The sequence below is a fragment of the Adiantum capillus-veneris genome, chromosome 10, assembly GCF_014529385.1.
Source record: "Adiantum capillus-veneris isolate H3 chromosome 10, ASM1452938v2, whole genome shotgun sequence".
Taxonomy (NCBI): domain Eukaryota; kingdom Viridiplantae; phylum Streptophyta; class Polypodiopsida; order Polypodiales; family Pteridaceae; genus Adiantum; species Adiantum capillus-veneris.
The window spans coordinates 60,772,061-60,916,239 of NC_140940.1; positions in this window are offsets into that span (position 1 = coordinate 60,772,061).

Sequence of the window (144,179 nt, forward strand, 5' to 3'; positions counted from 1 at the left end):
CCATTTCTCTCTCTCTCTCCCATGCCGCCACAATTTAAATGTCCTTCTGTCTTACACACACACAACGTCTTCAACCACCCCACCCAACTTCTCACCCCATGAGAGCATTTGACTGCTGCGTTTCATTAGACTCCACCTCCTGCAAGTCTCAATCCAACAGCCTGATCTCGGCTCTCGCTCTCTCTCTCTCTGGCGTACATAGCAGCTATACACACACGCACTTCAATGATCAAGACCAGCACCTACTGCAACATTCTAACGTTGTCTTGCTGCTGTGTCATCATTTTTTGGGTGGACAATAAGTCCATTTCGGACACCACTGGGATCCAATACCTAGAGATGTCCCAATTCAGTTTTCATAATTCTGACCTACTGTCGAATCGGTGCTAGGATGGTGTCGAATCTATTGCTGCAAAATGGTGAATTGGGCGTTCATGAGGTCTAGGATCTCTTCAAGGGTGGCCATGCCAAGACGCGCAAAGTCTCTCTTGCTTCCCTCTGCCGATCGCAATGGGCTCAGTTGGCACACGATGAGTTGGAAGACTTGCTCATGGGCTTCAACACTCCATGAGACTGATGCAGTACTCTGTGATGGTGCTCGTTACAACGCATCCTTGGGCATTAACGATGTTGATGGCGATTAGTCTATCGTTTTTTTTTTTTGGGTTTAGCTTTAGCGTTTTTAAAATTTAATATTTTAATGTACTTCATTTTATTATGTATCCACACTTTGGATTAGATCGATAAGAATTGTCTGAGTTTTGATCCCCTGGACTTTTGACTTCATTTCATTTCGCTATCTCTCTGCCCCCTCCCAGTACTACGGCTACTTACAAAGGTGGCCATTGACGAAGCTCTTCAGTGAGCGACCTGCGCAATCCTTTCTAACTACTGACTTGCAAATGATGATGCTGATTTTAATAAACGAGTTTAGTCTTATTTTTAAGTATTTCACGTTAGTTCATTTCATTTTGTACCCACACATTGTATTAGATGCACCAAGATTGTATCATTTTGTACCCACACATTGTATTAGATACACATTTTGTACCCACACATTGTATTAGATGCACCAAGATTGTATCATTTTGTTCTCATAGGTAATTTTATCTTTTGCAAACTACTAATATAACATTTCATTTCATTTCTATCTCTCCCCATCGGGCAATAAATCTTTAATGTCTCTTACGACAGTTTCCTTTTGATGTTACGCTTCATAGCTAGCAACGATCAATGTCGGACAGTAGTGGGGCTTGATGCGGCTCAAGCTATTAGGCACAATTGAATTTATTATTATTATTATTTTAAATAGTAAATTAAAATACAGTATATAGAGAAAGAGATTATTATATACAATTTTATATATTTGATGTTATCGGTTAGAACGTAGATAAGCATTATGTTTATATAGTTTATTAGTAGTTATGTAGTTGTTTATCATATATCTAGTAAAATATCCTTATTAATTCCAACTATGCTATTTTGAGCAAGCTTTCAGTGTGACCCCTCTATCCTGATTGTATTTTTTGCACACCATCCATGGCCATTACTTGTGACCACACAAACACATCTACTGTATGAGTGTCTCGTTAACACGCAAACTGGTATCCCCCCTTGTGTGATCCTTATTCTTCTATCCCAACTAATTACACAATTACTTCCCTTAATTTTGACCAACAAGGCTCTATCTCTTGTGGTTTGCATAATGCTGGATCAATCTACTGTGTATAGTATGGCCTTTGCATGAGGTATGCTCATGATACCATGAGTAAACATTAGTATGGTCGTGACATCATGACAAAACACTAGTTAATGTCCTTAATTACACAAAATTATTTTTTATATTTTTTTAATTTTATTAATACAATATTAAGCACCTTAGAAATAACAGTTTGCGATATCAAAGGGCTGCTCATTTATTCAAACAAAAACAATCGACAATATAAGAATTCCATCTCACTTTCTAATTGATCCAAGGCTAATCATTGGAAACGACTTTTGCTAGTTCCAATTGTCTCCTACTTCTACCTCTTTCCCCATGCAAACACTGGTCCATATTTCCGATGTAGTACATCATTGAGAGTCTAATGATTTACAGAGAGAAAACAAGTAAGTTCTCTCCGCATTTTTTCATTTTGATTTTGAAAATGTTATCAAAAACACAAGTAATCATACACTGATAGCAACTATTATATATGATACCAATCGTCTTCTACATATCTACTAATCCCATTCCACAGAGAACAACACGATTACATAAATTCAACACATCTTGATTACTTATCAGCCTGATTCCCATCTATTTTTATTTATTTTGAAAGAAGGCAAGGCCCTTTTACTTACCTTCATTCTCTGAGCTATGCAGCTACTCACATGAACCTAGGTGCCTTCAGTTAATGAATAGCAGTTTGTCAGTACTTTGTTACTCAACCTTACTACAATGTGGTAGGAACCAAGTAGTACATTTTTTTAATGTTTTTTATGCCTCGCCTAGTTCATTGGTCACAGACACACAGGTCCGCCGGTTTAGGCAGTGTGTAGATAGTCATCTTGGTGCAGATCCGCCGATTTAGGCAGCACATTGATACTTTACAGCTTCATGATTTCTAAACTTATACCCCATGTAGATTGGCCGATTTAGGCGGCATTAGTGCAGATTCGCCGATCTAGGCAGCACGTCTTATTGGTGTAGATTCGTCGATTTAGGCAACACTAATCACAAAATCATGCTGCAGTGGCTGGCTACGACTGCAACTGGTATGATTTTGTTACCCGGGTACATAATGAAAGTGATTTGGATTTGGACTTATATTGCGAAATTGGAATTTGATTGGGAGTTGGTATCTGATAATTATTTTATCACGGCAGTGTTTATGTGATGATACTTGACATTATGAGATTGATGATGAGTGTGACCAATGATATCCTGATTCATCAGGGTATGACATATATTGCTTATTCTAGTGGTATGGGACACTAGAATAGGTAGTATGTGGATGACGGCAGGCAGAAGCAATGTTGACTAATTTTATGGATTTTTCTTTTACTATTTGATCCAGATTTCTAATCATTGTTTCTGACAAGTATTGTTTGCAGATTTTTATCTTCGCAACTGAGGACAGTTGCTTTCCAACGAAGAGGTATGTTATGGAATTGATATTTTACTATTTTATTGTAGGTGGCAGGTGGAAAAGACTGGACCGAGCTAGGCCTATGCGAATGAAAATATATACATTGTACATTTTATTATTCAATCTCTCTTTTATGAGCTTTGGCCATTTATGACCGGCCGGCCAGTCTGTAACCAATATGACCATTCAAGAAATCTATAAAACAAATACATGCAAGAGGGAAATGGTCACTCTTGCATGGGGGGAGATTGCACCCAGTGTCCGTCTCATTCTCCTTCCTCTCTTCTCTCCTCTCTCGCCATGCCAGGCGTAGCACTCCGCTCTAGGAGGTGCGTCTACGCCTATTCTCTTCCTCTCTCTCGCTTGCTGTCTCTCTCTGTTCGCGTACAACGTTGATTATGTGCTAGTGGATGCGTCAGGTATGCAGATTCGTGTATTTCGTTGTATATAGCATAGTATTTGTATATTTTGTAGGGGCGCCACGACCTCCGTCGGTAGCAGATGGCACGTTAGTGGCGCTTGATTAACGCTCACTGCATGCCAAGGCACATGGTGGGCACTACATGACAAGGGAATGGTAGGCACAACTACATTGCGAGTGGGCGGGGGCAATACCTTATGTGCATGTAGTAGACCTTCATGTTGTTGGATGGTACGTAGGCCGCCATTTAGTACTCCTCCCTGATGGAGATGTTGCCAGAATTGTGTTGTTCTGGGCCCAAGGCACCCATATTGTGGTAACAGAAAAATTGGCTATGACCATGTTGTTCGCTCCATTGCCATGTTATCCCCTTGGCAATCAGTGTTGACGTTGATCAGCATGCTCGCGAAGGCTATATTCATCGCTGCTACAGAAGGGAAAAAAAAAGTACGACAAATTCTTCCTTTTCGTCGTCTAATTCTAGTTTTGTGATCTAATGTGGTGGAAAGTCCAACTTCTCAAACTGTAACAGGACTAATCTTTGAAGTTCTTAAAGTCGACAAGAATGTAGTAGGACATATCTTTCGTTTAGCACGATTTGAAAGACTGTTGAATAGTCTATTAAATAGAGCTTATATGAATGAGTTTGAGATATTAAAAGAGAATATTTATTCTTTTTTTAAATAATAAACTAAAGACATATTTGATAAAGATTAATGAATAATAGATAGTTTGTCTATAAATAGTAAAATTGAGATTTTTATTAATATCAATATTTTATATTTATGTGCTTTAACTTAAAATGCATGGGTAGGCTTAAAATAAGTTGAAAAAAGTAGTGGAGACCCAAAAATAGAGGTTTTTTGAGTCGCGACCTAAAAGTTGCGTTTTCAGCCAAAGAAAGACGTTTTTCGCAATTCTGTCTAAGCAACCTTGTAGACCAGACTTATTCCCGTCGTTTTGAGTACCTAGATTGCTCTGTTCTGAGTTCGTTTGTAGAAGTTATGATGAAAACAAATAGAAGGCAGGAGCAGTGTAGTATACACAGGGACAAGCAAACATATAACATCATACAGCTGTCCCTGCTATCAACCAAGAAGTGGATTGTTTCTTCATGGTAGAGTATTGCAATTGAGATTATGAAGGTATATAAATTTGTTTTTTTAACTTTGATTATCATGTTGAATTGGTTGCACAAGTATGTTCTTTTGACTATTTTGTAGGCGATGCAGAAATCAGTGTGTGAAACCGGATCTGTGCAAAGTGTCATGATAATAATCTAACCTTTACGGATCGCTTAGCTTATCTTATTCTCGCAGGTATACTTGGTGCAAAAATCGAGTTGATTGGACACCTAAAAAGCGACTATTTTGAGAAGCCGCATGCTTGCCGAGGAAAAGAAGGATTAAAGAAGACGTATGGTTCGTTTAAGGATCATTAACAGATCTCCTCTACTGTGAGTGCGAGTCCTCTTATGCGAGTGTGAGTGCGAGTGTGAGAGCGAGTGCCAGTGAGACGCTGCATGCAAGCGAACTGAAGCTCGGGGGTGGTCGGGAGGTTCGAGCTCCGTAAACGGAGTGCGCCCATATTCAATTGTTCCTCTGTTCTATCAAAACTCTACAATGATTCATCAATACAAAGATCTCTTTCTCTATCTTTTGCTGCCTATCTCTATTATTCTGTTCCTATGACACGTGGTATCAGAGCAAGCGGTTGATTCTGGACATGGAAGGATACGAGAGGAGGATGAAAGAGCAAGAAGACCTTATTCCGTGACTATGAGAAGATTTAGAACAAGAAAATCGGGAGCATGTTGAGGCTCTGCGGGGCAAAGCAGCACGAGAGCCTGATATCTATGTGGACCTTGATGCAAAACATGAAGGCAAAAATCATGCTACACCACCAGGAAACAATAATCATTCTGGCGACGCTCGGACACTTGGCGATGGTGGAAGTGGTGATGGTGGACGTAGAGGTCGTCAACGCGAAAAAGAAACGATGACAATATGGGAAAAGTGACAACCAAATCATTCTTAACAAAGGCTAAGATAAAGAGTTTGATGGCATAAGAAAGATATGCGAAGATTTAAAAGCGTGGATTATAGAACTTAAAGATTTGGATTATACTTTCAATATCCAGAACACGACCACCAGACTTTCGAATGCTCGAGCAAGGTGATCGATAAGACAATACGTACCAAGATGGCTCAATTGGAGACTTTTGGCGATGCGTACGATAAAGGTAAGTCATCTACCCCTTCTTTGTGATGTTTTATGTTTTTGATACGTCCTTTGATCGAATTTATGCGTAAAAGTTGAGATTTAAATTTGAATTTCTTAATTGATTTGGATAGTATTCATTGCTTCTTATTGTCTAAATTGATTGAGAAATTAAATTGAGAAGTTAAAAGACTTCTGGACTTAACGAGTGGTAATAATAGTTTCACAAAAGAGTTAGTAGAATTTTTTTTTTCTTTGAAGAGTCGGAAGCATAAAGATGGTTCCTATATCATAAACATTGATATGCATGATGTCATCATTGGTATCAATTAGATGATTGAAAATCATGTTTTGATTGATTGTTAAGAAAGAAAACGGATGATAAGTCACACTCTTCGTAGAAAGAAAGCGATTCTAAATCTAGTTTTGGTCATGGAATTGATAAGGTGACTTAGATAAGAGTGTGAGACATTTCTTGTGTTTGCTAATGAGATTACAGAAGAATCTGGGGATAAAGAGAAAGAGACAAATCCAGAATTTATAGAAGATCTCTTACATGAATTTAAGGATGTGTTTCCGGACGATCTTCCTGGTATACTGTTGAGAGACAAGGAGAGAACATAGAAAGAAAACGGATGATAAGTCACACTCTTCGTAGAAAGAAAGCGATTCTAAATCTAGTTTTGGTCATGGAATTGATAAGGTGACTTAGATAAGAGTGTGAGACATTTCTTGTGTTTGCTAATGAGATTAAAGAAGAATCTGGGGATAAAGAGAAAGAGACAAATCCAGAATTTATAGAAGATCTCTTACATGAATTTAAGGATGTGTTTCCGGACGATCTTCCTGGTATACTGTTGAGAGAGAAGGAGAGAACACAGAAGTAGAACCCCAAAGTGTGTGTAGAATACACACATGAGATGATGTATATATAGAGGGGACCTGGGTGCCATATATAGAGAATCCATATATTGAGTAGCTTCACATATAAGCTCAACACCCCCGCTCAAATAAGGGTCCCTAACTGTGGATGAAAAAACCCTTGGGGGATCAAGGGAAAAACCCACAGCTCTATATACACCCACCGTTATATTATAAAAATCATTAAATATACAAATGTTTACGAGGAGCTACATCACTTCTTTTACAATGAATGTTTTATGAGGAGTTACATTACTCCTATCCTATCAAATACAATAATGAATACAAAGGTTCAATAAAGAGGTATAAAAGCTATCGATTAGCTTGTAATCAAAAGTGTCTCCGTGAATCTGCTGTGTAGCTTGTCATCAATATCGCATCACCAAACATGTCTTCATGTTGTCATCAATATGGCATCACCAAACATATCTTCATAAATCTTTTATTGTCACCAAGTTTGTCTTCATAAAATTAATTCTTTGATCAATCCTACATAGATCATAGACTCCAAAAAGAACATGTCATGAAAATTATTAGCATCGTTAATGAAATAATTACGTTCACAATGCCATAAGAGATGGTTCGCGACGCCACTCTTTTGACGACATATATACGCACGACAACATATGGTACATAAAGTATAAACGTAAAAGTACAAAATGTGTGATTACGTGATACAAATGATATGTGTATATACTACATAAAACAACATTTATCAATGTAGTGATCAATGAATACCATCAAAGTATTAACAAAATATCATCATTATATCAATAAAAATGAATAAATGACCATGGTATCAACGAAAAGCATCATGATATCACCGAGAATAATCATTGTATCAACGAAACAACATCATGGCATCACCGAGAATAACCATGGTATCAACGAAACATCATCATGGCATCACCGAGAATAACCATGGTATCAACGAAACAACATCATGGTATCACCGAGAATAACCATGGTATCAACAAAACATCATCATGGTATCAACAAAAATCACCATGGAATCAACGAAACAACATCATGGCATCACCGAAAATAACCATGGTATCAACGAAGCATCATCATGGCATCACCGAGAATAACCATGGTATCAATGAAATATCATCATGGCACCACCGAGAATAACCATGGTATCAATGACATATCATCATGGTATCAACGAAAATCACCATGACCAAAGTATTAACAAAACATCATCATGGTACCATCAAAATCACTATGGTATCAATGAGAATTATCAATAAAACGACGTAAACTATATCTCTAAAAGAATAATTATACGAGAATCAATGAACGAGTATATCATATAACAAAAGATCATGTACCAACAGTAGCTCGATAGAATTTGGACGATCATCAACGGCTCGACTGAATCAGAACGATGTGTAACTGGCTTCTGCAGCAAAGTTACGTCAGTAACAAATATATGATTGATGAAGAAAAATATAATTGAGAAGTTTTCAATTATGAGAAAAATCAAAAGCAAAAAGTAAAATTTTGATTTTCAAACATATTCGCAATCCGAGACGATAACCCAAAATCGGTGCAGAATTTAGAGAAACTTTCTTCTGCAAAGTTATAGACCACATCGATTCCAATCCCCATAGTGGGTAGTTTCTTCTGCAAAGTTGTAGAACACATCGATTCCGGTCTCTCACGCGGGTAGTTTCTGCAAAATCGTTTTCAATAAGCAGAAAAATAAAAAACAAAAAACGGAAATTGCTTTTTATGTATGTACGCAGTCCGCGAACGATAACTCAAAATCGGTGCAGAATTTGAAAACACTTTCTTCTGCAAAGTTGTAGACCACATCGATTCCGGTCTCCTACGCGGGTAGTTTCTGCAAAATCGTTTCCAATTAACAGAAAAATCAAAAACAAAAAGCAAAAGTTGCTTTTCAGGTATGTACACAGTCCGCGAACGATAACTCAAAATCGGTGCAGAATTTTAAAACACTTCTCTCTGCAAAGTTGTAGACCACATTGATTCCGGTCTCCCACGCGGGTAGTTTCTGCAAAATCGTTTCCAATTAGCAGAAAAATCAAAAACAAAAAGCGGAATTTGCTTTTCAGGTATGTACGTAGTCCGCGAACGATAACTCAAAATTGGTGCAGAATTTGAAAAAACCTCCTTCTGCAAAGTTGTAGACCACATTGATTCCGGTCTCCCACGCGGGTAGTTTCTGCAAAATCGTTTCCAATTAGCAGAAAAATCAAAAACAAAAAGCGGAATTTGCTTTTCAGGTATGTACGCAGTCCGCGAACGATAACTCAAAATCGGTGCAGAGTTTGGAAAAACTTCTTTCTGCAAAGTTGTAGACCACATCGATTCCAGTCTCTTTTGCGAGTAGTTTCTGCAAAATCGTTTCCAATTAGCAGAAAAAGCAAAAACAAAACGCGGAAGTTGTTTTTCAGGTATGTACGCAGTCCGCAAACGATAACTCAAAATCGGTGCAGAATTTGAGAAAACTTACTTTTGCAAAGCTGTAGACCACATCGATTCCAATCCCTCCAGCGGGTAGTTTTTGCAAAATCGATTTTGATCAAGAGAAAAAACAAAAACAAAAACGTACTGCTCTGATACCATGTTGAGAGAGAAGGAGAGAATAGAGAAGTAGAACCCCAAAGTGTGTGTAGAATACACACATGAGATGATGTATATATAGAGGAGACCTGGGTGCCATATATAGAGAAGCCATATATTGAATAGCTTCACATATAAGCTCAACACAATAAGCATCCACCGTGGGAAGGGGACAACATCCTAGTGAATCATAGGGTGGGTTAAAAGACATTGCCAAGAGGGATGGACGCGATGCCTTCCGGCCCAAGTCACCAAAATGTGACCGGCAAGTCACTACCCAGGGAAATCGGTGCCATGTCTCTAATCAACCTAACAATGATGAGTGAAGCAATGATGATGAATATTATTATTCTCATGAAGAGGCCCCCCAACCACCTCCCAAGCGCCATTGCAAGTTGAGATTCTACAAGAAGCTGCAAAGAGCAGAGCCACAAGGAGCTCTTTCTCTCTCAACATGTATCAGAGTAGGACGTCTTTGTTTTTAATTTTTCTCTTAATTAGAAACGATTTTGCAGAAACTACCCGATTTTGCAAAAACAACTCCGCATAAGGCACCCCAATCAATGTGGTCTACAACTTTCCAAAAGAAACTTTTTTCAAATTCTGCACCCATTTTGAGTTATCGTTCGTGGACTGTATACATGTCTGAAAAGCAACTTTTGCTTTTTGTTTTCATTTTTTGTCCTAGTTGAAAATGATTTTGCAAAAACAACCCGTGTGAGGCATTGGAATTGATGTGGTTTACAACGTTGCAGAAGAAACTTTTTTGAAATTCTGCAGCGATTGGAGTTATCGTTCGCAGACTGCATACATGTCTGAAAACCGACTTTCACTTTTTGTTTTCAAATTTTCTCTTGATTGAAACCGATTTTCAGAAACAACACTCGTGAAGCACTCGAATTGATGTGTTCTACAACTTTGTAGAAGAAAGTTTTTCCAAATTCTGCACTGACTTTGACTTATCGTTCTCGCAGACTACGTACATGTCTAAAAAGCAACTTTCATTTTTTGTTTCCATTTTTTCTCCTAATCAAACATGATTTTGCAAAAGCATCCCGTGCGAGGCACCATAATCAATGTGCTCTAGAACTTTGCAGAATAAATTTTTTTAAAATTCTGCATCGATTTCAAGTTATCGTTCGCAGACTGCATACATGTTTGAAAAGCAACTTTTGCTTTTTGTTTTCGATTTATCTCCTAATTGAAAACTATTTTGTAGAAACTATTCGCCACAGCCAACGGAATCAATGTGGTCTACAACTTTGCAAAAGAAAGTTTCTCTAAATTCTGTATCGATTTTGGGTTATCGTTCTCAGACTAGGAACATGTTTAAAAAGCAAATTTTTCTTTTTGCTTTTCATTTTCCTCCTAATTTAAAACTTATCAATTATATTTTTCTCTTCATCAATCATATATTTGTTACTGACGTAAATTTACTGTAAAAGACAGTTACAAACCGCATCAGTGTTATAGATATATGTTCTCAAAAGTCTATACTATTTCAAGCTGTCTAATATGTTCTGAGACATTTACTGATGATTTATTCTTGGATACCTATATTTCAAGATATCAAATGTCTATAGATCTTTCCATGGATATCTGTCATGAATATCGTTTTGATTCAATCGAGCCATTGATGATCGTCCACATTCCGTCGAGGTAGTGATGGTACATGATCTTTTGTTATATGATATATGCCTTCATTGATTCTGGTATAATTATTCTTCTAGAGATATAGTCTACGTTGTTTTATTAATAACCTCTTCTTGATACCATAGTGATGTTGATGGTACCATCATGATGTTTTGTTAGTACTTTGATCATGATGATTTTCGGTGATACCATGATGATATTTCGTTCATACCATGGTTATTCTCGGTGATACCATGATGTTGTTTCATTGATACCATGGTTATTCTTGATGATACCATGATCTTGTTTCGTTGATACCATGATGTTGGTTCGTTGATACCATGGTTATTCTCGGTGATACCATGATGTTGTTTCGTTGATACAATTGTTGAGATGTAGAGAGAAAGAGAGAGAGATGAGACAAGAGACACACCATATACGCTCCCAAAGACTGATTCATATTGAGGACAAGATACAAATATATAGGTGAGACCAAGTTCAGTAGAGTGAGCCATATATAGCTCCAACACCCCCACTCAAACAAAGGTCTCTAGCTTTGGATGAAAAAACCCTTGGGAAGTTTAAGGGAAAAACCCAAGCCCCTATACAATGTGAAATATGAACCAGCGGTGATGATGTGAAAGTGAATTGTGCATCTATGTACAAATATTCAAGTGACTTATATATCACAAGGTGCAAATGTGGAGTGTGCATAGTGCATGGTACCTAAAAGATTACAATGTCATATGTACGAAGCTATTACAATAGCAAAGAAGCTAATCTAGAAAGAGTGAGGCCGAAGCAACTCCAAGCTCTGAGCGCAAGAGGATGAAACGTGACTCATTGAGGCCTTTGGTCAAAATGTCTGCAATCATCTGGTCACTTGGACAGTGTTCATCCATAATAGTTCCTTTGCGTACTTCATACCTGACATAATGATAATGGACAACAATGTGCTTTGACTTATTATGTTGAACATAGTCTTTTGCAAGACTAGTAGCACTTTGGTTGTCGCACCGCAAGGGTGTGCTAGAAAGAGGAGAGTGACCGATATCAACCAGCATTTGTCGAAGCCAAATCAACTCACGAGCTGCAAGTGATGCCGCAACATATTCTGACTCAGCCGTAGAAACTGCAACACAACGTTGTTTCTTACTGGTCCAAGAAACAAGACAACCATTTATAAAGAAGCAATTTCCACTAGTAGATCGCATAGATAAATGTGATCTTGCCCAATCTGCATCTGTGTAACCCAAAAGAGAAAGAGATTGCATAGAATCCGATGTGAGTTGTCGTCGATAGACTAAACCAAAATCTGCCTTTCAAGTATTTCAATACACGCTTTGTAGCAGACCAATGCTTAAGAGAAGGACATGCGAGATGTTGTCCAAGATAATTAGCAGCAAACAGAATATCAGGACGAGTGTTCATGCCAACAAACTGTAGACATCCAATCAAGTTAGCATAAGGTTGATTTGTGACAAGTTGACCGCCATTGTCAGAAGTATTCTTCGCAGAGCTCACAAGACAAGGTGTGTTGGCTGAATGTGCAGATTCCATACCAAATTTTTGAATAGTATCTGCAATAAACTTTGACTATCGAAGGAATAAAATACCTTTTGTACGGTTTCGTTGGATTTGAATGCCAAGACAAGAGTGAATCTCTCCAAGATCCACCATATCGAATACAGAAGACAATAACTTTTTGACTTGTTGAAGAAATCCCAAATCATTGGAAACAAGGATGGTATCATCCACATAAAGAGCAAGAAGCACAAAACTGCTACCTTGGCATTTTATGTATAAGTTGGGGTCTGACGAGCAAGAGATGAATCCTTTAGAGGTGAGAAAAATATCAAATTTTGTATACCAGGCTCGCGAAGCTTGTTTGAGACCATATAGTGCCTTATGGAGTTGAGCAACAAGGTCTTCTTTACCTGGAATAACAACCCTTCTGGTTGTTCCATATAAATTTCCTCTTCCAAGTCACCATTAAGAAAAGCAATTCGCACATCCATTTGATGAGCTTCTAAATCAAATTGAACAGCAAATGCCAATAAAACTCGAACACTTGTAATGCGAACAACTGGTGAAAAAGTCTCTTGATAATCAACACCAGCTACTTGGGAGTAACCTTTTGCAACTAAACGCGCCTTGAACTTATCAAAAGATCCATCTGCTTTTACTTTTGTCTTATATACCCACTTACATTTAATAGTTGTACGACCAGGAGGTAATTCAGTTAGTATCCATGTACCTTTAGAGATAAGAGAATCGTACTCTGCTTCCATAGCCTCTTGCCATTGATCCTTTTGTGGTGAAGAGATAGCTTCATCATAAGTAACGGGATCTTCAGAAGTAGAAAAAGCATTATCAGCAATATCGTCATCATAGACATGACATGAGCCATGTTCAAAATTAATAGGCAGATCAACAAAAATATCAATATCATCATTGGCAACATTTGGAATGGATGGTTGTGAAGAGGAAATTTGATCTATAGGAAGAGTTTCATCTTCTGAAAGAAATGGAAAAGCCTGAAGCAATGATTTAGTATCATCAGAATCATCCATGGACCATGAGCCTCCCATAAGCTGTTCGTTAAAAGTAGCATCACAATTCACAATTACTTTCTTGGAGGAAGGGTCATAGAATTTTTAGCCTTTGGAAGTGTCAAAATATCCAATAAAAATAACTTTAAGACCAGGAGCATCAAGCTTTGTTCGTGTTTCTTTGGGAACATGAATATAAGCAATACATCCAAAGGTTTGAAAAGGAGATACAGAAGGAATGTCACTTGTCCATGCTGTGATGGGTATCTTACCAGAGGGTGCAGTAGTAGGAAGATGATTCTAAATAAATGTTGCTGTCAAAGTAGCTTCAGCCCAGAAAGCACGAGATAAGCCAGAATGAATCAGCATACATCTTATAGCATTGAGAATAGTGCGATTCTTTCGTTAACAAGAATCAACGCTCAAAAATAAAATTTGTAGCAATTTTGAATCTTACATGCGAATCACATACACATACTGTTGTGTCACCATGAATTGAATCGGCGCGTGATCGTTACCACTCTGATACCATGTTGAGATGTAGAGAGAAAGAGAGAGAGATGAGACAAGAGACACACCATATACGCTCCCAAAGACTGATTCATATTGAGGACAAGATACAAATATATAGGTGAGACCAAGTTCACTAGAGTGAGCCATATATAGCTCCAACAACAATGATTATTCTTGGTGATACCATGATGTTGTCTCATTGATACCATGGCTATTCTCGCTGATACCATGATGTTGTTTCGTTGATACAATGATTATTCTCGGTGATACCATGATGCTTCTCGGTGATACCATGATGATTTATTTATTTTTATTGATACAATGATGATTTTCTGTTAATACTTTGATGATATTCATTGATATGACTACGTTGATGATAAATATCGTTTTATGTAGTATATATACATGTCATTTACATCATGTAATCACGCATCTTGAACTTTTACGTTCATACTTTATGTACACATATGTTGTCGTGAGTACATATCTTGTCAAAAGAGTGGTGTAGCGAACCATCTCTTATGGCATTGTGAATGTAATTATTTCACTAACGATGCTGAAAATTTTCATGACTATGTTTTTTGAGTCCGCAACAAAATACATAATACCTACTTAGATAGCATGAACAATACTTCAAAAGAGAGAGAAATTAAGCTATTGACAACAGTTGAGGACCGGATGTACATGGAGCCGGTCCCCCCTCCAAAAGGCCTTGTATTATAGGTTTCTCGCATCAAGAGAGTCATTTTACAATACAATTCTTTGTGTTCCTTCAATACTAGCTAGTGCAATGAAGATGGAAGCTTCAAGCACTAAGAAAAACACTTATAAAACGCAACATCAATTCCATCACGGTCTCAGGCCCAAGACCTCACACACCTTCGAAGGTGGTGAGAGCTAGCGGGGTACAAGAGTAGATCGAGAGGAAGAAGGAGTAGTCTGACAAGAAAGATGTACATCTCCTCACATAATCACTCATATTAGCATAGCTTAGCTTAGTAGAGGAAATGAGCATGCATTGAAGCTTGGCTCTTGGATGGATTTGCATCACAAAGCCAAGAGTTGTTGGTGTAGGCCTCCCTTCTCACAGCCTTGGAGTAGGTGATAAGCTTTCCTTTAAAGCTTGAGAAGAAGAGATAGTCTTCTTGATTCACACATGAACTTGTGTGAGTGTGTGTGGAATAATGACTTGAGATAATCAGCCCCCTCTCTCTCTTGGTCGACCCCTCATGCTACCACCCCATTGGAACGCTCTAGGCTTAGCTAATAGGATTAATGGAGTATAAATGATAGCCTTCTGACATGTGTCCCCCTTTCGCCTTTCGTGAGAGCTTTAGGTGATTAATTGATGCAACTAAACTCTCATTGGACCCCTTTGTCTCCTAGCCAATATGAATCAGGCAAACCATCGGGTTGTTGAATGCTCATTGGATCCCTCGATAGACTGTTCAATAATCTTCTAGAGAGATTAATTCTTATTGGTTCCTTTATCAAGTGTTTTTAATCTAATTGAAGTATATCTACTCTAGCCTAATTCTCATTGGTCCACCTCCATGGCCATCCGATAGGATTTGAGTACACCTTGTGGGCATCTGGGCTAGGGAGCTGACACGTGTCCCTCATTCCCTTTTTGTGAAGGAGGCTTGTGTGTGTGTGTGTGTGTGTGTGTGTGTGTGTGTGTGTTTCTGTCTCATCCATACAAAGCATCCAATTTTGCTAGTGTTTGACCTTTGGACATAACCTTTGAATTTTGGAACCTTAGCATTTTGGAAGTCTTAATGGGCTGAACCTTAGGGTCTTTAAAGCCCATTGTTGCACATTGCTCTTTTGTAGATGCCCCCCCCTTTGGATCCTATTTTCCCTGCTTTGGATCCCTATTGTGGTCGGTCTACCAGCTTAACCAATATTCTAGCTTTTTATCCTCGGGCACTTCACCATATTAAATGATCAGTTTAACATGAGAAAATCATTTAGGAGAATTAAATATTAGTTATTATGATACTTCTCAACCAGGTATCAAAGCGTGGTTGCTTTTCCTTCACAAAAATAGAGCGTTTTTTGTCTCGCACGAATGTACCTTGCGAGCGCGCAACAAAAATCTACAATTCAGCAAAATATAAAAGCATCATAACTTTCTGCTTGAAACTCGGATTTCAATGTTTGAAGAGTCGTTATCAAGGTTTTGACACGTTCCGGAGCTGCTGATCATATTAGATTTGTCAAATTCTACACCAAAAGTGACTTGCAAGAAGTTGATAACTATTTTCAATACATTTTCAATTAAAATCATCAAGAGGTATGAGTTTTTAAAATTTCAAATCTATTTGTGTTATGATCTTTAATTTACCTTTCATGCATCATATTCAATTAGATTTGCATAAAGAAACTTGGATCAAGAGTTAATTATGTTGTATTCAATTAGATATCTATATTGATACGTGTTGAGTTTTTTGTTACATGATTCTTGGATTTACTTTTCATGGATTATATGCAGTTCGATTTGTGTAAAAGAAATAGAGTAAAAGTTTAGAATATTGAAATTACAATATCTTTAATTCTTCTTATTGTATAATTCTTGATTTTCTTTTTATAAATCATATGCAATGCGGTTTATATAAAAGAAATAAATTAAAAATTAAGCATGTTAAATTTACATCATCTTCAATTTGCTTTATATATTGAAAGAAGTACATAAATTGATTGATCTCTATACTTATAATTCATATATATCACATATATTTTGATGCGTATACATCGAGTTACATCAAAGTCATATCACTTGAAATCTTTGTAGTTTGCTTTTTGTTTCAATTGTGTGTAATCTATGATAAAGATCAAATCGATATATATATATATATATATATATATATATATATATATATATATATTTATTATTGAAATTACTGACAGTTATACATCTTGATAATCTGTGTTGTACTCGAAGATTCACGTTAAGAACTTATGTTTGAATAATTCTTTTTATTCTTTTCGTATGATTATTAAAGTGTTATGTTTCAATGATTTATATAGTTACATCTCAAATACTTACAATTTAGATGATTTATTTTATAATCTTTAATCGATATCGATACTTATACTTTGAAAGTTCACATTATTTCTCTTCTTTATGAATGTCGATGATTATATTTTTGATGATTTATCAAAGAGTTATACTTTAACGATTTATTGAAGAGTTTTATTTGAATTTTTTTCTCTTTTGATTGTAAAAATCAAAGAGTTATATTTGAACATTTTAATTTATTGATTTATATCATTTATTTACATATAGACGTGAAAAAGTTATAATTTTGATAATTTATCAAAGAGATACATTTTAATAATCTATTTTCAGCCAAAATATAAAAAACTTATAGTCTTTACTTATGATCGTTTCTTATTGAAATTTATAATTTTATGTGATGATTAGGAGTCATTATTACTAATCAATCATTTTTAAGATGGTTATTACTCCATGGAGTTGTTCCATGATGTGTTTTCATGATGATGATAGAAGTGGATCGTATTATTCATTCTTTTATATTTTCTATTTTAAAATGATGATTACTCCATGGAGTTATTCTATGATGCCATGATGCATTTTCATGATGATTACAAGGCGTTCATATTGACCGTTTGTTACTAAGATTATTATTATTCCATGGAGTTATTCCATGATGCCATAACGCGCTTTATTCCATGGAGTAATTCCATGATGTCATGATGCATTTCCATGATGATTACAAGTTGTTGGTACTGATTGTTCTATTATTGATATGGTTATTATTTCATGGAGTTGTTTCATGGTGCCATGATGCGTTTTCATGATGATGACAAGGCGTTATTATTGATCGTTCATTTTATTAAAATGGTTAGTATTTCATGGAGATATTCCACGATGCCATGATACGTTTGCATGATGATTACAAGTTATTTGTATTGATTGTTTTGTATAATGCCATGGAGTTGTTCCATGATTCCATGATACGCTTCGATGATGATAAAAAGTCGTTCGTACTAATCATTCATCTTGTTGATAAGGTTATTCTTCCATAGAGTTGTTTCATAATTCCATGATACATTTTCTTGATGAATAATTCTTTTTTGTATTGATTGTTTACTATTGAAATGGTTATTCTTATATGGAGTTGTTTATTGATGCCATGACACATTTTCATAGTGATTAAAACTTGTTCGTACTAGTCGTTTATTACTGATATGATTATTGGTTTATAGAGTTGTTCCATGATGCCATGATACATTTTCTTGATGATTAAATATTGCTCGTATTGATTCTTTTTCATTGAGGTGATTATTCTTCCATGGAATTTTTGCATGATGCTATGACATGTTTTGATGATGATTAGAAAGTGGTTATATTGATCAATCGTCACTAAGAGGATTATTCTTTTATAGAGTTGTTTCATGACTTCATGATATGTTAGAAGTCATTTATACTAATCCTTTATCGTTGAGATGATTGTTATTCCATGGAGTTGTTTCATGAGGTCATGATGCATTTTCATGGTGATTACAAATCATTCGTACAGATCATTTCTTATTCAGATGGTTATTCTTTCATGGAGCTATAATGTCTTGATGTATTTTCAAGGTGATATTAGAATCCATTCATATTGATTATTTATTAATAAGATGGTTATTCATTTATAGAGTTGCTCCATGGTGTGATGTATTTTCATAATCATTTTTTTCGGAGATAGTTATTTTTTCATGGAGTTGTTCTATAAGATATGCTATATTTTTCATAATTATTAGAAGTCGTTTCTATTTATTTTGTTAGTAAGAATTTTATTCATTCGTGGAGTTCTTTTATAATACAATGATACAGTTTCATGATAATACGAATGGTTTTTTATTGAAATGGTTTTATGTTCCATAGCATTGTTTCATGGATGACTTAGTATAATTGAGATAGTTTTTTGTTAGATAGAGTCATTTTAATACGATGATATTTTTTCATGATGATGATTTATTATAATTGAAAGAATTATTATTGCATGAAGTCAATTCATTATACCATGTTGTTATTTTAAGCTCATTTGGAATGATTAAGATGACCGTTTTGTGATTTCATGATATTGTTTTATGATATTTTGTTATGTTTATTATTCTATATATTTATTTTATGATGCCATGATGTTCTTGCATAACGATTTTTGGTGATCTAGATAGTTTTTACTTCATATAATTATTTCGTGATGATTTCTTGTAATTTCAATGATTTTTTATTTTTATGATGAAAACATCAATTGGAACTTACAATCCTCAACTCAGTTGACATTGAAAAAGCTTAATTTTGATGCGGAATTGAAATCCATTTTCATTCTATGTTCTTTACATGCATCATGGCATACATTTAAGAATGCCACTAGTGTGCAAAAATCTATGGTCCTTGACAGGGATTTCATTAACGTAATCACAATCGTGTGATTGCGTTAATAACTATAGTATTTACCCAAGAAAATCACGTGATCACGTTAGTTGTTAACATGATCTTGATGGTGACCTGCAAAAACCAATAGAGCCGGTAGGCCCGTCGGGCTTTCCCATCTTCCCTGCGGTGCCCGCCGGACTGCAGTGTTTTACCGGCGGGCCCGCCGGAAAAATAGGAAAGCCCGGAGGGCTAGAATGTATATAGTAAACCTCTTCTTACTTTGGCATTTTAACTAGGGAAACCCCTAGGGAGTATATCCGAGCACCGGGTATAGTCATCTCCTTGTGAATTGACCTAAGGTTACAGAGTCACAGGTCCTTTTCTTGGGCCGAACGTGATTCTTAATTCGGTAACCACTTCTAAAAATATTTAAATCCTTCATCAAGCATAAAGGTACTAAACCAAAAAAAATTGAGAATTTGGAGAGTCATGCTCATTGTGACGAAGCCATTGTTCCATAAAAGGGCTGTAGTTGGTTGGTTTTAGAAGATGAGCATATTTAAATAACGAGTTGATAGTCAAGGGTCGGATATCTTGTACTAGTGTACTCGGTGTATGAAGATCCTTGAAGTCTTGCATTTTTCCACATCATAGATTTGAACATTTCCACTGCACAATATGAGAGCTATAATCCTTAATTGGGTGAAAGTAGCTTTTATATATTGAATTGGATGCATAAGGGGGCTACAATTCTTGATTGGGTACAAGTAGTCCTCATTGCTCAATTGTGTAATTGTATTGAATATTTCATTGCCTTGTTTTATGCATTGGTTTATATAGGGAGTAAATAATGTATTATATTTAAAAGATTGTTAGTGCATGAGATGGTCAATCATCGACATTATTTCTTTCATGTGTGTTTTGAAAATAATTATCATCATTTCAATGTAAATGTTGATGATTCTTTGTAGCATGTGAAAATAGTCGTGTCTTATTGTTTTCACATGGCAGAGAATATATAACTCATCATTATATTTATAATTACATTGACAATTTCATATTATTTTTGTTTCCATAATGTCATGTAGAGAGTGCATCGCAATGTGTATGTCCTCTCAGAACATATGTGGTCGATATGTGGAATTGACTAGAGTGCATTGCAAATCTCATATTGTGTAGATTTGATTGATTTCTTAGTGATTGTTTTTCTAATATATTGAAAAGTTTTTTTATTTATTTTAACTGAACATCTAGTTCTTATGTCTGCAGTATTAAATTGATAGCAATGGAGAAACATGTCGGCACCAGTGATACAAAGAAGGCAAAGAATTAAAAAGACCCTAGCAAACATGGGTTTTGAATCTTAAATCAAAACAATTTTATTTCATCCATTGGAAGTTGTTTAGTAACTTGATCACAACCTCTTTTTGTTTCCATAAATATGATCACTTTACTTCCATCCATCATTCGCTTTAGAATGAGAAAGAGAAATACTCAAAATTGCCAGATTTACTAAAGCGAATGATGGATGGAAGTAAAATGATCATATTTATGGAAACAAAAAGAGGTTGTGATCAAGTTACTAAACAACTTCCAATGGATGCATTTCAACTTTATCTATCCATGATGATAAGATTCAAGCTGAATGAGATTGGCTTCTTTTTGAATTTAGATCTAGCAATAGCCCTATAATGACAACAATAGATGGATATGAAGGACATAAATCACAAGAAAGAAAAACAACAACAAAGACCGCACCTACACAACAATGCCAAGCATTCCTTGCAAATTGGAGCACATGTGCTAACGCATCTACGAGCTATTTGTGGTTGTAAGTGTTGAGCTTATATGTGAAGCTACTCAATATATGGCTTCTCTATATATGGTACCCAGGTCCCCTCTGTATACAAATCATCTCATGTGTGTATTCTACACACTTTGGGGTTCTATTTCTGTGCTCTCTCTTTCTCTCTCAACATGGTATCAAAGCAGTACATTTTTGTTTTCAATTTTTCTCCTGATCGAAAACGATTCTGCAGAAACTACCCGCGAGAGGGACTGGAATCAATGTGGTCTACAACTTTGCAAAAAGAAGTATTTTCAAATTCTTCACCGATTTTGAGTTATTGTTCGCGGACTGCGTACATGCATGAAAACCAACTTCCGCTTTTTGTTTTTGATTTCTTTGCTAATTGAAAAAGATTTTGCAGAAACTACCCAAGATAGGGACCGGAATCAATGTGTTCTACAAATTTGCAAAAGAAAGTATTTTCAAATTCTGCATCAATTTTGAGTTATCGGTCGCGGATTGCGTACATACATGAAAAGAAACTTTTGCTTTTTGTTTTTTATTTTTCTGCTAATTGAAAACGATTTTGCAGAAACTACCGTCATGTGAGACCGGAATCGATGTGGTCTACAAATTTGCAGAAGGAAGTTTTTTCAAATTCTTCATCGATTTTGAGTTATCGTTCACGGACTGCGTACATACCCGAAAAGCAACTTCCGCTTTCTGTTTTTGAGATTTCTCCTGATTGAAAATGATTTTGCAAAAACTACCCATCAAAGGGATCGGAAGCGAAGTGATCTACAACTTTGTAGAAGGAAGTTTCTTCAAATTCTGCACCTATTTTGAGTTATCGTTCACGGACTGCATACATACGTGAAAAGCAAGTTTCGTTTTATGTTTTGATTTTTCTGCTAATTGAAAACGATTTGCAGAAACTACCCGTGTGAGGGATCGGAATCGATGTGGTCTACAACTTTGCAGAAGCTGCAGGTATCGGAATCGATGAGAAACTATTCGCTTGAGCCATCGGAATTGATGTGGTCTATAACTTTGCAGAAGAAAGTTTCTCTAAATTCTGCACCGATTTTGGGTTATCGTTCGCGGACTGTAAATATGTTTGAAAATCAAAATTTTACTTATTGCTTTTGATTTTTCTCATAATTGAAAACTTCTCAATTATATTTTCTCTTCATCAATCATATATTTGTTACTGATGTAACTTTGCTGCAGAAGCCAGTTACATATTGTTCCGATTCAGTCGAGCAGTTGATGATCGTCCAAATTCTATCGAGCTACTGTTGGTATATAATCTTTTGTTATATGATATACTCGTTCCTTGATTCTCGTATAATTATTCTTTTAGGGATATAGTTTCGTCGTTTTATTGATAATTTCTCGTTGATACCATAGTGGTTTTGATGGTACCATGATGATGTTTTGTTAGTACTTTGGTCATGGTGATTTTTGTTGATACCATGATGATATTTCATTGATACCATGGTTATTCCCGGTGATGCCATGATGATGTTTCGTTGATACCATGGTTATTCTCGGTGATTCCATGATGATATTTTGTTAATTCCATGGTGATTTTTGTTGATACCATGATGATGTTTCGTTGATACCATGGTTATTCTCGGTGATACCATGATGTTGTTTCGTTGATACCATGGTTATTCTCGGTGATACCATGATGTTGTTTCGTTGATACCATGGTTATTCTTGGTGATACCATGATGTTGTTTCGTTGATACCATGGTTATTCTCGGTGATGCCATGATGTTGTTTCGTTGATACAATGATTATTTTCGGTGATATCATGATGCTTTTCGTTGATACCATGATGATTTATTCATTTTTATTGATATAATGATGATGTTTTGTTAATACTTTGATGATATTCATTGATCACTACGTTGATAAATGTTGTTTTATGTAGTATATACACATATCATTTGCATCAGGTAATCATGCATCTTGTACTTTTACGTTCATACTCTATGTACCATATGTTTTTGTGCGTATATATGTCGTCAAAAGAGTGGCGTCGCGAATCATCTCTTATGGCATTGTGAACGTAAATTATTTCACTAACGATGCTAATAATTTTCATGACTATGTTTTTTTTTGAGTCTATGATCTATGTAGGATTCATCAAGGAATTGATTTTATGAAGACAAACTTGGTGACAATAAAAGATTTATGAAGATATGTTTGGTGATGTCATATTGATGACAACATAAAGATATGTTTAGTGATACGATAGTGATGACAAGCTACATAGCAGATTCATGGAGACAGTTCTGATTACGAGCTAATCGATAGCCTTTACACCTCTTTATTGAACCTTTGTATTCATTATTGTATTTGATAGGATAGGAGAAATGTAACTCCTCATAAAACATTCATTGTAAAAGGAGTGATGTAGCTCCTCATAAAATATTCATTGTAAAAGGAGTGATGTAGCTCCTCATGAACATTTGTATATTCAATGATTTTTATAATATAACGGTGGGTGTATATAGAGCTGTGGGTTTTTCCCTTGATCCCCCAAGGGTTTTTTCATCCACAATTAGGGACCCTTATTTGAGCGGGGGTGTTGAGCTTATATGTGAAGCTACGTACTCAATATATGGCTTCTCTATATATGGCACCCAGGTCCCCTCTATATACACATCATCTCATGTGTGTATTCTACACACTTTGGGGTTCTATTTATGTGCTCTCTCTTTCTCTCTCAACAGTAAGTGTATCAAATGATGTTTGTTTTTTGCGTGCAAGTAGTCATTATAATTGTGGCGACACTACGTAGCTCACAACGAAGATAGTCATTGATCTCTCTCTCTCTGTCTCTCTCTCTCACGACCCTCTCTCTCTCTCTCTCTCTCTCTCTCTCTCTCTCCATGTGTGTGTGTGTGTGTCTCAACAAAAAACACCGAACGTGCCCGATTTGGGCCCTCTATGATATTAAGCTGCAGCCCGCCGGGATCTAGGGTTTTCTTGGAGGGCCCGTAGGGAAAATGCATAAGCCCAGCGGGGCCCGTCGGGAAAATGCAAAAGACCGGCGGGCTTTTTGTGGGTTTCCAGGTTGCTCTGAACCGGCTTGTTTGTGATCATGTTAACTGTGATTATGTAAATATGTCAACAAGACCTTGTGATCACACAAATGTTTTGGTAATTACGTAAATATTAAATCCCTAAGACTCCTTGACAAAAGTTTTGGTTGACTTAATAGTTCCAATAGCAAAGTGCATCGTAAGTAACATAGTATATTTTAGGAAATTTCCATTAATCTTTATTTGGAACCTTCAAAGAGGATTCCAGACTCATCGTTCCCCTTTTGCTTATAGTTCCATGGCTCGAGAGCTAAAGGAGCCTTTCACCATTAAGTAGGAATATACACAGGAGGCTGTCGTGGCACGAGAGTTGCACAGATGACCCTTTTACAATGCACAAAAGTTTCTGCTATTGGAATCTTGGTGTTCCCAGATTAGTTTACTTTGAACAACCTTGAATACTTCACAACAACTGCGTGTAGCAGGTCTCCTTTTCTCTTTCTCTCTCTCTAGACTCTCTTTGTTCATGTCTGAGCATAATGTGAAGCTCAAAATTTACTACAGTTCCCTCTCTCTCTCTCTCTCTCTCTCTCTTTATTGCTCTATCTCTCCCTCTCTCTCTCAACTGCTCCATCTTTAAGTCTAAAAATTGGTTGGTCATTAGTACCTACTACCAAAAGGCTATTGAGATGTAGGATAGTGTGAAGTGAGATCAGACAATGCAATCTGAGTGCAGCTCAATTATGGCAAATGAAAATTGCTAACTGATAGATTTACGAGAGGGAAAACAAGCCTTGCCTTTCACAAGGGTATATAAGAAAAAGTGCATGAAAGAAAATTATCAGAAGGATGTACATTGTGCTTGGTTGAAATCTACTTTATTATTTACCAGTGATCAGGGCTTGATAACATGAAAATTTAATGATTAATGTCTGTCAGATGCGACTTTAAAGGGCCAAAATATTCCTTGATGATGCTAAAAAAGGAGTATGTTTAAAGTGAGCACATGGGAGTTTATGATCTATAACTATAGTTCTTGAAGTACTCCACCTGCCTGTCTTTATGGCTCATCAATTGGAGCTACGGTGAAAAATTTATGGCACTCTGAATGTACCTTGGTACAGTTCTAGTACTTCTCTTTCCAATGTCGCTTCATCCACCCAATCCTTGGCTGGCTTTAGTGTCTCTTCAAGTATTGTATAGGGTTTGGTGGTTGCAATGATATTCTTTAAGGACAACCTCTTCTTCTTTGTTGGTGATTTGTTACCTTCCATTGATCTTGCGGGCACTATAAGTGCAAAAGTAGCGTTGTTCACAAAATTTGGCATTTTCTCAGTTTCCAGCTATCCAAATGACTTTAAATTTGAAACACAAGCTAATTAGGGCCCAAGGGTGTTATCCATGTGGTCAAAAGTGTATTTTTGGTGTAGATTCATGATGTGACATCATACGCGTTGTGAGCGGGATGGAAACAAACACAACGCCTCTATAATGACCCGACACACACTCTTGGGATGATACACACACACACACACACACACACACACACACACACACACACACACACACACACTATGGGGCACCACTCGGCTTACACAACCCACCTGGACGAGACAAGGAACACACCGATAGAGTGAGAGGAGAGAGACTACCCATTTGCCCACTCCACACAGAGAGAGACACACACACACACACCCAAAAAACTCAGCTCAAAAGAGGATAATTTCTGATGTTTAGATACAATTGAGCTTGGGACAACACCAATGGGGAAAATAGCTCACACAATATGGGTAAAATATGCCAGATACAATCACAAAATGGAGTAGAGGCTTTGCTCATAGGAGAAACTTGCACAGCCAAAACAGTAAAAAATAGTGAGAAATTTGGCAAAATGGACAGTGCCATCTCGTCCGGAATGGCCCAAAACCCCAGTCTTCAATGTCGAAGTGCTCAAATCCGACCTCGGATGAGCAGTTTATGGCCAAAACAGGCTCCAAAAATAGCAAAAACTCACTTGTGGCTGTTCCTCCTCTTCTCTCCACCTTTTTTCTAGTCTTCTCGCTGGTTTTTCAGTTCCCACACTTAACTTTATTACTTGGGCACCTTTGGCCTTTTAGTTGACCTCAAACAGACCCCGAACATGCCAAAAATTGGCCACGCATTACATAATTGTCACCCTGCTGCATCCATCCGCACACCTGGCACTCAAATTTTTACAATAATGCATCCCAAAACCACATGAAGTGGCCCCCAAATACAATTCTCATGATGACCTTTTTGCATAATTATCGCAAGAAAACACCCACGTACAAATATTGACCCCATTCGACCTCCTGGCGCCACTAGATGCCATTTGACGCACCTACTTACCTCATGTCATCGACCCACGGATAGCTTCCTTGAGAAGTTTAACGCACTACCAACTCCTCATTGTTATAGAAGAAACACACTAGTACTGATGATAGTGAAAATCGATGCACTATTTACATGTTGTCCTAGCTGTACACATGTGTGGGCCCCACGTAACCACCTGGCTCTAGAAAAAGGGAAATCCTTCATTCAATGCACCATGCATGTGTATGTACATATACACAATCACTTCTTCCAAGAAACTCCTGACAGTGTATGATGTCTAAGTGCTCCAAATGAATTGATTTTTCATATGTGCATAGCTCATAGCATGTACATCTTGTATATATACCTAGAATTCAATTGGGATGTCATTTGGGAAAGCTATGATCATTAGAACTCCTTTCAAGCTTTGAAGCTAGTTGGATTCTGGCATAGTTTTGAGCAGATGAGGCTCAAATGGGGTGAAACTTCGTAGATACTCTCATAACTATTGAGACATCATACACGTACGATGTCTACTTGTCCAAAAGGGCTCAATCTTGTACTAGAGCTGGGATTTAGCATGGCATAGACTCGCTCGGCATGAGAATTTGATTTGGAATTATTCTCATGTGTTTGAAGCCAAAATTCAGGTGCAAAGCTTCAAAGTTTCAAAACCTGGGTTTAGATGGGTACACAAAATCAAAACTTGATAGAACTTGAGCTGTGGGCTAACAATAATGTGATAATGGAATTGGAAGTGAGAAATTCCCCCAAATTATTCATTTTGGTCTCTGGAGACATCATACGAGTATGATGTCTCTATTGAGATTTTTGGCCCAGACTTGATCTGTAGTATCTCCTGGTGATGGGTAACCCTCTGTTCATCTCATATTCTGATTTGGAGATGCTCATGTGGTTGGAGCCATAGAATGTGTCCAAGGCCAGGATTTTCTCTTTTTTGGGTTCCAAGTGGTCACAACTTTACTCAAACTTGTCCAAATTGAATGCATGGCCTTTATGCTAGGTGGCGAACATGCTCATGATGAAAGATGCGGAGTTTAAATTCTGTATGAGTGAGTAGATATCATATGCGTATGATATCTATTGATGCAAAACTGCTTGAAAGTCATTGGATAAGATATATATAGCATGTGCATGGTGCTCATAGCCTCAGATTTGAAATTGAGCTTGAAAATGGATGTTCAAAGCCATTAAAAGGGTTTGTGAATCTAGATTTTTACCTTTTGGGTAACTGGAGGTCAAATAATATCCAAATGTGATGAATATTTGATGGGGAGCTCATAAGGATGTGGTTAAAGTGTTCAAGTTTCCAAAGTCACAACAGTATGTCAATTCAAGAGATCTAGACATCATACACGTATGATGTCTAGGTTGGAACTTTTACTCAAACTTGGTGCAGAGGTATCTCAGATGTGTGCATGACCTTGATGTGTGCAAATATGAATTTGGACTAGACCTCAGGTGCCCAAAGCCATAGAAGGTATTTAGGAAATTTTGATCCGGAATGATGAGGATGGTGATCAAAACATTCCCAAAGGTGCCCAAACTTGGTGTAGAGGCTATATGTACCATGCTATACAAATCAGGATCCTCAAAATGCTGATAGAACTCCTCTATGTCAGGTCTAGAAATCATACATGTATGATGTCTAATCTTGGAAAATGGTTATTTGAGAAAAGCGGTGTGATGTATATACTATGTGTTTGCCATGTGTGAACTTTCACTTGGTTTGGAGCACTTTTGGTAGGTCTAGGGCCAAATTGTGGAATTAGGCCTAGACTTTGGATTTTTTTGAGCATTGGACACCCTCACTCATGCTGTAAGGCAAATCTCTTGTGTGTAAGATGTACTGAAAAGTGCTGCAAAGATTTGATCCAAGCAACTCTCAGTACTCTAAGAAACAATTGGGAGTCAAACCATCCTCATTGGGACAACTACCACGGGGAAGTGCTCTAAGGGCCTTGTGGATCTCCTCTAGTTAAAGAGGCAGCTCAAGGCTCCGGAGCATCTCCTCAGCCACAAGACAAGGAATTTGTGCCCAAACTTTCTCTTTGTATGCATCTTGATGCTTTGACTGGGGCTCCGCAGACAACAAGTCACGGTAAAAGTCAATAGAAACTGCACGCATGTCCGCTGGATTTGAAGAAGCTGACATGTCGGGACTCCTCAACTGGCTGACACTGGCATGCACATGTCGGGATCCCACTGCCTCAAAGAATGCCCCAATCACTCTGTCACCCACCTGAGTCCAATGAGATGCCTTTCAATGGAAAGCAAACTCATGATGCCTCTCCTCTATGATGGCAAGATCCTAGCGAGCCTACTCCAACTCCTCCTCCAACCATGGACTGTTTGGGTGCTGCTCTTGCATCGTCTACAAGGACGCAACACCCGTCAGAGATGCTACTCCTCGTGTCTTGCTACAGCCAGAGGCGGGTGGTAGACTCCTTCAAGAAAGAGTCGACTAAGTCCAGAGGCCATTTTGTCAGCAAGGGAGTTGTGCGTGTCCAAGCCCTCTGTTCAAAGAGCCACCCCCCACTCTCTGAGCTCAGAGTCCAGCAATATCCTCTCAGGGATGCGTAGCATTGTGCTCCCCCTCCTCAGTCTATCTGTCACTATGAGAATGACTGGTGCATGGTCCAAAAGAGATATCCCAACTAGAATGAAAATTGTCCCATCGAACTCACAGATGTGGTCACTAGCATAGAAGCGATCTATCCGAGATAGATTCACTCATCCCACTCCACGATCCGAACCAGAGAAGGCCAGGATGTTTAGGGGCCTCACAAAGCCAGAGTCTTGGGGGTGCACTATGTAATCATGTTAATGTATGACGTGAGTTTGAAAGGACGGGTTTTAAAATGAAATTTTAGGAAATTGAATAGAGATACATTGAAATAAGGGGCTTTTATATTCAATTGTGAAAAAAAACCCTAAAATAAGGCATCATTTTATTCATTTTGACATGTTAAAAGAGGGTTTTTTTTAATACTCCTTGCGAACTCACGTTATATAGGGGGTTACTGAACGGTGAACCCCCTGATGCCAAAGTGTTGCCAAACATCTGGAACCCTCAAAGTCATGCATAGCCTCTCCCAAGCTACCAACTCAATGCCATGCACAGTAGCATTGCTACCTCCAATCTTGTCAAAGGGGTCCTCCAACATGTTGAAGTTTCCTCCAATGCACCATTGCTCTACATACGATAGAGACTCTACAAAGTGAGACCAAAACTCTGCATGTTAACTCACCACATTGGATGCATAGATGTTCAGGAAGCCCAAGAGGAAACCCTGAACATAGTAATCCATTGAGCCATATCACGCACCTTGACTACCTCTGTCCACAATTGCCTGCTTCCAAGAGTCCACAATAGTCATACATACCCCTCCCTGGATACCACCAGGTCCAATGCAGTTGACCAAAATGTCTCATATCGACCACGTAAAAGCTGACCACATCGTCTAATGTGGCTCTCACATAGATGATGCTCCTGTAGAATAAGGAGATCAATCTCTCCTCCCACAAGGAATTACTGGAGCTCTTCACGTAATCCGCCCCTTTGGCACTAAAACTCGGGCCTACCTAATCCCTCCACGCTCCATGAGAAGATCCTCATGGAGAGCAAGAGAGAATTGATGCTGGAACATCACCTAATCGTATTATCTTTGAGGGTGGCTTGGATGGGGAATAATTTGCATCCGAGCATCCCCGAGAGAGGCGTGCCTACAAGGAGTGTCTTTAGGTTACACGACCCTTGTCCTGACAATACCATGGTTGTTCTCGGTGATACCATGATTTTGTTTCATTATTACCATGGCTATTCTCGTTGATACCATGATGTTGTTTTGTTGATACAATGATTATTCTCGGTGATACCATGATGCTTCTCGTTGATACCATGATGATTTATTTATTTCTATTGATACAATGATGATGTTCTGTTAATACTTTGATGATATTCATTGATATGACTACGTTGATAAATATCGTTTTATGTAGTATATATCATTTACATCGCGTAATGACGTATCTTGAACTTTTACGTTCATACTTTATGTACACATATGTTGTCGTGCGTATATATGTTGTCAAAAGAGTGGCGTAGCGAACCATCTCTTATGGCATTGTGAATGTAATTATTTCACTAACGATGCTGAAACTTTTCATGACTATGTTTCTTGAGTCTATGATCTATGTAGGATTGATCAAAGAATTGATTTCATGAAGACAAACTTGGTGACAATAAAAGATTTATGAAGACATGTTTGGTGATGCCATATTGATGACAACATGAAGACATTTTTGGTGATGCAATATTGATGATACCATGAAGACATGTTTGGTGATGCCATATTGATGACAAGCTACACAACAGATTCACGGAGACACTTTTGATCAAGAGCTAATCGCTAGTTTTTACACCTCTTTATTGAATCTTTGTATTCATTACTATATTTGATAGGATAGGAGTGATGTAACTCCTCATAAAACATTCATTGTGAAAGGAGTGATGTAGCTCCATATAAAATATTCATTGTAAAAGGAGTGATGTAGCTCCTCATGAACATTTGTACATTCAATGATTTTTATACTTAACGGTGGGTGTAAATAGAGCTGTGGTTTTTTCCCTTGATCCCCCAAGGGTTTTTTTTCATCCATAGCTAGGGACCCTTATTTGAGCGGGGGTGTTGAGCTTATATGTGAAGCTACTTAATATATGACTTCTCTATATATAGCACCCGGGTCCCCTCTATATCTACATCATCTCATGTGTGTATTCCACACACTTTGGGGTTCTATTTCTGTGCTCTCTTTTTCTCTCTCCACAACTTGTGTGTAGTGGAAATTAGCATGAACATAGTGAGAATTTCATTATAATAGGTTCTTAATGAGCATAACAAGAGTGCTTGGGTGAAGAGAGCAACAAAACACATAATACCTACTTAGAGAGCATGAACAATACTTCAGAAGACAGAGAAATTAAGCTATTGACAACAGTTGAGGACTGGATTTACATGGAGCCGGTCCCCCCTCCAAAAGGCTTTGTAATATAGGTTTCTCCATCAAGAGAGTCATTTTAAAATACAATACTTTGTGTTCCTTCAATACTAGCTAGTGCAATGAAGATGGAAGCTTCAAGCACTAACCAAAACACTTAATTATAAAACGCAACATCAATTCCATCACGGTCTCAGGCCCAAGACCTCACACACCTTCGAAGATGGTGAGAGCTGGCGGCGTATGAGAGTAGATTGAGAGGAAGGAGTAGTCTTACAAGAAAGATATACATCTCCTCACATAATCACTCATATTAGCATAGCTTAGCTTAGTAATTAGCATGGTAGAGGAGATGAGCATGCATTGAAGCTTGGCTCTTGGATGGATTTGCATCACAAAGCCAAGAGTTGTTGGTGTAGGCCTCCCTTCTCACAACCTTGGAGTAGGTGATAAGATTTCCTTTAAATCTTGAGAAGAAGAGAGAGAGTCTTCTTGCTTCACACATGAGCTTGTGTGAGTGTGTGTGGAATAATGACTTGAGATAATCAGCCCCCTCTCTCTCTTGGTCGACCCCTCATGCTATTTTCTCATGCTACCACCCCATTGGAGCTCTCCAGGCTTAGCCAATAGGATTAAAGGAGCATAAATGATAGCCTTGAGACATGTGTCCTCCTTTCCCCTTTTGTGAGATAGTGCATCGTAAGTAACATAGTGTATCTTACAAAATTTCCATTAATCTTTGTTTGTAACCTTGAAAGAGGGTTCTTGACTCATCGTCCCCTCACCTTGTCACAAAGTAATGATTCATTCTAACAACTTCATATCATGAGATTTTGTTCCCATTTTGCTTAAAATCCCATGGCTCGAGAGCTAAAAGAGCCTTTCACCATTAAGTAGAAATATACACAGGAGGCTTCCATGGTGCGAGAGTTTCACAGATGACCCTTTTAAATGCACAAAAGTTGTTGCTATTGAAAGCGTGGTGTTCCCAACTTAGTTTACTTTTGAACAACCTTCACAATAAGTGCGTGTAGCAAGTCTCCTTCTCTGTTTCTCTCTCTCTAGACTATATTTTGCTCATGTCTGAGCATAATGTGAAGTTCAAAATTTACTACAGTTCTCTCTCTCTCTCTCTCTCTCTCTCTCTCTCTCTCTCTCTCTCTCTATTGCTCTGTCTCTCCCTCTCTCTGTCAACTGCTCCAGAATGGATGGCTGATACATTTGGCTCTTGAGAGCCTAAGGCTGCCCCAAACATGTCTGCACGTTAGTCCTATCAATCTTCCATAGTAGAGTGACAAGCTCTACTTGGTGTTTGGAAGACGTCGTCTCCACAAACTGAATTCTAAGCATGCATACTACTTAACATTTATGCACAATCAAGAAAAAAGAGAGTCCTATAAGAAAAAACTTTGTTCATTTTAAACATTTGTACATTTGCTTACTATAGGGAAGCATTACAAGCATAGACAAGGTTTAGGTTATCCTTTAATTGTATGCCTTACATCCATCTAGCACATTTAAAAGGATAATTCTTTAACTTAATAAGATACCATCGGATAGTCTTACTGCCTCTTAATACCTTGTTTTCATGTCGGAGATCAATGGACTCGGGTTGGAGCACCTCTTCTTGGTCCTCAATCTCCGGTGGGTCTTCAATAGTTGGTTCTTGAGGTGGATCTCCTTTGTAGGGCTTTAGTAGGCTCACATGAAAAGCATTTTGTATGAGCCAATGGCTGGGCAACTTGAGTTGATAGGCCATCTCATTGATTGTCTTAAGAATCTGGAAGGGACCATAGTACCTTTTTGATAACTTAGCATAGTACTTTTGTTGTCCCATAGGATTCTTGCCCGTTGTGTGCCCTAATCGAGCCTTGGAAAATTTAAGTAAGACGCAATCATTTTCTTTAAAGCCTTGGGATCTTCTGCTTACAGCAACAGCCTTTTGCCTTTGCTGTGAGATAAAGATAGTATCCTTAATCTTTTGGAAAGATTCTTGTAGGTCTCAGTTATACTCATCTGCAGCGAATGACGTATATGATTGCAAATAGAAAAATGTAAATATATTTCATGAATTAAAATACTTATTTACAATTATAAAATTACAAGAGTCCTCTTTGTAAAGCAATTCAATGATATGTAACATTTGAAAACGAGCAGCTATATGATATGATACCTCTTTCTGCAGTGCGAAGCGATGGTCAACAACAACTAGCAATGAATTTCTTAAATCCAATCATAACTTGCAGTGCAACGCGGTGGTCAGCAACAACCAGAGATGGGTAGTCTATTGAATCCAATCTTTCTACACTGTGACGCAATGGTGAGCAACAAGGAAGAACGAAGGATTTAAAATGCCTAACCCCTCCTTAGAGTGCGAAACAGTGGTCAACAACAGTCAGAGATGAGAAATCTATTAAACCCAATCTTATTGCAGTGCGACGTGGTGGTCTGCAACAACCACCAACAAAGGATGTAAGATAGCTAACTCCTCCCTGTAGTGTGATGTGGTGGTCAGTAGCAACCAGAGACAAGGATCCTAATTGCACATCCTAAGCTACTCCTTGTAGTGCGACACTGAGGTCACCAGCAGTCAAGGACCAATCGTCTAAAGTATAAACCCCCCTTGTAGTCACGAGGATCAACACAAACAAGGACAGGTCTCTAAACTCTCTCTCTCTCTCTCTCTCTCTCTCTCTCTCTCTCTCTCTTTGCAGTGTGACACGAGGGTCAATACACCCAAAGAGAGGGTCCTAACCTCTAAACTAACAGTGAGGTGTGAGCAATGCTCCAAAACAGCAGTGATAGTAAATACAAAGTTAGAGAACAAAACAAAAAGAGAATCAGAAGTGATACCATGTGGCTACTTGCTCTCTCTGTGTCTCTATCGCAAGCGCCATTATCGCAACAATTCAAACAAACTATCACAACGCTTTTTTAATGTAGTTTTATTCGGATATACGCATACAATGTAGATATACATCGTATATTATCACATTGTACGTACAAATTTTGTTATTCCGACGTATAAATGCAAGTTAGCTCTTAAAGTCTCTATGTGGCACAACAAAAACTCTATGAGCATATGTATATACACTTGAACTAAAAAATTTATCTTATTTGTAAAAATTTTAAATTATTTGTCTTTTGCACTTTAAATTGTCAAGGTAAGGTATACTCTATTGTTTATTTTTTTATTTACACTTTTCCAAAATGCAATTGATGTTGCATATATTTTATGCAGGTCAAAACTAAAGGTGCTCATTTGGGCCACCCAAAATTGGGTGGCTCAAATGAGCACCTTTATTTTTGAATAGCCGTATAGCGGTTATGTCCGTGGTAATGGGGGTGCAAGCAATATATGTGATAACAGTTGCGGATATATATCCGTGACTATTATCACATATATTACTAACAAATTATTGTTGCACCTATTTCCGCTTATATTACCGCCAACACAACTTTTTCTCTCTCCATTTTCATTTGTTAATCCGCGGTACTAAGGGGTGGTTCTCAATTTTCCCTCTTATAGTGAGTAGCTAGTTGAGCAACAAAGGCAGAATCGGACAGATGATCAAATTGTCCTTACTCCCCTCACCTCTCTAGCTACTATTATTATGCATAACAAAAAAACAATTTCTTGAAAGCTCGAAGGAATCTAGTGATAAATAAAAGCCTCTCTCTTCATGTACTTTCTATTGCCGTCGTCAACTTCAAGCATGTAGCTATATCAAGCGGTGGTCAAGGCGAGATGGCGGAAGCTCCATCATGCCTATCTATTGTATACATGGATAGTGAGCTTCAGAGCCTGCAGCTGCATCACGCAGCATTGTGGATATACCACCTACCTAGATTTCCATATGTGGTCCAGTGGTAGCCAACAACATCTACTCTTTATCTAATTTGTGGAGCCATGTCTAGCTGCAATGTGGCATACGTAGCAGCAAGCTTGTAGCTAAAGGGCTAAGTGCGTTACCATGCCAGCATGTCTCTCTATCTATCTCTCTCTCTCTCTCTCTCTCAAATCCTTTGTTCTATATTACATTATCTTACATGTTAACATCGTGTTCAGGAATTCCATTCTCTCCATTCTCTTAGCTATTACACCTTCAACCAATGGATGACTTGGAGCACCCTTTCCTTTAGGGCTTGATCTTGTAAAGAAACTCTATCCTCCAACAATCTGTCTTTGAGTGACGTAGGCACTGTCTGCTTAAATCCATTGCTACTGTCAAATGTAGCCATATTCCTCATTGACCATATAAACCACAAACCCAAACTCAGAATGACTATAATGTAAATTCTAGCGCATTGTCCTGGTGTGTGTTCACCTTGGATAAAGTCAATTTGAACTTTGTGATTTGAACTCCCTAAGATGTAGACCACATATATATTCAGCCCATTTTCACTGCTCTGCAACTATTTTACAATGCCAAAAAACATGTATAACAGACTCATTACCCTTACATCTGCTGCACTTCTCATCTGTAAATACCTTTGTTTTAAGGTTACAACCTGTAGGCAATACCCCTGCACATACTTCCATAAAAAGACTTTGAATTTGAACTGGTTTGGAATTCACCATATAGCAGATAATACATTCAACCACCATTTATTGTGCATATGTAATCGATACTGTTTATTACATCTTCCATCAATACAAGAATCTGGTAAAGAAGATGAATAAAAAAATGAAGAAGATGATTTCTACCAATTGGCCGTACACACTGGCAAAGTCCAATCTCTATGTCTGTCTTTCACGTTTGGCTGGCCAAAAACAGGTAAGCTAAATACATGTGCTCCTAGCTGGTGCCACAGTCCTATGAACCTGACTCTGCATTTTTACTGTCGTCTGGCTATAGAAAATAGTTTCAACTCAAGGTTAGAGTCTAGTATTTGATTAATTTGAAGAATACCCTTTTAGAATAGGGTAATAACAGGTTTTCCCATCAATTTGGTAGGAGGAACTGTAAACACAAAGCTCCAATATATGTTTTCAGCACCCAAATAATTACCAGTGTACATGATTCTCCCTTCCCAATGCAAAATAGAGCAGCTCTTTTTCCATGTTTTTATCAACATATTGGAGATATCAAACCCAGTTTTTATTGGAGCAGCTGAAAATAGTTTATCCCAAACATTCACATGCCAAACCCCATAAAAGTACACTACAGCTGTATCAATCAATTTCCACAAGCATACTGAACAATCAGTATCATTATCCAAGATGTGCTTTATGAGGCAATCCCTTCTTGCTTGGGCATGTCATTTCATATTAGAATGTACAGACCACCCAATGTGTACGGGAAGGGCAATTTATCCCAAGCAATCAAGGCAGCCGCGACAAAATGAATCCTCCATAAAAACCTAGACATGGCTGTTGTAAATTTTTGTAACATTTTGTCGGACCGGTCCAACAAAGGCAAGCACTACATCATGTAAGGGATGAGGATAGATTAGACTATCCTTAATCTGACATGTACGGGCCATTCATCACAGTACCAAGCTACAATTTTGGCGTGCACCTTCTCCACTACCCATTGTTGCAACTCGGTTTGAGACGCACCCACTCCAATGGGGTATCCCAAGTGTCTGAATACATGGCCTTTTGGGTACCTCTTCCCATACCAAATTAGAGCATCAAAGTCTGTGACTCAAATATCAATGAGGGCAGATTTGGTTAAATTTAGATTTAACCTAGCTGCTAATGCATATAAGTCTAGTACTTTTATACATCGCAATACATTGATATTGTATTCTTTGAGGAATACAAAGGTGTCGTCTACAAACCCTTTAGCTGTTACTTGTTTAGAGCCCAGATGAAGAGTTTGCAGGTGCCCATTTGCAACAAGGGCATCCAAATAAGAATACAAAGGGTGAGTTGCAACAACAAAAAAAAGTGGGCTGATAGGACAACCTTGCCTAACAAATCTTGCAATACTCACCTTTTCAGAGAGTCTACCATTAGTCACAACTTTGGAGAAGGCCTGCTGCCCCAACAAGTTGATGAAGTTGCTTACTCTGTTGCCAAACCCCATCTTCTTTAGTACACTTTGCACAAAACCCCACTGCACTATGTCAAAAGCCTTGACAAAATCAATCTGAAACATAACCATGTCCTGCTTATAATTTATAGTATGTTCTATACCTAGTTGGACTATAAGTATGTTATCATAAAAAGATATGCCATCAATGAAGCCTGTTTGGGCACGGTGAATGTGTTTTTGCAGCTCAAGTTCTATTTTGATAGCAATAGATTTGGCCAGCATTCTGTAAAGAATCCCCGTCATGGTGACGGGCCTCCAATCAGCCAGAGTTTTAGGGAAGGTGTTCTTAGGGATCAGCTTTATGATTCCCTGCTTGAGGGCAGAATCCATGCATTGAGACATCCAAATTGCATTCAGCAATGGGCACACTATTGCTTTTAATTCTGACCAAAAGGACTGCATAAATTCCTTGGATAATCCACAGATGCGAGGACATTTTCATTTGGTAATTTTGCTCAATACATATTCCAACTCTGCCTCATTTAGTGGTTGCTCCAAGCTGTAAGCTTTTGCAACCTCAATGCATGGAGTGACTGTAGTCCAAGAGAGATTCAATAGCATTTATTATTTCACAAGCTACATCTGGGCTTACATTAAGTATAGCACTACAATACTGGGTAGTCATATCTAGAATTTCAGCTCCCGTGGTTAGAGGAGGCCTATCGCCATTGTGAAGAACTGACAGATTCTACCTTTTTTTTTACTTGAGTTTTTTATAAACGGATTTGGATGAGTCTTTCCCATCTGCAACCACCCATTGTCTACATAGATATCTCTGTTTTTTTACATTGATCCATTTTCCAAATATCTAAAATTACATCTCTAGCAGTAGTTAGCTCTTGTATTTCCTTGTGACACAACGCAGTAGACTGTCTACCAGCTTTGAGCAGAAGCTGTTTTGCTCTTTCTCTTGCTTGCATTACCTTATGACTTCCTTTTTGAGCATTCAATTTACCAGCAATTTTGATGTATTGCTACATGTCTTGCTGGATTCATAGTTTGCATTTCGATATCAATAAGTTGTGAAACAATAGGAAAGTGATCTAATAGCGCAGTACCAACATCAACTTTTTTTTTTTTTCGTTCGGAAGCCAAGCAGATTCAAAAACGTAGATTCTATCTACTCTGGACCAGGATCCTTGGTGGGATAGGGCGTGAAAGATGAATCCTATAGAGGATCTTACAAGTAGCAGTCCAGGCATCAGCCAAATCAGTTTCGCTCTGCAAGGTGTCACATTCAGAGCTTTGAGCCAGCGACATTATAGTAAATAAGGAGGTGGTTTGGTCAAAGGTCTCCACCATGTTAAAGTCTCCTCCAAGAATACCTATGGGCGAGCCATCTCCACAACTCTATTCTAGATGCTGCATCATTAGGAGCATAAAAATTACTTATTTGCATTGGTCCCCATTGGGATTCCACTTGGAAGACAAAGCATCTCCCTGATTTATGGTCAAGGATCCATTGAGGCTTAAGGGAGTTTTTGATATATGTCAAAGTACCTCAGTATTGTTCTTTTTTTCCACCAAAAAACAGACTGTATCCTTTAAAGTGCATTACATCCCTAGCTTTATCATGCATCTTATGCTCTTGAACTAGACAGATATCCAAATAAGAGGTCAACAACCAATTTCTGAGGGGTGGCTGAGACCCTTAACATTGAAGGATGCAACTTTCATGAGGAGAATTATTGAGGGGTATCCATAACTAACTGAGTGTCCTCATCACTAGGACTATCTGTCATTAGCACCTCAATATTGACATGGTTTCAAGCTGCATTGCTCTTAGTGGCAGAGTGTTGCATGAGCACAGAGTCAATAGCTGCCAAAGTATGTGAGGAAGGGATATCTTAAAGAACATCAAACACATTAGGTGAGGTATATCCTGATATTCCCGGTTGAGTTCTGAAAGTTTTCGTTGATGACTAGTATCCATCAGAGTCCAACACTCTTTTACCCTTGTCTAGAGATCTTGGGTTCCTAAAAGAAGAGGGTTCCTACATGAGGAGAGTTTTTATTCCTACCTCTTGTCTGAAAACTGTTTCTTTATACCTACTAGGAGGGACTGCATATTCAGGGGTAGCTGCTTAAGCAGGAGGGGGGGACGGTTGCTCTCTAGAATCTGAACCTGTTTTGCCAAAAAATTGTTCTTCGGGCACCAAGTGCTTACTGCCAAGATAAGAGGGAATCAACTCGACTGAGCCTTTAGCTAATGTAGGGCAATTCTTGAAGAAAGGTGCCAGATGTCCACAATGATAACATGATCCTGAGAGCTTTCCCCACTTAAGGTAAATGACTAGCGTGCCTATAGATTCTAACTCAATTTCCATAGTGTCAGGCATCTTCTTATCAGTGTTCCACATAACACAAGCTCTATTCTTGTTGGGACAGTTGATAACTGTGGGGGAAAATATTACTTTGCCTAGGGAGGCAGTCAAATCCTTGATACAAGTTCATAAAAAAGCAAGTAAGTCCATAAAATTAACCCATACTGGGCATTTAGACAACAATTCCTCCTTAATTTGCTTGACCGGCTGCTAGGGAAGAACATGAACAACTTGCCCACATATGATAATTAATGAGGTAGAATTAAAGGCTTTTCAATCTTCTGAAAAAAAAAACAGAACTTCATACAGTCCAACCCATTGTAGAAAAACTTGTCGACTACAGCTCGACTACAGCTTTATTAAAGCCCTGGTCCAAATAACCTGCTATCTCATTTAGGGTCTAAAGTTTGCCTGTAAAATACATCACTATAGCACGACTCTAAAAAGCTGAGACCTGAGACATGACTGTTATGGCAAGGATGCAAACTGTATGATTCCCTTTAACTTGAGGGTCGGAGGTTAATACCTCAGTTAGGCAACTGATTAGTTCAGCTTCAGAGAGTGTGCCTTTGTGAGCCCTTACAGGTGGCATGGATGCCTCCTTAGGATTCAGACAAAACACCGTTGGTAGAGCCATGGTGCAAAGTGGTCAAACAAGGACCTGAGATAAGACGGCTGAAGTGAGTGCCAGTAGGAGAAGGTCCGATTCTGAGTCTCAGTAGAATACGCGACCTGAGCCTTGTCGAGAGAACGAAGCCCAAGGATTCCTCAACCTCTCACAGAGATAGAGAATCGTCCAGTAAAACGCCAAGCAGATCCCTCGCATCAGAAATCTGCATCTCTCTCTCTCTCTCCTCTCTATCTTTGTCTGTGTGTGTGTGTGTGTGCACACGTGCACATGTGCATGTGTGCGCCTGGAGTGGTTGGATGAAGCTAAGGTTGACATGTGTCCAATGTTGTCAAAATTTGAGCCTCGCTGATAGATAGAGTCTATTAATGAAGCATAGGTTGACATGTGTAGAATGTTGCTGCCAGAATTCTAGTCCGTACGCGCGCACGCGTGCACCTGGAGTGGTTGGATGAAGCTTAGGTTGACATGTGTCCAATGTTGTTTTTGAAAGTCGAGCCTTGCTAATAGATAGAATCTATTAACGAAGCATAGGTTGACATGTGTCGAATGTTGCTGCCAAAATTCCAGTCTCGTCAGTAGATAATATCGATATAGATGAAGAGGAATTGTGTAAGGTTGGGTTTACACTGCTCATGCTGAGCTTACATGGACCAACCACTTGAAGCGCTTGAGGTTATTCAGTTCACACTATGCATTTTTTAAAGCAATGGGATGCTAGCATGACATGCTAAGTCATGCCCAAGCACAATGTTTTCTCGCATGTTTGTGTTCGACCTGGTTCAACCACCTAAGGGGAGCAACCCGCTTGAAGAACCAAAACTTTGCTTGCAGCAACCTACACAAGAGCGCTTTTTGCAGGCCATGTGCTGCCCAGTGTGAACAACACTAAGGCTGGGCAGTGGGTTTAGACGATCGCTGCAAAAATGTGCAAGCTTGTTGACTGCCTCTAGGCATCTCTTCATAGGCATTGTTCAGGAGAAATGTGTTAGCTTAATATCGTGCCATTTTCAATTTAAAAAATTCCGGTTGAGGGCACGGGAAAAAGGAGAAATGCCGCCCCAGAATAGACAAAAATAGTGTAATTTTTTAAAACAAATATCCTAATTTTCTAAAATTTCATCTTGAAATAAAGAAGGAAAGGAATTTTGTATGTTTGGATTTTTTTCCCGAATACTGTTCACAGTTTTCCCAAATATTGTTCATAGGTGACAAGAGGCGGAGGAAGACCGTTGAGCATCGGATAGCTACAGGGTACTGGTTTGATACAGGCCCATTTGCCTGAGTAAGCAATGCGTTATTAATCATTAAGGGTTTGGAATTCTTGCTGGCTTCATATTTTGCATTTCGATATCAATAAGTTGTGAAACAAGAGGAAAGTGATCTACTAGCGCAGTACCAACATCAACTTATATTTTATTTTAGTTCGGGAGCGAAGCAGATCCAACAAAGTAGAGTGTATCTACTCTAGACCAAGATCCTTGGTGGGATAGGGAGTGAAAGATGAATCCTGTAAAGGATCTAGAAGCACCAGTCCAGGCATCAGCCAAATGAATCCTGTAAAGGATCTAGAAGCACCAGTCCAGGCATCAGCCAAATGATTTTGGCTCTGCAAGGTGTCACATTCAGAGCTTTGAGCTGCCGACATTATAGTAGATAAGGAGGTGGTTTGGTCAAAGGTCTCGACCATGTTAAAGTCTCCTCCAAGCATACCTTGTGGCCAGTTTAGATGGGGGAGCCATCTCCACAACTCTATTCTAGATGCAACATCATTAGGAGCATAAAAATTACTTATTCGCATTGGTCCCCATTGGGATTCCACTTGGAAGACAGAGCATCTCCTTGATTTATGGTTAAGGATCCATTGAGGCTTGAGGGAGTATATGTCAAGGTACCTGAGTATTGTCCTTTTTTTCTGCTAACAACATCTACTCTTTATCTAATTTGTGGATCCATGTGTAGCTGCAAGGTGGCATACGTAGCAGCAAGCTTGTAGCTAAAGGGCTAAGTGCGTTACCATGCCAGCATGTCTCTCTCTATCTCTCTCTCTCTCTCTCTCTCTCTCTCTCTCTCTCAAATCCTTTGTTCTATATTACATTATCTTACATGTTAACATCGTGTTCAGGAATTCCATTCTCTCCATTCTCTTAGCTATTACACCTTCAACCAATGGATGACTTGGAGCACCCTTTCCTTTAGGGCTTGATCTTGTAAAGAAACTCTATCCTCCAACAATCTGTCTTTGAGTGACGTAGGCACTGTCTGCTTAAATCCATTGCTACTGTCAAATGTAGCCATATTCCTCATTGACCATATAAACCACAAACCCAAACTCTGAATGACTATAATGTAAATTCTAGCGCATTGTCCTGGTGTGTGTTCACCTTGGATAAAGTCAATTTGAACTTTGTGATTTGAACTCCCTAAGATGTAGACCACATATATATTCAGCCCATTTTCACTGCTCTGCAACTATTTTACAATGCCAAAAAACATGTCTAACAGACTCATTACCCTTACATCTGCTGCACTTCTCATCTGTAAATACCTTTGTTTCAAGGTGACAACCTGTAGGCAATACCCCTGTACATACTTCCATAAAAAGACTTTGAATTTGAACTGGTTTGGAATTCACCATATAGCAGATAATACATTCAACCACCATTTATTGTGCATATGTAATCCACATTGTTTATTACATCTTCCATCAATGCAAGAATCTGGTAAAGAAGATGAATAAAAAATTGAAGAAGATGATTTCTACCAATTGGCCGTACACACTGGCAAAGTCCGATCTCTATGTCTGTCTTTCAGGTTTGGCTAGCCAAAAACACGTAGGCTAAATACATGTGCTCCTAGCTGGTGCCACAGTCCTATGAACTTGACTCCGCATTTTTACTGTCGTCTGGCTGTAGAAAATAGTTTCAACTCAAGGTTAGAGTCTAGTATTTGATTAATTTGAAGAATACCCTTTTAGAATAGGGTAATAACAGGTTTTCCCATCAATTTGGTAGGAGGAACTGTAAACACAAAGCTCCAATATATGTTTTCAGCACCCAAATAATTACCAGTGTACATGATTCTCCCTTCCCAATGCAAAATAGAGCAGCTCTTTTTCCATGTTTTTATCAACATATTGGAGATATCAAACCCAGTTTTTATTGGAGCAGCTGAAAATAGTTTATCCCAAACATTCACATGCCAAACCCCATAAAAGTACACTACAGCTGTATCAATCAATTTCCACAAGCATACTGAACAATCAGTATCATTATCCAAGATGTGCTTTATGAGGCAATCCCTTCTTGCTTGGGCATGTCATTTCATATTAGAATGTACAGACCACCCAATGTGTACGGGAAGGGCAATTTATCCCAAGCAATCAAGGCAGCCGCGACAAAATGAATCCTCCATAAAAACCTAGACATGGCTGTTGTAAATTTTTGTAACATTTTGTCGGACCGGTCCAACAAAGGCAAGCACTACATCATGTAAGGGATGAGGATAGATTAGACTATCCTTAATCTGACATGTACGGGCCACTCATCACAGTACCAAGCTACAATTTTGGCTTGCACCTTCTCCACTACCCATTGTTGCAACTCGGTTTGAGACGCACCCACTCCAATGGGGTATCCCAAGTGTCTGAATACATGGCCTTTTGGGTACCTCTTCCGAGATCAAATTAGAGCATCAAAGTCCGTGACTCAAATATCAATGAGGACAGATTTGGTTAAATTTAGATTTACCCTAGTTGCTAATGCATATAAGTCTAGTACTTTTATACATCGCAATACATTGATATTGTTTTCTTTGAGGAACACAAAGGTGTCGTCTGCAAATCCGTTGCAAAAAGAAAAAAAAGTGGGCTGATAGGACAACCTTGCCTAACAAATCTTGCAATACTCACCTTCTCAGAGAGTCTACCATTAGTCAGAACTTTGGCGAAGGCCTACTGCCCGAACAAGTTGATGAAGTTGCTTATTCTATTGCCAAACCCCATCTTCTTTAGTACACTTTGCACAAAACCCCACTGCACTATGTCAAAAGCCTTGACAAAATCAATTTGAAACATAACCATGTCCGGCTTATAATTTATAGTATGTTCTATACCTAGTTGGACTATAAGTGTGTTATCATAAATAGATCTGCCATCAATGAAGCCTGCTTGGGCACGATGAATGTGTTTTTGCAGCTCAGGTTTTATTTTGATAGCAATAGATTGGACCAGCATTTTGTTAAGAATCCCCGTCATGGTGATGGGCCTCCAATCAACAAGAGTTTTAGGGAAGGTGTTCTTAGGGATCAGCTTTATGATTCCTTACTTGAGGGCAGGATCCCTGCATTGAGACATCCAAATTGCATTCAGCAATGGGCACACTATTCCTTTCAATTCTGACCAAAAGGACTGCATAAATTCCTTAGATAATCCACAGATGCCAGAACATTTTTCATTTGGTAATTTTGCTCAACACATATTCCAACTCTGCGTCATTTAGTGGTTGCTCCAAGCTATAAGCTTTTGCAACCTCAATGCATGGAGTGACTGTAGTCAAAGAGAGATTCAATAGCATTTATTCTGTCAGAAGCTACATCTGGGCTTACATTAAGTATAGCACTAGAATACTGGGTAGTCATATCTAGAATTTCAGTTCCCTTGGTTAGAGGAGGCCTATCGCCATTCTGAAGAAATGACAGATTCTCCCTTTTTTTTTTTACTTGAGTTTTTTATAAAAGGATTTGAATGAGTCTTTTCCATCTGCAACCACCCATTGTCTACATAGATATCTCTGTTTTTTACATTGATCCATTTTCCAAATATCTAAAATTACATCTCTAGCAGGAGTTAGCTCTTGTATTTGCTTGTGACACAATGCAGTAGACTGTCTACCAGGTTTGAGCACAAGCTGTTTTGTTCTTTCTCTAGCACTGCCTTTTTGAGCATTCAATTTATCAACAGTTCTAATGTAATGCTACATGTTAGAGACTATACACAACGAGGCTGAGAGAGGGTTTGGGTTAGCAACAAATGTAGAATGAATAAGATCGAGGAACTGTATCCTAAACAACTTCTGAGTAAGCAATGCTTTATTAATCATTAAGGGTTTGGAATTCTTGTTGGCTTCATATTTTGCATTTCGAAATCAATAAGTTGTGAAACAATAGGAAAGTGATCTAATAGCGCAGTACCAACATCAACTTATATTTTTTTTGAGTTCGGGAGCGAAGCAAATCCAACAAAGTAGAGTCTATCTACTCTAGACCACGATCCTTGGTGGGATAGGGAGTGAAAGATGAATCCTGTAAAGGATCTAGAAGCACCAGTCCACGCATCAGCCAAATGAGTTTGGCTCTGCAAGGTGTCACATTCAGAGCTTTGAGCTGCCGACATTATAGTAGATAAGGAGGTGGTTTGGTCAAAGGTCTCGACCACATGAAAGTCTCCTCCAAGCATACCTTGTGGCCAGTTTAGATGGGGGAGCCATCTCCACAACTCTATTCTAGATGCAACATCATTAGTAGCATAAAAATTACTTATTCGCATTGGTCCCAATTGGGATTCCACTTGGAAGACAGAGCATCTCCTTGATTTATGGTTAAGGATCCATTGAGGCTTGAGTGAGTATATGTCAAAGTACCTGAGTATTGTCCTTTTTTTCCACTAAACAATAGACTGTATCCTTTAAAGTGCATTTGTAACATTTAATGGCCTAGTAACTTGTGTGTAGTGGAAAATAGAATGAACATAGAGAGCATTTCATTAGAATGGATTCCTAATGAGATTAACAAGAGTGATTGTGTGGAGAAAGCAACAAAAAGACTAACACCTAGTTAGGTAACATAAACAATACTTCAAAAGAGAGAGAAATTAAGCAATTGACAACAATTGAGGACCGGATTTGCATGGAGCCAGTCCCCCCTCCAAAAGGCTTTGTACAATGGTTTCTGCCATCAAGAGAGACATTTTACAATACAATTTCTTGTGTTCCTTCAATAATAGCTAGTGCAATGAAGAATGAAACTTCATGCACTACGCAAAACACTTATCAAACACAACATCAATTACCTCATGGTCTCAGACCCAAGACCTCACACACCTTCGAAGCTGGTGAGAGCTAGCGGGGTATGAGAGTAGATTGAGAAGAAGGAGTATTCTTTCGAGAAAGATGTACATCTCCTCACATAGCCACTCCTATTATCACAGCTTAGCTTATTAATTAGCATGGTAGAGGAGATGATCATGCATTGAAGCTTGGATCTTGGTTGGATTTGCATCACAAAGCCAAGAGTTGGTTGTGTAGCCCTTCCTTCTCACAAGCTTGGAGTAGGTGATAAGCTTTCCATTAAAGCCTGAGAAGGAGAGAGAGTCTTCTTTACTACACACATGAGCTAGTGTGAGTGTGTAGGTGATAATGCCTTTGAAAAATCAGCCCCCTCTCTCTCTTGGTTGACCCCTCTTGCTATTTGCTCTTGCTAGCATCCTATTGGACCTCCCCAGGCTTAGCCAATGGTAATTAAGCAGCATAAGTGATAGCCTTCTGACATGTGTCCCCCTTTCCCCTTTTGTGAGATATTTAGGTATTTATTTAATTCAATTAAACTCTCATTGAGCCCCTTTGTCTCCTGGCCAATAGGAATCAGGCAAGTCATTGAGCTGCTGAATGCTCATTAGTCCCCTTGGGAGATTGTCCAATAGTCTTCTAGAGAACTTAATGCTTATTGGTTCTTTTATTAAGTGTTTTTAAATCAATTAAACTAGATTTACTCTAGCCTGATTCTCATTGGTCCACCTCCAAGGCCATCCAGTAGGAATTGGATACACCTTGTGGGCATCTGGGCTAGGGAACTGACATGTGTCCCTCATTCCCTTTGTGTAAAGGGAGCTTGTGTGTGTGTTTCTCTCTCATCCCCTACTTGCAAGGCTCGCCCCCTCCTATGTAGGGATTGCTAAAGACTTTTGGGATAGACACAAAGCATTCTGTTCCCCCAATGTTTGACCTTTGGACACAACCTTTGAATTTTGGAACCTTAGCATTTTGAAAGTCTTAATGGGCTAAACCTTAGGGTCTTTTAAGCCCATTGTTGCACATGTCTCTTTTGCAGATGCCCCCCCCTTTGGTTCCCTATTTTCCCTCCTTGGGATCCCTATTGTGGCTGGTCTGTTAGCTTAACCAATATTCTAGCTTTTTTTTCCCTTGGCACTTCTTCATATTAAATGATCAGTTTAACAGGAGAAAATCATTTAGGAGTATTAGATATTCATTATTATGAAATTACCTCTCTCTTGAAATCATAGTCATCCTCGACTATGGGGTAGAGAAGATAACTCATATTCATTAGTCCTTTTTTTAGCGGGTATAGGATCCCTATGTTACCCTACGACATCATTCCACAATGGATGACTAGTCCATTTGGCGCTTGAGAGCCTGAGGCTGCCGCAAGCATGTCTGCACATTAGTCCTATCATCTTCCATAGTAGAGTGACAAGCTGTACTTAGTGTTCGGGAGACGTCGTCTCTGCAAACTTTATCTAAGCATGCATACTACTTCATTTTTGTGCACAATAAAGAAAAAGAGAGTCTTATAAGACAAAAATTTTGTTCATTTTTAACATTTGCTTACTCTTGGGAAGAATTGTAAGCATTGACAAGGTTTAGGTTATCCTTTAATTGTATTTCTTGCATCCATCTAGCATCTTCAAAAGGATAATTCTTAAACTTAATAAGATATCGTCGGATAGTCTTACCGCCTCTCAGTACCTTGTCTCCATGTCGGAGAATGGACTCGGGCTGCAACACCACTTCTTGGTCCTCGATCTTTGGTGGGTCTTCAATAGTTGGTTCTTGAGGTGGCTCTCCTTTGTAAGGCTTTAATAGGATCACATGGAAAGCATTGTGTATGAGCCAATGATTGGGCAAATTGAGTTGATAGGCCATCTCGTTGATTGGCTTAAGAATCTGGAAGGGACCATAGTACCTTTTTTGCTAACTTAGCATAGTACTTTTGGTGTCCCGTAGGATTCTTCTCCGTCATGTGCCTTAATCGAGACTTGGGAAATTTGAGTAAGACCCAATCATTTTCTTTAAAGGCTTGGGATCTTCTGTGCTTGTCACCAGCAACCTTTTGCCTTTGCTGTGAGATAGAGATAGCATCCTTAATCTTTTGGAAAGATTCTTGTAGGTCTCGCTATACTTAGTTGCAGTGAAGATCTTCTCGTGTACCTTAAGTAGCAAGGGATGTTTGGATCTTCCCTCGATTACCTCAAAAGGTGCTTTTCCCATGGAAGTATGTACAGTGTTATTGTAGGCATACTCCACTAAGTATCACAGGAACAGAATAATAGAGATAGACATCAAAAACAGAGGAAGAAATCTTTGTATTGATAGTGTTTGATACAACAGAGGAGCAAAATATATGGGCAAACTCCGTTGTACGGAGCTCGAACCTCCCGACCACCCCCGAGCTTCAATTCGCTTGCATGCAACGTCTCACTCGCACTCTCACTCGCACTCGCACTCGCAGAAGAGAGATCGGTGAATGATCCCCAAAATGCACCACCCGTCCTTCTATTCTGATTATTTTTTTCCCTCCAAAAGCATGCGACCTCTCAAAATAGCCGCTTTTCTATTTTTGGCGTTCGGTCGACTCGACTTGCGCGCCAAGTATACCTGCGAGAACAAGGTAAAAACGTGATCGCGAAGCGATCCGTAAAGGTTAGATTTTTGAAACTTTTTTTTTTTGTTTCACAAAGTTTTCAGCTATCTTCAACTGAACATAAATCCCAAACGGAACCAAAATAGCCCAAGTCCGTCTCACACAATCTTGTTGCCCTCGCTGCGCTCTTCGACGGCTATGTGATGGAAAATCTCCATAGCCTGCTCTGATTTGTTGAAAATCAACCTGCAAAACAGCATTTTCTACAAAAACGATGCAAAAACAGTAAATCCCACTTTTTTCTTAATCTTTGGCCCTCAACGAGCATCAAAATATCAAAATCTCTAAAGACTCAAAGAACCAAAGTTATTCCTTATAACGCAGGCTTCAATCGCTTCATACATCACTTTTTCAAAATCCCACATTAACACCTTCGAAAATGCCCCAGAAAGTGCCTTCCGGATCAAAAAATTTTATTGGACGAAAACAATCCACACATCCTTCTACAAGGTGGACTAACTTTAAAACGACCAAAACTTCCTAGAAAAAAAAAATTTATTACTAAAACACCTCAAAATCAAGTCCTGTTACACTAAGGGTAAGTACTTCTCCCATTGGGATCTTTGATCTACTTCCGTTACATAGGCTTTTAGTAGATCGAGAATTGTTAGGTTAGCTATTTCACTTTGGCCATCCGTTTGTGGGTGATAGGCCGAAGAGAAGTTTAGCCTTGTTCCTAAATTCTCAAAGAGACCCTTCCAGAAATTACTGGTCATTCTAGGATCCCTATCCGGCATTATGGACATTGGCAAGCCATGCCTTTGAGAAATGAAGATGGTTCCCATTTGATGGGCTTTGATAGTCTTTTTGACAGGTATAAAATGAGCTTGCTTACTGAACCTGTCTACTATCGTCCATATTCCTGTATTCCCATGGATAGACTTAGGCAATCAAAAGATAAAATCCATGGATATGCTCTCCCATGGTGAATTAGGGATTGGCAAAAGGTGAAGCAATCCAAGCTGCTTCCCTCTATCAAACTTTGTCTTTTGGCATACCACACATTTAGAAACATACTCTTGTATGTTTTCTTTCATGGTAGGCCAATAGAAATATGTCTCAATCCCCGTTAAGGTAGATTGAATCCCTCTATGTCCTACATAATGAGGAGCATGAGATTCATACATTACTTTCTCACGTAGTGAGCTAGTAATGCATAGTCTATTGCCATAGAGAAGATAACCATCTTGTAAAGTAAATGGTTCCTCCTTCTTCCCTAGTGCAAGGTCTGAAATCACCTTGGTTAATGCCATCTTTTTATTACCTCTAACTTTGATGGATCCATTTGGATGCCATCTTGAGAGATAATGTGACCTAAATACTAAATCTCTTGTAAGAAAAATTCACTTTTCTTTCGATTAACATAAAGTTTATTCCCTCTTAGAACTTGAAATATTACCTGGAGGTGTCGCTTGTGTTCGTCTAATGAGTTAGAGTAGATGATGATATCATCAAAGAACACTCCAGTAAAGGTTCGGTGAGGCCTGAAAAGATTCTCCATCAAGTGATTGAATGTGGCTGGTGCATTGGTCAAGAAAAAAGGCATGACAATGTATTCATAAAGACCAAACGTAGTGCAAAATGCGGTCTTTACAATGTCTTGATCGACTATCCTTATTTGATGATAGCCACTTTTTAGGTCAATCCTACTGAAGTAGGTGGAGCCTTGTAGCTTATCAAATAGGTCTTCTACCCGTAGAACGGGAAACCTATTTTTGATAGTGATCCTATTTAGTGCTCTATAGTAGACACACATACAATATGTGCCGTCTTTCTTTTGCACTAGTAGCACAGGAGAACAAAATGGAGATGAGCTAGCCCTAACCATGCCCTTCTCAACTAACTCATGCACTTGCCGCATAATCTCCTCTTGTTGAGCTTGAGAAACTCTATAAGGAGGTTTATTAGCCGGTGAACTTCCTGGAAGAAGTTCAATTGCATGGTCATCATTGCCTCGTTTAGGAGATAGCTCACAAGGGATGTCGTCAATAAAGACATCTTGAAACCCCTTGAGAAAATTGGATAACTCTAATTCCTTTTGATTGTGTATATTTTCTTTTGCTAAAACATTAGGTTCATTTTGAGAATCTTTAACAAAGATCATGTACACGGAAATAGAGCTCTTTATTGACTTGTTGAAAGCTTGTGTATGTACAATGGGTATAGTGTTATCCATTTCCTTAGAATCTATATACATATCTTTTTCCCTGAACTTAAAGGAGATTCTCCTTTCAGGAAATAAACATTGGCAGCCATGCGATCAAACCATGGTGCCCCTAGGATTAAATCCTCATGCTTGAGAGGAGAGATAAAGAAGTCCTCTTTGTCCACATAGCTTTGGACATGGAGCCTTAATTTCCCGATTAAGGGAGTGACTGAAGCTTCTTGCCCCTTGAAAGCACTTTCTGCGGAGGATATATCCCATCTCATAGGCTTGTATGCCTAGCTTGGTGCCAACTCTATAGATATAAAATTGTGAGTAGAACCAGGGTCAAAGAGAATAAAAGAATCATGTTCCTTTCCCCAAGCATGGCCTACAGGAGATCCTTTGTGGTGAGGTTTCCTCCTCTTGATTTCGACCAAGGTAGCTCTAGAAGGATCATTGCAGTTGTTCCTTTGGGGACAAGCGGGGTACGCATGCCCTTGTTCACCGCACTTGAAACACCGATTATCGTTGCAATAACACTCAAGATCTTCATGAGAGAGTTTATTTTTGCCTTTATAAACTCCCTTCTCTTTAGCTTTGTTGGAGTTGCCCTTAGGAGACTTTGGACATTGTCCTTCCCCTTAGGCTCATTGGAACCCTTGTTTTCAGGGGGCTTAGAATTCCTTTTAGCCCCTGTTTGGAAATTGATTAAAAAGGCCATCATAGTTGGATGTATTACCGCCGATATGGTGCATGGACTTTGGAAGTTGACATACTCTGCCATTTCTTCGGTTAAGACCCCACAAAATTGCTGCTTTTGCTCTCCAAAATCCAATTTTTTGAAGAGAGTGGCTATGAGCTGTAAGTCCCAAAACTTGTCTACATATTTGTGGATGGATTCATAGGGATAGAGATTTAAGCTTCACCATTCGGTGAGTGCTTTGTCTTTGGCATCGGTGGCCAAAAGCTGCTTCATAATGGAAGCTCTTAAAGCTTTCCATGTTCGTGGAGCTTCAGCATTGCACCATAGGCTAGACCACCATTGTCTGGTGGAATTTTCAAAGTGCAAATCTACATAGCATAGCTTAGAGGACTCCGTGAAGCCCTCATCTCCGAACGCCGCATCGAATTGTTGGATAAAGGCCAAGACTTTGTCCATAGCACCAAAAGTGCCATCATAGGTAAGGAAAGAGATGCTCTTCCCTCCCTCTTTGAATTTCTTGATCTTGGACGACCTCTTCCACGCGGCAAAGGATTTACTATGGCCTCTTCTTTTTGATGGTTCAAAGGTTTGCACCATCACTTTCTTCAAGAAGATGAAGATTTGAGAAGATGGAGAAGAGGGTGACCTCTTTCTCGCCTTTTTCTTTACTTGATCTTCTTGTCTTCACCATCACTTTCATAAGAGGAAGAGGATTAAGAACATGGAGAAGAGGGTGTCCTCTTTCTCGCCTTTTTCTTCTCTTTTCTTTTTGTCATCCCTCTTGTGAAGTATGGTGTGGAGAAGTAAGCGATGGTCTTCTCCGTTTTGGAGGTGATGGAGAGCGTTTAGCCCACTGTCTTCGTGGAGCCATCGTCGTCGAGGTGGCGGGAGACTCACTTATTTCTCATTCCTTCGGGGGAGGCTCTGAATTCTCCTTTGAGAAGGAGATGCGTCATCAAGGAGCAAATTTTTGAGCCCTTCATAGGGATCCTTTTTCTCTTCCCAAATTGGAGAGACCTCTTTTGGAAGTCTTGCAAGGAGGCTTCCTAGGTATTCCCTTGTCATGGTGGGGAGCTTGGAGAATCCCACGAGCACAAAGTTGCCGTTGCACTTCACTTGGAGGGATGGTTGCCCACGGCTTGTTGAAGCGTAGAAACAAGATATTTAACAAGCATCGAGGCATCATTAGTAGCTTATTTTGCTCAATAGAAATCAAAGTTATCAACATAAAATTCACTCTCTTTATTATTGTTCAGCCATTCTAACAACTTTTAGGTGTACTTTGGCACTTCAAGCCGCTAGTTGCTACTCCTCTTTACCCCTATAGAAAAAGCACTCAAGCCATTGTACCTTTGGCTCGAATACCATAATTGCAAGGAATAGAAGAGAGGGTGGTCGTTCAACACCCAAACAACACCGACTCCTGTCAAGATTCTAATAGCTCAATAGTGGTTAAGCTGTAGGCAAGCCCCATAGAATCCACTATTAAGACCATACTCTCGACGGGTGATGCCCCATTAGCTGCACAAAGGAAGGCGCACTACAAGGCTGAAAAATACCTATTCTACTTACTCACGTGCACTTAATAGTACCAACCATTTATAGGTAGCTTGAGGACCTCCCTTCTTGAGCAAGAAAAGAAAAACCTTGTGCTCTGATACCAATGTAACATTTAATGGCCTAGTAACTTGTGTGTAGCGGAAAATGGCATGAACATTGTGAGCATTTCATTAGAATAGATTCCTAATGACATTAACAAGAGTGCTTGAGTGGAGAGAGCAACAAAAAGCATAACACCTAGTTAGATAGAATGAACAATACTTCAAAAGAGAGAGAAATTAAGCAATTCACAATAGTTGAGGACCGGATTTGCATGGAGCCGGTCCCCCCTCCAAAAGGCTTTGTATTATGGTTTCTCCCATCAAGAGAGACATTTTACAATACAATTTCTTGTGTTCCTTCACTACTAGCTACTGCAATGAAGATGGAAACTTCATGCACTACGCAAAACACTTATCAAACACAACATCAATTCCCTCACGGTCTCAGACGCAAGACCTCACACACCTTCGAAGATGGTGAGAGCTAGCGGGGTATGAGAGTAGATTGAGAGGAAGAAGGAGTATTCTTACAAGAAAGATGTACATCTCCTCAGATAATCACTCATATGAGCATGAATTGAAGCTTGGATCTTGGTTGGATTTGCATCACAAAGCCAAGAGTTGTTGGTGTAGGCCTTCCTTGTCACAAGCTTGGAGTAGGTGATAAGCTTTCCATTAAAGCTTAAGAAGGAGAGAGAGTCTTCTTTACTTCACACATGAGCTAGTGTGAGTGTGTAGGTGATAATGCCTTTGAAAAATCATTTCCCTCTCTCTCTTGGTCGACCCCTCTTGCTATTTGCTCTTGCTAGCATCCTATTAGACCTCCCCAGGCTTATTAGCCAATGGTAATTAAGCAGCATAAGTGATAGCCTTCTGACATGTGTCCCCCTTTCCCCTTTTGTGAGATCTTTAGGTATTTATTTAATTCAACTAAACTCTCATTGGACCCCTTTGTCTCCTGTCCAATAGGTATCAGGAAGCCATTGAGCTGCTGAATGCTCATTGGTTTACTTGGGAGACTGTCCAATAGTCTTCTAGAGAGCTTAATTCTTATTGGTTCTTTTATTAAGTGTTTTTAAATTAATTAAACTAGACTTACTCTGGCTTGATTCTCATTGGTCCACCTCCAAGGCCATCCAATAGGAATTGGGTACACCTTCTGGGCATCTGGACTAGGGAACTGACATGTGTCCCTCATTCCCTTTGTGTAAAGGGAGCTTGTGTGTGTGTGTGTGTGTGTGTGTGTGTGTGTGTGTGTGTGTGTGTGTGTGTGTGTGTGTGTGTGTGTGTGTGTGTGTGTGTGTGTGTGAGAGAGAGAGAGAGAGAGAGAGTTTATCTCTCATCCCCTACTTGCAAGGCTCGCCCCCTCCTATGTGGGGATTGCTAAAGACTTTTCGGACACACACAAAGCATCCAATTCCCCCAATGTTTGACCTTTGGACACAACCTTTGAAGTTTGGAACCTTAGCATTTTGAAAGTCTTAATGGGCTGAACCTTAGGGTCTTTTAATCCCATTGCTGCACATGGATCTTTTACAGATGCCCCCCCCTTTGGATCCCTATTTTCCCTCCTTGGGATCCCTATTGTGTCCGGTCTGTTAGCGTAACCAATATTCTAGCTTTTCTCCCCTGTCACTTCTTCATATTACATGATCCGTTTAACATGAGGAAATCATTTAGGAGAATTAGACATTCATTATTATGACAGCATTACATCCCTAGCTTTATCATGCAACTTATGCTCTTGAACTAGATAGATATCGAAATCAAAGATCAGCAATTGATTTTGAAATACCAGCAGCCTAGAGGGGCAGCTGAGACCCTTAACATTGAAGGTTGCAACTTTCATGAGGAGAATTATTGAGGGGTATCCATAACTAACTTAGTTTCCTCATCACTAGGACTATCTTTCATCAACACCTCAATATTAACATGATTTGGAGCTGCATTGCTCTTAGTGACAGAGTGTTGCATGAGCACAGAGTGAAGCTGCCAAAGTATGTGAGGAAGGGATATCTTGAAGAACATCAAACACATTAGGTGAGGTATATCCTGATATGCTTGGTCGAGTCCTGAAAGTTTTATTTTATGAGTGGTATTCGTCAGAGTCAACCACTCTTTTACACTTGTCTAGAGATCTTCGGTTCTTAGAAGAAGAGGGAGAGGAGTTGGCATGGCTCCCTACATGAGGGGAGGTTTTATTCCTATCTCCTGTCTAAAAGATGTTGTTGTAAACCTACTAGGAGGGACTTCATATTCAGGGCTAGGTGCTTGAGCAAGAGGGGGGGAAGGTTGCTCTATAGAATCTGAACCTATTTTGCCAAAAATTTGTTCTTCGGGCACCAAGTGCTTACTGCCAGGATAAGAGGGAATAACCTCGCTTGAGCCTTTAGCTAATGTAGGGCAATTCTTGAAGAAAGGTCCCAGATGTCCACAATGATAACATGATCCTGAGAGCTTTCCCCACTTAAGGTAAATGACCAGCTTGCCTATAGATTCTAACTCAATTTCCATAGTGTTAAGTATAACATTTAATCGTGTAATAACTTGTGTGTAGCGGAAATTAGCATGAACATAGCGGGAATTTCATTAGAATAGATTCCTAATGAGAATTACAAGAGTGCTTGGGTGGAAAGAGCAACAAAAAGCATAACACCTAGTTAGATAGCATCAATAATACTTTCAAAAGAGAGAAATTAAGCTATTGACAACAGTTGAGGACCGGATTTGCATGGAGCCGGTCCCCCCTCCAAAAGGCTTTGTATTATGGTTTCTCCCATCAAGAGACACATTGTACAAAACAATTCTTTGTGTTGCTTCAAGACTAGCTAGTGCAATGAAGATGAAAGATTCATGCACTAAGCAAAACACTTAGTAAACACAACTTTAATTATCCCCGTTCTCAGACCCAAGACCTCACACAGCTTTGAAGATGGTGAGAGCTAGTAGGGTATGAGAGTAGATTGAGAGGAAGGAGTATCTTACGAGAAAGATGTACATCTCCTCACATAATCACTCATATTAGCATAGCTTTAGCTTAGTAATTAGCTTGGTAGAGGAGATGACCATGCATTGAAGCTTGGCTCTTGGTTGGATTTGCATCCACAAGCCAAGAGTGTGTCGATGTAGGCTTCTATCTCACAAGCTTGGAGTAGGTGATGAGCTCTCCATTAAAGCTCGGGAAGATATAGTCTTCTCTTTCTTCACACATGAGATTGTGTAAGTGTGTGTGAGATAATGCCTTGCAAAAATTATCCCCCTCTCTCTCTTGGGCGAGCCATCCAAGATTATTATGACATTACCTCTCTCTTGAAATCATAGTCGTCTTGGACTATGGTGTAGAGAAGATAAAGCATATTCATGAGTCCTTTTTTTAGTGGGTAGAGGATCCCTATGTTACCCTACGCCATCATTCCACAATGGATGACTAGTCCATTTGGCGCTTGAAAGCCTGAGACTACCGCAAGCATGTCTGCACATTAGTCCTATCAGTCTTCCATAGTAGAGTGCCAAGCTCTACTTGGTGTTTGGGAGACGTCGTCTCCGCAAACTTGATCTAACCATGCATACTACTTCATTTTTGTGCACAATAAAGAAAAAGAGAGTCTTATAAGACAAAAAAATTTGTTCATTTTTAACATTTTGTACATTTGCTTACTCTTGGGAAGCATTGTAAGCATTGACAAGGTTTAGGTTATCCTTTAATTGTATGCCTTGCATCCATCTAGCATCTTGAAAGAATAATTCTTAAACTTAATAAGATATCGTCGGATAGTTACCGCCTCTTAATACCTTGTCTTCATGACGGAGAATGGACTCGGCTGCAGCACCTCCTCTTGGTCCTCGATCTTCGGTGGGTCTTCAATAGTTGGTTCTTGAGGTGGCTCTCCTTTGTAAGTCTTTGATAGGCTCACATGGAAATAATTGTGTATGAGCCAATGATTGGGCAACTTGAGTTGATAGGCCATCTCATTGATTGGCCTAAGAATCTTGAAGGGACCATAGTACGTTTTTGCTAGTTTAGCATAGTACTTTTGGTGGCCCGTAGGATTCTTGCCCATCGGGTGCCTTAATCGAGCCTTGGGAAACTTGAACAAGACCCTATCGTTTTCTTTAAAGGCTTGGGCTCTTCTATGCTTGTCAACAGCAGCCTTTTGCCTTTGCTGTGAGATAGAGATAGCATCCTTAATCTTTTGAAAAGATTCTTGTACATTAGGAAATTTCGGAGGTCATTTGGAGGGCCTTCTAAGAAAATGTATTTTTTGCACTCTCTCTCTAGAAAAAATGACAAATAAAAGAGCTGGGTCTTTCATAGTAAAACTTCAAAAAGTGTACTTTAAGTAGATTCCTTACCCCTCTGAACATTCGTTCGTAGTGATTGAGGGATAATCCTCTTTTTAGTTGCATTGAATGAACAACGTCAATACGGAGGGAATGAGGCTAGCATGGAGGGACGAATCCGCAACTGCTATTCACCTTCCATTAAACCTGCACATTTGGCTAATGGCGCACTCCTCAAATGGCACAAATGTTACCCACAAACGAGCCAAATATCACCTTCACATTGATTTGGACAATGAGTACCAACCATTGATTAAGCGCAGTAAAACAAACACACATATACCTCCCACCTCCATAGACACGCTCAGAACTCAAGGAGCTAAACACATAGATATCTGGATGAGAGGCTCTCTCTACCCTAAGAATCCAATAACTAATGCGTCTCCACCGTTTGTCAATCCTACAAGCTTATTGACCTTTGCTGGTGATGGAGAAAACGGCCTTCTGGGTTATTGTAAATCACTTACAAGAGAAGCTGGAACTTACAAGAGCATTCTCCAAGCTCAACAATGTGAGATTGTTCGCCTTTCACATTTACATTCTACAGATCAGGTTACCATTTTGCAACATAAAACAGAGGTACAAGAACTGAAAGGAAAGGTGCGAAGTTGTCAAATGAAGGACACCATCTTGGGTGGTCATATCCGAAAGAAGAAATTGCGCAATCTTGAAACATTGCAGGTTGCATCAGGAGGTCTCAAGAAAAGAATCCGAGCATTAAGGTGATGCTTCTTGGTTGGCTACATTGTCTTAGTTAAGTAATCTCTTTGTTTTTTCTTGTTATGCATTGTTTTCATGTGCCTAAATAGTGTTAGTGAAGCAAATTTTCTGTTATTTACTTATGCATTGTCTTCATGTAGAGACTCAATCTATCCTGACAAGGAAAACATTGACCCCAAAGCCAATATAGGAAAGAGATTGAAGCCACTTATAAGTAGAAGCCTGGCAGCAGATATAGTACATGACAAGAAGTTTAAGGTTCTACAAAGAAATATAGTGGACCGCTTTATTTCAGAGAACTCAGTGCCTGCAAAAGAGATACAAGGCACACTTGATTCACTTGGTGTAAGCAAAAGAGGATATTCGGCTATCCAAAAGTCTGTCTCATCCATCTTTGTTAGGAAGGGTATAAAATCCAAACTTCTACCATCAGCCTCAAGTGTTTGGAAAGAGAGGCTTCAGCTTAACGAGGCACAGGGAGACTATCTTGGACAGCCCTTTCATATTAAAGCAACTTACAGTGGCCATGGAGCGAACATGGCATATGATGAGTTCAACAATATTTTTATGGACCTGCGGATACTACAGAAGAGAATGGTGGAGTTTTACAACATCACATTTGAAGAGTCACGTGGACTATTACATTTTGTGTTAAAACTGGATGAGTGTGAGCTTGTTAAAGAGAAAAAGCTAGAGCGTGTTACTATTACTTTAATGAATAGAGCCCTCTCAAAGTGTCCCAGTGATGATCCTTTATATTTTAGTGTTCAATCAGAATCTAACATATGGTGGCTTGGTGCGTTTGAGGTAAGCGATATTCTCAAGTAAGCTCAAATGTTCAGATCTACTTAAGTCTCATTTATTTTGTGTTGGAGGTAAAGAAAGAAGATTATGAGATTCTATATTGGGTGTTCCATCGAACTAATATTCCGGAGCTGATTGATCGACAGACTAACGAGGGAGAGGTACTACGTCTAGATGGAAGGGGAGACTTTCAAGTTCAGTGGCATCTTGCAGGTGACCTTAAAACATTAAAGTGCATGTATAATTGTGGAATGGGTGCAATGGCAAAGTCACCGTGTTTGTTCTGCATGGAGCCTGCAAAGGTCATGGACCCAAAGTGGTGGAGAAAAGCTCCAACACGTCACATTGAGGATCCTGCTTTTCGACCAGTTTTGAAAATACCACTTGTGAATGTCCACATTTGTACAATGCATGCCCTTTGTAGAATTGTAGAGAAATTGGTCTACTTATACATCGGGTTTGCTTGGAAGATTAAGAACTCTGCAGAACGACAACTAGCCTTGCAGTGCTTAGAAATGGTACTGTCGGATATGGGGCTTCATGGTGGCAATGTGAAAATCCAGCGGGATGAAAAGAGATCAACTGCTGAGAAGGATGTCCCATGCAAACCATCCATCGGTGGGGTGAAGGCACGGAGGTTTTTATCTAAGCCCCAAGGTACAAGAGATCCAAAGCTAACAAAACATGGAAAAATATATAACACATCTTATGTTAGCAAGGTAGAGTATCAGAGCTGGAAAAAGCTACATATTGCAGTCAAAGACCACGAACCAACTACTCGTAACGCGAAGGCTGAGGTTTGGCGATCAATAGACATCCTATTTTTGATGTGCGACAAAGATGACTGGTCACAAGGTGATATGAACAAGTTCAAGGAAAATCTCAACCTTCTGAAAAAATCATTCAAGACAGCATGGACAGACACCCAGATTACTCACTACATGGTATTATCATATATTTCTTTCTCTCTTATGTGCAAATATGTGAGTGTAAAACATTCTAACTAATCTGTTTTCATATCCAGCACATCATCTTCAATCATTTGCCATATTTTATACAGAAGTATGGGAACCCGGCAATATGGAATACCCAAGGGATGGAAAAGTCTCATTACATGGCGAGAAATGCTTATTTCAGGCACACACGACATGGTGGCTCTCGAATCAAGGCTAACAGTTTGAGAGAACTATTTGAATGGTTCTATCGTAGAATCATTCATCGAATGCAGGCAAAAGAAGTCTTGGCAAATTCAGCAACAGCACAAGCCATCAGACATTTACAACAACAAAAAGCTAAAAGATCAATGGCATACAACAACTCCGGAGCTCGTGAAAGTCAACGAAGGTGGAGAGAGACAATGGTGTATGTGAATCACAAGTGGAGAAAGATACTCTGAGTGGATGACATTGTACAAAATTTATGTAATACATGATCTTATACAATTGGTACTTGAAGTGTATCTAGATTTTGCAGGTTCAATTTTGTTTTTTGGCACGTCACCCTTGTAACGAATCATGAGATGTTTGCCATACTCTAAAAGTTCATCTGGGTTTTGTCTACCAAGAGCTAGTGCCATTGCTGTGTAGGTGTAGTAATACGCTGCCCAACCACCTGTATAGCCTGGGCAGTAACCAAAACAATCTCTAGCAAACACTTTGTCCACAAGAATGACTTTATCTGCACTTTTGGGCAGCACCGGTCCACCCAAGAAGCGTGATAGTGTCTTGAATGTGTAAGTTGCTATTGAACCCTCTTGTGACATGGAATTGTGAAAAACTACTATCGGCGACTCGCAGAGCTTTGAAAGGTACTGTGCTAGGGCCGCATCCCTTCCTCGATACTCTCTTGTCCGGCGCCGAAGGAAGTCATCCTTGTCAGCAATCCAAGACTGCACATACAATGTCAGAAATGACACAAACAGAGAGAGAGAGAGAGAGAGAGAGAGAGAGAGAGAGAGAGAGAGAGAGAGAGAGAGAGAGAGAGAGAGAGAGAGAGAGAGAGAGAGAGAGAGAGTTACCATGAAGCTCTCATCCTGCAGAAAGAGGTTTTCTTGCCACAGGTCTACAGATGTAGTTGACCCCTGACCTGAATGGTTAAACCAATCCTCCACTTCTTTGTTACTTTTCGATGGTCTTAGGCTTTGTCTTATTGCTTGGAAGGTGGCTTCATCAGGTAGTGTCTCCTTGTATTTTTCAGCTTTCTCAAAGCATCTTCGAAGGCATTCCATTGGATTGCTGGATGTTTCCATTGCCTCATCATCACTACTATCCTCTGAAACAAATCCACTCCTCTCCTCTTGGACTCTGGAAATAATAGCTAGGGAGAAATCCTCCCTTAAATAAAACACACTTTGCACATCATATAAGAAGATATAGGTCCTGTCTCCAATCCTGAAGTCAGGCACAGCTGGCAACATCATCTGAGCATGCTTCTCAGTGAAGTTATTGACATCCAATGGAAGTTTGATTTCTGTGGTTTTCACAGAGAGCATCTTACTTCTTTGTACTTCAATTGCCTCAACCTCAAGGTCGACTGTGTCTTCAACCTCCTCGACTTCTTGCATATGAGTTGTCTCCTCGCATTCCTCTTCTGGTGCTGCATCCTGCTCCTCTAACACCTCATCAGGATTCTGCATGAGGAATCCAAACAGGCTGTTGAGGTAAATCATAAAGCCAAAGGCTTCCTGAATGAGTTTGCATTCTTTTTGGTGCAAAGGGCAGACTGAATGTCGGCAAGAGGGTGGTAATTCCCTATACTTCTTCACTCCCTGTCCCTTTCCACCACAGTCATTTAAATGCACAAGAGTCATAGTAGGCAGAACAACCCTTCCTACCTGCACCATCACCTCAAACTTATCTCTGTAGGACTGCAAGAAATTACTGTGCTGAGCTAACAGGTCTTCAATGTCAAACTTTGGATTAAACATAGAATGAATTAGATCATACTTGTCCCCAGCACCACAAGATGCTGCAAAATCAAACAGCCTCTCATCAGTTGCAGCTGGGTCTTCCAGAGAAGACACATCCTCCTTTTCTTTACATTTTGTACTTTCTAGCACATCTGCATCATCTGAGAAGTCTATATTTCTCTTTCTGGTATTTTTCTTGAGAAGTACTTTACAGGGCACCACACCCTTGTAGGGTGAGGGATCTTCTTGCCCTAGTGACCTCTCTGATTGATCTTCACCAAGCGACTTTTCCTCATATATGTCCTGACAAAAGTCAACAGTTCTTTTGGCAGATACATTAAGCAACTGAGCCTGCAAGGTTTGAAATCCTGGCACAAGCCCTGGATCTGGTTTCAGCCTCTTCTGCCTACTGGACCTTAATCCTAATCATCAAGAAACATAACAAGTCAAAACCATGAGGAAACATGACAATTCTGCCAAAACCAAATCATCATGATCTCTCTCTCTCCCCTTATAGATATAAATATATCTATAAATATAAATATATATATATATATATATCTGTCTCTCACCAAAGGACAAACAGAAACACACCTAGTCTCTCTCTCTCTATCTCTCTCTCTATCTCTCTCTCTCTCTCTCTCTCTCTCTCTCTCTCTCTCTCTCTCTCTCTCTCTCTCTCTTTGCATTTGTCTATAGGACTAAAGGCGCGCGAGGAAGGAAAAGTGCCTTTTGCAAACCTCTCCGCGCGCCTTGAGTACAACTGCGAGAGCAATAACAATACTAACGGCGCGCGGAGAGAGTTGCAAAAGGAACTTTCCCTTCCTCGCGCGCCTTTAGTCCAATAGACAAATGCAAAGAGAGAGAGAGAGAGAGAGAGAGAGAGAGAGAGAGAGAGAGAGAGAGAGAGAGAGGATGTGTCTGTGTCTCTGTCTATGGAACTATGGGTATTGAGGTGTGTGTGTGTTGAACAACACACACACAGACACACACACAATTTGTACCAACTGCTAGAAATACAGAGAGAAAGAGTGAGAGATCACCTTTTTTTGGTGGGGTTTGCAGGAACTCAAAGGGAGGTGTCTCCTCCATTGCTTTTCTCTGTGTCAAGCGGAGTCTGTCTTTCTCCCTCCCTCTCTCTCTCTCTCTCTCCCTCTCTCTCTGAGAGTAAGGACTCCCTCTTTCTATCTCTCTCTCAATCTGTGTCTTTCCCTCTCCCTATCTCTGTGACAAGCTGATCACGCTTTCTCTCTCTCTGAGACTCTCTCTCTCTAACTCTCTCTCTCTTTGTGACAATCTGCTCACTCTCTCTCTCTGTCTCTCTAAGACTCTCTCTCTCTCTCTCTCTCTCTCTCTCTCTCTATTGTTCTCTCTCTTTCTCTCTCTCAAAATCACACTTATAACGGATACACACGGCGGCGCCCCACGTGTCACAATAAATTAAAATATATTTGCATGCGGTCGCACGTGTGGTCATTATTGAGACCGTATACTTTTTGTACGCCATATAAAGCGGTCAAGAGAGAGAAAAAATACACCTCGTGAAAGAGAGTGAGTGAGTGAGAGAGTGAGAGAGAGAGTGTGCAAGAGCATCGCCTGCGTCTCCGACAGCAACGCCACGCAGCGACATAACGAAGGTCTGCTTCTCCCTCTGGCTTTGCCTAAATCTCTCTATCTCTGTTTCTGTCACCCACACACAAACACACAGACACACATCTTTAAAATACAAACACACACACACACATGCACACCCACACACACACAGACACACACACACACACACACACACACACACACACACACACACACTCACAAACACACACACACACACACACACACTCACAAACACACACACTTACACACAGACACACATCTTAAAAATACACACAAATACACACACACACACACACACACATTCTCTCTCTCTCTCTCTCTCTCTCTCCCTCTCTCTCTATACCAAAGGCGCGCGTAGAGAGTCATACCCGTAGTGCATGTGTCTATGCGCGCCGTTAGTACTGTCCATTGAGTAGAGAGAGAGAGAGAGAGAGAGTATGGGTGTGTTATTTTAACCTATACTAACGGCGCGCGGACGTGCTTGTTGAGGTTAAAAAGTGGTCTGTGCGCGCCTTTAGTAATGTGGATTCTCTCTCTCTCTCTCTCTCTCTCTAGTTATATATGCTAAGCTATAGAAAGGAGAGAGAGAGAGAGAGAGAGAGAGAGAGAGAGAGAGAGAGTCAGAGAGAGAGAGAGAGAGTCAGAGAGAGAGAGAGAGAGAGACAGAGAGAGAGAGAGAGAGAGAGAGAGAGAGAGAGAGAGAGAGAGAGAGAGAGAGAGAGAGAGAGAGAGAGAGAGAGATTCATAGAAAGAGAGAAGGGGATTGAGACTCTTCTTTTGGTGTACAGTAAGATGGCTAGAACAAAAGCCACTGCAAGGAAGGCAGGCAAGGGTCCAGGATTAGCATCGAAAGCAAGTGGTAGATCAACAACCCCAAAGAAAAGACTTGGAAAACCAAATAAAATTCTGAAAGGGCCAAGGATGAAGAAGCTCCAAACCTGCATGGGACTTTTCAGAGAAATCAGAAAGGCACAGAAATGTGTAGATTTATGCATACCAAAGCTGCCCTTCCAGAGGATGGTGAGGTCCATATGTGATGAAGCTACCTGGGGCACCAAAAGGTGGAAGGTGGTGGCATTAATGGCTCTACAGGAAGCAGCTGAGGACTTCCTACTGGAGTACTTCAGTGACATGACCATTGTTGCAGCCCATGCCCACAGGGTTACTATAATGGACAAAGATAGTGAGACATTGAAAAGAATAAGGTGGAGGTATGACAAACTGCTGGTCCCCAATGTCTGCAAGGATAAGAAAATGAGAGAAATTTTGTTATACCCCCCGGAGCTAGTGCCTCAGCTCACAGTTGTAGATGTCACACATGATGTGAATACAAGGGCAAAGGCAGAGACTATTGCTCGCCAAACAGAGGAAATGAGGGAAGCAGAGCTTCAGGAGAAAGCAAAAGTAGCAGTGGAGTCCCAGAAACAAACAGAGTGCAATGTGACCCTGTCTATAGAGGCAATGAATCAAGAAACTCTACTTTCAATGAAGAATGGTTTGCTTGTAGAGATACCATTTGTAGATGGAACCAGAAACCTAGCTCTGGAAAAGGTGGACATTGATTTATTGCAGAATCCAGATGCTCAGATTTCAGACACAATTATCTATGCTTGTCTTAAGTAAGTGTTACTATCTTGCTAGCTTTGAAAACTCAGATAATAGGTTTACTAACTCAGGTAGAGTCTCTGTAGCCTGATCAAAAGTCAACTCCCATTGCACACTCACACAGAGGTGTTTCTCCTTGATCCACAAATGTCTGTAATTATTAGACAAAAGAATAGTCCATCTGGGACCTTTGAGAGCTGGTTTTGCCACTGTGCTATGCTGGAAGTTACTGTGATCATCTTCCCATATGAGAACAACCATCACTGGAGTCTCATATGCCTTGATGTTGACCAACCAGCAGTGTGGGTGTTCAATTCAATAAAAGGAACCCACCCTGAAATTAGGCTGTAAGTGTTTTGTGTCAGAAAGTGTTTATTATAGATATCCATGTAAATTTGAAGCCTCATGCTAACATCTTGACATTGCCTTGTGCAGTTGTATAAAGAGGTTGTTGCTTGCCTATGGCAAGCTATGTGGAAGGTATGAACTATACAAGGCCCCAATCAAAGAAGTACCTGTCCCAAATCAAACCGATGGGAATTCTTGCGGCTGGAGATGTCTTCTCCATGCAGAATATGTCCTGCAAAGCTACTTTGCATTAAAACCTTTCATGACTAAGGTACCCATTTTGCAATGCATTCAGTTAGTTTTGGTTTAGTCTATAAAAGAATTCTCATCATGTGGTCTTTCAATTTTGCAGAGTGCTTTAAAAAACTACACATATGATTATTTGCAAAGATACCGGGTAAGTTTAATACAACACCTGCTTACTATGTCTAGCCCTAGAGAGCTTGAAGATAGCGGCTTGGATGAGCGCACTATTGATCTTACAAAACATGACGTGCCACCACGACAAACCCCTACATCCGATACAGTGGAATCGCATCGGGCCGAGGGTGTCATATCAGCAGAAGATCAAAGAGTCGAGGATGAGGAAAGGACAAATGAGCATATGGAAGCTGCTAAGGTTCAACCGGAGGAGACAATGAAAGAGCCAAGTCAGCCAGTGGAACAGCCAAAAGAGCCTATGGCTGAAACCGAAGATGAGGAAAGCAGGCCTATAGATGAGCAAAAGGATATGAATGAGGAAAGCAGGCCTAGGGATGAGCAAAATGATATGGATCAGGTAAGGATGTATGAGGCAAGCCGATCAACCTTGAATCAGGCAGAAAGGGCCATGGGGGAGACCCCTGATGAAGATTTGAATGATGACTATGAAGATAAAGCGGAGGAGAGCAACAACGACATGAACACTACAGAGACCCAGTATGGACCCTTGCTACCTGTAGATACGGTTGTTCCGGTAATGTCTATTCAAGTATGGCAAAATATGTTCAGCTTCTAACTACTTATATGTACTTGTCAACTTTTACAGAGGTTGATTATCTTGGACGTCAATGGATTGCTGCTGATGCGGGTGCCTCTCGGTGACAGAGGACCCTTTGAGGATTTGCAAACGTTTCGGATGGGAACTTGTCGAGTCGTGGTTCGTCCAGGAACCAAGGAGTTTATTGAGTTTCTTCTTCCGCGCTTCAGAGTTGGCATATGGTCTTCAATGCAAAGGCAAAACTTATCGCCACTAGTTGCAATAGTTTGCAGTGTATGCCAAGCTCACACGTCAGATTTTGCCTTTTTGTATGATCAAAGAAAATGCGTTACCGTTGAGGGCCACTACCACCCTAAAAAACCAGGATTACCTCTTTTGTACAAACCGTTTAGCCAAATCGGTGTACCCTTTGATGCAACTAATACACTACTAATTGATGATACTCCCGAAAAGGGATAACTAAATCCGCCGGGAACAACTATCTCACCACCTTCTTTCGAGGGGCATTCCTTCGATTTTTACCTCGAAGACATTCTGATTCCATACTTACAGAAATTGTATCTCAGTCAATTGTTCACGGACGAGTTTGTACTTTCTAATGAATTAAGATGATTCTTCTATCTGTCTTTGTCTTGTCTAACATATATATATATATATATAATATATAGACAGAGAGAGAGAGAGAGAGAGAGAGAGAGAGAGAGAGAGAGAGAGAGAGACAGAGAGAGATTTGAGGTGGTAAAGAAATGTATTTCAAGCACACTTTTTCACAGGGCACAATTGAAAAATGAGATCAATAAACTTCATGTCTTGAAAGTCATTTGTATACACTTGGGTTTACAAGAATATCTGTTACATTGACACTACTTCAACCCGACCATCCAACTCTTTGCACAAAATATCTTTTTCTCTTCGCCGCATCACCTTACGGCCAGCTAAGAAAAAGGAAAAATCTGATAGTTCCTTGTCCATTGACTCTTCAATGATGTCATTTCGCAAATGCTGAAGACTGCATAGCTCCCTTATTGTAACCACCAATAGTAGGCCATTCTCTTTATCAATCACTTCCACATCCACAGTAGGATTATCTTCCAAACCTGCAGAAACTTGGTCCATAGGAATGTACTTACCGTTTAGCATTTGTGATCGCATATACCAAAATGAGAGTAATAGTGATTGGCTTGCAATCATGTACTTGACAACTAGAGTATCAAGCGCGACCTCGCACCGTAAACCAATCTCTTCCTTTGCATACCATCCTTTGTCAAGAAGTTTGTCACAGGATGACTGCTGAAATGACTTGCACATGAACATAGTTTTTGTAACTCTGATGTTGTAGCTATGAAACAGCTCTATGAAGAGTGCAACAGGACAAAAGTTTGCAATTCGAACCAGTTTGGTAGGAATAGAGCTACGTAGAGACCTTTGTATATCCTTGTAGAGCTTACTTTGCATTGCCTCCACCATTTTTTCCTCGGGAACTGGCCAGTCCACAGTGTTCCAATCGGTCGGTAGAGGCAGTTTCACCAACATGCCATTCTTATTGCCTGAGCTGAGTTGGTAAAAGTGGTCATAAAAAAAGATTCCCTCATCAGCCAATCTTTTGCTTCTCCTCTCTGAGTACTGTAGAGAACCAATATGGGCATGTACAACATGGAAGACGCCTATTATGCACTCCACAGGCTCCCATTGCTCATAAGAAGAGGGATAAACATCTGCAATATATATAAGAAGAGTTAAACTAAGAGTATCAATAAGTACAAATGACAAATCTAATGTAATTGAGTTGTGAAGAGTAAAGACATTACTCATAACAAGCGGGAGAAACATTGCAAAATATATAAGAAAAGTTATAATGAGAGTATCAGTAAGTTCCCATGTCAAGAGTACTTACAATTGCAACGTGGTTGATGTATATTTGATACATTTCCACCGTTTGCTATCACCTCTGGATGGGTAAACACATGCTGAACAAGAACTTCCTTTACAGATCTTTTGCCGATCTCAACTTTGAAATCCAACACCCTGGCCTTCCATGCTGAGCGGTAAACGTTGATACCACTAGACCTCTTGGGTCTTCTTGGTTGCATGAGGACCCATGAACCTTTGTTTATCCTTTGTCCAACCCATTGGTTGTCTGCACTTATTGAAGCTGGTATTGTAATTGAGGATATGCTACTACTTGGCCTTCTAGGCAAAGTGCCGTTGTTGTTTGTTGGTGTGAGAGACAGTAAACACCTTGAGGCTCTTGGGCGAGAAGACGTGGATGCCATAACTCTCAGAGAAAAGCTTTAGTGGAGGGAGATTCACTTTGAAAGCATTCTAATGGAGGGAAAGTGTTTTAAAATTCCAATATCTTGTGCGGGCTTAATGGTCACCCTCCAGTACGTTAATGACCATGAGAGAATATCAGAAGTGGGACCACACGCAAGCACCTAAAAGCTCGGTAAAAGTAAGGAAATTACTATGCTACAATCCTAGTTTCGTGAAAGTTTTATGCTATTTTCCTATTTTTTGAGTCTTTCCAGGTACTTTTCTACGTAACGTAGCCTTCATGCTCATTGGACGCGCTCTATTTTTCTCTCTCTTCATATGGCCCTCCAAATGACCTCCAAAATTTCCTAATGGGTCTCGGCTATACTCATCTGCAGCGAAGATCTTCCCATGTACTTTAAGTAGCAAGGGGCTTTTTGATCTTCCCTCGATTACCTCAAAAGGTGTTTTTCCCGTGGAAGTATGTAAAATGGTATTGTAAGCATACTCCACTAAGGGTAAGTACTTCTCCCATTGGGATATTTGATCTACTTCCGTTACATAGGCTTTTAGTAGATCGAGAATTGTTAGGTTAGCTATTTCACTTTGGCCATCCGTTTGTGGATGATAGGCCGAAGAGAAGTTTATCCTTGTCCCTAAATTCTCAAAGAGACCCTTCCAGAAATTACTGGTCATTCTAGGATCTCTATCCGACACTATGGACATTGGCAAGCCATGGTACTTGAAAATTTGTGAAATGAAGAGGGTTACCATTTGATGGGCTTTGATAGTCTTTTTGACAGGTATAAAATGAGCTTGTTTACTGAACCTGTCTACTATCGTCCATATTCCCGTATTCCCATGGATAGACTTAGGCAATCCAAAGATAAAATCCATGGATATGCTCTGCCATGGTGAATTATGGATTGGCAAGGGTTGAAGCAATCCAAGTTGCTTCCCTCTATCAAATTTGGTCTTTTGGCATACCACACATTTAGAAACATACACTTGTATGTTCACTTTCATGGTAGGCCAATAGAAGTATGTTTCAATTCCCTTTAAGGTAGACTGAATCCCTCTATGCCCCGCATAAGGTGGAGCATGAGATTCATACATTACTTTCTCAAGTAGTGAGTTAGTAACGCATAGCCTATTGCCATAGAGAAGATAACCATCTTGTAAAGTAAATGGTTCTTCTTTCTTCCCTAATGCAAGAGCTGAAATCACATCTCTAAAATCGGGATCAATAGCGTACTCATCTATCATTGAGGATAGATCATTGTGAGTTGCTATGGAAACCACATGCACTCTCGGCCGTCTTGAGAGTGCATAAGCTACTTGATTATGCTTGCCTGCAATGTGAGCAATATGAAAATGAAATTGCGAAAGGAAATTCGCCTACCTCATTTGTTTGTCGGAGAGCTTGGTCTGCATCATGAAGTACTTAAGACTTTGGTGATCCATTCGCAGAATGAAAGGAGTCCCCAATAAATAGTGCTTCCATGAGTCTAAGGCATGTAGAACTGCAAGGATTTCCTTTTCGTATATGGCTAGAGCTTGCTTAACAAGGTCGCCTTCGACTCTCATAGCCTATGGCATGCCCTTCTTGGAGAAAAACAGCTCCAAGGCAATCACCACAAGCATCACATTGGACCTCAAATGGTTTTGAGAGATCCGGTAGTGTAAGCACAGGTTGAGAGATAAGCTTTTCTTTAAGCTTTTCGAAAGCATTGTTCTCCTTAGCAGACCATGTATACCTAACGCTTTTCCTTGTTAGGTCATGTAATGGTCCCGCAATTTGTGAGAACTTTTCTATGAAGCGTTGTTAGGAGTTTTTTCGAGCAAGGGATTGTGCATATGTACATATACATGCATGGTGCATCAAATAAAGAATTGCCCATTTTCCAAAGCCAGGTGGTTAGGTGGGGCCCACATGTGTACAGGTAGGACAGCATGTACATAGTGCATCGATTTTCACTATCACCAGTACCAATATGTTTTTTCTATAATAATGAGGAGTTTATAGCGCCTAAAAGTTCTTGAGGAAGATATCCGCGGGCCGACGACATGAGGTAAGCAGGTGCGTCAAATGGCATCTAGTGGCGTCAGGAGGGCGAACAGGGTCAATATTTGCACGCGGATGAGGACGGACACAACGTGGGTGTTTTCTTGTGAGAGTTATGCAGAAAGGTCATCATTAGGACCACTTTTTGGGGCCACTTCACGTGGTTGGGAGACGCATTATTGAAAAGAAATGAGTGCCAGGTGTGCGGATGATGCAAAAAGGTGACAACTATGCACTACGAGGTCAGTTTTTGGCCTGTTCGGGGTCCATTTGAGGTCATCTAAAAGGCCAAGGGTGCCCAACTAATAAAGCTAAGTGTGGGAACTGAAAAAACAGAGAGAAGACCAGAAAAAACGTGGAGAAAAGAGGAGAAATAGCCGCAGGTGTGTTTTTGGGATTTTCGGAGCCTGTTTTGGCCGTAAACTGCTCATCCGAGGTCGGATTTGAGCACTTTGACATTGTAGACTGGGGTTTTGGGCTGTTTTGGACGCAATGGCGCTGTCTATTTTGACAAATTCCTCACTCTTTTTCTGCTGTTTTTTTGTGTAATCTTCTTCGGTGAGTGAAGCCTCTGCTTAACTTTGTGGTTGTATCTGGTGTATTTCTTCAATATTGTGTGAGCTATTTTCCCCATTGGTGTTGGCCCAAGCTCAATTGTATCTAAACATCAGAATTTCTCCTCTTTTGAGCTGAGTTTTTTTTTTTGTGTGTGTGTGTGTGTGTGTACCTGTGTGGAGTGGGCAACTGGATAGTCTCTCTCCTCTTACTCTAGAGGTGTGTTCCCTGTCTCGGCCAGGTGTGTTGTGTAAGCCGAGTGGTGCCCCATAGTGTGTGTGTGTGTATCATTCCAAGAGTGTGTGTCGGGTCTTTATAGAGGCGCTGTGTGTGTTTTCATCCCGCCCACATTCTTTCGGCGCCCCCACGGAGGATCTTCTTCGAGTACCTTCTACTTCGAGCTTCAAGCTTCAAGATTCGGGATTATAGGTTGCAGGTTGCAGATTACAGGTTACAGGTTACATGTTACAAGGACAGGTACAGGTATAGGTGATTTACACAAGTACAAGTAGCTGGAGTACAGTGATATACTAGCATTGGTGTCACTTGCAGTTGTTGTGGGTATGCATCACTTGGCGCCTGTTTGAGCGCATTGTTTGTTGGATTGTACGTTACTTGTGGAAACTGCCATTGTACACACTTGTGGAGCCATACTTGGTTGTATTTGGCAGTCTCAGCCATTTCTGAGACTTGGTCTGGAAGATAGTCATTTCTGAGACTTGACTATACGCGATTTGCATTAGCCTATGTGTGAGGGTCAATAGTGTGAGGTTTTTATTGAGCTGGGGGATTCTCAAATGTGGAGATGCTTTCGGTGATACAGGTAGCTGGAGCACCCTTTTTTTGACCTCGCCATAGGCTATGTACTAGTGAGTCCTACTTGATGCTCGGGCTCTATTGTTGACAGTTTATGCATACATAGACAGTCTATATTTTGGGTTCCTACTGCTCTACTTCTGGGGAAACTCTGTCGAAATTTTCCCAAGTTATGATGGCTGGTTTTTTGGTCTTTTGAGCCATTTATGTTGTTATGCTGCTGAAATTTTGGCAACATCAGAGGTTAAGTCAGGTGTGCCTTCTTGGGAGCTTCATGGTTGGCTTTAATGGATGATCAAAATGGCCCTCAATTCACTCCATTTCATTTAACTCAAAGAATCCAGATAAATTTTCATGTGTCCAGGAAGATTTTTTTCCAGCAGCGCACAGTCTTTATGTTCGGGCCAAGAAGATTACGAGAGATCTTGGAATGTCCTTTGCCTGTTGTAATTCCAATGATCAACTATGAAAACTCATTTGATGTGCATGTGTTTGTCCTTATCTAAAGCTGAGCTCCATTGAAGTTTCTGGGGATTGGGTAGTCAAAAGTTTTGGGTTCTTGCACATGTGTTCAAAGGGGTTCTCAAAGCATTGTAACTTGGGTAGCCATGGCTTTCTCTTATCCAGAGTTTCATGGAAGAAGTGATGAAGATGTGGAAGAATTTTTTGAAATGATGGAGGTTGTCTGCATTAGCAACCAGATTCATGACCCTACACAGATGTTACGTCTTCTCCAAATTTGTTTGAAGAGTGATGCACGAGTCTGGTCCAAAACATTTGAAGAGGAGTTTAGTGCATCGGATCCACCTGTAAGATTGAGTTGGGACAATCTAAGGCATGGGTTGGAAGTGGAGTTTGTGAAGATAGAAGACCCTGACAAAGTGTGGCAAGAAGTACAGGCTTTAGTGCAAAAAGAAGGTGAGCCAGTAGATGCGTATATATGAAAGTTTTCATTGGCATGGGAGCGGATGTGCAAGGCTTTAGCACCACATGTACCCCCGCCTGACATGATGAAGAAGGACAGGTTCTTAGCTAGTCTTTGGGAGAATATACGTTGGAGAGTGGAGCTAAAGAAGCCTAGGACATATGAAGATGCACTAGAGGTAGCAAGGAACAAAGAGTGAAAGATAAGGAAAATGAGTCAGTTAGGGGTGGAGTCTTTGCCCATGAGGTCTGAATTTCAGCCTATGGATTCTTTACAAGGTCGCATGCCAGGGGTTCATCATGAACCAGTGGTTCTTGTTACTACTCAGGTTATGCCAGTAGTGGTCACTACAGCAATGCAAGATGATGGCCTAAGGAAAGACTTGAGGCAAGTGGTAGATTTGATGAAGAATCTCAGCCTAAACATGCTAGGTCAAGTGGGAAATAATCGAGGTCGAGGGAGGTTTGCAAATCAGCCAAGAGATGAAGAAAGACCTAGGAATGGTGCTGGACAAAGTAATGGTAGGTTTTGGAGACAGACGCCCACATATTATAATTGTGGAGAGTTGGGTCACATCAGCCTGCAATGTGATAAGCCACCAAGGATGGGGGGAGACATGTATCCATTGCCAAAACAGGTGCTAACTAGGTCGCATGATTATGGCATCGAAATTAAGGGAGATGAAGGAACCAGTGGATTAACCCAGGAGGAAAAGGGAAAGACAAAAGTGCTAAGTGTAGTCACCTTGGAGAAGGCATCAAAGCTAGAGGATACATTAGTGATGCCAATTGGGAAAAGGACGACAGAGGACAAGGAAGGAAGAAGTGCCCCAGGTCCTAGTAAGAAGAAGGGAAAGAGTCATGAAGGCGAGGATGTCAAGGCCAAGAGGAAAAAGAGAGCTCGTCGAAATTTTCACGTTTCAGATTTTCCACTAGGGGATGGGCAATTAAGCTATGACTTAAAGGAGGATCTGACAAGCAGGAAGGCAAATGTTACTTTTGGGCAGCTCATAGAGATGGTTGCTAAACTAAAGCGACAGTGGAAGAGGATGGTTAACCCAATGGAGAAAGAGCCAGAGAGAGGTTCAATGAAGGTGTTGGCAATGGATGAGCTACCAAACATTGGTCCAATAGTAGATGTGTGGCATAAAAGGAAACCTTTGGGACAAGGTTATGTGGATGGCGAAGCCCAAATATGCGTCATAACACACTCATGCGTTGAGAAGATGGGTCTCACAGTGGCTGGGGTGTCAGGTTTTAGGATCAGATTGGCAAACCATCAAAAAGTAAAATGCTTGGGTGTTGTAAAGAGCTTAGAAGTGGAGTCATATGATGCAAAGGCAGTCGTTGATTTTCATGTGATGCCAGTAGGGTTGGGAGCATATCCTATTATACTCGGCAGACAATGGTTACGTGCAGTGGGAGCTGTTCAAGATTGGCGACATCGTACGATTAGCCTCTATGGAAAGACAGGTACCAAGAAGCTTTATAATATGGAGACAAGGAAACGATTAGAGGAGCTTTATGAAGATGAGGATGAGTCTAGTGATGAAGAATCTTCTACAGTGACAGATGAGGACAGTGATAGCACTACCAGCAGTGATGAGGATGCTGATGTTGCATTTCTTTTGATGGACAAAGAAATACAGGAGTTTGGTTTAGTTGCATTTGCGAATGAGGTTGAAGATGAAAGTGAAGGTCCTTATGAAGTGATTGAAGGGCTGATGCAAACCAAGGTTGAATTGTCAAAGAAGCAGGAATTGATGACACAAATGATCAGTGGAGACCTCTCACCTATGGAGAAGGATATATATTTGCATATGCTGGCTAGTTTTCCTGATTTGTTCATTAGTTCATATGAAGAGATCAGAGGGTTCAAGGGTGAATAGATGCATATAGAGATGAAAGAAGGTGCTAAGCCAGTGCGGCAAAGGCTAAGAAGGATGGGTCAAGAGAAAATGGAAGCCTTGCAAGAAGAGGTGGACAACTTATTGAAGGCAGGGTTCATAGTCCCTGTGGAGACCACAGAATGGGCGAGTCCAGTTGTAGTCAGTCCAAAGAAGGATGGGAAGTGGAGAATTTGTGTAGATTTTAAACCCTTAAACGCAGCCACTAAGAAGAACCCATATCCTCTTCCATTCATCGATCAGATCTTGGATTCAATGGCAGGTTATGAGAGGTACAGTGTGTGTGATGGTTTTTCAGGCTATTTTCAATTGAACATTTCTCTTAAAGACTGCACAAAGACCACTTTTATTACGCCATGGGGCTGCTATTGCTACACAGTATTGCCATTTGGGTTGTCAAATGGACCTTCCTTATATCAAGAGAGAGCAAATTGGGTGTTGGAACCATTCATTGGTAGTTGTGTTAAAGCTTTTATGGATGACTTCTGTGTTTATAGCAGTAAGGTTGAACACCATGAGAAGCTGCAGATGGTATTGGCTCGATATGATGAATGTGGAGGACAACTAAATCCAAAGAAATGTCATCTAGCACAGCCAAGGGTGAAGTTATTGGGCCACATGGTGTCAGAAAATGGCACTGAGGCTCATCCAGAAGGTTAAGTCTATTATTCTTCTTCCCTCACCTACAAGTACGAAGCAATTGGCAACCTTTATACACAAAGTGAAGTACATGGCAAGGTTTATTCCATTGTCTTCTCAGATTCTTTATCCATTACAACAAGTGGGAAAGCATGATCCATTGCAATGGAATGGCAAGTGTGAAGAAGTGTTTCAAGAGCTGAAAGAGGTGTTACGGGGGTTGTCAGCCATGCAGGCTCCTGATTGGGAGAAAGTTTTTTATGTAAATCCCTCAGTAGGGGATGATGCCATTGGATCCATGCTATTGCAAAAGGGGGAGGGCAGCCATTATATGAGGCCAGTGTATTGTGCAAGCCGAGTGAAGTTGGTAGCGGAGAGAAAGTTCTCGGAAGTAGAGCTAGTGATGGCCAATGTAATCTTTGCTTGTCGACGATTTCGTCATTCCTTGCTACCGCGGCCTTTTGTTTTCTTGACGAGTTATGCCTTTTTGCCACAGTTAATTAATGGTACTAACATGTCAAATGTGGTGAAGAAATGGGTAATTGAGCTGCAAGAGTTTGAGTTCTCTTTTCTAGTGGAAGATAGTACAAGGGCTACCCTAGCTGATTTGTTGACCTACAAGGAGAATCCCCTTATTGTTAAGGAAGAGGTGGTGAGAAAGGTAGTTGAAGAAGTGCCACAGATCAGCAATGCACATGTGTTGTTCTTTGATGGTTCATACATAAAGAGCCATGATGCGGCTTCAGGGGGTATATCACTTTATGATCCAGAGGGGAAGCTAGTATGCAAGAGAGGGTTCAAATTGGATGCTCATAGTAACAATGAGGCTGAATATGCTACTCTGGAAACCGGATTACACATTTGTTTGAAGCATGGGGTTCGAAGGTTGAGCATAAAACGTGATGCCTTGTTAGTGGTGAAGCAAGTGCTGGGTGTGTGGAAGAGCAAGAACACCTCATTGAAGGAAATGTGCTTCAGAATTAAAGGCCTGTTAAAAAATTTCGAAGCATGGAGCATTAGACACATTGAACGTGCTCTAAATGGAGAGGCACATGAAGCAGCTCAAGGCATGATTGGGGAGCTATTTGTGTTGAGGACCACTTTACCTCTTTATCATGGCCGGGAAAGTTTGGCTCAAGAAGAGGAGTTTTTGCTAACAGGAATCATTCCAATGGAGATTCAGAAGTCTAAGAAGTATGGTTTTGTGCGTAGAGCATACAAGTACAAATTGATTGGTGATGTCTTATACATGAAAGGGGCTGATCTCGTGTTGAGACGTGTACCTTGGCGGGAGGAGCTTTACAGAGTGTTGGAAGAGAATCATGAAGGCGGGAGGAGCTTTAGAGAGTGTTGGAAGAGAATCATGAAGGCGCATGTGGTGGCCATTTTGCTCTAAAGATCACCTTGCATAAGATTTTGCAAGAGGGGTATGTATGGCCTAGTTTGCACAAAGATGTTCACCATTGGTGTAGGTCTTGCAATAGATGTCAAGCTTTTGGGAAGAGAGTGTTGAAGCCAGAGCTACGAAAAATCATTATGGCGTTTGATGTGTTTGAAAAGTGGGGGATTGATGCAATAGGCCCATTTGTTAGGAAATAAGACGTAGCTATATAGATTTTTGAGTAGATTACTTAATGGAGAGAGATAGATTTCACACACAAGAGATTATAGAGTAGAGAAAGAGAGAGAGAGATTACACACGATATACGTGGTTCACCCAATGTGGGCTACGTCCACGGGAAAGCAGCCACTCAATGGCTTTAGCACTTCAAAAGAAGAAGTAGTTTACAAAGGGATTAAACCCTTGATAGAGCTCCCGCCTTGCTTCACTCTCACCACCTCACACTCACCTTGTTGCATCAACTTCACACTATGAAATGTGTGTAGAAATGGCCTCCTTTTATAGTCCAAAAGGGCTGCCCTCTCTTATGAGAGACAGCCATGTGTAGCCGCCCTTGTGCGAATAAGTCCAAATCGGACCCTCCAATCCGCCCATGTGTGGCCGCCCTTGAGAAGACATGTCCGCTTTTGAATTCGGCCACCGGACATTGAAGTCGGCCACCAGCCACCGGCCATTGACTTCCGACCATTGGCCACTAGCCATTGACTTCCAACTACCAGCCATCGGCCATTGACTACCGGCCACCGGCCAACCGACCGGTTGTTTTTTGACCACTTTCCGGCCGCCGTCGGGCCATAATATTCCGGCGAAAAAGAATATTCTGGCGAAAAAAAAAAGTCTCGGGGGCCTCCACCCCCGAGGCCTTTAAAGTTGCCTCATTTGGTTGACGTTGTTGCACATTGTAACCGTTTGCAGTCCTTGAGTCTTCACCGTCCTCAAGCTCCATGTACTCATCACCTGTTTCTTTTGTTTGTTTTCTTTCCAAGTAATCTTTGTACATATTTTGTTCGTTAAAAATTACATCCCTACTCCTTAAGATTTTACCATCTTCAGGATTCCATAGGCGATACCCAAAGTCTCCTTCTCCATAGCCAATGAAGAAACACTTTTTGGACTTTGCATCTAACTTTGATCTTAGGCTTCTATCTATGTGCATGAAAGCCTCACACCCAAACACTTTGAGAAATGAATAATTCACCGGTTTACCTGTCCATGCCTCTTCTGGAACTCCCCCATCCAATGCCATTGAGGGTGACTGATTGATTAAGTACACAGACGTACTTATAGCTTTCGCCCAAAGCTCAAGTGGTAGGCCTGCATGTAGCCGCATGCTTCGTGCTCGTTCCATGATTGTCCTGTTCATCCTTTCCGAAATCCCATTTTGTTGAGGTGTCCTTGGGGTTGTCCTTTGCCTCCGAATGCCATTGCTAGCACAAAATCTTTCAAAAGCTTGGCTGCAATATTCGCCTCCATTGTCAGATCTGAGGCATTTAACCTTGGTACCTATTTCATTCTCCACAAAGGCTTTCCACCTTTGAAATATGGAAAATACATCGGATTTATTCTTCATGACATAAACCCATGTTTTTCTAGTCGCATCGTCTATGAATGTTACATAGTACAATGAGCCACCAAGTGATGGTGTACTTGCAGGACCCCAAACATCAGAATGAACCAACTCAAGTTTTTTATTTTTTCTTTCATTTCCTGATTTTTGAAATTTTACCCTCTTTTGTTTACCATAAACACAATCTTCACAGAACTCTAAGTCCACTTCTTTCAAACCTGGTAGAAGCTTCTTTGTTTGAAGGATTTGCATTCCTTTGGCACTCATATGCCCAAGTCGGTAGTGCCACACCGCACTGTCAACTTCTGTAGTTGCTGCACAAGCTGAAGGTTGTGTGCTAACAGTACACAAGTAAAGTGTACCGACTTTTTCACCATTGGCAACCACCAAAGATCCCTTTGAGATCTTCCACCGTTTGTTTCCGAATGCAATGTTGTGACCTTCATCGTCCAATTGTCCTGTAGAGATCAAATTTTTGTGAAGAGAAGGAACATGCCTAACATCTTTAAGCTTCCATTCATTTCGGTTAGCAATTTTGACAGAAACTGTACCTTTGCCGACAATCTCACAAGCTTCATCATCTCCCAAGTATACATACCGAAAATTACCTTTGGTGTAGTCTTGGAAATGTTGCTTGTGTGGTATCGCATGGAATGAAGCCCCGGAATCTACTATCCAGCAAATTAGACACATTGTCTAATGAGAGAATTAGAGCATCTTGCTCTACTTTACCTGCCACATTGGCCTCCGATGTTGGCTTGTTGTCTGGAGACTCTGTCTCCTTCTTCTTCTTGGACCAGCAATCCTTCTTGACGTGGCCCTTCTTGCCACAGTTCCAACATTCAAGAACTGACTTTGTGCGTGACTTGCTCCGCCTTGAGCGATCACGACCCTTTTGGTTTTTAAACCTCTCCTTAGGCCTTTCTCTTGTTTCCACTGATAGTGCAGCACTTGATGATTCTCCTGTGCTTATCCTTCGCATTTCCTCGCTTAGAAGAACACCCACAACATCATCAAACTTAAGAGTATTTGCGCCAGAGATAGAATTACTTACAGCCATCACAAGGCTGTCCCAACTATCCTGTAGAGATGATAGTATAAGGAGAGCTCGCACTTCGTCATCGAAATTGATTTTCACTGATTGAAGTTGACTTATGTTTGTGTTAAAGTCATTTAGGTGTTCTGCAACTGAACCATTCTCTGCCATCTTTAGATTGAACAAGCGCTTGATAAGAAATACCTTATTGGATGCCGATGGTTTCTCGTAGAAGTTGTCAAGTGACTTCATCAAGTCCTCCGTGGTCTTCATCTCCGAAACATTGAAGGCCACTGTTGACGCCAAGCTTAACCGGATTGTTCCTAGTGCCTTTCGATCAAGGACAATCCATGCTTCATCTGCCATTGTTGCGGGCTTCTTCGCAAGACCGCCTAGTGGCAAATAGAGGTCCTTCTGGTAGAGATAGTCTTCAATCTGCATCTTCCAATGTTGGTAGTTTTTGCCGTTGAACTTCTCAATCTTGAGCTTCCCTTCCTCCGCCATAATCCCACTCAATTCAAGGAATCCTTTCCTTGAGATAATTTAGCTACGAGCAAACCTTGCTCTGATACCAGTTGTTAGGAAATAAGACGTAGCTATATAGATTTTTGAGTAGATTACTTAATGGAGAGAGATAGATTTCATACACAAGAGATTATAGAGTAGAGAGAGAGAGAGAGAGTACACACGATATACGTGGTTCACCCAATGTGGGCTACGTCCACGGGAAAGCAGCCACTCAATGGCTTTAGCACTTCAAAAGAAGAAGTAGTTTACAAAGGGATTAAACCCTTGATAGAGCTCCCGCCTTGCTTCACTCTCACCACCTCACACTCACCTTGTTGCATCAACTTCACACTATGAAATGTGTGTAGAAATGGCCTCCTTTTAAAGGCCAAAAGGACTGCCCTCTCTTATGAGAGACAGCCATGTGTAGCCGCCCTTGTGCGAATAAGTCCAAATCGGACCCTCCAATCCGCCCATGTGTGGCCGCCCTTGAGAAGACATGTCCGCTTTTGAATTCGACCACCGGCCATTGAAGTCGTCCACCAGCCACCGGACATTGACTTCCGACCACCGGCCACCGGCCATTGACTTGCGACCACCGGCCATCGGCCATTGACTACCGGCCACCGGCCAACCGACCGGTTGTTTTCTGACCACTTTCCGGTCGCTGTCGGGCCATAATATTCCGGCGAAAAAAAAAGTCGCGGGGGCCTCCACCCCCGAGGCCTTTAAAGTTTCCCCTGATTCTTGTCCGTGAAAATTTTGGTTTCCGGTGAGTGATTTTCCTTCACGCACGATGGATTCTCCTCATAATGGGGGCCTTACAAATGTGCGCTTTTACCATAGAAAATTACAAGGGTAAATCAGACTCCATACTTAACACCGTTACCTATCACAAGCAGGGGCAAAAGCTATATCTTGACGGAAGTGGACTATCTCTCTAGATGGGCAGAGGCTATAGCAGTAAAACCAATCACTGCAAAGGATGTGGCAAAATTTGTGTATGATGAAATATGTTGCAAGTTTGGGGTGCCATTAGAGCTAATTTCAGATAAGGGGCCAGGATTTAGAGCTAAACTGCTAGACTTCTTATGCACAAATATGAAGATTAGGCACCAGCATACCACTCCTTACTACCCGCAGTGTAATGGCTTAAATGAAAGATTCAATGGTGAGTTGGTACAAATTCTTTCTAAAGTGATAGAGCACTAAGGAAAGAATTGGGATTTGGAATTGCCTAGTGCATTATGGGCTTATCGTACTTCGGTGAAGACAGGTACAGGGTTTACTCCATTTCATTTGGTGTATGGAAAGGAAGCACTATTGCCTATGGAGGTAGAGTTGCCTGCGGTCAAGATGTTAGAGAAGTTTCTTGGGCCGCCTAGTGATGCATTCAAAGAGAGGCTCTTGCAGTTATAAGAGGTCCAGTTGGATAGGATGAGCGCATTGGAGCATTATGGGCAGATGCAAGATAAGGCTTTGGCAAAGATAAATGAACAGGTCAAAAGTAAGGGTATCAAGAAACATGACTTGGTTTTGCGCTACAACAGTAAGCTGGACAACACCTTCCAAAAGAAGTTTCAAATTAAGTGGGAAGGCCCTTTCAAGGTAGTGGAGTGTTTTCCAAATGGCACATATCAGCTGGCTAACCTGGATGGTGTTCTACATAAGTCAAGGGTAAATGGATTGCGTCTTAAATTGTATCATGCTAGATTGATGATGGTGGAGCAAGATGAGCTGTCTGTGGATAAAGCAGTGTTGGTGAGGGATGAAGAGACCTGTGATGCGGCGAGTCTCATATCTCTCTTTGCTGCTGCTGATCATGAATGATCTAGCAGGCTAGGGGATGGGCAAATTATGTCAGGAGTTTTTTGGAGCAAGGGATTGTGCATATGTACATATACATGCATGGTGCATCAAATAAAGAATTGCCCATTTTAAAGAGCCAGGTGGTTAGGTGGGGCCCACATGTGTACAGGTAAGACAGCATGTACATAGTGCATCCATTTTCACTATCACCAGTACCATTATGTTTTTTCTACAATAATGAGGAGTTTATAGCGCCTAAAAGTTCTTGAGGAAGATATCCGCGGGCCGACGACATGAGGTAAGCAGGTGCGTCAAATGGCATCTAGTGGCGTCAGGAGGGCGAACAGGGTCAATATTTGCACGCGGATGAGGACGGACACAACGTGGGTGTTTTCTTGTGAGAGTTATGCAGAAAGGTCATCATTAGGACCACTTTTTGGGGCCACTTCACGTGGTTGGGAGACGCATTATTGAAAAGAAATGAGTGCCAGGTGTGCGGATGATGCAAAAAGGTGACAACTATGCACTGCGAGGTCAGTTTTTGGCCTGTTTGGGGTCCATTTGAGGTCATCTAAAAGGCCAAGGGTGCCCAACTAATAAAGATAAGTGTGGGAACTGAAAAAAAAGAGAGAAGACCAGAAAAAACGTGGAGAAGAGAGGAGGAACAGCCGCAGGTGTGTTTTTGGGGTTTTCGGAGCCTGTTTTGGCCGTAAACTGCTCATCCGAGGTCGGATTTCAGCACTTTGACATAGTAGACTAGGGTTTTGGGCCGTTCCGGACGCGATGGTGCTGTCCCTTTTTCCAAATTCCTCACTCTTTTTCTTTTGTTTTTCTGTGTAATCTTCTCCGGTGAGTGAAGCCTCTCCTTAACTTTGTGGTTGTATCTGGTGTATTTCTTCAATATTGTGTGAGCTATTTGCCCCATTGGTGTTGGCCCAAGCTCAATTGTATCTAAACATCAGAAATTCTCCTCTTTTGAGCTGAGTTTTTTGGAGGTGTGTGTGTGTGTGTGTGTGTACCTGTGTGGAGTGGGCAACTGGATAGTCTCTCTCCTCTCACTCCAGAGGTGTGTTCCCTGTCTCGGCCAGGTGTGTTGTGTAAGCCGAGTGGTGCCCCATAGTGCGTGTGCATATCATTCCAAGAGTGTGTGTCGGGTCGTTATAGAGGCGCTCTGTGTGTTTTCGTCCCGCCCACAGCGTCTATAGTATGCACACATACCTAAAAATCTTCTTAGTTCATGAAGATTCCTTGGTTTAGGCCATCCTTTTACTACCTCTAACTTTAATGGATCCATTTGGATGCCATCTTGAGAGATAATGTGACGTAAATACTGAATCTCTTGCAAGATAAAATCACTTTTCTTTCGATTAACATAAAGTTTATTCTCTCTTAAAACTTGAAATAGTGCCTGGAGATATTGCTTGTGTTCGTCTAATAAATTAGAGTAGATGATAATATCATCAAAGAACACTTCAGTGAAGGTTTGATGAGTCCTGAACAGCTTCTCCATCAAGCGGTTAAATGTGGCTGGTGCATTGGTCAAGCCAAAAGGCATGACAATGTATTCGTAAAGACCAAATGTTGTACGAAATGCGGTCTTTACAATATCTTGATCAACTATCCTTATTTGATGATAGCCACTTTTTACGTCAATCCTGCTGAAGTAGGTTGATCCTTGTAGCTTATGAAATAGGTCTTCTACCCCTGGAATGGGAAACCTATTCTTGATAGTGATCCTATTTAGTGCTCTATAGTCGACACACAGACGATATGTGCCATCTTTGTTTTGCACTAATAGCATAGGTGAGCAAAATGGAGATGAGCTAGAACCATGCCCTTCTCAACTTACTCATGCACTTGCCGCATAATCTCCTCTTGTTGAGCTTGAGACACTCTATAAGGAGGTTTGTTAGGCGGTGAACTTCCTGGAAGAAGTTCAATTGCATGGTCATCATTACCTCGTTTAGGAGGTAGCTCACAAGGGATGTCGTCAATAAAAACATCTTGAAACCCCTTGAGAAAATTGGATAACTCTAATTCCTTTTGGTTTCTTGTATTTTCTTTCGTTAAAGCATTAGGTTCATTTTGATAATCTTTAACAAAAATCATGTACACAGAAATAGAGCTCTTTATTGACTTGTTGAAAGCTGGTGTATGTACAATGGCAATAGTGCTACCCATTTCCTTAGCATCTATATACATGTCTTTTTCCCTGAACTTAAAGGAGATTCTCCTTTCAGGAAATTTAACATCGGCAGCCAGGCAGTCAAACCATGGTGCCCCTAGGATTACATCCTCATGCTTGAGAGGAGAGATAAAGAAGTCCTCGTTGTCTACATAGCCTTGGACATGAAGCCTCAATTTCCCGATTAAGGGAGTGACTGAAGCTTCTTGCCCCTTGAAGGCACTTTCTGCGGGTAGGACATCTCCCATCTCATAGGATTGTATGCCTAGCTTGGTGGCCAACTCTATAGATATAAAATTGTGAGTAGAACCAGGGTCAAAGAGAATAAAAGCATCATGTTCTCTTACCTTTCCCCAAGCATGGCATAGAGGAGATCCTTTGTGATGAGTTTGGTGAGTCTCCTCCTCTTGGATTTCAACCAAGGAAGCTCTAGGAGGATCTTGGAAGTTGTTCTTTTGGGGACAAGCGCGGTACGCATGCCCTTGTTCGCCGCACTTGAAACACGGGTTATCCTTGAGATAGCGCTCAAGCTCTTCAGGAGAGAGTTTATTCTTACCTTTGTAAACTCCCTTCTCTTTAGCTTTGTTGGAGTTGCCCTTAGAAGACTTTTGGACATTGTCCTTCCCCTTAGGCTCATTGGAACCCTTGTTTTCCGTGGGCTTATTATTTCTTTTAGCCCCCGTTTGGAAATTGATTCGAGAGGCCACCATAGTATGGTGTATTACCGCCGATATGGTACGTGGCCTTTGGGAGTTGACATACTCCGCCATTTCTTCGGTTAAGCCTGCACAAAATTGTTGCTTTTGCTCTCCAAAATCCAACTTTTTGAAGACAGTGGATTTGAGTTGTAGGTCCCAAAATTTTTCTACATATTTCTGGATGGATTCATTGGGAGAGAGCTTTAAGCTTCGCCATTCGGTGAATACTTTGTCTTTGGCATCGGTGGCCAAAAACTGCTTCATAATGGAATCTCTTAAAGCTTTCCATGTTCGTGGAGCTTCACCATTGGCTCATAGGGTAGACCACCATTGCTTGGAGGACTTTTGAAAGTGCATAGGTACATGGCCTAGCTTAGAGGACTCCATGAATCCCTCATCTCCAAACACCGCATCAAATTGCTGGATAAAGGCCAAGACTTTGTCCGTAGCACCAAAGGTGCCATCATAGGTAAGGAAAGAGATGCTCTTCGCTCCCTCTTTGAACTTCTTCAGCTTGGATGGCCTCTTCCATGCGGCATAGGATTTCCTATGGCCTCTTCTTTTTGATGGTTCAAAGGTTGCACCATCACTTTCTTCAGAAGGTGAAGAATTTGAAGAAGGTGGAGAAGAGGGTGACCTCTTTCTCGCCTTTTTCTTGTCTTGATCTTCGTTGTCTTCACCATCACTTTGATAAGAGGAAGAGGATGAGGAAGATGGAGAAGAGGGTGTCCTCTTTCTCGCCTTTTTCTTCTCTTGCTTTTTATCATCCCTCTTTGAATTATGGCGTGGAGAAGAGTGTGATGGTCTTCTCTGCTTTGGTGGTGATGGAGAGCGTTTAGCCCGCCGTCTTCGTGGAGCCATCTCCGCCGAGGTGGCGGGAGACTCACTTCTTTTTCGTTCCTTTGGTGGAGGCTCTTGAGTTCTCCTTTGGGAAGGAGATGCATCATCAAGAAGTAAATTATTGAGCCCTTCGTATGGATTCTCTTCTTCTTCCCGAATCGGAGAGAGACCTTCTTTTGGGAGTCTCACAAGGAGGCTTCCTAAGTGTTCTCTCGTCATGGTGATGAGCTTGGAGAATCCCGTGAGCACGGAGCTGTCGTTGCACTTCACTCTGGAGAGATGGATTGCCCATGGCTTGTTGAAGCCTAGAAACAAGATAGTTAACAAGCATTGAAGCATCATTAGTATCTTGCTCATGAGCAAAATCAAAGTTATCAACATTAATTTCACTCTCTTTACTATTGTCAGCCATTCTAACAACTTTTAGGTGTACTTTGGCACTTCAAGCCCTAGTTGCTACTCCTCTTTACCCCTTTAGAAAAAGCACTCAAGCTACTGTACCCGCGGCTCAAATACCATTAATTGCAAGGAATAGAAGAGAGGGTCTTTCGACACCAAAACAACACCGGCTCCTGTCAAGCTTCTAATAGCTCAATAGTGGTTAAGCCATAGGCAAGCCCCGTAGGACTCTACTATTAAGACCATAACTCTCGACGGTGATGCCCCGTTAACTGCAGGAATCCACGCGCACTACAAGGCTGAAAAATCCCTGATCTACTTACTCAAAGGCAATTAATAATACCAACCATTTATAGCTAGCTTGAGGACCTCTCTTCTTGAGCAAGAAAACACAAACCTTGTGCTCTGCTACCAATGTAACATTTAACACTAGAATGGTAACCTAACAGGACATAAAAGTGTCCTTACAGGGTTTTGGGAAAAATTTCCAAAACCATAGTAGATCCACTCATTTTAAAAAATCCTTTCATGAGCTTATAGTTCAATAACTACTACATATGGAAAACATGAGAAACTTGTAATTTTTCTCATCCCTTGGTCACTACAAGCCTCCAAAGTTTATGGACCAGTGCATTTTGCCCAAAACAACATACGGTTGATTGCATATAAATAAGAGTGGGGATTTTTGTAGGACATGAGATAAAATGCCCTGTTAACTTCAATGGGTTGGTGACCAAAACATATGGTTGCTTTTACCTCACTAATTTTTTTTTGAGCAAAAGAAATAGGTACAAAAAAGTTGCATTTTTGCCATTCTGCGTACCTATCATCAAAGTTTCTATAGTCACGCTCAATACAGATACTATATACATGTTTTCTTAGTTCCCTTTGGGCCTTTGGATCCAAAAGGAGACATGGAGCATGTCAAAAGGATAATGGATCTCTTACAATTGGAACCTTGGGGGCAATGATAAAGTGCTAAATACAGCAAACATGAAAAAACTGGGTTTAGCATTATGACCTCTAGAAACCCATAGAAACTACTCAATATCTAGCCAAGTTTGTAGTCTATGATTAGATATGGTTACTACCTACAAAATACACACAATTGGCCTAAGAAACTGGCAATATTGAGAAAGTTATACTTGCTACTCTAAAATGTATCGTATTCTTCAGCAATCAAAAAACTCAACCATCATTATATACTATGCTATATAGCATATTAGGTCCCCCAAAACTCAAGGAAGATTAGCTTTATGTTATACATTACAGTACTTACACAATCAAAATTGAATTTGGATATCAAGAAAGCCACCAAAAAAATCATAAAAGTGCTAATTTTGGCCAAAAAACAGGATTATGCAATTCTTGTAAATTGGTCATAACTTTCAATTTTAACACTTAGCTCTCCCTACAAGCATCAAAACATGTTGAGAACTATGATGGCCTAACCTCTAGCCATATAAACCTCATAAACATGAACTTTAGAGTGGTATAGTTGCCAAAAATTGAAAAAAAGCCAAAAACAGAACCCGTTTTTTCACACAGTTTAAGTTCAAAAATGTTGTGCACGAGTAAGGTTAATGGTGAGATTGATACTCCAAAAAAAATGCTAAGTTTTTTTCAGCTCATAAGGCAACTTTGTGGATATATAGCACCTAGAAATTCATTTTCATACTCTTCAAATAATTCAAGCAAAATGGTCACTTAACAGGACACAAAAGTGTCCAAGGACATAAAAGTGTCCTATTACCATTCTAGTGTTAATGGCCTAATAACTTGTGTGTAGCGGATATTAGCATGAACATAGTGGGCATTTCATTAGAATAGATTCCTAATGAGAATTACAAGAGTGCTTGGGTGGAGAGAGCAACAAAAATCATAACACCTAGTTAGATAGCATCAAAAATACTTTCAAAAGAGAGAGAAATTAAGCTATTGACAACAGTTGAGGACCGGATTTGCATGGAGCCGGTCCCCCCTCCAAAAGGCTTTGTATTATGGTTTCTCCCATCAAGAGAGACATTGTACAATACAATTCTTTGTGCTCCTTCAAGACTAGCTAGTGCAATGAAGATGAAAGCTTCATGCACTAAGAGAAACACTTAGTAAACACAAATTTAATTATCCCCATTCTCAGACCCAAGAACTCACACACCTTTGAAGATGGTGAGAGCTAGCAGGGTATGAGAGTAGATGAGCATGCATTGAATCTTGGCTCTTGGCTGGATTTGCATCCACAAGCCAAGAGTGTGTCGATGTAGGCTTCTATCTCACAAGCTTGGACTAGGTGATGAGCTCTCCATTAAAGCTTGGGAAGAGATAGTATTCTCTTTCTTCACACATGAGATTGTGTGAGTGTGTGTGTGTGATAATGCCTTGCAAAAATCAGCCCCCTCTCTCTCTTGGGAGAGCTCTCTTGCTATTTACTCTTGCATGCTCCCCATTGGACCTCCCCAAGTCAAGCCAATGGCTATTAAGCAGCATAAGTGATAGCCTTCTGACATGTGTCCCCCTTTCCCCTTTTGTGAGAGCTTAATCAATTAAACTTTATTGATTTAAATGAATTAAATCCCCATTGGACCTTTCCCCATTCTGACCAATAGGAATTAAGTAGCCCATTGAGATGCTCAATTCCTATTGGACCCCTTCACAGGCTGTCCAATAATCATCCAGGAGACTTAATTTTCATTGGTTCTTTTTATTAAGTGTTTTAAAATTAATTAGGCTAAATTTACTCTATCCTAATTCTCATTGGTCCACTTCAAGGGTCATCCAATAGGAATTGGGTACACCTTGTGGGCATCTGGCCTAGGGAGTTGACATGTGTCCCTCATTCCCTTTGTGTAAAGGGAGCTTGTGTGTGTGTGTGTGTGTGTGTGTGTGTGGCCTTCTCTCTCATCCCCTACTTTCTAAGCTCGCCACCTCCTATGTAGGGATATTCAAAGACTTTTTTGGTCACACACAAAGCATCCAATTTCCCTAGGGTTGACCTTTGGACACAACCTTTGAATTTTGAAACCTTAGCATTTTGGAAGTCTTAATGGGCTGAACCTTAGGGTCTTTTTAGCCCATTGTTTCACATGGATCTTTTGCAGATGGACCCCCCTTTGGATCCCTATTTTCCCTCCTTTGGATCCCTACTATGGCCGGTCTGCTAGCTTAACCAATATTCTAGCTTTCTCTCCCCTGGCACTTCCCCACATTAAATGACCAGTTTAATATGAGAAAATCATTTAGCAGAATTAGATATTGATTATTATGAAATTAGGCATCTTCTTATCAGTGTTCCACATAACACAAGATCTGTTCTTGTTTGGACAGTTGATAGTGGGGGCAAATACAACTTTGCCTAGGGAGGCAGCCAAATCCTTGATACAAGTCCATAAAAAAGCATGTATGTCCACAAAATCAACCCATAATGTGTATTTAGACAACCATTCCTCCTTAAGTTGCTTGACCGGCTACTAGGAAAGAACATGAACAGCTTGCCCACATAAAGTAATTGTTGAGGTAGAATGAAAGGATTTTTGATCCGCTGAAAAAAAAAAAAGAACTTCATATAGTCCTAACCCATTATAGAAAACCTTGCCGACTACAGCTTTCTTAAAGCCCTAGTCCAGATAACCTGCTATCTCATGTAGGGTTGGAAGTTTGCCTGTGAAATACAACACTATAGCACGACTTTGAAAAGCTGAGACCTGAGACATGATTGTTATGGCAGGGATGCAAACTATATGTTGCCCTTCAACTTGAGGGTCGGAGGTTAATGCCTCACTTAGGCAACTGGTTAGTTCAACTTTAGAGAGTGTACCTTTGTCAACCCTTACAGGTGGCATGGATGCTTCCATAGGATTCAGACAAGACACCGTTGGTAGAGCCATGGCGCAAAGTGGTCAAACGAGGACCTGAGATAAGACGGCTGAAGTGAGTGCCAGGGGGAGAAGGTCCGATTCTGAGTCTGAGTAGAATACACGACCTAAGCCTTTTCGGGAGAGCGAAGCCCATGGATCCCTTAACCTCTCATAGAGATAGAGAAGCGTCGTCTGAAACGCCAAGTAGATCCCTCGCATCAAAAATACTCATCTCTCTCTCTATGTGTTTGTGCACGCGCGTGCGCATGCCCTCGCCTGGAGTGGTTGGATGAAGCTTAGGTTGACATGTGTCCAATGTTTTTGTCGAATTTCCAACCTCGCTAATAGATAGAATCTATTAACGAGGCATAGATTGACATGTGTAGAATATTGTTGCCAAAATTCCAGTCTCGTCAGTAGATAATATAGATATAGATGAAGAGGAATTGTGTAAGGTTGGGTTTACACTGCTCATGCTGAGCTTATGTGGACCAACCAGTTGAAGTGCTTGAGGTTATGCAGTTCACACTACACATTTTTTAAAGCAATGGGATGCTAGCATGACATGCTAAGTCAAGAGAAAATGATCGCTCTTCCACGGGGGAGATTGCATCAAGTACTCTCTCTCTCTATCTATCTTTCTGAGATCATGCATAGACTGATTATATGCTCATGCGAATATCCAGGTATGCAGATTTATCAATTTTGTTGTCTATAGCATGCTATTTCTTTATTTTTTAAGACTCTCTGCGCTTCTAACTGTAGCAGTGGTGTCAGAGCTTTGGCTATGTTACTGGTAGCATAGCCAAAGCCTTGATACCACTGCTCATGCGACTATCTAGGTATGCAAATTTATCATTTTCGATGTCTATAGCATGCTATTTCTTTATTTTGCAGGACTCTCTGTGCTTCCAACCATAGCTGTGGTATCAGAGTTTTGGCTATGTTACTAGTAACACAATCACAATTATGGAGAGCATAATTAAGGTCAAACAACATAGGAGAGCTAATTTTTTTTCTTCTTTCTACCTTGAATTTTTTATTTTCCTTATTGCTTTATCATTATAGATAAATGTAAACAAGATTTTGTGTGTATCTTTTCATAAAGTAGATAAGTGCAAGGTCTACGTAATAGTAGGAGATCTATGTATTAGTAGGAGAGAACCAAAAAAAAAACTAATTTTATTAGAGTTTGGTTGATGTCTATTAGCATGGAAAGTAGAAAAAGACTTGTTGAACGAAGAAGTAATCAGACAAGTTTTAGTATAATTTGATGAAAACAAAACATCGGTTAGAAAAAGGGGGGTACAACTAGCCACCCTATTTTCCCATTGTAGTAGAGAGGTTGTAACGAAGTAGAAAAAGTAGAGGATTTGTAATAAATCCGTTCCATGAGATTCGAAAGTGAATGAGGCTCTCTTGGGGGAGAAGAGTAAGTTTGAGAAGTTGGACTTTCCACCACATTTGATCACAGAATTAGAATTAGACGACGAAAAGGAAGAATTTGTCGTACATTGTTTTCCCCTTCTGTAGGAGCGATGAATATAGCCTTCGGGAGCACGCTGATCAACGTCACCACGTACTGATTGCCAAGGGGATAACATGGCAATGGAGCGAACAACATGGTCGTAGCCAATTTTTTTGTTACCACAATATGGGTGCCTTGGGTCCAGGACATCACAATTGTGGCAACATCTCCATTTAGGGAGGACTACTAAATGGCGGTCTACGTACCATCCAACAACATGAAGGTGTACTACATGCACACGAGGTATTGCCCCCGCCCACTCGCAATGCAATTGTGCCTACCATTCCCTTGTCATGTAGTGCCCACCATGTGCCTTGGCATGCAGTGAGCGTTAAACCGGACACAACTAACGCGCCATCTCACTTGTGTTTTGGCTCACTCGCACTCTCTTTGTCTTTTTCTCTCTAGCCAACCATCACCCAACACTCTATTTCCCTCACATGCAGCCTACATTCTGCTGCTTTCTAGTCTTTCTCCCCTCCTTTTGTGGTATGCATGTGAAGGAGTACGAGTGGAAGTGCGACGCGAGAGAGAGTGCGAGAAGAAGAGCATGACGATATGGTGAACTCGCTCTACTATAATGTGTAGAGCATAGTGAGTTGTTATCAGGTTTTTACAAAAGAATATGTGTACATACCTGGCGGCCCGCCCACTTACCTGGGCGACCACATTTGGCTTTATACCCCAACAACCTCCCACTTAAAGTCCAATGTGGTACTTTAAGTGTAAGAGAAGCTACTATACAAGCTAATATACAAGAGATGTAGAGAAGTGATGTACTACCCTACACCTAACTGCTTGCAAAAATACGCAAAGCTCTCTGAGGGAAGTCCTTTTGTAAGTAGATCAGCAGGATTTTATGTGGTGTGAACTTTCACAAGCTGAAGTTGCTTATCCTCGAGCATTTCCCTGATGAAATGATACTTCACATCCACATGCTTTGTCTTTGAGTGATAAACTGGATTGCGAGCCAATTGTATAGCACTTTGACTATCACAATATAACACAGGCATCTCTTCTTTGATTCCCAAATCTGTTACTAGTCGATTAAGCCAAATTGATTCTTTGCATGCCTCTGATGCTGCAACATATTCATCCTTTGTAGTAGACTGAGTAACACAATCTTGTAATCTAGAACGCCATGATACTGCTCCACCAGCCAATGTAAAGACATACCCTGACGTAGACCTTCAGTTGTCTAAGTCACCTGCATAATCTGAGTCTGTAAAACCCTTTACACTTAGCTCCTGACTCCCATAGCATATACGCATACTCTTTGTAGCTTTCAGGTATCTCAATATTCCTTTCACTGCCTCCCAATGTTTCTTGCCTGGGTTTGACATGTATCGACTTACTACTCCCACTGCAAATGCAATGTCTCGACGAGTAGCAATCATTGCATACATCAAACTACCCACTGCAGACGCATATGGAATCTTATCCATTTCAGCCTGTTCTTCCTCAGACTCAGGACAATCTTGTTTGCTAAGTTTCACATATGGTGGCAATGGAACACTCAATGCCTTTCCCTTCTCCATATTGAAACGTTACAAAACCTTGTCAGTATACTCTGTTTGAGATAACCAAATCAACTTCTTTGATCTGTCTCTCTCAATGCGCATACCAAGTATATGACTTGCCTCACCCATGTCTTTCATGTCAAACGATTTTGCCATCTTTGACTTCAAAGCTGAATTTTCTTCCAAGTGCTTGCCAGAAATCAACATGTCATCCACATACAAAATAAGGATCAACCAACTACCATCCTTAGCCTTCTTTGTATATAGACAGTGATCGAACTCACTACGTTTGTAGCCTTGAGAAAGCATAAACTTGTGGAATTTATGGTACCATGCCCTCGGTGATTGTTTTAAGCCATAAAGACTCTTTAACAACTGGCATACCCAATCTTCCTTGCCTTTCTCAACAAACCCTTCTGGCTACTGCATGTAAATTTCCACATCTACCATGCAAGAACGCTGTCTTTACATCCATTTGGTGCAACACCTAATATAATATGGCAACCAATGCAAGAAAGCATCTCAACGTAGTCATCTTGACCACCAGAGAGAAGACTTCATCAAAGTCAATGCCTTGTTCTTGCTTAAAGCCCTTGGCAACAAGCCTTGTTTTGTACTTTGGCTGACTATCATGAGCGGTGATCTTATACCTATAAACCCATTTACAAGGTAGAGCCTTTTTGCCCTGTGGTAATTTAACTAGCTTCCATCTCTTGTTTTTATGCAGAGCTGTCATCTCTGACTGCATGTCCAATTGCCAATTCCCGGAGTCCTTCATTTGCACTGCTTCCTTGTTACATGAAGGCTCATTGCAATCAGTCAACATGACATAGTTCATAGATGGAACAAACCTATCACGAGGTCGCGTGATAGGTCCAGATCTACGCACAATAGGTGGCTCAGGCTCAGCTACAACCTGTGGTTCCAATCTATCCTGTCCTTGCTCCTCTTGAGCCCTGACATTTTGTCTTGCACGTGCAGGTCCATCTTCTTGGAAGACAACTCTTCTAATCTCCTCAACCCTCTCTGGTTTAGAATGATATTTGGATTCATTAAAGTGAACATCATTGCTACGGACAACCTTTCTGGATTCGGGATCCCAAAGTCTGTACCCCATCTCACCAGAATTACCATAGCCTAGAAAGATGCACTTTCTACTCTTTGGCTCAAGTTTGTTCCTAAATTACTTTGGAACGTGAGTATATGCCTCACACCCAAAGACTCTGAGATGCTTGTATGAGGGCATTTTGCCTGACCATACCATCTCTGGCACTGAATCCTTCTGCAAAACCTTGCTAGGAGATCTATTTACAAGATGAACAGCTGTTGATACAGCTTCAGCCGAAAACCCATTTGGCAGTTGTGCATTAGACAACATACTTCTGACCTTCTCTTGTATGGTCCTATTCATCCTCTCAGCAACACCATTTTGAGGAGGATTGTAAGGAGCAGTAAGTTCACGTTTTATACCTTTTGACTCACAAAAGTCCTGAAAGGCCTTTGAAACATACTCTCCACCATTGTCAGTGTGTAAGCATTTAAGCTTCTTGCCACTCTGATTCTCCACAAGTGTCACAAACGTTTTGAAAACACCAAACGATTCCTCCTTGTGCTTGAGAAAGTAAACCCATACTTTCCTCGAGTAATCATCTATAAATGTCATAAAGTAAGAAGCTCCCCCTAGAGATAGGTTAGGAATAGGTCCACACAAATCAATATGAACAAGTGCCAACTGTGTATCTCTTCTACTGCTTCTATGCTTATGTCGCTGCTGTGTTTGCTTACCATACAGACAATGTTCACAGAATTCAAAATCATTAAATGAAAAGCCAAGCAAATAACCAGAACGAGACAAGATTTCCATTCCCTTCTTGGACATATGTCCTAACCGGCTATGCCACAAAGAAACGTTCGGCTGCTCGGTTACATTGATTACATTTTTAGAGACATTTGATACATAAATCATGTAAAGTCCTCCAGAATTTACTCCATGTGCTACTGTCATAGAACCCTTGGATATCTTCCACATGTTCTGTCCAAAAGTGGTGACGTAGCCAGCATCATCAAGTAAACCTGTGCTGATCGAGCTCTTTGTAATTGCGGGAACATGTCTCACATTCTTTAGCGTGAAAGAAGAGCCATTCTGAAACTTCAATTAAACATCTCCAACACCTAAGATCTCACATGTCTTCCCATTGCCTAGCTGAACATGATCTTTAGTGGTCACATAAGAAGTAAACCACTCCTTGTTTGGAGACACATGAAGTGATGCCCCTGAGTCTATAATCCAGTCACTCAGTGCATTTCCATCAGATGCTGTAAGAAGAGATGAGCCATTGTATTCTTCAAGAAGTAGATGTCTCCTGACGCTAGACTGTCATCCTCTGCAACAGTGTTTGTCACATTTATTTCTTGAATCTTCACTGAGGACTTGTTCTTCTCACCATGGTCTTCAGCTTTCTCTTTGCCTTTTTTTGCTTTCCATTCTCTGCAGTCTCTTTTCATGTGACCCTTCTTGCCACAATGGTAGCATTCTATGTCACTCTTGCCTTCAGCACTGCGGGACTTGCTACGAGACTGATTCCTCTTTCCACCTTTGTACTTTTCTTTGGTCCTTCCCCTGACAACTAAGGCTGTTCCTTTGCCTTTGTCCATTGTCTTTCTATTGGTTTCTTCAGTAAGCAGACTTCCTTCTACACCTGCTATGTTCAAACCATCTGGAGGTGCAGAATTACTCAAAGCTGTGCGAAAAGTGTCCCAACTTTCCGGCAATGTGATCAACAGGAACATAGCTCTAACAGGTTCATCAAACTTCACACCTTAAGCTGACAACTGACTGTAGATTGTGTTGAATTCATTCAGATGATTGGACATAGGTGTCCCTTCGTTCATCTTCAAGTCAACAAGCTTCTTAAGCCAGTATACCTGTGAATCTGCACTCTGCTTCTCATAAAGATCACTCAGCTTTAACCATGCTTGATAAGCCGACATCTCGTCTGCTACATTGAAGTAAACGCTTTCTGCCAAAGTCAGCATAATGGTAGAAAGTGCCAATTCATCCATTTCGCTCTATTCATCTTCGTCCATATCTTCTGGTTTTATCCCCTTGAGCTTTATAGGTTTTATCTGCTTCTTTTGTACCAACACGTGCCAAATCTGCTTCTTCCACAATGGGAAATTGGTTCCATCCAGCTTCTTGATATTGTAAAGAGCAGTGTCCTGTGATCCAGCCATAGCTACGCTTCACAGTGGTTTACTTTCTTGGGAAAAAATCGGTAGAGTTTCCCCTGTAAACTAACCTCTGAACCAATATCAACCTGATGAACTAGTGGATGTTGCCTACAGTCTGTGTGTAGATGCGCCCGTGTCGTATGTGACACGCCTCCAAGAACTGTAAGCCGTCCTTCGATGTGCAGACAGCCACCAATCAACAATCTGGGAGTGTCGATATCCTCAGCACCTGCAGTCGTAGGCTGAAAACCCCAAATTTGCAGAGTCGGATCTGCACCCGTCGAGACCACGTAGTCGAAAATGACATGTGCAGACCTTTGTCGAAGCTGAACGGTGACCGAGATGACCTCAGAATGAAATTCTGAGCACACCGAGCCCTTTGGGCATTCCCACGAGATTTGGGGCCGTGTCTTCGCCTTTCGAATTTCACTCCAATCTGCGCTAGTGACTCTGGCCTCCTGCAGTGCTGCCCCAAGCCTCGATCTGAGCTCTGATACCAATTAAAGGAGTACGAGCGGAAGTGCGACGCGAGAGAGAGTGCGAGAAGAAGAGCACGACGATATGGTGAACTCGCTCTACTGTAATGTGTAGAGCATAGTGAGTTCTTATTAGGTTTTTACAAAAGAGTATGTGTACATACTTGGTGGCCCGCCCACTTACGTGGGCGACCACATTGGGATTTATACACCAACAGCATGGCCGCGACCAACCAGTCGATGAGTGATCCGTCACAATCTTTTTGTCTCTCTCTCTACATTGGCTAGTCGATCGACAACCCTTTTTTCTCTCCCCCTTCGTTTGGTACACAAGTGACCACGCTCAATTAACAACCATGCAAATCCTCTCTCTCTCTCTCTCTCTCTCTCTCTCTCTCTCTCTCTCTCAATCACGCAAGTTTCTTTTTGTATCTCCCTCGTGCAGTACACATGCACACAAACCTACATCCATTGACTTGCATGCAAAGGCAGCCACCCACTACATCGAGTCGCAGTCTGAGTTTCTCTGTCACTCTCTCCGTCCCTTGATGCATGCTTCCAACCCACTCGTCAATCCACGTTTACATGGTAGTGCATGTGTACATGGCGACTGGCAAAGAAGAAACCACACACCATGGATCCACTTTGTCCGCGTTTCGCCACCAAGCAGTGCAAGTACCAGTCTCTTCCTGCCATTTAGCTACGTAGCCCTTCCAACAAGAAGTTTTTTGGCAATTCCCTTATATGAAAGATTACAACTTTCACATGTTTTTTTTTGAAGTTGAAATTCGGAAATTATGTGGGCAGAGATTTCCACGAGGGATTGAAGAGGATAAGAGAACCCCATATAGTAGTATACTTTCCCTTTAAGGAATTATTATCTCCCACAAAGAAATGTTTTTTTACAAGTGGGATGTGTGACTCCCTCTTGCTAACATGGAAATATTTTCTCCCATGTAGGTGAACTATCCTTTAGGGATTTATTTTCTCTAGCCAAGAGCTTCTCATTATTAATCATGAAAGCAATCTTGCTACCTATTTATTTTTGCTTTTATGGTCTTTTATTAGTAATAGATCCTTCTACCGTCACAAGAAGCACTATCAAGAGTCAACTAAATAATAGTGAAACTGCTATTTATTCATTGCCATCATTTTGAAGAGTGAAAAAATAAGACTCACCATCACTGAACTTATACTAGGTTATTTTCATTGGTTTTCGTTTTCCCACGAGGGATAAAGATGCTCATTTAGGCCACCCAATGAGCACCTTTCGAGAATCCGTATAATGATAAGAGACGCGACGATAGACGCGATAATAATCGCGAATATATATCCGTAACTATTATCACGACTATTGATGACAAACCATGATACAATCATGATACATACCAACCTGCTGCAAGAACGGTCATCAAACACATTGTCAACGATTTCTTCCTTTGGAATGAGTGGAGACCCGGATTCAAAAGGAGTCATATACGCAGAGATTGTATCTCTGACATTCCATTGTCATCCATAACCAAGCAGTGAGGAGTGAGGACTCGAGACAGACGTCGACAGGTGCCATATCCAGCTGGCGGAGCCGTTACCTTTCTAAAGATTTGAATTAGGCGCTCAAACAAAACCTATCCAGACGAGACAAAGGAGAAGCGGCATCTCCCGCCAAAATACACTTACGACGCATTCAGACTACGCGTTTGCTCTGAACACCTTCCAATCGGCTTTAGGCTGGGTTCAGACCGCATCATTTTATTGGCCAAAAAACTCAATTTCCTTTTTCGCACCCGCCACTTTTTGGGCGACAGCCTCTGGCCTCCCCCAAAAATGAACACGCTTGCACATATCCGCAGCGATCGTCTAAACCCACTGCCCGGCCTTAGTGTTGTTCACACTGGGCAACACACGGCCTGCAAAAAGCGCTCTTGTGTAGGTTGCTGCAAGCAAATGTTTGGTTCTTCAAGCGGGTTTCTTCCCTTAGGTGGTTGAACCATGTCGGAACAGAAACATGCGAGAAAACATGGTGCTTGGGCATATATTGGTTGATCGGGCATAAATGACCATAGCTCATAAGAGCACTTAAATAATGAAATGTCTACAAATTTGTCATTTTTGCATAACCCTTAGCTTTTTATACATGTCACTTGCAAATAAATAAGACATTTTTCATTTTTATTATACGTCCTGCTTGTTTGTTGAATGACTGATGAATGCCTTTCAAGTTGTATAGAACCAATGGTGAGCAATGGAATCACATGTTCGCTCCACCTCCGTACCATCTGTATGGTGAAAAGATATGAATCTTGCAGGTCATTGTCAACTCCAAGAAGCGCTTCTCTATGGATCTTGAGACAAATGGTCCGCCCTTTGATGAGTAATCCCTTTCTTGACTATCATCGTGAAGTCAAACTCTAGCAATATAATGAACCATCAAACTGTTCGGCCATTATTGCATGGTCTATTCACTAAGTACAATAGTACCTTGTGATCTACAAAGAATACATGATGAAAAATTTGATATTGTTCTCCCTAGATTAAGATAACCTGCATCCTGGGTTGCATGATTCATTATTCGACATTTGTTTTATTCGTGAATAATGGTCGATTAATACGGTTCAAAGATTTATTCACGTGTATTATTCGTTGCCACGTCATCTTTATTCAAAATAACATTTTACTGTATACATATCGATCGAAAGACTATGGATCCATACAATATCGATTGAAAGACTATTGATCGATATGTAATGATCGAAACAGTGTCGATCGATTTTGAAATAGTATAAAAAGCCCAAATTTACGTGTTTTAGAGACAATTCCTTCACCAAAGTGTCAGGTTACCCCCGACATAGAAAGGTTGAATTGTCAACTTAAAAAATCCTTCAATTTCTTAAGAAAATAGATTATTTCTAATGTTAAAACATTATAAATAAAAAAAGTAGATTAAATCATCTATAATTCTAAGCAATAGAAGTTATTCTTTAGCTATATTGTTTTACTATAAATAAATAATTATAAGCATTAAAGGCTATCTTCTTATCTATATTGTTTTAGTGTGAATGTATAATTCTAAACATTCGAGGCTATACTCTTAGATCTATTTCTTCTAGAATAGATAAATAAATAATTCTAAGCACTAGAGGCTGTTTTTATAGCTATAGTGTCTTAGTGAAAATGCATAATTCTAAATTTTAGAGGCTATACTTGTTGAGATGTCGAGCTCTACACCTTGAGCTGGCATCCACTACGGGTCTTGGCCGCTTACGGCATTTACTCACTGGCGCGTTAGGTGACCGACACGGAGGATCTCTGCCAGTAATTCTACAGCTGGACTACACATATAGTGCCAGCCTAGTACGATTCTAGCGAGTTCACACTTAGTGACTGCATGTACATATGTGCTACTTTTCAGCTTTAGCACTTAGTCATTTTGTACTCTCTTTTCTGTGAAGAAGAAGAAGAAGCTTTCCATCTCTGTGTGCTTTGTGCTTGTCTTGTGTAGCTCTCTTGCATCCTCATTATTTACATGGTATAAGAGCCTGGTGCAAGCAAGAGAGGCTAAGAGAGCAAGAGCATCACAATCCCTTTGTTCGCAATCCACGACCATATGCTGAACAGGTCTCCAAAGTGCAGTATACAGATTTTTACTGTACAAGTACAGTGGTTGTCTGTACGCTTGATTGTGGACACTCGTTGAGTGTAGAAAGCGTTACAGGTACCACGATAGAAGGTTCAACAAATTTGTAGGTTTTTGCAGATTGCAGCTATTTTGTCTTAGTGCTTCAAGATGTCTGACGGTTTCAGTCAGATTATTACTGAGAAGCTTGAGAAAAATAACTACCCTGCATGGAAGTTCAGAATAACAAATTTCCTAAAAGGAAAAGGTTATTGGGACTATGTAGAAGGAGACAATGAAAAGGAACCAGAGATTCCCGAGGCAAATGCTACAGCAGAACAAAGGAAATCTTTGAGGGACTGGCAACAAGGCCAGAGCAAAGTGATGTATTGGCTTTCTATGAGCATCGCAGATGGCATGATGGGCTATCTACAGGATGTTGAAACCCCCGCCATTGCATGGAGAAACTTAGGCAGAGTGTTCGAGGTGAACACCAAGGCCAGGAAGCTTCAACTAAAGTCAGAGCTAAATCAGGTTAAGAGGAACAACCTCTCAATCAATGATTATGCCTTGAAGATCAAGAGTATCATTGAGGCTCTTGGATCTATTAAAGTCGCAGTGGAAGACGATGACATTGTCCGTGCATGCTTGGATGGTCGAGGAGATGAGTATGTACATTTTAGGTCTTCCATGAATACAAGAGATGACATTCCCGTGTTCCAAGATTTGATTTCTATGCTTATTCTTGAGGAGAAGAACCTTGACACATCTTCTTCTCATGGAAGAAATAATTCTGAACAAGCCTTCTATTCTAACTCCAACAGAGGTAGAGGTAGAGGTCGTGGTTGAGGCCCAAGGGGTTGCAGGGGCAAATTTCTGGAAGGTCAATCAAATCAAAACAATACAGGTGGCAGGGGAAACCAATCTCAAGGCAGGGGGAGTCAAAGAGGTCGTGGTGCAGGATCAAGCAGGCAGCAACATACTCCAGATAGCAGTGAATGTTGGACTTGTGGTGAAAGAGGTCACATGTCACGTGACTGTCCAAAGGGAAAAGCAAGTGGAAAGAGAGAACAGGGCAACTATGCATCTACTAGCAGAGATGCAGATGACAACAAAAACGAGCGCATGTTTGTTATGCAGCATGTAATGAATACAATGACTGCAGATAATTTCACCCAAGATGATGTTTGGTATGTGGATTCAGGTGCCTCTAATCACATGACGTCTTGTGGAGAGTGGTTTAGAGATATGCGCAAACCAGATGTGTCAGGCTATGTGTAGACAGGAGATGACACAGCTCACCCCATTGCTCATGTAGGGGACATACCTCTAAATACGAAGAGTGGGAAATCAAAGTACTTAGCAGATGTACTTCATGTCCCAAACATTACAAAGAATCTTGTTTCTGTTGGAAAAATGGTTGAGCAGGGTTTGCAGGTTCGCTTTAATCCAAATTACTGTTATGCAGAAGATTTCCAGAATGGCTGTAAGCTGATCACAGAGGGCAAATGTGTGGGCAGAATTTTTACGCTGAATGTAGAAATGCCTGAGGTAAAAGCTGCATTATTTGCACAGGGCACAGGTGTTGTGGCTGATGTTGACATTTGGCACAAACGCATTGTCCATGTCAATGAGCAGAGATTGCGCAGCATGCAATCAAAATAGATTGTAAAAGGTTTGCCCAAATTCAAGGTGGATGGTATGCATAAAGTGTGTGCAGCATGCCAGTTTGGAAAACAGTCAAAGGGCTCATTTCCACATGAGCGCAATGTATGTAAAAATCCAGTTGAGGTGGTGCACACAGATGTTTGGGGTCCAACCAATACTGCAAGTATACATGGTTGTAGGTATTATGTCTCTTTCATTGATGACCATACAAGGAAAGTATGGGTCTACTTCATGCGTAACAAAAGTGAAGTGTTTGGTCACTTTCAAGACTTCAAAGTCATGATTGAGAAGGAGACAGATATGCAAATCAAGACATTGAGGTCAGATGGAGGGGGAGAGTACTTCTCCAATGATTTTCCAGATTTTCTGCGAATGCATGGTATACGCAAGAAATTTACATGCAGATATACTCCACAATAGAATGGGGTCGCAGAAAGGAAAAACAGGCACATTGCAGAGGTTGCACGTGTATTGATGAATGAGAAGAACATGCCTCATCATTTCTGGGATGAAGCCGTAAATACAGCTGTGTACATTATGAACAGGACACCTACAGCTGCGGTGCATGATGTAACACCTGAGGAAAAGTTTACAAGTACAAAGCCTGATTTGGCACACTTGAAAGTGTTTGGCTGCATAGCTTACGTGCATGTACCAGATGAGTTGCGAGAGGAAGTGTATATGGATCAGCCACCTGGTTATGTCGATCCAAGTTACCCAGATTATGTATGCAGACTTCTCAAAGCTTTGTATGGTTTGAAGCAGGGCTTTAGAGCATGGTATGGCAGGATTGCCAAGTATCTTGTCAGTATTGGTTTTAGGAGAGCTCATGCTGATCATTCACTCTATGTACGTGAGCGTGATGTGGGGATTGTGGTCATTACCATATATGTAGATGACCTTATTATTGTTGGTGACAATGCTATGGAGATTGACCATGTGAAGGGTCTTCTCAAACAGGAGTTTGAAATGAAATATTTAGGCGAGTTGCGCTACTTTCTTGGCATTGAGGTGATCAGGACTCCAAAGGGTGCATGGCTATCACAGAGACAGTATGCTTTGGACATGTTGTCAAAGTATGGTATGGCTGATTGTAAGCCAATTTCTATTCCCTTGGATGTGAATGCAAAGCTGAGTGCATAGAAGGGTGATGTTGTTGAGGATGTCAACATGTACAGGAAGATTGTGGGTAGTCTAATCTACTTGACTATCACGAGGCCAGACTTGAGCTACACAGTAGGCTTGGAGAGTCAGTTCATGCAGCTTCCGAGGAAGCCACATTTGGATGGAGTACGACGAACACTTAGGTATGTGCAAGGTACTCTTGACTACGCATTGTTCTATGCAGCAGATGCACCATTAGCATTGTATGGGTATACAGATGCACATTGCGTAGGTAGAATTGTTGATAGGAGATCTATGAGTGGCTTCATGTTCTCTTTTGGGAGTGCTCCTGTTACTTGGAGTAGCAAAAAGCAGCCTACGGTGGCTTTATCGAGCACAGAGGCCGAGTACAGAGGTGCAACAGTTGCCACGTGCGAGGTAGCTTGGCTATGCAAATTACTTGAGGACTTGGGAGTGCAGGTGGACCAACAGATTTTCATCCATTGTGACAACCTCAGCAGCATGCAGTTGGCTAGGAACCCAGTGTTCCATGCCAGGACCAAACACATAGAGGTCCATTACCACTACGTTCGAGAGCGAATGTTGGCGGGTGACATTGACTTGGTCTACGTCAGCACAGAGGAGCAGATAGCGGATATCTTTACCAAGGCCCTCGAAGATGAGAAGCTTCGACGTTTTCGGACTATGCTTGGACTCTGCGACATGCAGAGCTCGAGGGGGAGTGTTGAGATGTCGAGCTCTACACCTTGAGCTGGCATCCACTACGGGTCTTGGCCGCTTACGGCATTTACTCACTGGTGCGTTAGGTGACCGACACGAAGGATCTCTGCCAGTGATTCTACAGCTGGACTACACATATAGTGCTAGCCTAGTACGCTTCTAGCGAGTTCACACTTAGTGACCGCATGTACATATGTGCTACTTTTTCAGCTTTAGCATTTAGTCATTTTGTACTCTCTTTTCTGTGAAGAAGAAGAAGAAGCTTTCCATCTCTGTGTGCTTTGTGCTTGTCTTGTGTAGCTCTCTTGCATCCTCATTCTTTACAATACTCCTAGCTCTATTTGTTTTAAAATAGATACTAAAAGTGATCTTTGATGATTAAAATCTATCATAGCTATACTATGTGCATAGATGCAGTGTTAATTCATACATTTTCGAACATATCATTCACTAGGTAGATAAGATATTGATTTAGAATATTAAAATAAACATTTCTATGTGCAATTAAAAGGTTACCAAAGGTTCTTTAAATTGCAATACTTCTATACTTGGTTGTTTGATCAAGGTCTCCTACGTCTAAGTATGGATAAGATATACACATACATGTAGGGTCTTTTGGTTCTAGTCATGAACAAATGTTCTTACCTCGGTATAGACATAGAATAGGTCCACTTAGTGTCTCCTGGTTAATATGAGATGATTCTTTTACTTCCAAGTGAGGTTTAAGGTATAAAGAAGGATTCACTTGATTGTTACAGAGCTTATGCTCTTACCTCTAAGTGAATATGGTGGATCACCTATAGAATTTACTAATTTGTGATCGAGTGAAAGCTCTTACCTAGCCTCCTAGTGAATTTGTCATGCATAGTACGTAGGAGTTACATGGATGTTATCGAGCTCATGCTCTTACCTCTATGTTGATATAGAAATTAGAGATCTCAATTATTTTAGGGTCGATTGGTTGTGTTTAAGTAGTAGCTCCTACCTCCAAGAGCCATAGATAGTGGAATGTGAGATGAATCCATCGCTCATCTAGGTGGTCTTGAGAAAACGCTCTTTACCTCCTAGTAGCTAGGAATGTCATATCCATTGGTGATTTTTCCTGAAATATTATCTTAACACTATTCATTCATCATTTTAATTTAGAACATCATATCTATAGCCTTTTATCTTTCTCATTGCGCGATTATGGTGAAAATTTATAATCATAGTGTATCTATTGATTGTAGGAAATATTTTGTTGAACTCAAAAACCATGGTGTGAGGAAAAGAGTGGACATATGTGAAGAAAATAGAGAAAGACAAATAATTTTTGTTTGTGGAATGCAAACATTGTGGGTATAAGTGGCATGGCAATGCAACTTGCATCAAGGAACGTTTATTCGGCACTAGCCCCAATGTGGAAGAATGTGGAGCACCGCCTAAAGACATATGGGTCCATTTTGCAGGGTATGTAAAGAGATGTAAATGGGCATGAATTCTTCCTAAGAGACAGAAGGGTATGACACATGGGTCATCTGTCAACATAGAAGAAGTGAGTGTAGATCAAGAGGACATGCGAGCTAGCCAAGGACCTTCAATGCGAACAACCCGAACACCTCAAAGTCCTTACACTTTTGCAAATGGTGCCATGGGAGGGATGGATGCAAGTACCGGGACATCCAACAGAGCCACTACACCTGGGACTCTACACGCAACATTCTCTCAACAGGACATGCTCGAATTGCATCTAAAGTGGACACAAGCCTTCATGGCTTGTGGAATCCCATTTAATGTCATAATAAATCTTATTTTCAAAGATGCACTAATGTCAACTGCAAAAAAAGGATTCCTCTATCCTGGTTATAATAAAATGCAAACAGATTATGTGGACAAAGTCAAGATCAGTATAGAAGCGATTCTTAAGCGAATGATGCTTGACTTTGTCCATAGCACCAAAAGTGCCACCGTAGGTAAGTAAAGAGATGCTCTTCCCTCCCTCTTTGAATTTCTTGAGCTTGGACGACCTCTTCCACGCGGCATAGGATTTCCTATGGCCTCTTCTTTTTGATGGTTCAAAGGCTGCACCATCACTTTCTTCAGAAGATGAAGAATTTGAGGAAGATGAAGAAGAGGGTGACCTCTTTCTTGCCTTTTTCTTTACTTGATCTTCTTTGTCTTCACCATCACTTTCATGACAGGAAGACGATGAAGAAGATGGAGAAGAGGGTGTCCTCTTTCTCGCCTTTTTCTTCTCTTGCCTTTTGTCATCCCTCTTTGAAGTATGGTGTGGAGAAGTATGCGATGGTCTTCTACGTTTTGGACGTGATGGAGAGCGTTTAGCCCGCCGTCTTCATGGAGCCATTTCTGTCGAGGTGGCAGGAGACTCACTTATTTCTTGTTCCTTCGGGGGAGGCTCTTGAATTCTCCTTTGAGAAGGAGATGCGTCATAAAGGAGAAAATTTTTGAGCCCTTCATAGGAATCCTCTTCTTCTTCCCGAATCAAAGAGAGACCTCTTTCAGAATTCTTGCAAGGAGGCTTCCTAGGTGTTCCCTCGTCATGGTGGGGAGCTTGGAGAATCCCATGAGCACAAAGCTGCCATTGCACTTCACTTTGGAGGGATGGATTGCCCACGGCTTGTTGAAGCCCAGAAACAAGATAGTTAACAAGCATCGAGGCATCATTAGTAGCTTGCTCATTAGCAAAATCAAAGTTATCAACATTAATTTCACTCTCTTTATTATTGTCAAACATTCTAACAACTTTTAGGTGTACTTTGGCACTTCAAGCCCTAGTTGCTACTACTCTTTACCCCTATAGAAAAAGCACTCAAGCTATTGTACCCGTGGCTCGAATACCATTAATTGCAAGGAATAGAAGAGAGGGTCGTTCCACACCAAAACAGCACTGGCTCCTGTCAAGCTTCTAAAAGCTCAATAGTGGTTAAGTTGTAGGCAAGCCCCATAGGACTCCAGTTCTAATAGCTCAATAGTGGTTAAGCTGTAGGCAAGCCCCATAGGACTCCACTATTAAGACCATAGCTCTCGACGGTGATGCCCCGTTAACTGCTCAAAGGCAGGCGCACTGCAAGGCTGAAAAATACCTATTCTACCTACTCACATGCAATTAATAGTACCAACCATTTATAGCTAGCTTGAGGACCTCCCTTCTTGAGCAAGAAAAGACAAACCTTGTGCTCTGATACCAATGTAACATTTAATGGCCTAGTAACTTGTGTGTAGCGGAAAATAGCATGAACATAGTGAACATTTCATTAGAATAGATTCCTAATGAGATTAACAAGAGTGCTTGGGTGGAGAGAGCAACAAAAATCATAACACCTAGTTAGATAGAATGAAAAATACTTCAAAAGAGAGAGAAATTAAGCAATAGAAAATAGTTGAGGACCGGATTTGCATGGAGCCGGTCCCCCCTACAAAAGGCTTTGTATTATGGTTTCTCACATCAAGAGAGACATTTTACAATACAATTTCTTGTGTTCCTTCAATACTAGCTACTGCAATGAAGATGGAAACTTCATGCACTACACAAAACACTTATCAAACAAAACATCAATTCCCTCACGGTCTCAGACCCAAGACCTCACACAACTTCGAAGATGGTGAGAGCTAGCGGGGTATGAGAGTAGATTGAGAGGAAGAAGGAGTATTCTTACGAGAAAGATGTACATCTCCTCACATAATCACTCATATTAGCATAGCTTAGCTTAGTAATTAGCATGGTAGAGGAGATGAGCATGAATTGAAGCTGGGATCTTGGTTGGATTTGCATCACAAAGCCAAGAGTTCTTGGTGTAGGCCTTCCTTCTCACAAGCTTGGAGTAGGTGATAAGCTTTCCATTAAATCTTGAGAAGGAGAGAGAGTCTTGTTTACTTCACACATGAGCTAGTGTGAGTGTGTAGGTGATAATGCCTTTGAAAAATCAGCCCCCTCTCTCTCTTGGTCGATCCCTCTTGCTATTTGCTCTTGCTAGCATCCTATTGGACCTCCCTAGGCTTAGCCAATGGTAATTAAGCAGCATAAGTGATAGCCTTCTGACATGTGCCCCCCTTTCTTCTTTTGTGAGATCTTTAGGTATTTATTTAATTCAACTAAACTCTCATTGGACCCCTTTGTCTCCTGGCCAATTGGTATCAGGCAAGCCATTGGGCTGTTGAATGCTCGTTGGTTCCCTTGGGAGACTGTCCAATAGTCTTCTAGAGATCTTAATTCTTATTGGTTCTTTTATTAAGTGTTTTTAAATTAATTAAACTAGATTTACTCTAGCAGCTTGATTCTCATTGGTCCACCTCCAAGGCCATCCAATAGGAATTGGGTACACCTTGTGGGCATCTGGGCTAGGGAACTGACATGTGTCCCTCATTCCCTTTGTGTAAAGGGAGCTTGTGTGTGTGTGTGTGAGAGTTTCTCTCTCATCCCCTACTTGCAAGGCTTGCCCCCTCCTATGTGGGGATTGCTAAAGACTTTTGGGACACACACAAAGCATCCAATTCCCCCAATGTTTGACCTTTGGACACAACCTTTGAATTTTGAAAGTCTTAATAGGCTTAACCTTAGGACCTTTTAAGCCCATTGTTGCACATGGTTCTTTTACAGATGCCCCCTCTTTGGATCCCTATTTTCCCTCCTTGGGATCCCTACTGTGGCCGGTCTGTTAGCTTAACCAATATTCTAGCTTTTTCTCCCCTGGCACTTCTTCATATTGAATGATTAGTTTAACATGAGAAAATCATTTAGGAGAATTAGATATTCATTATAATGACAGAATTACATCCCTAGCTTTATCATGCAACTTATGCTCTTGAACTAGATAGATATCCAAATCAAAGGTCAGCAATTGATTTTGAAATACCAGCAGCCTAGAGGGGCGGCTGAGACCCTTAACATTGAAGGATGCAACTTTAATGAGGAGAATTATTGAGGGGTATCCATAACTAACTGAGTTTCCTCATCACTACGACTATCTGTCATCAACATCTCAATATTGACATGGTTTGGAGCTGCATTGCTCTTAGTGGCAGAGTGTTGTATCAACACAGGGTGAATAGCTGCCAAAGTATGTGAGGAAGGGATATCTTGAAGAACATCAAACACATTAGGTGAGGTATATCCTGATATTCTTGGTTGAGTCCTGAAAGTTTTATTTGATGAGTGGTATTTGTCAGAGTCAACCACTCTTTTACCCTTGTCTAGAGATCTTGGGTTCCTAGAAGAAGAGGGAGAGGAGTTGGCCTGGCTCCCTACATGAGGGGAGTTTTTAGTCCTATCTCCTGTCTAAAAACTGCTACTGTATACCTACTAGGAGGGACTGCATATTCAGAGGTAGCTACTTGAGTAGGAGGGGGGGAAGGTTGCTTTATAGAATCTGAACCTATTTTGCCAAAAATTTGTTCTTCGGGCACCAAGTTCTTACTGCCAGGATAAGAGGAAATCGACTCAACTGAGCCTTTAGCCAATGTAGGGCAATTCTTAAAGAAATTTCCCAGATAACATGATCCTGAGATCTTTCCCCACTTAAGGTAAATGACGAGCCTGCCTATAGATTCTAACTCAATCTCCATAGTGTCAGGCATCTTCTTATCAGTGTTCCACATAACACAACCTCTATTCTTGTTGGAACAGTTGATAGTGGGGGCAAATACAACTTTGCCTAGGGAGGCAGCCAAATCCTTGATACAAGTCCATATAAAAGCAAGTAAGTCCACAAAATCAACCCATATTGGGCATTTAGACAACAATTCCTCCTTAATTTTCTTGAACGGCTGCTAGGGAAGAACATGAACAACTTGCCCATATAAGATAATTGTTGAGGTAGAATGAAAGGCTTTTTCATCCGCTCCAACAAAAAACAGAACTTCATACAGTCCTAACCCATTGTAGAAAACCTTGTCGACTACAGCTTTCTTAAAGCCCTGGTCGAGATAACCTGCTATCTCATTTAGGGCCGGAAGCTTGCCTGTGAAATACAACACTATAGCACGACTCTGAAAAGCTCAGACCTGAGACATGACTGTTATGACAGGGATGCAAACTGTATGTTGTCCTCTAAGTTGAGGGTCGGAAGTTAATGCCTCAGTTAGGCAACTGGTTAGTTCAGTTTTAGAAAGTGTGCCTTTGTCAACCCTTACAGGTGGCATGGATGCTTCCTTAGGATTTAGACAAAACACCGTTGGTACAGCCATGGAGCAAAGTGGTCAAACGAGGACCTGAGATAAGATGGCTAAAGTGAGTGCCAGCGGGAGAAGGTCCGATTCTAAGTCTGGGTAGAATACGTGACGTGAGCCTTGTCGGGAGAACGAAGCCCAAGGATCCCTTAACCTCTCATAGAGATAGAGAAGAATCGTTTGAAACGCCAAGCAGATCCCTGGCATCAAAAATCCACATCTTTCTGTGTGTGTGTGTGTGTGTGTGTGTGTGTGTGTGTGTGTGTGTGTGTGTGTGTGTGTGTGTGTGTGTGTGTGTGTGTGTGTGTGTGTGTGTGTGTGTGTGTGTGTGTGTGTGTGTGTGTGTGTGTGTGTGTGTGTGTGCGCGCGCGCGCGCCTGGAGTGGTTGGATGAAGCTTAGGTTGACATGTGTCCAATGTTGTTATTGAAATTCCAGCCTCGCTAATAGATAGAATTTATTAACGAAGCATAGGTTGACATGTGTAGAATATTGCTGCCAAAATTTCAGTCTCGTCAGTAGATAATATAAATATAGATGAAGAGGAATTGTGTAAGGTTGGGTTTACACTGCTCATGCTGAGCTTACGTGGACCAACCAGTTGAAGCGCTTGAGGTTATGCAGTTCACACTGCGCATTTTTTTAAGCAAAGGGATGCTAGCATGACATGTTAAGTCAAGAGAAAATGATCGATCTTGCACGGAGGGAGATTGCATCAAGTACTCTCTCTCTCTCTCTCTCTCTCTCTCTCTCTCTCTCTCTCTCTCTCTCTCTCTCTCTCTCTCTCTCTCTCTCTCTCTCTCTCTCTCTCTCTCGTTCTAAGATCATGTATAGACTGATTATATGCTCATGCGACTATCCAGGTATGCAGATTTATCATTTTCGTTGTCTATAGCATGCTATTTCTTTATTTTGCAAGATTCTCTACGCTTCTAACTGTAGCAATGGTATCAGAGCTTTGGCTATGTTACTGGTAGAATAGCCAAAGCCTCGATACCACTTCTCCTGCGACTATCTAGGTATGCAAATTTATCATTTTTGTTGTCTATAGCATGCTATTCTTTATTTTGTAGGACTTTCTGTGCTTCCAACTGTAGCAGTGGTATCACAGTTTTGGCTATGTTACTAGTAACACAATCACAATTATGGAGAGCATAATTAAGGTCAAACAACATAGGAGAGCTGATTTTTCTTCTTTTTTCTACCTTGAATTTTTTATTTTCCTTATTGCTTTATCATTATAGATAAATGTAAACAAGATTTTGTGTGTATCTTTTCATAAAGTAGATAAGTGCAAGGTCTACGTAATAGTAGGAGATCTATATATTAGTAGAAGAGAACACAAAAAAAACTAATTTTATTAGAGTTTGCTTGATGTCGATTATCATGGCAAGTAGAAAAAGACTTGTTGAACGAAGAAGTAATCAGACAAGTTTTAGTATAATTTGATGAAAACAAAACATCGGTTAGAAAAAGGGGGGTACAACTAGCCACCCTATTTTCCCATTGTAGTAGAGAGGTTGTAACGAAGTAGAAAAAGTAGAGGATTTGTAATAAAGATGTTCCATGAGATTCGAAAGTGAATGAGGCTCTCTTGGGGGAGAAGAGTAAGTTTGTGTCACAGGATCAGAATAATAGAGATAGGCAGCAAAAGATAGAGAAAGAGATCTTTGTATTGATGAATCTTTGTAGAGTTTTGATACAACAGAGGAGCAATTGAATATGGGCGCACTCCGTTTACGGAGCTCCAACCTCCCGACCAGCCCCGAGCTTCAGTTCGCTTGCATGCAGCGTCTCACTCACACTCGCACTCGCACTCGTAGAAGAGGAGATATGTGAATGATCCTTAAACGCACCATCCGTCTTCTTTAATACTTCTTTTCCTCGGCAAGCATGCAGCTTCTCAAAATAGTCACTTTTTAGGCGTCCAATCAACTCGATTTTCGCACCAAGTATACCTGCGAGAATAAGATAAGAACGTGATCGCTAAGCGATCCATAAAGGTTAGATTTTTATCATGACACTTTGCACAAATCCGGTTTCACACACTGATTTCTGCATCGCCTACAAAATAGTCAAAAGAACATACTCGTGCAACCAATTCAACATGATAATCAAAGTAAAAAAACATAATTATATACCTTCATAATCTCAATTGCAATACTCTACCATGAAGAAACAATCTACTTCTTGGTTGATAGCAGGGAGAGCTGTATGATGTTGTATGTCTGTCTGTCCCTGTGTATACTACACTGCTCCTGCCTTCTATTTTTTTTTCATCATAAATTCTACAAACGAACTCAGAACAGAGCAATCCAGGTACTTAAAACGACAAGAATAAGTTTGGTGTACAAGGCAGTGGAAACAGAATTGCGAAAAACGTCTTTGTTTGGCTGAAAACGCAACTTTTAGGTCGCGACTCAAAAAACCTCTATTTTTGGGTCTCCACTACTTTTTTCAACTTATTTTAAGCCTACCCATGCATTTTAAGCTAAAACACATAAATAAAAAATAATGATATTAATAAAAATCTCAATTTTACTGTTTATAGACAAACTATCTATTATTCATTAATCTTTATCAAATATGTCTTTAGTTTATTATTTAAAAAAAGAATATATGTTCTCTCTTAATATCTCGAACTCATTCATATAAGCTCTATTTAATAGACTATTCAACAGTCTTTCAAATCATGCTAAACGAAAGATATGTCCTACTACATTCTTTTCGACTTTAAGAACTTCAAAGATTAGTCCTGTTACATTCTCCCCTTATCAAAATTAATTCTGTCCTTAGAGTTGAAAAGAGAGGAAAATTCTCTTTGCAAAACACTAAGATCAACCTGTCATAAAATCTAATATCTAACCAACCCAAATGATTTTCTCATATTAAATTGATCACTTAATGTGGGAGAATAAACGGGAACAAGTGTTAAGATATATATATGTGCTTATAGATCTATCTCAACACGGGGCCAATAGTAAAGGGGCCCAAATGGGAGATGGTCTATCAAGAGCAAGGCTAACCAATGGAGCATAAGACCTTAGGGTTAGCTTCATTGAAGACCTCCAATAATGTGTGTAAAAGTCCTTTGACCTTAGGTAAGCTAGGGCTGAGCTTGAGGTGGGAACCCGGCCCAAGATCGAGGTGCTTGTCGTGCTTGAGGTGCTTGTTCTGCTACTTGAGATGCTTGTCATGCTTGAGGTGCTTGAGTGGCTCCATGCTTGAGGTGCTTGACTTGGTGCATGATTAAGGTGCTTGAGGTGCCTTGAGATGCTTGTGGGAACACCCCCTACTTCAAGTGCTTAGTCATGCTTGATGCCTAAGGGGCTTGCTCGTCCAAAGTCAAAAATATCCCTACAAGGAGGGGGGCGATCCTACAAGGGGGGAGGGATGAGAGAGAACACACACACACACACACACACACAAGGGAAGCCCCAGCTTGAAGAGGCAGCAAGGACACTTGTCAAGTTCCTCCTCATGTTGCCCTCATGGTGTGTCTGAAGCCTAATGGTTGGCCACCCAAGGGGTCCAATGATGATTTTTCATTTATCAAGTCCTCTCTCTCAAAGGGGAAAGGGGGACACTTGTCCCAAGGCTACCCCTGTTGCTTGTAATGGCTCCTGCTTGTGATTGGCTAGGCCTGGAAGGGTCCAATGAGCTTCAAGCATGAGCTACAAGGGGGGGTCGACCCAAGCAAGCTAGGGGGGTGCTCAGGGGGTATACCCACCCACACACACTAACAAACACTCTCATTGGGTACTATGCAAAGTGCAAGAGCTCCCTCTCCTTCTCCAAGCAAGTAGAGGTTGAGAGCCTACACCAACACTCTTGGCTATGGAGTGCAAATCCATCCAAGATCCATGCTTCAATGCTTGAGCTTGCCATCTATTTCTTCCTCATTACTATGCTATTATGTATGCTAGCACAAGAGTTATGATAAGTGAGGAACTAGCTCTTTCTCGTATGAAATGTTTCTTCTTCCTCTTCCCTACCCTCATTCCCTGCTAGCTCTCTCCACCTTCGAAGGTGTTTGAGGTCTTAGGACTGAGGCTTGGTATAGTTAAATCTTTCTTCAAGTTTAGGTTATGCTATGATGGTGATGCATGAAGCTTTGCATCTTCATTGCTTCACCTAGGATACAAGGAACACAAAGAATGTATTGTAACAAGTCTCTCTTTATGGGAGAAATCATAATACAAATGCCTATTGGAGGGGGGACCGGCTCCACATAAATCCGGTCCTCAACTGTTGTCATGTTCTCTAAATTCTCTCTCTTGCAAAATTATTGTCTATTCCAAGTTAACTAACTTGCTTTCTTCAATTATGTCTACCCGCTATGCTCACAAAATCATTTCTTGAAAGTACTCTCAATAAATTCCGCTACTCTCAAATTGAATAGGCAAATTCCATTACATTGGTATCAGAGCATTTGGTTTCTCTTTTATTGCTTAAGAAGAGAGGTCCTTAAGTAGCCTATAAATGGTTGATGCTGTTAATTATAATAGAGTAAGTGGAACTGGGATCTAATATCGGGTTTGTTAAGCCCACTATGTGGGGGATGGTGCACACCTCGGGAGCTTTGGACTTAATAATGGAGTCATTTTAGACTTGCCTACGGCTTTACCATTATTGAGCCATAAGAAGTCCGAAAGGAGCTAGCCCTTGGTAACTCTGCTATGTTAGACCTACTCCTCTACTCTCTATAATTAACCACTTTGAGCCGTGGGTGTAGATACTTAAGAGCCGATTTTCAAAGGCTAAGAGGAGTGGCAACTAAGGTTTTGTATTGCCAAAGCATACACTAAGTATAAACATAAATTTTGTTAACATGGCTGACAATAATCAAGAGAGTAGAATGAACATTGATAGCTTTGATTTTGCACATGAAGGTGCTAATGATGATGCTCCCATGTTTGTGAATTATCTCGTCACTAGGTTGCAACAAGCTATGGGCAACCCTGTTTTGCAAGCCGAAGTTACTCAACAACTTCGTGCTTTTGGATTTTTCCTTCCTCTCCCAGAGGAGAGAGAGCTTAGGAGGCCTCTTGAAGAGACCCCCAAAAGAAGACTCTCTCCCATTCGAGAGGAGGAATCCAAAGAGACGGAAAGCAATGGCAGTCTAAGTTCTTCTGAAGATGTGGCTCCACGAAGACGGCGGTCTAGACGATCGCCTACTCCTCCCAAGAGGAAAAGAGCAACCCATAGTCCTTCTCCTCATCACTCTGAAAGGCAAGAGAGGAAACAAAGGAAGAAAAGGGCTAGGAAGAGGTCACCCTCTTCTCCTTCTTCATCTTCCTCCTCTTCCGATGAAAGTTATGGCTATTCTCCTAGAGAATACAAGAGGGGAGGACATCGCAAATCATTTCCTGCATGGCGAAGGTCACAAAAGCTAAAGAAGTTCAAGGAGGGAGGAAAGAGTATCTCTTTTCTCACCTATGATGGCACCTTTGGTGCTACCGACAAAGTGTTGGCCTTCATCCAGCAATTTGATGCGGCCTTTGGGGACAAGGGCTTCACAGAGTCCTCCAAGCTACGCCATGTAGCTATGTACTTCCAAAAATCAGCTCGTCAATGGTGGGCTAGCCCTCATGGCAAAGGAGAAGCCCCAAAGACATGGAAAACTCTACGAGTTTCCATCATGAAGCAATTTCTTCCAAGTGATACTAAAGATAAAGTTCTTACCGAATGGCGCGGCTTGAAGCTTCTCTCTCATGAGTCTATCAACAAGTATGTAGACAAGTTTTGGGATTAACATCTCAAAGCTATTGTCTTTCAAAAGATAGACTTTGCTGAGCAAAGAAAGCAATTCTATGCGGGATTACCTGAAGAGATGGCCGAATACATCAACTCTCAAAGGCCCGGTACTATTATCCAAGTAATCCACCACACCATGGTTTCTTCACGCATCAATTTCCATCAAGGGCCTAGATGTTATGTCTAGCCCATGGAAAACAAAGATAAAAATGATGCAAAGGGGAAATCCAATGCTCAAAATAATTCCCAAGGCACTTCCAACAACAACAACAACAACAACAACAACCGGTCCAAGGAGAAGGGAGTTTACAAAGGTAAAAACAAACTCTCTCCTGAAGAGCTTGAAGCTTTTCGCAAGGACCATAAGTGTTTCAAGTGTGGGGAACAAGGACATGGCTATCGTTCTTGCCCTAAGAAGAATACTCGCAATGAAACTCCTAGGGCTTCCACCATCGAATCTCTGAAAGAGGATGCTCATTGCAAAGGATCATCACTCTCCTATGCTTGGGGAAAGGTAAGAGAGCATGATTCCTTCATCTTGTTTGACCCTGGCTTGTGCGCTCCTTGCCGCACTGTCGAAGCAAGGGACTTGCTAATGCACCGTGTGCGAGCCACAAACGGCTCCAAGCACACAACAAGCCTAAACTAGCAAGCTCAAGAGAGCAAAGGGTGTGTCACTCACCGCTCTACGCTCGCCTTCGTGGTGGATTCCTCGCCGCGATGAAGAAGAAGCTGCAGTCGTGCCGTGCTCAACCGCCTCGCCGCCGTCGTGCCTTCGTAATGCTCAATTGCACACACACTCTCCCTCTCTCTCTCTCTCTCACACACACACACACACACACGAGGAGGTGAAGAAGAAGAAGATGGAGATGGAGCAAGAGCACTCTTCTATTGCACAAATGAGAGAATGAGTAAAAATTAGGTTTAGTTTGCTTTTATAGGAGCTCACCCCATTCACACTTGGGCGCCCATGCTTAGACAACTAATCCCTTGAATGTCCCAGTTAGAGTGCGCCTCTCATCGGCGATCACTCTTACCCTTTCCTATTGGTCCGACAAGCCCGGTACCTGACCCTACCAAATACATAATACGGTTACGGTGTCCGTCATAGGCGATAGGGTGTCCGTGTGCCGTGAGGGTTAACATGCCCCCCTTCGTGATGTAGATTCCGTCCTCGGAAGCTATTGAGTTGAAGCTGGTTCGTCGAGGTGGAAGAGCATTTGAGATGAATGTCCTTAGCCTTCTTCAGTCACTGCAAAATCAAACAACATTGGCACAGTAATTGCATTCTCTTAAAAAGCATATGCAATTTTAGGTAGACACATTGATTGGTAAAAGAATTTCAAACAATTTGTTAGCAATGAACATTAAATTGCAATGTAATCAAATGCATAAACAGATGTAAAGGTAAAAAATTAGACAAGTCTGGGGTCGCTAATTTGACGGTCAAAAGGCACTAGAGATCGAATATTAATACCATGGGTACGCTTCTTAATTATCTGTGGTCAATTAAGTTGTTTAATCGCGAGAGCCAAGTAATCATGTTCGAGGGATGACTAGAGGCTATACCTAGAAGACTTTGTAGTTAAGCTACCATAAAAGGAATTTCTCATGAAATCATCGCCTGACTGATTACTTTTCGTTGACCCCCCAAAGTCTTTTCACATTGATTCAATTATGATGTGTGTACGTGCTTATTTTGTATGCCTTGGGTTTTTTGCTTTTCAAGGAAAAGCGCCCACACTGGGAACCTCTAGGGCTCTAGTACCATAGGCAATACATGTGAGTGAAGTACCGCATCAAGCTGAGATTTCTCTTCCAGCTTAAAATTTTACATTGTGGCACTTTGATTTTTTGTTTGTTCATTTTCATCATTTTAATTTTGTAACTTTGGGGGGTCATATAACAGTGTTACCCTCCCTAGGCTCATCACATTAGTAAACTCCCTTTATAATACTTAAGCTAAAGGTCACTAGGGTTAAGCCCACTAGAAAGCCCTAGTACATTTCATACAATGCTGCCTAAATCGGATTAAGAACCTAAGTAACCATTGCTTATTAGGAAGGCATTCCCCATGGTATTAAGAGAAGATTTCTAATACCTAGCTTGGTCAAACTAGCTTAGTCGGACTGCTTGATTTTTTAAACCTAGACAAGTGATTATGACAAAACATTACATTGAATTAAATGTTTGATAGTAAGCAAATGCGCTGAGTATTAGGCTACCAATCACAATCAAAGCAGACAAACATGGATGCAAAAAGATAAGGGCAATGCTAATGGACAAGAAACACCTGTTTGTGTTGATGGTCGCGCTTGATTTGAAGTGTGAACGAGAGAAAGGTTCCATGAAGGTCCAAATCCTATCAATAGCAACACGCTCCTGTACACACTAGGAAACAAAAGGAATACCTCCAGGAGGCACATCAGTGGGAAAAGAGAACTTCGCTAATCTCTCAACTCTACAACAGAAACACTCCTATCGTACTAATCTTACCTACCCTCCATCACTCAAGTGATGAGGATCAAAGGTGTTTTATGGCATAGGTTTTTGTTTAACTGTACCAGATGTGACATGTGTAGGTCTGAGTCAATGTTTTGACTTTTAAGGTGCATACTCGTTTGCTAATTGCTCTTGCTCTTTTTTTTTTTTTTTGTGAGTATAAAGCTTTATATGTACATTCCCTAAGATTGGAGATTAAGAGGTCAGGGAAAAAGGTTAAGAGGGAAACAAATGAATGATGACTGTCAGCAAACACTCCCCCCTTCCTTGGGTAGATCATACCATTTGAAATGAGCTTGTCACCCTTTGAAACCAATTGTTCCAGTTGGTAATAGGTGAGGATTTTTGCCAGTAGTTTTCTATTACCCTAGGTGCCTCGTCAAGTTGCAAGGGTGGTAAGGTACTCTCCCAGGATCGAACTTGAAGTGGTTCATCAGGTGATTCTTGAACATTGGGAGGTGTGGATTCTTTTGTAGCTTCATGGAGGTCCACTACTATAGATGGAGGCTGTGTAGAAGCTTTTACCTCTATGGATGTATTACATGAGGAGCTAGAAGCTTCATGGGACTCCCCCCTTCCTGAGCTAGGTGGAACAAATCGTTCTTTCTTTGGTACCCAAACTAGCTCGGGAGTGGGTGTGTAGCATTCTGTGATTTTTTCTTTCCACGATCATTGATTCGTTTTGGAGCTACGGGATTGGGCTCACTTGGGTCAGGTGATAGGTAAGAGCACAATCTACGTTTTGGCACCCAGATTTGATCATTTCCTTGATAGTAGCCTTGGGCTTCCAATAGTCGTTTAGGGATCCATCGCAACATTTTCTTACTTTTCTTGGAGCGAGTGGTACGTTTCTTACAAGGCTTCTGTTTTTTTGCACTAGCTATGGTCGCTAAGAAAGCTTTAGGGACCCACTTGTATGTTTTCTTCGTTACCTTAGGATGAGTCTTGTTGGAAGCGATATGCATTGATTGTAGCATATTTAAGGGTATAGGCATTTCATCCCCCTCAGGTGTTACCCAGGTCGTCCCCCTATTTCCCCAAGTGTCTATGGTTGATGCTAGGTGGAACCAATCCACATTGTCCGACTCAGTCATCCCAGGTAGGATATCCATATAAGGAGAATCTTGGCCAATGTCTGTATCCTTCTTACAAGTGTAACAATATTGTAGTGGGGCTGAGTGAACTGTGGTGTCAGAGCGATGATCAATAATGGTTTTACTCCCTAAGGGGTGTACCTTACCAGTCACCAAATCCACTCTAAGGACAGAGTCTTGGAATTGCAAATAGACATGATTTTTAGACCAATCATGAACCATTTGTGCTTCCCTCATGAATGGTCGTCCTAAAATCATTTCATATGACATAAGGTGTTTAGAGAAATCCATTACAATGAACGTATGTCTTACCTTGTGTCCTAGAACTTTGATCTTAAGATCCTTGAGCATCCCCATAGGTTTGGCTATGGTACCATTTGCCATCTTTACCACAATGTTAGTAACACTGAGGCGGGGTTTTCCCATGGATTCCCAACAATCTTTTGTAACGATGCTAACTCCCGCACCACCATCAAGAATTCCCTTTATAGTTAATCCCTTGGTAGTGATGGGTAGGGTCGCATTAGACTCGTCGCCTTCAAAATAATGCCCTAATTCGTTAATGGGTACCTCGATCAAAGACTCGTGTCCATCTAAGTCAAGTGATTGCACATGATTTTCCTCATCAATCATAATCGAGTCAGGCCTATTTGGTTGCGCAAACTGCGGTAATCCCGTTTGTAGCTCTCCATTAAGGAATGCTCAAAGTGCAAGGAATAACTCAGGATCTCCATACAGCTTTGCTATGATCGTGGTTCGGACCTCAGAAGACATGAAGTCCACTAGTTTGGCAACATTCATTGGCGTTTTCCAGGGTGTAGGTCCTTGACTAGGAACTGGTGAGGATGGAATCTCATATTCCTCAATGGGATCAGGTATTCCTTCGTTAAACATCCTTTCCAACAAGAAGGGTGTATGCTCACTTTCTGATGTCCCGTCCTCACTCCCTTCTTGGATGATACTAGATATGGCTAACGGTCTATGGTTCATGTGGGGTGGATGAACTTGCGTGGGAAACACTGTGTCATGAATTTTGACCTGCATGGGTTCTGGTTCTAGTTTCCTTTGAGTCTCCTCCACTAAACCTCTTAGATGTTTCACCTGCTCAATCTCGTCTATTGGGTTTGGGTACGTCCCAATCTTCTTTTTACGATTCTTGCCTTTTTGCCCCTTCGGTTTATCTTGGGGGTCTTGGATTGGATTTGGAAACACTTGTGGTGTTTTCAGAGGCTCTTTATGATTTTCTCTTATTCGGTTTTCATTTGGTTCCATGTTACGGTTTTCATTGTCGGTCTTTCTCTTTGTGGTATTGGTTCTAGTCTCCATTGTCTCGATTGAATCTGAATCATCCTCGAGGTCATTCATATACACGGGGTCATCTCCTGTTCCTATGTTTGTTTTGGAACTTGGCTTTGAATTTTCCGTATTCTGCGACTTCTTCCTTCGTGTCTTCTTTTTCTTTGCTTGGATCTCTCTCTTCGAGGATATGGCCTGGCCCTTGAAGCATGGACCGTGTAATCGCATAAGCGGGTGCGACGGGTTGTATTGGCGATGTCACACTAGCAATTTCGACCAAATTTAGGGGTGTGATTTTAGGCGCATTTGGGTTATAGGGGCATTGGGCAATCAAGTGATCTATGCCACAACGATTACATGTGAGTATTGGCATTGCAGACGTGCTCCCTTGATTCATTTGCATCTGTGCAGCATTCTTTTGCAGCCTAATAGGGCACTCCGCTGCTCGATGTGGTCCACCACACTCGTAGCATTGAAGAGGTGGCCTCCTAGCCTGGGTGTTGATATTTTGACCTCTGGATGCGAGAGCAGCAGCTTGATAAACCGGCTTGACTTGCCCCCAACAATCTTCCATGTAGTATATAGGACACTCTTCCAATGTATCAAGTCCGTAGGCAGTACTAGTGTCTATTTCCTCCTCACAACCATCGGGATAAGCATTTGATGGCTCGCAACCCACTTGGTTCATAGGGGCGACTCTTGGATGCGGGGGCTGCGGTCCTAGCACAGGAGGTGGTAGCGGTGTAGCTTGTACAACATTTTGAGATCTAGGGACCATGTGTTGCGGTAGTTGCTCAATAGGTGGAGTAGGCATCAATACAGGAGCTCTAGGTGCATCCGTCCAGGCTACAGGTGGTCTATTTGCCATCATACGTTTGATCATTAAACAATCCTTAGCTTGGTGACCATACCTACCACATGCGTTGCAAGTTCCATTAAATTTTACTCTAAACGTAGGGCACTCACTAGTGCTATGTGGACCTAAGCAAATGGAACACCATTGTTGCTCCCTTCTTGGATACATGTGACTATTTTGAGGGGGTCGATTATCCTTAAGAGACTCTTGGATTGCCTTGGTGAGGTCTGTCAAGAATGTCTCAAATACCTTTGGCTCATTGGCAATGGGCTTTGCAGTCATGGGTTCATACTCAATGGCTTGTGAGCTAGTGGATCTCGTGTCAGTAGACACCCTCATGCCTGCTATCATCAAGTTGTCCTCTAATTGGATTGCATTGGCAGTGACATCTTCCCAGGTTGTGATACCTCTAATCACTAGTCCATTATAGATTCCTTCATTCCTCAACCCTCGAATGAATCGATCAAGCAGTTGGTTATTGTTGAAGCGCTCATTTACAGGGCAGCGAGAGTTTAAGTGCTTTAGACGACTAATGAAGTCCCTTACTAACTCTCCTTCCTTACGTTCGGCCTTCTGTAGCTGAGATGCTACACCCCAAAGCACACCTTCTCGTATGTACTCCTTTAGAAACAACCTTCGAAGGGTAGGGTAGATTGTTTTCTCGTCCACCCTTAGGGTCCTATACTAATCTCCAGCCTTCCCACTTAATGTCAAGCTTAAGGAATTGCACTTATGTAGTTCGTTGCGTTCCCCTAAGGAATCACATACTTGTTCAAACACTTCAATGTGTTTTCTAGAATCTTCATCCCCATTGAATTTTTGCGTGAGTTTGGAAATTTGTACTGCCTTACTTCTAGGCTGTCTATCAGATGCGTGACGCATATTTTCCGCGATAGATCGACCTATGGTTTGAGCAAACGCTGCCAAGTCACCTATGTGAGGAGGCAGGGCCGGTGGAGGTACTCTTGGAATCATATGTGGGAGAGGGACGGGTACCGGTCTTGGCATATGTGTGGATGATGCGGGATATGGAACATAACCGGGCATAGGTCCACTCGGATAAGGGCTAGGGAGCGGCACTCGAGGAGCATGAACAAGTGGTACAATTGGAGGTGTGGGGGCCATGTGTGCATAAGGGGCTAGAGGCACATATGGTCGAGGCCCCATATTAGGTACTACGACACTAGGTAGTGGCACTGCGCTAACCGTAGATGTCATCGGTACATTCTCTGTTAGGCTTATCCCTGGAGTGAGCACTGTGTTTTCCTTAATAGAGGGTTGAGCCAAGTTAGGGAAGTTAAAGTTTTCGCTCGGAGGCTCAGATTGCATAGAGACCCCAGGTGAAATGACGTAAGATGGGTCCATGGGGCTCATTAGAGGAGTCTCCATTTGTGATAGAGTAGGCTGTTGAGCCTTGCTCGTATCCAGAAATATCTTGGGGCCAGTTGAGAGTATATTTACCCCTTGGTTTTTCCTTTCTGATTGAATAATGCCATGGATAACATTACAGATCATTTTTTGTTGATTTCTGTTGATTTTTTTGCTAGATTTTTTAGAGCGTGTCGTGGAATGGGCCGTGTGATAGCTCGAAACGAGCGTATCGGCCAGAGGGTCGTGCCGTGCTTTACAGCCCTCCGTTTGGTCACTCTATGCCCTCAGAATCCCTAAAACTGTCAATTTCCAATAGGGAACTAGGCCTAAACTAGAAAGTCTAAGGGTGCAAGTGGGAAGAGAAAGGAGGAGAGTAGAGGACTTATCCCACATGCTCTCATTCTCTCTTGAGGGAGTAGGGTATATATATAAGAGTGAGTCTAGTATATATCATAAGACTGAGGACTGAGGCCTGGGCTTGGGCTTGGGCTTGGGCTTGGATCCCGATCTATCTTTTATACAAACCAACCCGTCCGTTTTAAGAGTCACGTTTTTTATTTTTGAAAAATTTCACCGTCCGCTCACTCGCGTTTTTATTTTCCGATTTTTTTTTTTTCAGAAATTTTTTTCCCCGGAAATAAATAATTTAAAAAAAAAGAAATTTTTCAGAAAATACAGAAATTGAAAACGCAGAAATTGCAGAAATTGGAAAAACGCAAGAAATGCAGAAAATTGAAAAAGCACAGAAATTGCAGAAATTGAAAAAACGCAAGAAATTGTAAAAAATTGGAACTTGACAGAAAATTAAACGCAAAAACTGCAGAAATTGAAATTTGACAGGACCAGAAAATGTAGAAAATGCAAAAACGCAAGAAATGCTAACTATGCAGTGCAAACCAGAAAACGTAGAAAACGCAAAAAACAAAAATCTCCACACAACTACACACACTCCTTCCCTGCCTTTCCTATGATAAAAATTGCACCACAAGAAAGCGTAAAGTGCTAACCGAGCTTAGTGTAGGGCATTTCTCAAAGCTTAGTGTACGGCGCCAAAAATGTGTACGGCGCCAAAAATGTGTAGAGCTTAGTGTACGGCGCCAAAAATGTGCGCTCCTTGCCGCACTGTCGAAGCAAGGGACTTGCCAATACACCATGTGCGAGCCACAAACGGCTCCAAGTACACAACAAGCCTAAACTAGCAAGCTCAAGAGAGCAAAGGGTGTGTCACTCACCGCTCTACGCTCGCCTTCGTGGTGGATTCCTCGCTGCGATGAAGAAGAAGCTGCAGTCGTGCCGCGCTCAACCGCCTCGCCGCCGTCGTGCCTTCGTAATGCTCGATCGCACACACACTCTCCCTCTCTCTCTCTCTCACACACACACACACACGAGGAGGTGAAGAAGAAGAAGATGGAGATGGAGCAAGAGCACTCTTCTATTGCACAAATGAGAGAATGAGTAAAAATTAGGTTTAGTTGGCTTTTATAGGAGCTCACCCCATTCACACTTGGGCGCCCATGCTTAGCCAACTAATCCCTTGAATGTCCCAGTTAGAGTGTGCCTCTCATCGGCGATCACTCTTACCCTTTCCTATTTGTCCGACAAGCCCGGTACCTGACTCTACCAAATACATAATACGGTTACGGTGTCCGTCGTAGGCGATAGGGTGTCCGTGTGCCGTGAGGGTTAACATGGCTCTACTCTCAACTTCATATCAATAGAGTTGGCCACCAAGTTGGGCATTCAAGCTTTTGAGATGGGAGATATAGTAACAGCTGATGCAGCTTTCAAGGGACAACAAGCTTCCGTTACTCCCTTGATTGGAAAGTTGAGGCTCCATGTCCAAAGCTATGTCGACAAAGAAGACTTCTTCATCTCTCCTCTCCAACATCAGGATGTTATCCTAGGGGCACCATGGTTTGATCGCATGGCTGCCAACATGAAGTTCCCTGAACGGAGAATTTACTTCACCTACATGGGAAAGAACATGTATATAGATGCTAGTGAGCGTGGTTGCACTATTTCACTTGTAAATCCTCTTTCTTTTGATAAATCAATGAAGAGCTCAGTTTCTGCGTACATGATTTATGTCCAAGAGTCTCTAAAAGATAATAATGTTTCATCAAATGAAAATGATAGGAATCAAGAAGAGTTAGACTTGTCTACTTTTCTAAAAGGATTCCAAGATGTGTTCATCAATGATATCCCTATGGACCTACCTCCAAAACGAGGGGATGATGACCATCGTATTGAGCTCCTTCCAGGAAGCTCACCGCCTAACAAACCTCCTTATCGAGTCTCACAAGCTCAACAAGAGGAGATTATGAGGCAAGTACAGGAATTGGTAGACAAAGGGATGGTGAGGCCTAGTTCCTCTCCCTTTTGTTCTCCAGTCCTTTTAGTGCAAAAGAAAGATGGTACATACCGTATGTGTGTGGACTATCGAGCACTAAACCATATCACTATCAAAAACAGGTTTCCCGTGCCTCGGGTAGAAGATCTGTTTGATAAGCTACAAGGATCTACCTACTTCAGTAGGATTGACCTTAAGAGTGGCTATCATCAAATAAGGATAGTGGATGAAGATATCCTAAAGACCGCGTTTCGCACAACATTTGGTCTTTATGAATATCTAGTCATGCCTTTTGGCTTGACTAATGCACCAGCTACTTTCACTCGTCTCATGGAGAAAATTTTTAGACCATATCGTAGATTCACTGGAGTGTTCTTTGATGATATCATCATCTACTCCAAGTCTTTGGAGGAACATAAGCAACATCTCCAAGTGATTTTTCAAGCCTTGAGGGAGAATAAACTTTTTCTCAACCAAAAGAAAAGTGAATTCTTCCTTCAAGAGATTCAATATCTAGGTCATATTATCTCTCACGATGGTATTCGTATGGATCCATCAAAGTTAGAGGTAATAAAATCATGGCCTAACCCAAGAAATCTACATGAGCTAAGAAGCTTTATTGGTATGTGTGCATACTATAGACGCTTCATAGCAAAATTCTCTCAAGTAGCAGGACCACTACACGACTTAACAAAGAAGAACGTTAAGTTTGTATGGATTGCTAAGGAGCAAAATGCTTTTGAAAAACTCAAAGAGAAGCTTACTTCCCAACCAGTCCTCGTGCTTCCGGATCTCTCAAAGCCATTTGAGGTCTTGGGAATTTGTGAGAAAGAGATTTTAGCTGTTCTACATGCCCTAGATACATGGAAGCACTACCTATTGGGGACTCCATTTATCCTACGAACCGACCACCAAAGTCTCAAGTATTTCATGACGCAAACCAAGATTTCCGACAAACAAATGAGGTGGGCAAATTTTCTTTCGCAATTTAATTTCCATATTGCTCACATAGCTGGTAAGCACAATCAAGTTGCCGATGCACTTTCCCAACGACCAAAAGTTAATGCGGTGTCTATAGCTACTCACAATGATCTATCCTCTATGATAGATGAGTATGCTACTGACCCTGACTTTAGAGACATAATGTCAGCCCTTGCTTTGGGGAAGAAAGAGGAACCATTCACCTTGCAGGATGGTTATCTTCTCCATGGCAATAGGCTATGTGTTACCCATTCCCTTCATGAGAAGGTTATGTATGAATCCCATGCTCCTCCATATGCAGGGCATAGAGGTATTCAACCTACTCTCCGAGGAGTAGAGACGTATTTCTATTGGCCTACCATGAAAGTGGACATACAAGAGTATGTTTCAAAATGTGTAGTATGCCAAAAGACCAAGTATGATAGAGGGAAGCAACCTGGATTACTCCAGCCAATGCCTATTCCAAATTCACCATGGGAGAGTATATCCATGGATTTCATCTTTGGATTACCCAAGTCTATCCATGGGAATATAGGAATATGGACAATAGTCGACAGGTTTAGCAAGCAAGCACATTTTATTCCTGTCAAAAAGACTATTAAGGCACATCAAATGGAAACTCTCTTCATATCTCAGATTTTCAAGCACCATGGATTACCCACATCCATCGTGTCAGATAGAGATCCTAGAATGACCAGTAATTTCTCGAAAGGTCTCTTTGAAAATCTAGGAACAAGATTGAATTTTTCTTCGGCCTATCACCCACAAACGGATGGCCAAAGTGAGATAGCCAATCTTACGATACTCAATCTACTCAAGACTTATGTTACCGAAGTAGATCAACGCTCACAATGGGAAAAGTATTTACCTCTAGTAGAGTATGCCTACAATAATACTGTCCATACTTCTACGGGAAAGCACCTTTCGAGATCATAGAGGGAAGACCTAAAAGTCCCTTGCTACTCAAAGTACATGGGAAGATCTTCGCCGCCGATGAGTATAGCCGTGACCTACAAGAATCTTTTCAAAAGATTAGGGAGGCTATATCCATCTCTCAACAAAGGCAAAAAGCATCTGCTGATAAGCACAAAAGAGCCTTAATGTTCAAAGAAAATGATTGGGTCTTACTCAAGTTTCCTAAGGCTCGATTAAGGCAAACGATGGGCAAAATTCCTACGAGCCATCAAAAGTATTATGCTAAACTAGCAAAAAGATACTATGGTCCTTTCCAAATCTTGAAGCCCATCAATGAGACGGCTTATCAACTCAAGTTGCGCAACCATTGGCTTATACACAATGCCTTTCATGTAAGCCTACTTAAGCCCTACAAAGGAGATCCACCAACTGAACCAATTACTGAAGACCCTCTCGAAGTTGAAGACCAAGAAGAGGTGCTACAACCCGAAGCTGTCCTTTGGCATGAATACAAGGTACTACGACATGGTAAGATAATCCGATGGTATCTTATTAAGTTCAAAAATTATCCTTTTGAAGATGCTAGATGGATGCAAGGAATACAAATTAAGGATAGTATGAACCTTGTCAATGCTTACAATGCTACATTAGAGTAAGCAAATGTACAAATTTCTTTTAAATGACTCATGTTTTTGTCTTATAAGACTAGTCCTCTTTTTAATTGTGCACAAATTTAACTAGTATGCATGCTTAAAATCATGTTTGTGATGACGATGTCTCTCAAACACCAAGTAGAATTTGTCACTCTACTTTGGGAGAATGAAATGGACTACAGAGCAGACATGCTTGCGGCAGCTATGTCTCCCAAGCACCAAATGGATTAGTCATCCATTTTGGAAAGATGCTGTAGGGTAAAAAACGGATCCTCTACCCGCTAAGTATGATTGACTAATGACTAAGTCTTTATATCTTCTACGTCATAGTCGAGGAAGACTATGATTTCAAAAGAGATGTAATGTCATAAAATCTAATATCTAACCAACCCAAATGATTTTCTCATATTAAATTGATCACTTAATGTGGGAGAATAAACGGGAACAAGTGTTAAGATATAGATATGTGCTTATAGATCTATCTCAACACGGGGCCAATAGTAAAGGGGCCCAAATGGGAGATGGTCTATCAAGAGCAAGGCTAACCAATGGAGCATAAGACCTTAGGGTTAGCTTCATTGAAGACCTCCAATAATGTGTGTAAAAGTCCTTTGACCTTAGGTAAGCTAGGGCTGAGCTTGAGGTGGGAACCCGGCCCAAGCTCGAGGTGCTTGTCGTGCTTGAGGTGCTTGTCCTGCTACTTGAGATTCTTGTCATGCTTGAGGTGCTTGACTGGCTCCATGCTTGAGGTGCTTGACTTGGTGCATGATTAAGGTGCTTGAGATGCCTTGAGAAGCTTGCCTGAGATGCTTGTGGGAACACCCCCTACTTCAAGTGCTTAGTCATGCTTGATGACTAAGGGGCTTGCTCATCCAAAGTCAAAAAGATCCCTACAAGGAGGGGGGCGAGCCTACAAGGGGGGGGGATGAGAGAGAACACACACACACACACACACACACAAGGGAAGCCCCAGCTTGAAGAGGCAGCAAGGGCACTTGTCAAGTTCCTCCTCATGTTGCCCTCATGGTGTGCCTGAAGCCTAATGGTTGGCCACCCAAGGGGTCCAATGATAATTTAGGATATTTAATTAATTGATTTTGCATTTATCAAGTCCTCTCTCTCAAAGGGGAAAGGGGGACACTTGTCCCAAGGCTACCCCTGTTGCTTGTAATGGCTCCTGCTTGTGATTGGCTAGGCCTGGAAGGGTCCAATGAGCTTCAAGCATGAGCTACAAGGGGGGGTCAACCCAAGCAAGATAGGGGGGTGCTTAGGGGGTATACCCACCCACACACACTCACAAACACTTTCATTGGGTACTATGCAAAGTGCAAGAGATCCCTCTCCTTCTCCAAGCAAGTAGAGGTTGAGAGCCTACACCAACACTCTTGGCTATGGAGTGCAAATCCATCCAAGAGCCATGCTTCAATGCTTGAGCTTGCCATCTATTTCTTCCTCATTACTATGCTATTATGTATGCTAGCACAAGAGTTATGATAAGTGAGGAACTAGCTCTTTCTCGTATGAAATGTTTCTTCTTCCTCTTCCCTACCCTCATTCCCTGCTAGCTCTCTCCACCTTCGAAGGTGTTTGAGGTCTTGGGACTGAGGCTTGGTATAGTTAAAGCTTTCTTCAAGTTTAGGTTATGCTATGATGGTGATGCATGAAGATTTCCATCTTCATTGCTTCACCTAGGTTACAAGGAACACAAAGAATGTATTGTAACAAGTCTCTCTTTATGGGAGAAATCATAATACAAATGCCTATTGGAGGGGGGACGGCTCCACATAAATCTGGTCCTCAACTCTTGTCATGTTCTCTAAATTCTCTCTCTTGCAAAAGTATTGTCTATGCCAAGTTAACTATTTGCTATGATTATGTTGCTATCTTCAATTATGTCTACCCGCTATGCTCACAAAATCATTTCTTGAAAGTACTCTCATTAAATTCCGCTACTCTCAAATTGAATAGGCAAATTCCACTACACAACCCATGATGCATCCTTTACTCGATAGTTCTGTCACTTAACCAGAACTTCCACAATGTCTCTATTTCTCAAATGTTTGACACGCCTATCTAGCACTCAGTCTGGTTCTACTGTCAATGTTCCGCTATCTTTCAACTTAGAGTTTCTCTAATATTCCCCCTGATTTTGGCCAACTCGCTATCCATTTTCTCAAGCATCTCACATGACAATTCTACCTTATTCCTCGAGTTAAGAAAATTAATAGGTGTGGGACAGTTATAGCCATACATTGCCTCAAACGGAGTCATCTTAATAGATGAATGATATGAATTGTTTTATGAAAATTCAACCAAAGACAAATATTCATTCCAATTTGATTGGTTTTCATTGACATACATTCGTAACATATCTTCTAAAATACGATTCACTCTCTCTGTTTCCCCATCTGTTTGAGGATGAAAAGCAGTAGACATGCGTAACTGGGTACCTATAGAGTCAAAAGTCGCTCTCCAAAAATGAGAAGTGAACTTAGAATCTCTGTCAGACACTATGCTCTTGGGCATGCCATGCAAACGAAATATCTCTTTCACAAACAAGCGTGCAATGGTCAAAGCAGTATGAGTTATTTTCACGGGAAAGAAGGGAGCCTGTTTTGTGAGTCTATCTACCACCACAAAGATCAAGTCATACCCTCCACGAGTAGTAGGAAGTCTAATGATAAAGTCCATGGATATAGACTCCCACTTCTGTAAAGGAATGTCTAAGGGTTGAAGGTCACCAGGCATCCTCTTATGTTCAATTTTAACTTGTTGAAATTGAAAGCATTCACGCACATAATTCTTAACATCCAATTTCATACGCGGCCAAAAGAATGAACTTTTAATCTTTTCATATGTCTTATTCAATCTAGGATGACCAGAAAAACGTGAATTATGACACTCATGCAGAATTTGACTCTTAAAAGCAGAATTTGCAGGAATACACAAGCGGTCATAATAATACAGAGTCCATGGATATAGACTCCCACTTCTGTAAAGGAATGTCTAAGGGTTGAAGGTCACCAGGCATCCTCTTATGTTCAATTTTAACTTGTTGAAATTGAAAGCATTCACGCACATAATTCTTAACATCCAATTTCATACGCGGCCAAAAGAATGAACTTTTAATCTTTTCATATGTCTTATTCAATCTAGGATGACCAGAAAAACGTGAATTATGACACTCATGCAGAATTTGACTCTTAAAAGCAGAATTTGCAAGAATACACAAGCGGTCATAATAATACAGAGTTCCCTTATACAAGTGATATCTCTTCTCATACATCTCACCAATATTCTCATGCAAGAATTTCAAAATAGGCATGTAAAAAGAATCATTTTCAACTTCGGTATGTATCTCATCAATCAAATTGGATCGCACAACAGTCAACAAATTACACATGGGCCTACGACTCAATGCATCTGCAACTTTATTTTCTTTTCCACACAAATACTTCAAATCAAAATCATACTCAGCCAGCAATTCAATCCATCTCCTTTGCCTGTTGTTTAACAATGGCTGAGTGAAAATATACTTCAAACTTTGATGATCAGTACGCAATTCAAATTTGACACCAAGCAAAAGATGACGCCAATGTTTCAATGCATGAACAACAGCAAGCAATTCTAGATCATGTGTTGCATAGTTCAATTCATGTCGTCTTAATTTCCTAGACTCATATGCAACCACTCTTCCTTCTTGTGTCAAAACACAAGCTAGTTGTTCACCACTAGCATCACATGACAGAACAAATGGTTTGCCCATCTCAGGAACTTTCAAAATGCAATTTTCTGCTATTTTAGCCTTCAAGGTCTCAAAAGCAGTCTCACAGGTAGAAGTCCACACAAAATCCTTGTCTTTCTTGGTCAATTCGGTCAAAGGACTTTCTATCTTAGAGAAATCGTTAATGTGTGCTCTCTCATATTGTGCTAGACCCATAAAGCTTCTCACATCCCTTAACGACTTTGGTGTTGGCCACTCCACAATAGTCTTAACTTTGTCAAGATCAATGTGAATCCCCTCTTTAGAAATCACTCTTCCCAAATACACAATCTGATCCTTTGCAAAAGAACACTTACTTGCTTTGGCATACAATTTATGTTCACGCAAAACCTCAAATGTTTTCTTTAAGTGCAATGCATGATCTTCTTCGTTCTTAGAATACACAAAAATATCATCCAAGAATACCAGAATGAAGTCATCAAGATACGGGTCAAAAGTAATATTCATTAAACACATGAAAGTTGTTGGTGCATTAGTCAAACCAAAAGCAAGAACTGTAAGTTCATAATGTCCATAACGTGTACGAAAAGCAGTCTTTGGAATGTCCTCGGCCTTAATGCGGATTTGATGGTAGCCAGAACGAAGGTCAACCTTTGAAAATATTGTGGCACCACTCAAATGGCTAAGCAATTCATCTATGTGAGGAAGAGGATATTTGTTCTTAATGGTCTGTTTGTTTAATCCCCTATATATAGTCAATGCATAACCTATATGTACCATCCTTTTTCTTTTGGAATAACACAAGACTACCCCAAGGAGATACACTAGGTTTAATGAAACCCTTTTTCAAAAGATCATCAAGTTGTATCTTGAGCTCTTTAAGCTCATAAATATTGAACCTGTATGGAGCTCTTGAATAAGGTGTTGCTCCTAGATATAGATCTATGGCATGGTCTACCGCTCTAGACGGATGTATACCAGGAAGATCGTCCGGAAACACATCCTTAAATTCATGTAAGAGATCTTCTATAAATTCTGGATTTGTCTCTTTCTCTTATCCCCAGATTCTTCTTTAATCTCATTAGCAAACACAAGAAATGTCTCACACTCTTATCTAAGTCACCTTATCAATTCCATGACCAAAACTAGATTTAGAATCGCTTTCTTTCTACGAAGAGTGTGACTTATCATCCGTTTTCTTTCTTAACAATCAATCAAAACATGATTTTCAATCATCTAATTGATACCAATGATGACATCATGCATATCAATGTTTATGATATAGGAACCATCTTTATGCTTCCGACTCTTCAAAGAAAAAAAAAATTCTACTAACTCTTTTGTGAAACTATTATTACCACTCGTTAAGTCCAGAAGTCTTTTAACTTCTCAATTTAATTTCTCAATCAATTTAGACAATAAGAAGCAATGAATACTATCCAAATCAATTAAGAAATTCAAATTTAAATCTCAACTTTTACGCATAAATTCGATCAAAGGACGTATCAAAAACATAAAACATCACAAAGAAGGGGTAGATGACTTACCTTTATCGTACGCATTGCCAAAAGTCTCCAATTGAGCCATCTTGGTACGTATTGTCTTATCGGTCACCTTGCTCGAGCATTTGAAAGTCTGGTGGTCGTGTTCTCGATATTGAAAGTATAATCCAAATCTTTAAGTTCTATAATCCATGCTTTTAAATCTTCGCATATCTTTCTTATGCCATCAAACTCTTTATCTTAGCCTTTGTTAAGAATGATTTGGTTGTCACTTTTCCCATATTGTCATCGTTTCTTTTTCGCATTGACGACCTCTACGTCCACCATTACCACTTCCACCATCGCCAAGTGTCCGAGCATCGCCAGAATGATTATTGTTTCCTGGTGGTGTAGCATGGTTTTCGCCTTCATGTTTTGCATCAAGGTCTACATAGATATTAGGCTCTCGTGCTGCTTTGCCCCGCAGAGCCTCAGCATGCTCCCGATTTTCTTGTTCTAAATCTTCTCATAGTCACGGAATAAGGTCTTCTTGCTCTTTCATCCTCCTCTCGTATCCTTCCATGTCCAGAATCAACCGCTTGCTCTGATACCACTTGTCATAGGAACAGAATAATAGAGATAGGCAGCAAAAGATAGAGAAAGAGATCTTTGTATTGATGAATCTTTGTAGAGTTTTGATAGAACAGAGGAACAATTGAATATGGGCGCACTCCGTTTACGCAGCTCAAACCTCCCGACCACCCCCGAGCTTCAGTTCGCTTGCATGCAGCATCTCACTGGCACTCGCACTCACACTCGCACTCGTACTCGCAGAAGAGGACTCGCACTCACAGTAGAGGAGATCTGTTAATGATCCTTAAACGAACCATACGTCTTCTTTAATCCTTCTTTTCCTCGGCAAGCATGCAGCTTCTCAAAATAGTCGCTTTTTAGGTGTCCAATCAACTCGATTTTCACACCAAGTATACCTGCGAGAATAAGATAAGCTAAGCGATCCGTAAAGGTTAGATTATTATCATGACACTTTGCACAGATCCGGTTTCACACACTGATTTCTGCATCGCCTACAAAATAGTCAAAAGAACATACTTGTGCAACCAATTCAACATGATAATCAAAGTTAAAAAACAAAGTTATATATCTTCATAATCTCAATTGCAATACTCTACCATGAAGAAACAATCCACTTCTTGGTTGATAGCAGGGAGAGCTGTATGATGTTATATGTTTGCTTGTCCCTGTGTATACTACACTGCTCCTGCCTTCTATTTGTTTTCATCATAACTTCTACAAACGAACTTAGAACAGACCAATCCACGTACTCAAAACGACGGGAATAAGTCTGGTCTACAAGGCTACTTAGACAGAATTGCGAAAAACGTCTTTCTTTGGCTGAAAACGCAACTTTTAGGTCGCGACTCAAAAAACCTCTATTTTTGGGTCTCCACTACTTTTTTCAACTTATTTTAAGCCTACCCATGCATTTTAAGCTAAAGCATATAAATATAAAATATTGATATTAATAAAAATCTCAATTTTACTGTTTATAGACAAACTATCTATTATTCATTAATCTTTATCAAATATGTCTTTAGTTTATTGTTTAAAAAAAGAATAAATATTCTCTTTTAATATCTCAAACTCATTTATATAAGCTCTATTTAATAGACTATTCAACAGTCTTTCAAATCGTGCTAAACGAAAGATATGTCCTACTACATTCTTGTCGACTTTAAGAACTTCAAAGATTAGTCCTGTTACAGTTTGAGAAGTTGGACTTTCCACCACATTAGATCACAAAACTAGAATTAGACGACGAAAAGGAAGAATTTGTCGTACTTTTTTTTTCCCTTCTGTAGCAGCGATGAATATAGCCTTCGCGAGCATGCTGATCAACGTCAACACTGATTGCCAAGGGGATAACATGGCAATGGAGCGAACAACATGGTCATAGCCAATTTTTCTGTTACCACAATATGGGTGCCTTGGGCCCAGAACAACACAATTCTGGCAACATCTCCATCAGGGAGGACTACTAAATGGCGGCCTACATACCATCCAACAACATGAAGGTCTACTACATGCACATAAGGTATTTCCCCCGCCCACTCGCAATGTAGTTGTGCCTACCATTCCCTTGTCATGTAGTGCCCACCATGTGCCTTGGCATGCAGTGAGCGTTAATCGAGCGCCACTAACGTGCCATCTGCTACCGACGGAGGTCGTGGCGCCCCTGCAAAATATACAAATACTATGCTATATACAACGAAATACACGAATCTGCATACCTGACGCATCCACTAGCACATAATCAATGTTGTACGCAAACAGAGAGAGACAGCAAGCGAGAGAGAGGAAGAGAATAGGCGTAGACGCACCTCCTAGAGCGGAGTGCTACGCCTGACATGCCGAGAGAGGAGAGAAGAGAGGAAGGAGAATGAGACGGACACTGGGTGCAATCTCCCCCCATGCAAGAGTGACCATTTCCCTCTTGCATGTATTTGTTTTATAGATTTCTTGAATGGTCATATTGGTTACAGACTGGCCGGCCGGCCATAAATGGCCAAAGCTCATAAAAGAGAGATTGAATAATAAAATGTACAATGTATATATTTTCATTCGCATAGTCCTAGCTCGGTCTAGTCTTTTCCACCTGTCACCTACAATAAAATAGTAAAATATCAATTCCATAACACACCTCTTCGTTGGAAAGCAACTGTCCTCAGTTGCGAAGATAAAAATCTGCAAACAATACTTGTCAGAAACAATGATTAGAAATCTGGATCAAATAGTAAAAGAAAAATCCATAAAATTAGTCAACATTGCTTCTGCCTGCCGTCATCCACATACTACCTATTCTAGTGTCCCATACCACTAGAATAAGCAATATATGTCATACCCTGATGAATCAGGATATCATTGGTCACACTCATCATCAATCTCATAATGTCAAGTATCATCACATAAACACTGCCGTGATAAAATAATTATCAGATACCAACTCCCAATCAAATTCCAATTTCGCAATATAAGTCCAAATCCAAATCACTTTCATTATGTACCCGGGTAACAAAATCATACCAGTTGCAGTCGTAGCCAGCCACTGCAGCATGATTTTGTGATTAGTGTTGCCTAAATCGACGAATCTACACCAATAAGACGTGCTGCCTAGATCGGCGAATCTACACTAATGCCGCCTAAATCGACGAATCTACATGGGGTATAAGTTTAGAAATCATGAAGCTGTAAAGTATCAATGTGCTGCCTAAATCGGCGGATCTGCACCAAGATGACTATCTACACACTGCCTAAACCGGCGGACCTGTGTGTCTGTGACCAATGGACTAGGCGAGGCATAAAAAACATTAAAAAAATGTACTACCTGGTTCCTACCACATTGTAGTAAGGTTGAGTAACAAAGTACTGACAAACTGTTATTCATTAACTGAAGGCACCTAGGTTCATGTGAGTAGCTGCATAGCTCAGAGAATGAAGGTAAGTAAAAGGGCCTTGCCTTCTTTCAAAATAAATAAAAATAGATGGGAATCACGCTGATAAGTAATCCAGATGTGTTGAATTTATGTAATCGTGTTGTTCTCTGTGGAATGGGATTAGTAGATATGTAGAAGACGATTGGTATCATATATAATAGTTGCTATCAGTGTATGATTACTTGTGTTTCCGATAAAATTTTCAAAATCAAAATGAAAAAATGCGGAGAGAACTTACTTGTTTTCTCTCTGTAAATCATTAGACTCTCAATGATGTACTGCATCGGAAATATGGACCAGTGTTTGCATGGGGAAAGAGGTAGAAGTAGGAGACAATTGGAACTAGCAAAAGTCGTTTACAATGATTAGCCTTGGATCAATTAGAAAGTGCGATGGAATTCTTATATTGTCGATTGTTTTTGTTTGAATAAATGAGCAGCCCTTTGATATCGCAAACTGTTATTTCTAAGGTGCTTAATACTGTATTAAAAAAATTAAAAAAATATAAAAAATAATTTTGTGTAATTAAGGACATTAACTAGTGTTTTGTCATGATGTCACGACCATACTAATGTTTACTCATGGTATCATGAGCATACCTCATGCAAAGGCCATACTATACACAGTAGGTTGATCCAGCATTATGCAAACCACAAGAGATAGAGCCTTGTTGGTCAAAATTAAGGGAAGTAATTGTGTAATTAGTTGGGATAGAAGAATAAGGATCACACAAGGGGGGATACCAATTTGCGTGTTAACGAGACACTCATACAGTAGGTGTGTTTGTGTGGTCACAAGTAATGGCCATGGATGGTGTGCAAAAAATACAATCAGGATAGAGGGGTCACACTGAAAGCTTGCTCAAAATAGCATAGTTGGAATTAATAAGGATATTTTACTAGATGTATGATAAACAACTACATAACTACTAATAAACTATATAAACATAATGCTTATCTACGTTCTAACCGATAACATCAAATATATAAAACTGTATATAATAATCTCTTTCTCTATATACTGTATTTTAATTTACTATTTAAAATAATAATAATAATAAATTCAATTGTGCCTAATAGCTTGAGCCGCATCAAGCCCCACTACTGTCCGACATTGATCGTTGCTAGCTATGAAGCGTAACATCAAAAGGAAACTATCGTAAGAGACATTAAAGATTTATTGCCCGATGGGGAGAGATAGAAATGAAATGAAATGTTATATTAGTAGTTTGCAAAAGATAAAATTACCTATGAGAACAAAATGATACAATCTTGGTGCATCTAATACAATGTGTGGGTACAAAATGAAATGAACTAACGTGAAATACTTAAAAATAAGACTAAACTCGTTTATTAAAATCAACATCATCATTTGCAAGTCAGTAGTTAGAAAGGATTGCGCATGTCGCTCACTGAAGAGCTTCGTCAATGGCCACCTTTGTAAGTAGCCGTAGTACTGGGAGGGGGCAGAGAGATAGCGAAATGAAATGAAGTCAAAAGTCCAGGGGATCAAAACTCAGACAATTCTTATCGATCTAATCCAAAGTGTGGATACATAATAAAATGAAGTACATTAAAATATTAAATTTTAAAAACTCTAAAGCTAAACCCAAAAAAAAAAAACGATAGACTAATCGCCATCAACAGCGTTAATGCCCAAGGATGCGTTGTAACGAGCACCGTCACAGAGTACTGCATCAGTCTCATGGAGTGTTGAAGCCCATAAGCAAGTCTTCCAACTCATCGTGTGCCAACTGAGCCCATTGCGATCGGCAGAGGGAAGCAAGAGAGACTTTGTGCGTCTTGGCATGGCCACCCTTGAAGAGATCCTAGACCTCATGAACGCCCAATTCACCATTTTGCAGCAATAGATTCGACACCATCCTAGCACCGATTCGACAGTAGGTCAGAATTATGAAAACTGAATTGGGACATCTCTAGGTATTGGATCCTAGTGGTGTCCGAAATGGACTTATTGTCCACCCAAAAAATGATGACACAGCAGCAAGACAACGTTAGAATGCTGCAGCAGGTGCTGGTCTTGATCATTGAAGTGCGTGTGTGTATAGTTGCTATGTACGCCAGAGAGAGAGAGAGCGAGAGCCGAGATCAGGCTGTTGGATTGAGACTTGCAGGAGGTGGAGTCTAATGAAACGCAGCAGTCAAATGCTCTCATGGGGTGAGAAGTGGGGTGGGGTGGTTGAAGACGCTGTGTGTGTGTAAGATAGAAGGACATTTAAACTGTGGCGGCATGGGAGAGATAGAGAGAAATGGAATGGCAGCCTCAAAATATGGGCGCCAGTAGCTGCATGCGAGTGGGGCGGTTATTTTGAGTGGTCACAGTTGATAGCCATGCAAAGCTTCTGGGTGCTGCAGTCGAGTGGTTGTTTGAAGGAGTCGAGTGGCTCAAAGCGGCTCTGAAGTGAACGATACTGATTACATGGTGGGGAGAGTGATAGAGAGAGAGGAGGGTAAGTGAACATGAGTTGGTGACGAGCGGAAACTCAGAGAGAGATAGGGAGTGCGATGTCAATTGGAGAGAGAGAGAGAGAGAGATAGAAAACTGATCGTCATGGATTTTTGCATGGCCTGTGGATGGTTGAGGGTCTGTCGTGATTTTGTTGAATTGCTAGCGTTGCATGGGACAGTTGTTTGCTAGCTGTTGTTGACACCGATGATGTGGTCGGCATGCGAGAAAGAGAGAGAGATTGGTTTAGCGGTGTCCGCGTGTTGGGTAGGCAGAGTCGCCACAGATAAAGGTGGGGTTGAGAGCGCAGTGACTGGGAGGTGGGAGAAGTAGGTAGACCAAGAAAGATACACTTTGTGTATCTTGCGTAGCAACCTCCACACAAGCGGTGGTTGCGGGCGAAAAGGCCGAACGTCTAGAAGAGGGCCGATGGAGGTTGATTTTCCATGTCATGTACGGCCGGTAGGGCCTGCTGAATCCTCTGCAGGTGGAGTGGCGCCCCCCCAGCAGCCTGTGAGGCTGGTGCAACACAGAGACAGAGAGGGAGAGGAGGCGACAACAAAAAAAACACGCTTTTGCTGCTGACAGCCCTGCGCTTATGCTTGGACCCTGCGACTACTACGTATCCTACATCCTTTATTGTTGAAAAAAATAAAAAATCCATTATTATTAATATTTTCCTTAAGGGATGTTTCCCGTGATACTAATGAGAAAAATTGCTCGGATGCCTCGCCTTCTCGAACTCCTGAGATGGTTCCTAGAGCACTAAAATTCATTGATAACGGCTCTTCTTCTCTATTCCCGTCTTCTATTCCTTCAAACTCAGTCAACATTCGTACAGCATTACTCGTAAAACAATGGAAATTATATGATTCCTACACATATATGCTCCTATCTAAGTACCATATCTTGTACTCTACAATAGCCTATGTTGACTAATCAAATAGTACACATAGGCTCTATTCAACCTCCTACCCGATACTTGCATGAAGGCTTTCAATAACAGAAAAAAAAAACCTCTTCATATCCTAGAGCAGAGAAAAATCATGAAATAAAATTAGAGATAATCATAAAAGAGAAAACTTATCTTCATGTTAATTGTGCATAGATATCCTTTTTGCCATGATTCGTGTACACCAGGAGCGTTGATCTACGCTCTGATACCACTGCTACAGACGGAGGTCGTGGCGCCCCTGCAAAATATACAAATACTATGCTATATACAATGAAATACAGGAATCTGCATACCTGACGCATCCACTAGCACATAATCAACATTGTAAGCGAAGAGAGAGAGAGACAGCAAGCGAGAGAGAGGAAGAGAATAGGCGCAGACGCACCTCCTAGAGCGGAGTGCTACGCCTGGCACGGCAAGAGAGGAGAGAAGAGAGGAAGAAGAATGAGACGGACATTGGGTGCAATCTCCCCCCGTGCAAGAGTGACCTCTTGCACGTATTTGTTTTATAGATTTCTTGAATGGTCATATTGGTTACAGACTGGCCAGCCGGTCATAAATGGCCAAAGCTCATAAAAGAGAGATTGAATAATAAAATGTACAATGTATATATTTTCATTCGCATATAGGCCTAGCTCGGTCCAGTCTTTTCCACCTGTCACCTACAATAAAATAGTAAAATATCAATTCCATAACAACATCTCACTTGTGTTTCGACTTGCTCGCATGCTCTCTCTCTTTTTCTCTGTAGCCAACCATCAACCAACACTCTCTATTTCCCTCACATGCAGGCTACATTCTGCTGCTTTCTAGTCTTGCTCCCCTCCTTTTGTGGTATGCATGGCCTCGACCAACCAGTGGATGAGTGATCTGTCACAATCTTTTTGTCTCTCTCTCTACATTAGCTAGTCGACCGACAACCCTTTTTCCTCTCCCCCTTCGTTTGCTACACAAGTGACCACACTCAATTGACAACCATGAAAATCCTCTCTCTCTCTCTCTCTCTCTCTCTCTCTCTCTCTCTCTCTCTCTCTCTCTCTCTCTCTCAGTCACGCAAGTTTCTTTTTGTATCTCCCTCGTGCATGCAGCACACATGCACACAAACCTACATCCATTGACTTGCATGCAAAGGCAGCCACCCACTACATCGAGTCGCAGTCTGACTTTCTCTGTCACTCTCTCCGTCCCTTGATGCATGCTTCCAACCCACTTGTCAATCCACCTCTACATGGTAGTGCTACAACGGGATGTGTGGCTGCCCTGCAAAATACCGAAAGCATTATACTACAAGCCGTAAAACGGACAAATCTCCATACCTGGCGAATCCACGAGCACATAATCGACGATATACGCAAACAAAGAGAGATAGAGGGCGGGAGAGAGAGAAAGGAAGCCTGGAGGCACACCTCCTAGAGCAGAGTGCTACATCGGCACGGCAAGATAGAAGAGGGCAAAGGAGAGAAGAAAAATGCAAGCACTGGGTGCAATCTCCCCCCGTGCAAGAGTGAGCATTTTCCTCTTGCACGTATTTATTTATAGATTTCTTGAATGCCCAAATATGAGTACAAACTGGCTGGCCGGACATAATTGGCCAAAGCTCATAAAGAGCACTTGAATAATCAAATATACATAAAATGTAATATCCTTTTGCAATAGCCTAGCTCGGTCAAGCCTTTTCCACCTGTCAGCTGCAATAAAACTAAGACATCAATTCCATAACATACCTCTCCGTTGGAAAGCAACTGTCCTCAGTTGCGAAGATAAAAATCTGCAAACAATACTTGTCAAAAACAATGATTAGAAATTTGTATCAAATAGTAAAAGAAAAATCCATAAAATTAGACAACATTGCTTATGCCTGCCGTCATCCACATACTACCTATTCTAGTGTCCCATACCACTAGAATAAGTAGTATATGTCATACCCTGAGGAATGAGGATATCATTGGTCACACTCATCGTTCAATAATCAATTCTCATCATTCTCAAGTCCAATTCCATAAATACTGCACGAAAAAAAATCATCATATACCCTTTCGAAATCCAAATCCAAATATATGTCAACATAAATCCAAATCCAAATCCAAATATCCTTCATTTTGTATACTCGGGTAACAAAACCATACCAGTTGCAGTGGTGGCCAGCCCTGCAGTATGATTTTGTGATCGGTGATTCCTAAATTAGCGAATCTACACCAATAAGACATGCTGCCTAAATCGGTGAATCCGCACTAATGCTGCCTAAATCGACGAATCTGCACATGGTATAAGTTTAAAAACCATGAATCTGCAATTTATCAATGTGCTGCCTAAATCGGTGAATCTGCACTAGGATGAGCATTTACACACTGCCTAAATCGATGAATCTATGTGCATGTCACCAATGGACGAGACAAAACATAAAGAAAAAAACAAAACTAAATATATCCTAATTGGTGGTGCCCAAATTGGAGTATGTTGCGGTCCCATAGTGCTGCACAAAACTGCTTCTCACTATCCATATCAGCTATTGTGTGTAGTTGTATATCAGCTTGATGATAAAGTTGCTCAATTTAAATTTACATTCAAGGGAAGCAACAAGCGACAATGTGAGGATGGGTAATTTTACATACTGTGATAAAGAAGCAAAAGATCTCGTTCCTTTGAAATTATCCATTTGGATTATGCTGGTTGCAAACTACTAACTGTGTACTATGAAATACATGTACGAAATAAGAAAAACTTAGAAGGAAGTAGAAAGGGTGAGTTGTATCATAGGAGTATGTGAAGCCAATGTATGGCAATGTAATCACATGAGAGAGAGGAATCATAATGACAAGAGGTTAAGGCAAATTACAGCAATAGATACATGGAAGAACTTACTCATTAAAGAGGATTGAAATGCTTTAGCGAAACATTGCAAAATTACGTACCTGGGAGTGGTTCGAAGTACTATGAGGGCCACCCCATCAGTGATGGAGGCTTGAACACAGGAACTGGACTATTTTAGCAAGGCATGGGAGACATCCAATATGACTATATTATGGTGGAGTTGATGGTCTTCAGTGACCGATGCAATACATCCCGGGACAGTGTGCGATGCAAGCCAGTCGCATAAGACACTGATGTTCACTGTAGCCGTTATGTTACTGTCTTTTATTTCGTACCCAGACATGGTAGGAGATCCAACAAGATTGTAGCACATTGATCGCATAGGTCATTTGGGCCTTTGGAAGACGATTAAGATAACCAACTTACCATACGTGGTTAATTTAGTAGCATTGGAACAATCTTAGGAGACCTTAAAAAATCACCGAATGAGTGGAGAATCATGTGGGATAACTTGAAAGGTGAAGGATGGTCTGCAAATATATATCTATGTATTATCAAAAAGGAATTGACAGTGATGCAGCAATTGAGAATGCTATCTCAGCTCAGCATAGGAACTGCCGAGATGGACCAAGACATGATGGTGCGATAATAATAATAATAATAAAAACAGTCCCCGATGGAAAACTTGAACCGCCCCACAAATTTAGTGTGTATGCTTTGTGTTTTGCTGTTCTTAGAGCTGAACTTCCCATATGTCCCTTCTGTCAAGCTTCCAAGCTGTGGCTCGTCAATGACACGTCCACTAAAAACTCCCTGAGTCTCGTTCATCGTGCATGCAAGCTGGGCAGATTTTAACATTGGAGTGCATTGTGCAAGCATTACTACGACGCCAGCTCCGAA